At 36.1% G+C, this 144,179-nt stretch overlaps 1 protein-coding gene across 2 annotated transcripts; it reads right to left on the bottom strand.

Moving 5' to 3' along the window:
• Nucleotides 1–31,183: 31,183 nt before the first annotated feature.
• Nucleotides 31,184–112,815, bottom strand: Tmem18 (transmembrane protein 18). Of its 2 annotated transcripts, XR_014132743.1 has the most exons (6): nt 112,646–112,815; nt 98,824–98,941; nt 81,582–81,636; nt 56,009–56,102; nt 39,282–47,218; nt 31,184–39,078 (listed from the first exon to the last, which is right to left on the bottom strand). XR_014132743.1 is itself a non-coding variant. In XM_081769207.1 (5 exons), the coding sequence occupies exons 1-5, from the start codon at nt 112,706–112,708 to the stop codon at nt 47,054–47,056; spliced, it is 495 nt and encodes a 164-aa protein (XP_081625333.1). In that variant the 5' UTR covers nt 112,709–112,815; the 3' UTR covers nt 31,184–47,053. The 2 variants fall into 2 exon arrangements, 1 of the variants encoding a protein (XP_081625333.1); XM_081769207.1 differs by having other exon boundaries at nt 31,184–47,218.
• Nucleotides 112,816–144,179: the final 31,364 nt, after the last annotated feature.

Below are 144,179 nucleotides of genomic sequence, written 5' to 3'. Positions count from 1 at the left end.
GTGAATTTTAGTTAGGGCCTAGTATATTTTAATGAAAACTTTTTCCAACCAAATTCTTAATTGACTTCAACACAGCAGCGAATATATATATATATATATATATATATATATATATATATATATATATATATATATATATATATATATATATATATATATATATATATGTGTGTGTGTGTGTGTGTGTGTGTGTGTGTGAACATTCTAAACTAACTAATTCTATAGCCTATGGAACCCAGAGGTTCAAGGCCGCGTTCACAAAAGCTTTCCATTAACTATTGTCCTTAGTCAATTGGACACAGTTTCTACTTTGTATTCCTATTACTGCTAGATCCATCTTAATATCGTTCTCCCATCTGTGCCTCGGTCTTCCTAATGATCATTTTCCGATTGGATTTCCAGTTAAAACTTTGAAAGCGCTCCTACTCTCTTCCATTCTGGCTACATGACCTGCCCATCTGAACCTCCTAGACTTGATGATCCTAATAATATTTGGTAAACGGTATAAATTATGTAGTTCCTCGTTATGAAGTTTCCATCATTTCCATTCCCGTTCCTCTTCGGTCCGAATATTGGTCTCAATATTTTATTTTCAAATATGATCATTTAGGAAAATCTCGACACTTTTAAGGTCTGGCAAAGCTAGTGATCGTACACGCATGCGAGAAGAAACATTCAGTACGTGGAACTCAGTGGTTCTCAATGACAAATTGGATATGCAGAGAAGTTAATTTTTCCTGTTACAAAGGAAGCAGAAACTTCTAAAATAAGTACATAAAGCTTTATTTAAGAAAAAATATTCATATTATAAGTTTCAGTAAGTCAAAAATAAGGTATAGGGGTAATATATGTTGATGAAAGGAGGCAAAGGATTGGTATTATGATAGAGTATACCCTCTGTATGCATGTGTGTCAGGATGACATACATTGCTTGTTACAGTGACAACTCGTGCCAGCTTTTGTTCATCAGTGCATTTAGGGGATAAATCGACAGTGATTGTAGGGAGATTTCGACATGTAGTTCGTTTGTTATAAGGAAAGTCATCAGACAAAAGGATTACCGTCTGGTTCATCTGAGTGTATACAGTACAGGTTTAGGTTACATAACAAACACGCTTTCTCAGCTTCTGGGTCATTTAGTCCGGCATAAGAATAACGGTAAAGTACCTTTGGTATCAGATTAGCACAGTACATGTTTCAAAGATCCTGATATATTAAAGAAAGCCTCTACTGCTCCCACTACACAGTACTCAAAATTGCCAATCCTTAATATGTCTTTCTTCCGCAGTTTGAAAAGCAATTTTAACATATCTTATGGCAATTTTGTTTGTAGGAACCCTGGCAAAATGTTGTGAAAGAAGACTATGAGAAAGTCAATTTCAGTTGGAAGAAATCAGCCTCTATTGGATTCTTCGCATATGGATTCCGAAAATTATTGTGTTAAATTGTGATTTTCAATTATTATTGATTATTGTTAGTAGTGAAATATTGAAATCAACATGTTCCAATGCTATTGTATTTCAACTTAGTTGCAATGAATTGCAGCAAAGTTTGCAAATAAGTTATATGTGGATAGTAGAAACCTTACATCTAATATTTCATTACGTTTTATGCTTATTGTGAAGGACACTGTTTTCGAAGATGTAAAGGATGTTTTTTCAAAGTTGTTTACATAGTGTCGGCATCTCCCATAGTAAGTGTCGAATTCTCCTACAAGATTTCCAAAATCTACTGATCCGCACCATACCGTTTATGTGTTCTTGCATTTGCAAGTACTGCATTCATGGGCAAGATTTTGTGTTTTATAGCTAGGGCAAAGATTATTGTTAAGTATTATCGCTTTTGCAGAATAAAATTACCGTAACTTTCAGGGTAGTGTCGAGTTGTTTCTTAACGTGTCGAAATGTTCCTAAATAATCCTACTTTCAGTCACCGTCCTAACCTCAGAGTAAGCGAACATGTTTCACAACCATACAATATAACAGACATGATTATCGTTCTATATATTTTAAAAGTTTCAAATTCCTCGACTGAATTCGCGATGACAAAAGATTTTTGAACTGAATAGTAACAGGAATTTCCTTATTTTAGTCTATATTTAACATTCATACTAATAACAATGGTCCTAGTTTGAAAAAAGTTTGAGAAACGCTGGTAAAGATAATAAATAGAGGTTTAACTTGTCAATCTGCCAACCAAAAAGAAAACACGCGTTGTTCATATTCATACACAGTAATTACACAAACTATTGTAGTATTCAATTTGTAACACACACACACAAAAGGAAAAAGAAAAAGGAAAAAGACAAAGAAATTATCACTTTAATGTTGAAAGAAAGGAAATGCAATTAAACACAACGCAGAAAGTGGCAATAGAAATGAAAATTCAAGGTTCGAGTACATCTTCAGTATTTCAACAATACTTTTTATGTAATATTGTGAAACTTCTAGTTGCAAAATATTTCAAGGAAAAAGAACTGCCACAAAAGCAAGAAAAGACAGTGTAAAGGGAAGAAACAATAAGATAAATCCCTCTAAACTTTACTTTGCAATACACATTATCTAAACGTACATTATGACGTAAGCTGCGAAATACAAGGGAAAGAATATGAATCATGGAAGTTGTGCAAGGAGTTAAATCGGAAACAAACGATCATTTTGCAGCACAAATTTTCAAGGTTCATTTACCATTGTAAGTCTTTCATATTTTTAGACATGGGATGGTTAATTGGAGGACATTTGTTATTCTTTGATAGCGTGATTCATTTAGTTTTATTGATTATATCATACTTTTATATCTGCAATTACATAGAAATCCTTTCTCGTACGTTTGCTGCTGGATTTAAATTCAAAAAGTCGTTAGTTACAAGTGTTTCGTAATTTAACTCGCAATCTCTTCAGATAAGAGCATAAGATTGTTCACTATACTCTACTCCAGGAATATACACACATTTTTGGAATTCTCAGAAATGACATATTAAGAATTTGGAATTAGGAGAAATGTTCAATATTTACAAAAGAATATTAAATAAGGTCCTAAGTGTTTTCTCACAGTCCATAGACCTGAGAACATAAATTATGATTTCATAATTGTCCGTCCCTGGAGTTTCTACAATGTATGGAAGGTCATGAAAACAACAATTATCATCAAAGCGAGTGGTCTTTGGTTTGATTCTCGGTAGAGGAACTTGCCTCGAATCTAACACAAATACGAATAGTGGCTCGAATCTCACTTTAAACAGTAGGTTTTGTCTCGCAAAGTCTCGGTGCTATAAAGGGAGCCTAGCTCCAATGAAATAATCTGCTTTACCTCAGGAGAAAAATGTTTTAGAACCAAAGTCAATCTCGGGCGTCATCTACTATAAAGCTGTGACAAGAAATAAGGAAATAATGAGTAGGTCGCGAAACTTCAAATTCAAACCATCTAACAAGACTTTTCTCTCTAGCTTCTCCATATTCTATTCGAATTCCCTACCCCTAAAACATTAACACTTGAACATTTAGAGTTTACGTCAAATGCCTTTTACACACTGTATGTAATACAAATATTTTAACTCTTTTAAAGTTTGGGATTTTTGAGGCATTTTGTAGACTTTCACTCAATCAATCATTGCGTCAAGACTATTTGTCGTAGGATCATAGTTTATATCTCTTTTTGTTCGGAATGAAGCAATGTTTCAGTCAAATTTCCCTATTATGTACCTAAGGCAGGAAATTCCCGTCCAAAGAGGGAAACAATTTTTTTAAAGGTGCCGTTTATCGCGAATTTCTCCCCTCAGGTATAGGGATGCGCTCGAGTCGAGACATGTCTCGAATCTCGACTCGACTCGACTCGAATTCGAGTCGAGATTCGAGTCGAGACACACTTTGTAAAATTCGAGACGAGTCGAGACAAACGTATTTCTCGACTCGAATTTTCGAGTCGAGACACGAGTCGAGTCGAGACGGCTCTTAAAAATCTCGACTCGACTCGAATGTCTCGAAAATTTTTCTATAATTTTTAATATTATTTTGAAGAAAGTATTCACTCAGAAACAGCCTTGAAACCAATTCCAGCTTTTATTCCTTCAGAAAGGTACAGAACGCATAAAATTAATAGTTAATCTTTAAAGATCAAGATTTAATTTTCAGCTCAATTCAGTTAATTAGAACTAATAGTTAATGTTGTTGTATTTGGTTGTACTGCAAATATAATGATAATAATAATAATTGATTATCTAGTTTGTATAAAACTATTATCCGTAGTTTAAATCTAGTTTGTATAAAACTATTGCGATAAAGTGAACTTCATAAATTCTCTGAATGAGCAGTTGATAGTCTATAGTAATTTAGCATAGTTATAATTATTGTTTTTGTTCCCATGAACGCAATAGGGTTACGTAACTTCTGGATTATTCGCTTGCCCAACTATTCTGAGGCTTTAATATGTTGCAGCATATCACGAGCCACGGATAATATATAATGTAACATTTGTTGTACATCACATATTATGATACGAGACTATTTTACATAGTATATCTTATCTAATATAAATAAAATAAAGAGTTTGTTTGTGTGTTTGTCTGTCTGTCTGTGCGACCTGGGGACCAGACGAGTGGACCGAGAGTTCCCAAAATTTGGTCACGGGTACCTTAGTCCAGGCCCCAGATCAAGACGAAGCTTTTTTTTTCGAACCAGGGGGGTCTCGGGGGGGACGTTTACTGGGACCGACCTGGGGACCAGACAAGTTGACCGAGAGTTACCAAATTTTGGTCACGGATACCTTGGTCCAAGTCCCAGTCTAAGGCGAAGCGTTTTTGTCAAAATTGGAACCAGGGGGTCTCAGGGGGGCGTTTAGCGAGACATGTAGTAAAAGTAATCCAAATTGATCGACATTAGTGTCAAATCCATAGTTTTCACGGTCGCTGAGATCAATGGTGACACTTCCATCAGCGATGACTTGCAAATTCAGCTACCACTGTACGCGGGCCGGGTGTCAGCGGGTGAGGAATACCGAGACATGTATAAATAGCCCATATTGATTGATACTAGTGTCAAATCCATAGTTTTCGCGGTCGCTGAAATGAATGGTGATACTTCCACAGGTGTTGACTTCCAAATACAACCCCCATGCGAAGAATGGGTATATTAAGCTAGTATTACAATAAATGGACTGCTTGGATGCCAAGAACTAGTACAGATAAGTACCTTTCACTTCTGTGAATAGGTATTTTTTTTTAAGGATTTTTGTAAACACTAAATTATAAAACAATGAACTACATACAGTAGTTATGGTTTTGGTTCCCAACATAAAAGAAATATGAATTGTTCATGAGATATTGAACTTTAACTTTCACTCCTGGAAAATTTCAATTTTGGAGTTAGGCCACTTGGCATCGAAGCAGTTCACTGTAAGATAAATACATTCCGCACATTAGTAACATAGTTGTTCAGGGGCCTTAGATTTCCATCCTCTCAAATGAAAGCTGAACGATTGCTTGATACATGCTGACTATATAGGAGAAATAGTGTATTAAGTTTTCGAGCTTTGGTGCGTATCCGTATTTACACTCTGATATAACTTTAAGTTCACACTCAAATCGAGCTAATTGTTTAATACATTTCGAAAGCTTTTGTTTATATGCAGCTCATTAAGGAAGATCTATTTCATAATCGTAACATTTATGTACTAAGAAACTATGAACGAAAAGTGGACTCGACCTAGCCTCGTGGCTGCTGTGACTCAGTGGCACAGTTTTCACCCTTGGTGTGTGAGGACTCTGATTCTGTGTGTGTGTGTGTGAACTCCGTGGCTAGTGTACGCGTCTTTGTCGTGGAAGACTCGGGTTCAATTCCCGGCGCGAGCTCATGTAGTTCGGATTCCACGTTAATCAGTAGGTCTACACTTCATATATCCTCGCTGCTGAAAGAGACGGTAAAGTCAAAATCAACTCAACAATATATATGTGTGTGTGCTTATGTGAATTTCCTCGTGGCTGTATGGTTAACACATACACCTTGATCGCGGGAGACTCTGGTTCGATTTACGGTGGAAGCTCATGAAGTTGTTACCGGTATTCCACTTTAAACTGTAGATCCATGCCTCATATAACCATACATATAATATATATGCCTTTGATACACTTATTTTCCGACTTGGAAGCCATCGAAAATTTCCGGACACAGAGTCCCGTAGACCGAAAATGAGAAACATGGCTACAGAGTAAAACTGCCATAAAAATTTAAGCTTTTTAGGCTAACTTAATCCTTACATATAATGCAACTAGCTTGGCCAAGCTATAATGAAGGAAATGCTATCATTTGCAACACTCTGAGAATAGAAAATGTTCGCCAGGTATTACTATCCTCCCCTCTCCTGCAGAATGAAAACCCTGACTAAAACTCAATATTATATATATATATATATATATACAGTGGCGGATCTAAGGGGGGCCTATAGGGGCTATAGCCCCCCCCCCTTGACGCTCGGGTATACCCTGGATAAAATGGACTTCAATCCTGCTTTACACTGGATAAAACGGAAAAATATGGTTTAGCCCCTCCCTTGATCATATCCTGGATCCGCCCCTGTATATATATATATATAACTATTTTGTGTAATGTAACAAACAGTGGCGGATAGTATTCATGTTTCCTTGCAGAGGTCCTTACGAGGGTTCGCTTCCATCTTCCTCTCCCCAAGAACTAAAATAAATTTAAAAATTGCTATGACTTGTTAATCTTATACAAAGGACGCAATTAAAGTCCCAGTGTAACACCCCTTCACATTTAGATTTTTCCCCTGGAAGAAAACCAGTTATTATTGTTTCTTGATTTCTCAGTCTCACCTACATAAACATACGAATAGAATTACAGGACAGGACATGTTTAGAGTGCTTCCACGTGACATCTAATTATATTTCTCATCAAATGTGTCACAGATGAAAATTTCCGTTTGTACTGCCTCTATTTTCTAGTACACATGTTTCATTTATGTTATGTTGCTAAAATTCGTTAGGAAACAAGTACAGACTGCGCCTGTGTGCCTGACAAAACGTAAATGTACTGGATAATTATTTCTTCACTTTCTTAAAAAAAAAAAGTAACACATCTCATGTCGGCTAACAAAAGGAGGTAGCGGACCAAAGATAGCCGTTGTTTACCTAAGGTCGTTACACAGCAGGGTTTTTCACTCAGTCAGAGAAAAAAAAATTAAAGTTTCTACATTTGTTTTGAACTGCAATATACTTCTTCCTTTTATTTTAAGAACCATTTCCTTGTCATTTGTCTGCATCAGAAAAAAATGCAAAAAAATCACTAGAATGTGCCTATTTACCCAAAGTACGTACTAGATCACTAGTTCAATAGTAAAATCACTAAATCTAGTATTATACGAAATCATAAATGTGGCATCCCTAAGTTGGAGCGAAAGTAATGGTTGAAGTAAAAACTAGTCCGTATTTCTACTGCGTTCTGTTGTTGAATTCACAGAAATGTTCAAAATTAAATTCAAGAAGAAAAACACGATCCTACAAAAGACTGTTTACTTGCTCACTGGTTTTAGTATTGTGAACTGAAACTCAAGTCGCAGTCATGTTGAATACTTCTGTCCCTTTCTAGTAGTTTCTACTTTACAACTTGAGGTAGGATGAGGGTCGAGTCGGAAGCGGTATGTATTGTTTATACTACTTACAATGTTACCCCCCCCATAAAATATAAATTCACCCTTTCTCCCTTCCCTTTTTCGAATACAATGAACCGACTCTTTTGCTGAAGAAAGATGCTAAGAGAAAATTGAAACATCTGTGTCTAAACTTTCTTTGAAGCGCATTCTTTTGTATTTGTAGGGTTTTGCGAGTGTTTTCACGTCAATATGAAGAGATAGTTAGCCAAATCTTTTACCATGGACTCCTGCTGCGAACTGACCGTGAGTAAACATAAACACCCGATCTCGCTGTGCTCAATTTCTCTCGCACACGTGAAATGGGTGTTGTTGTTTCCAAAACAAATAGGAAGTTATCTTGTGCTTTTGCATTTCTGCACGCACACAGGTACCATTGCTATATTTTAATGATCAGAAGAAATATCAAAACCATCCAATATATATGATACGAAACAGCTAACAGAGGGAGGCAAAGATTATAGTATACCAAGTTTTCCGCGTGGTACCATTATGGAGAATAAATATTTGATAAAGTCACGTAGATGCGCTTAAACCTATTCCATCTGTCCTTATAATTTTTCTGGTCTCATCAATTTCTCAGGAAAATACGTACAACATATGTCCAAATTCCATATATACTATTTCTAAACTAATGAGTAAACTCATTAAGAACACCAACTGATATCAATAAACAGGAAAGAAAACAATACTTTATACTTCTATCATTTGGTACACATCTCTATGAAGCACAGCTTGTTTCTTTTCGAAATAGCTCCTTCGTGTCACAGCTGTGGTTAGTTTTGTTTTGTGTTAGGATGAAAGAGAGAAATGCAACATTTGCTTCGCGGTGAAGTTATATATATTATTAAGATGAGCGGTGATAAGCGAGGTTTAACAAAGAGTGCCTTTCGGATGCACAATTTAACGGGTAGTTGCAGTCCGTGTTGAGAATTGAACCAAAGCTATGTAAGACATGTCAATATTGAGCTCTTTTGTGGTAAAAGTGAACTTCAGAAACACACAAAAGACTTGAAACATCAAACTAATGTAAAGCAATTGAAAAATAGCCCACCTATCGCTGCATCTTTTCTGTGGCTAGGAACATGCAGTGTGTAGCAACAAGAATCGTGTTAAGGACTTTTTTTTTTCGAACATAACATTCCCTTCCACACCATAAAAGACAATATAATGTTTGTTAAAAGAAAGTGCACATAATATTTTTAAATTTTGTTTGTGATCCTATCATGCATAATTATAAATAATGCCTTTCATACTACGAGAATGAGTTCAACTATACGTCATGGCCCCTCTAAAGAGGGGCCGCGGTGGCTCAGTGGTAGATCGTTCACCTCTGGTGCTTGGAGACCCTGGTTCGATCCCAGCTCGCACCAAGTGAACTTTGTGGTGGACAAACACCGTGTGCATGGGTTTCCTCGGGGTTCTTCCGTTCCTCCCACTTTCTTCATTCCACGATTTCACTAATTTCTCATCATCACCCCTCTCCTTTAGCCTAACCGGCATAACCGTGGGACGTAAAACTCAAAGATTTCACTTCATTTTTTCCCTCGAAAGCGATATCTTTCAAAATTATTTATTGTTAGATATTGTAAATTTACGGTATCTATTTTAGTGGACGGGAAATTTTGCATCTAATCGGATAATTTCATGGCTTCTAACAGGAATTCGCAGTTACGAAATTTGCATCACTGTCTTTTGAAAGGATGCCTAGAAAAAATACTACTAGAAAATAACTGAAAACACAAAATGGATTTGATAGCCAAATTCACGTCATCTTGGTTCGTCATCATTTTTCTTTAAATATTTGTATTTAGTATTAGATTAGAGTTTAGTGTCCCTTTCAGCATCAAGGCTATATGAGACGTGAACTTACAAATTAACGTGGGTTCAGAACCATAGGAGTTCCCATCGGAAATCGAACCTAGGTCTCCCGCACCAAAGACGCGTACGCTAATCATATGGACAAGGATGTTCGATATTTAGTAATGTGTACATAAAGTTGTGAAATTGCGCTTGTATAATGGAATGCAATTCCTTCTACTGACATAAACCTTCACAATACTTAGCTGGACAAAGTATCTTTAAAAGGAAAATGTCACTCTTTATGTTTCAGTTCCTGGTTCGACTGAAGGATGGAACAAATTGCAAAGAGCGTTTTTGGATCCTACGTTGTGTAGTTGATTCATCATAAACTTGGTATTTGATACGGATATGAACTATTACACTTATTTGGTGTTTATTTCTAAATAAGTCCTAATACAATTTCATAAAGTTGTAATTCTTCTTTAGTTTGTATCACTTTACACAATGACAAATCCAAAAGGTGTGTTGTATCGGTGCAGTACCAGATTTTCACGTTTTTCAAAATGTTCCAAAACCCAAGAGAAATATCTTTAATTTCTGATATTTTAGTCGTCACAAATTACAATTTTATAATGTAGTCAATGTAACGTCCCGTTCAGCAGCGAGGCTATGTGAGACGTGGACCTACTGATTAACGTGGAATCCGAACCACATGAACTCCCACCGGGAATCAAGCCCAGGTTTCCCACGCCAAAGGCAAGTATACTAACCGTTAGCCACGAAGGAGCTCCACCATAATTTTAGTGGGCGATAAGAAATATTTCGCCAGTGCTTTTACAATAAATAAAATTTTATAAGTATTAAAGAATAGTGGTAAGAGATTTTATAATAGCTCTTTTATTTATGAGATATGAGTATTTAAAAAAAAAACAACTAAAGAATAGGTTGGCGGAACCACAAAAGACTCGTAAAATAAACTTTCTTATAAATACATACGCACCTTACTCACCTTTTATAATTGCTATGCTTACGTTCTCCATAAAAACAGAAATTCTCTTTTAATGATACTTTACACAAGATCATGAAGTGGGTTCAAATTTAATTAAAGGCAAAATACAATACAATAATCCACAAATATTGCCTCAAGTGAGTTTAAAGATTTTTAAACACTAGTGCGAAACCGGGCTCTGCCGTTGCGATCGATTTAGAGGTCTTGAGACGAAAGTAAGAAGGGACTTACGCACACAGTAAGTAAAAACAATTAATATGCCTGTAACTTTCCCCCAAATGGGTGTATCTTAAAACTAACCTCACCATTATTTTTCTAATTAAATTCTAGCCCGAAATTATGTATCATATTACTTTATTCCCATTTTGAAAACTTGACCTTAATTCAAAATGGCGGATTTCAAGATGGCTGCCATCAAGGTCATATCTACCATACGACTTCCCCCCAGGACTTATATGTATCCACATGGTTTTTCTTCACTTTTCTTCATTAACGCTCCGTTTACAAAGGGTAGTAAGGGACTTCTGTAGTAATCTCTAATAACCACATCACAACTCTTAAAAGTTATTAAAAAAAATAGAAAACATGCACCATGGCAAAAATTTGTCATCACAAGTAATGATGCATACATGCCTTCTATCACCAAAAAAAGTTTCATTGAAATTGGAGCCGTACATTTGAGTGATGTCCCTTGTGGGATGTGATTGAACGTGACGTCAGAACACATCGCCCCCCTTCCCGGAATTTACGGGAATTAGGTGACCTGAGTGAGCACATGTGGTGCCAGCTCTCTCCAGCGACCTATCAAGGATCATTGCGTGTATGCCAAGACGTGTCGCCGTTTTTATCCATGCCAAAAGTCGACATACTGACAATTAGGTAGGTAGTCATGATGGTCTGGCTGATGTGTGCGTATATTTTAACTCGTACATTTTGTCTCGACTCGAATTTCGAGACGTCTCGACTCGAATTCGAGTCGAGTCGAGACAGAGACTGTCGAGTCGAGACAGAAACATATTTTCGAGTCGAGACAACATTTTCTCGAGACGAGTCGAGACAGGCTTAAATCTCGACTCGACTCGACTCGAATGCATCCCTACTCAGGTACACAACACGAACATGTAAATAATACCAAAACAACTTTGCTTCATTGTGAAGAGAATGAGGTACGAAGAATGGTCAAAGGAAAAATAATCTTGATGATCTAGCCGATTTATCAATTTTCCCTCGATAATACATTCTCAGTCAATTTTAATTCAATCGGCTTCAGCATAAACACTATTCATTGTCGGAACATGAATCGCACCTCGTTTTCTTCGGAATGAATCAGCCTTCCGAACGGTACCACTCGCATATCGGTACCATGTACCCCAGCGAGAAAATTTCTTAAAAAGGGGACTTTTTGAGAAAAATTACTTTTTCCAAATTTTGGGCCTCTCTGGGCGCCCCTGTGTTAACGCCCAGATCCCAAAATCATCTGAAACATACTACTTACTGTATGTAATATATGTACAAAATGTTAATGTTATATCTTGAAAACTGAGAGCAGGAAAAATATTTCCCTATTTGTAAGGAATATCCCACGTCCTTTTTATCATGACAGAGAAAAACATATCATATAAAAAATTCCTGAGACATCTCTAATTATCATAGGACGATGAAACGTACCTAGTTCTGTTTAGAATGAATCAGCCTTTCGAACGGTACCACTCACATGTCGGTACCATTCACCTAAGTAGAAAAATCTAAAAAGGGGAAATTTTTATGAAAAATCCCTTTTTCAAAGTTCGAGCCCCTTTGGGCGCCCCTTGTGTTAACGCTCGTGTCTCAAAATCCCCTAAAACATACTACATAGTGTATGTAATATCTGTGCAAAATATCAATACGATAAATATTGATGTATTAGAAAATGTTTGTGTGTTTCTGTCATGATATAGGGAAACGTGGGATATTCTTTACACGTAGGGAAATATTTTTCCCGCCATCAGTTTTTAAGATAACAGATTGATATTCTGCACACATATTATATACACTATGTTGTATGTTTTAGGTAATTTTGAGATACGAGCGTTAACTCAGGTGTCCAGAAGGTCCCAAATTATGAAAAAGATTTTTTTTCTAAAAAAAATCCTCATTTTATGGAATTTTCTCTTTTCAGGTACATGATACCTACATGGGAGTGATACCGCTTGAAACACTGATTCATTCTGAAGAGAACGAGCCATGATTCATAGCTTTAGGATGAATAGTGATAATATTATAGATATTTTACTAAACTAATTGACTAAAAATGTGTAAACAGGGGAAAATTTCAAAAATTCGGAATTTTTTGACACATCCTTATTTACCCTAAGATCATGATTAGTACATTGTTTTGTTAGAAATGGGGCTAGGTTTCAAACGGTACTACTCGCATGTCTCTATCGTGTAAATGAGGAGAGAAAGTCTCGAAAAAGGGAAATTTTCTCCTGAAAAATCCTTTTTTGAATTTGGACGGGATTTTCCCGCTTCTTGTACATAATAGGGAAATTTGAGTAGTATAGTTGGAAACATTGCTTTTTGGAACACAACGAGGTACGAACTATAATCCTAGGATAAATAAGGATGTGTCAGGATTTTTTTTTAAAAAAAAAAAGCTCTAAAATTTAACTCCCCCCCCCTTCTTCCATGTTTGTGACGTCACTGTCCGCAGGAATCGCACGCGTAACTGCAAAATGCCCATGAAACATGTTTTTTTTATGTTTCCCCGCTTGAATAAATGGAAACAAAACCAGTTGTGAAAAACTTTACTAGAAATTTATAAAGGTAATTCCGAAGGTCGACACCATGTTCGATATACACTGCTCCACAAAACTTAAGCAACTCGAAGAAAGTGGCAGAAAATAAAACGACACGATCACTGCACCAAGTATAATGAACAAACAGACGGTCCAGATGCACAATGCAACACAAGTGAAGACGAACAATACAGTTAGGATGTACAGGGTGACCAAAAAGTTCAGCACTACGATACCTCAACAGGTGAAGCTGGGTTGTGCGAGGGCATAGGCAGTCAATATGGCATGTAACCACCACGAACAGCTATACAGGCACGACATCTGGCCTCCATGCTGCAAATCAGAGTGTTGATCAAGTCTTGCGGCAGATGGCGCCACTCCTCGAGGAGAGCTGTTTGCAGGTCAGGGAGAGTGTGAGCTGGTGAACTGCGCTGCGCTATTCGCCGCCCAAGAGCATCCCACACATGCTCGATGAGATTCAAGTCCGGCGAATATGCAGGCCATGCAATACGCGTAATGCCTTCGCTCTCCAGATACTCGGTCACACGATGTGCACGGTGTGGGTGGGCATTGTCATCCATGAACAGGAAGTCTGGGCCAAATGCTCCGCGGAAATTGCACACATGTGTATTGAGAATTTCATCCAGGTACCGTTGTGCTGTCAAAGTGCCATGTTGCACAATATGGAGGTCCGTTTTCCCGTCCAGCACAATTCCACTCCACACCATAATGGAACCACCGCCATAGGAGGGCCGTTTAGCAATGAAGTTTGGATGATAGCGTGCTCCTGGCTCTCTCCACACTAAAGTCCGATCAGAATCTGACAACAGGCTGAATCTCGACTCATTGGAGAACATGACACGCGCCAACTGGTGTTCCCCCCATACAACATGTTCCTGACACAATGTGCAACGCGCACGTTTGTGCTCCAGTTTCATGGCACACACAGCGCAGGCCTTTTTGCATACAGTCCTGCTCTATTGAGTCGCCGACGAACAGTTTCACGACTCACGCGTTGTCCTGTAGCCTGAAACAACTCATTGGCCAGGTGAGAGCATGAAGCTTGACGGTTACGTTTGACAGAAATTGTGAGAAATCGGTCCTCGACGGCCGACGTCTTCTTCGGACGGCCTCCTCCATGACGTCTACTGACTTCACCTCCATTTTGAAAGCGATTGCACAGCCTCGACACAACACTTTTGTTCACGTTGAATTCCTGCGCCACTTCCACTTGCGATCGGCCGAATTCCACCGCCCAATTGTTTGCCCGCGGTCAAAGTCACTCAAATGTCGTCTACCAGCCATTGCAAGGTGTGTATCTCACACAAGAACCACTAACTCAATGCTTGGAGCCTCGGACACTACTGGGCTGTGGTGTACGGCTCATGGCATAAGTTGTTCACCGCGCTTGCAACGATGCTGCTTATGCGATAGAGTGGGTGCTCGCCTTGCCTGTGTGTCTCTGTGTACGTGCATGCCACTAACCAGTGTTGAATGGGCCCCAAACGTCACTTATACCACGTTCTCTCGGGTTGCTTAAGTTTTGTGGAGCAGTGTATAAGCCATAAAGTGTAAAAGAGTTACATGTCACAATCAACGCAACTTTCATAGCAATACTAAACAGCATAATATATTTTTATATGTATTTCTCTACATTTTTATTTACCTCGTACGGCGTGGAACTATCTCCGAGCTATCGCATCTTTCTGTTTCGCAGGTTTTATTTTTTCAGTGTTTACAACTCTTCTGTGTTTGTCGTTGAAATTGTTTAGATAAGCAAATGTGGCAACACGACAGGCAAAACGTTTTAAACTGGTACGAACATCAGAAGAATTATGCTTCTTCTTTGTAGTCATTAATGCTTCAAGCAAGTTAGGACTTTGGGAGATAATAATAATAATAATAATAATAATAATAATAATAATAATAATAATAATGATAATAATAATAATAATAATAATAATAATAATAATAATAATAATAATAATAATAATAATAATAATAGAAATAAATATTGGTAAAAATGCTTAGAAAACCTTCTCGAGCAACATATTAAAAGTCCTCTGAAATTCAACGCAGGAAACTTTTTGTAAAGTCATCAATATGATCGCAACGAGCTACCCAGACAAAACAACAATATCTTCGCTATGGTTCAAAGTAGGGAAGTAATGTCGGTGTAATTTTAAATAAAATAGACAAAACAACATTTTATGTAGACACAACTTTTCATAAAGCAAATATATTTAGAGATATTTAGCTCTAAAGTCTAGAATTTTTAATAGTTTAATAGTTTTCTTCAATTTTCAACTTTAAATTTCTTATAAACGGCGAAGAACATAAAAATTTGATCAGAAATAAACTTAAAAGACCATTATGTATGCTTTCTAAGGATGACTTTATATAAATACTTAGGCCTACTGTATCTAATAAACGAAGTGAGTAATTCGAGTTTGTAACCAATGATTTGTAGTAGGACGTGCCAAATGAAGCAGACTAATTTAGGACGAATTCCACTGATAAAAAAGCGTTATCTCCGTTCCGACTGAATAAAAATAACTTCGGTGTCTTTTTAAACATCAAAGAAATAATATTTTATGTAGAAAAATAATTTTTCTAATAGAATATATAGAGTACCGCTGCTTTTTATAGCCAAAATATGCTAATTTGCTTGAATTACAGAATTCCATGGAATTATACTATTGAATAGATAAATTGCACTTTACATTTTTCTTACAATGAATTTGATATTTCATTCATCTCCACGTTTGTTAGGTAATCTGTGTTCAGATCGACAGTCATCATCAGGGCCTAGAGAATATTCCTGTTTCTCTCTTTCAAATTTAGAATAGGCAGTTTTTCAACAATATTCACTCATTATTGAGCATCTAATACCTGCTCATCTTATTCAAGTGAGGTATGCATTCAGTCTTACAAGTGATCAATTGTAGAAAGTGATTTGAAGCACCTGATTTGTATGTTTTATTGAGTATTAGAATTTTTCATCAACCTTCCAACTCCAGTTTCCTGCTGGCTTCGATTTGATTGCAGGAGCGTCATTTTAGATTTTGTTTGGGGGGGGGGCAAGACCCCTTGATTTAAGTAAAATTTCTCGTTTTTCACTGATTTACCATTATTCTTTTGATAACATCTATATAAATCTCAAACTCAGGGCGGGCAATTGCCCCTCCCTGCCCCCCCCCAAATGACGCCCCTGCTTGATTGGTACACACGTAAATTATGCTGGCATGCTGCTTCAGATGTAGGTGGAAGTGCAGCTAACTGCATTTCAGTATGTACTGAAGGACGAACAACTTTATTGTAAGAGAATAGTAGAGATATTAATTTAGGGATATGACATTGTGTGATCCCCCGCAACGAGCCAAGGGGGGCGACGCCCCCCAGAAGAGGAAACTTTCTTATTTTATATGTATAAATAAAACGCATCCCAAAGTTTGGAGCCCTTAAAAGTAGCAGTATGACAACCCACCGCCCCCCAGAAGTCGGTCCTGGATCCGACCCTGCAACGAGCTAGTAGAAGAAACTATTCTTCTGCTTTAGAAACGATGTCATGTGAAACTCAATGGTTATTGAATACGGACTTCACTGTCTGCAAGTCCGTTTGCTGAGATAGCATAATCTAGACCGTTTTCTTACTCGGTCGAAACAAGGTAAGTACAGTGTTGCACCCTATAACAGCGTTAGGAAAAGTACTGACTGCTTCACTTCAATGATCTTCTCTTGACGATGCTGAGAATTGTGTATCTGAAATAGTGTTTTACCTCTAATTACTTTAAAGAAGAGGATGTTTTTTGATGGATAGGCAAATGTAACAAGAAGATAATCCACACCTTCATTCATAACACACATATTGTGCTTACCACGTGACATTAACTCCACACCAGTGCCAAAAATGGGGGTATCTGCATCACCATCTGCCTGTTTCGCTGTTACACCGGCATCTGCGAGTTTCTGAAGCAACTATGCTATCAGTCACACTTTGTTATGAATATTAGTGAGAACTTCTCTTTATGTATTGATATAATCTGCTCCTCGAACGTTATGACTGCACACAAACCTCGTCTTGATTGACGCAAATGATCAGTTTATTTTGTGTGTGGCGTGTAGACATAACAATCGAAGATAACAGTAGCATTACTGATGTAAAGGGTTAGTTCATATGATGCATACAGCTAATACACTTCATTATAATTAACACGTAGAGGCTACATTTTGTAAAAGATGATCTCCATACAAGACAAAGTGGTTTGCAGTCATTTCTCCGTTACTGGTAGATCCTGCTTTCAATGTACCATACAGCTTGAGATTTTTCGTTCCGTATGGACATATTGTAAAACAATAACAGAGAGTAAGGGGAAGTTCATACTGCAGTTAAATTTTCTTGCTTCTTCGAAATACTACAGATTCGTAGCAACTATAGGTTTTAGAAAAGACCTGTTTTGTTCATTACAATTTTCATTTTTTAAAAAATATTTGACATCTTTCACACCCATCATCCGGATTTTTCTTAGTTCAGTTTATCGCCAAACGGTCAGCTAAAGATGGCAATCCCCAGGAGATTTTACAGCGTATGGAAGGTGGACAAACACCAAATCTGCCACTCAGGTCCATCGAAACTTCCAGACACGTTAAAGACGCACACCCACATCATGTCCGATCATCTGGCAGTGGTACACGAGGTTCAAGGAAACCGAAATATCACGAAGAAGACGAGTTCTGGGCATCTAAGCACGAGCAAACTAGATGTGGACCGGGTGCAATAGGCACTTCTCCGGAGCCCAATCAAATCAATCCGTAAAGCGTCTCGACACTTGCGACCACACGGTGCACAGGATTCTATACAAGCGACTGAAGCTGCATGTCTACCTAGTTGCAGCTGCTGCTTGTCCTTCAACCTGATGACAGGTCAAAGCGAGAAGCATTTGCAGTTGAGATTTTGAATCATTGATAAGGACCAGACTTTCTGACAAAAGTGATGCTCTAGGACGAAGCATGTTTTTGTGTGTCAGGAGTGGTAAACCGACACAATGTGCGTATATTGCGCACGGAGAACCCTCCACTTTAGCCGGGAAATTGTGTGCGACAGTTCAAAGGTAAACATGTGATGTGCTTCATGATCGTGTGGTTTTTCTTTGCAGAGGCGTCAATCACCGCGGCTATTTATCTGAATATGTGGATCAGTTTCCATTTCCACAGGTCGAACGCCTCAACCTGACATTCTGCTGCAGTAGAACGGCGTCCCTCCTCACTGGGAAGCGATCTTTAGGAGGGCTTTGGACGACACATTTTCAGGTAAGCTGGATTGGTCAAGGATGATCCATTGCCTGGCCCCAAGGTCTCCGGACATAGCGCCACTAGATTTTTTTCTTTGGGGTTTTGTGAAGGATGTGGTGTGAGACCAACAGGAATTGCAAGCTCGCATCGGCGCAGCACTTGAACACGTAACGGAGTACATACTAGGTCGGACTTGGGCGGGATTGGAAAACTTGTGTGCTATAGATGACGCACACATTGAACTCAGTTAAACGGCTACTTCAGGTGTGTGGACATTATGCCACAAACAGCATCTTTCTATCTACTCCCATTTCTGACTGATACGCGATCAAAGTTGGAAAGATCATTTGGGAACTTTTACGACTGTTCGCTGTAGTTTTCGGAATTATGAAGAGACAGGTATGTTTATATATCTAACACGAATTCAATATATTATTAAAAAATATATGTATTTTTTTAAAAAAAAAGTTTTCTATTAGACTTCTAACTGCCAATTGAACCACTTATTTCGATTTTATCAAGTGGAAAATAGAAAAGATAGGCAAAGATTGGAGAGCTTTTGTAATTAAAAAAATGGCCTTTAATAATTTATTGCTCAGGCTGGAACTTGATGGCATGTAGAAGCAGGCGGCCAGGGCTTTTGCTATGTTGCCATACAGACATACGCCTGGTAAAACTGAGAAAACGTGGCAAATCTCAGTTAGGATGGTCGCCTTTGAGTTTCTCCGCAGTCTGCACTGCAAATCCAAAGTTCCGTACTCGAGCCATTCGAACATGGGAATAGGAACGTTGGCGTGCTCGGTAATGTCAAAGCAAAAAAAAAAAAAAAAAAAAAAAAAAAAAAAAAAAAAAAAAAAAAAAAACTTGGTCATATTGAAGTATTCAAACCACAGTTTGTTATTAAATCATTAGCTTAATATTAGAGACGTTTGGCGTTTATGTCTTGGACATGGGACTGTTCTCTTTATCCAAGTTTTCCTTGGTTTACGAAGCAAATGCCGAATTGGTTTAAAATGAAACACAGGGTTACATACTTTCCCCTGTAGCAGTAGTGTAGCCAGACCAACTTAATTGGGGGGAAGGCCCTTTTAGAAATACAAATGTAACACTAAAAGAACTCTTTCCCTTCCCTTGTGCTTATTAGGAGAAAGAACGATGTCTGATTTTCAACTAACCTGCTACTTTCCCTTCGTACATTAGGTAGTGTAGGAGCTTAGTGCAAATCTATTTTCCTTTCCTAATATAAGCTAGTGATGATCATCTACGCACATTTACATGCACACAATAGGTTGACCATTTTAGGCGTACACATGTAGACAACATCGTAAACTATAATAGCTGTCTAAACTCTAACTTGTGAAGCTTTGAAAATTGTAATTCATAATTAAACATGGCACGAAAAAGTAAACGAAAGGTTTGGAGACCTTAATCTTAAGCTAATAAAAGAGCTCGGAAAATATTATGTATTTTGTAATTAGGTCTACTGCAAAAAGAATTAACCAACACAGTTGCTTCTAGACTTAAGACACATAGGTACCGTAATAACCGTTGTTATATTTAGTCGATATATCACAATTTTATTTTGTGATAAGTGAAAAATGACATCTTACGAGGGCCCACCATAACTGTAACATTACGAACCCTAGTATTTCGTAAGTATAAGGACCAAAGTACTGCGAAATGACATTACGCACATATAATTTTAATTTACCGTTTCTAATGCAAATTAACTTAATCTCAGCTGAATAAAGCCGTATTATAGAAGTTGTCTAAGTGACCGCGAGGACTCTTGAAGCGTGGGTTCTACACAAATCATAGAAGTGCTTTCTCTTACGTGTGATTCATCGGAAGAATTCGTAGAGCTGCCTTCCGAACGCACACTTGAGAGAAAGTGAAATAGCAGAAGTGCACTAACAATGTTGCCAAACTTAGAAGGCATAGCAAACGTTCGAAGAAAAAACAGTGCTAAAAATACTGTAACATGAACACTAACAATTTTTTGAAATTGAATGGTAACAATAATAATAGCAAAATATAGAATAACAACCATAACAATAACAAAACGAAACTTTAGGGATGCGCACGAGACGAGCCGAGACAGGATTTTCCTGACAAAATTCGAGTCGAGACACGGCTCTTCCAATAGAAAAATATACATTTTTCGAGTCGAGACATCACTTTTACAGCACATTTTCGAGACGAGATAGCCACAAATCTTGTCTCGTGCGCATCACTACGAAACTTAGCGACAACGCGGAAACACTGTACCCTCAGGAGATATTCTCCATATAGAGCGACATAGATCAGCATGATTAGGGGGTAGATGGGTTGCACACCTTATGGATAACATTGAAAGAATTCTTATTAGGCTTATTAATGAACAAGAAGTGGTTTATTTATTTATTTCATTATTTATACATTACTGCTTGCGATGTGATTGGCTGGTTCATTCTAGGCACTGCGCTGTTCTCCCAGTCGTTTCAACTTCAAATATCAGGGGAAGGATTCACACTCTATTAATTTCTATGAATTTATCATACAATACGGCAAAAAAGAAAATGCGAAATCCCAAATAATGGTATGAAGTGAGTTTCTACTTCTCTCTCTTTAAACTTTGAGCGAAAAGTCTGTGTATTAATATAAAGTTGTGGTTACACCATTCAAAATATTAGGTATCAAACAGGTATCTTGAATTGAATATTACCTTTCTCATCTACATAAAAGTTGCGTGAAACAATATTTCCTTCATAAATAAGTAGAGTTTTGCATTTGGGAGGGTCTGTCTTCCCTGTGCCTCTGGTAGCTAACGTGCATCATCGGACGTTAAAATTCAAAAGTTCACACTTAAATTTCCGAGGGTTGTTATATTGGGTGGATATTCACATGTTACTTTCTTTCTGTTGTGGGGTTCCTTTTCACATTTTTCATAGAAAGCTGAGCCGTCCAGGGACAATAAACATAAAGATCGCAATGGAACTAAATTTACAGAAGTCACTGCAGCAAAAAATGTAACGTAAGTAGGTAGAGATACATTAGTCCACTTTTTAGCATGCATGTCCTAGTTTATTTTATAGTATAATTCATAAAAATGATAGTTACGATAATTAAAATATTTTATACATGAAAAGAACGAGTTTTAAAATTTGACAAGTAAATGAATTGTTATAGTAATGATAATAAGTATGATTTTTTTGTCAGGAATGCATAGAAAAAATCAATATTGAAAAGAATTTTAATTAGTTTGTTTAAAAGTCATGAAATGGAATTTAAATAATATCTGGTTGAGATTGATGAAAACGAATTGGTGTTAGTATGAGAAAATGTTACATATTAAACAAATTTAAAAATTTGTCAGGTAAATGAATTGTTATACAAATTGACAGTGCGGATGAAATTAATTTTAATTAGCTTTTTAAATCAAATAGCAAGAAGTGGAATGTTGAATAATATCCTGATGTTGAAAAAGAATGGGTGCTGGTATAAGAAAATATTCTTAAATTGGATTCAGGTCTGTGTTATTACGGAATGCAAATATCTAAACATTAAAAACAACCTGTTTACATATTTTGAATTGATATAAAGAAACAGAAAAGGACTTCTTTATTATGTATACCGATAATTTAATTAATATAGCGATGTTTCTGGTAAAGATTTTTGACCTATTCAAACTAGAAAATTAACATCTATTTATAGTAAAGACTTCTGGAATCGGTATCGAATCCGGTTTCAAGTTATTAACTGAATACTGAATTCCATTCCTTTTAAAAATAATAATTTGTTTTCGCTAGATATCTGACAGTACCCCTGAGACGGTAGCAGATTCCGTTCAGACAGGAAAACAAACGAAGACAAGGTATATGGGTCATTGAGAGAAAATGGGGCGATAGAATACGATAGAATGCTGTAGAAAAATCCGAATCATTTTATAAATTAGTTGGTATAAGCTAAAGCATCTTCTGTTGCATTGAAAGCAATTGTTTTGTAATTGCAAGAAAAACGAAAGAGAAAACTGGTGATAAAACCACTTACATCTATGGAATCTGTGTATTAGAAAATCTATTGAATTAGTTATATTGAGCTGTCATTTTTATTATCATAGTCGCTTAGTCATAGATATTGTGAAAACGAAGATATAATGTTACAGCGTCAAGGGTTGATTTTGCTTTGGTTCTCTTTAGCAGGTAGTAAGGGTCTTATCTGTTACTGTGTATGTGTGTGACCTTCAAACATACCATGGGGCATAAGACACTTGAGTTGGATTTTCTTTTACCAAACATTTTTGTATAGGACTTGCTACACGATAGTAGGCCTGGTTCTTGAAGTTGGAACCGGAGAAGAGGACATGTAAAAAATCCTCAACGCGCTGAGCGTAGTACCTTCTGAGTGTATAGGAATCTCATATAGAAACCGCAAAGTACTCGAACACTGATGAATTTAATTGTTATCTCGTCCATCTATACATATAGGGTATGGCAGAGTTTGGCAGCTCAGCTTTCTCTGTTCCCTACTTTGTTTATCTATTTTCAACCCTTTCGCGTGATACCTTGTCACATTTCTTATTACTGAAGTTTGTGTATCTTCTAAAATGCTTGTTATGGGTATAGATTTCTGTCTTATTTTATCACATATATAATTTCGTTTACATTATGTTATCCATACATCAATATCCGAACATCCCCCAGCGAAAACAATACACATCTCCAGATTGAAAATCCTGGAAAAATCCCTGTTGTCATATCGTTTATAAAATAGTTACAGAAGTATATTACTGGTTAGCGATTGAAATTTTCAGTATCAAATTAGCTACCTAGGTAATATGGAATTCGAACATTGAAGCCAAACACATGTCACAATTGGGAATGGAACCTAGGGTCGTGTGCATAGAAAGTACGCGTTCTAACCGTTTAGGTAAGCGGAAAATCGGATATAACGATGTCATGTTTAGAAAAGAGTGGGTTTCGTTTCACAGTGTGAAATCACGTAGTCTTCCAAACTATGCGAATTCAATTCTCGAACTATAAGTAGTACACGTATAGTAGTATAGTACTCGTATCTATAACCTCTACTTCCAATAGAGGAATAAGATCGAAGATAGAATCTGTTTCCGGACGCTGAGTCCATATCAAATAGTCATTACTCGCTCTCTTGCTTTTTTGCCCTATGGAGATTTGCATTAAACCTGAAGTGGTAATTGATGTTTATCACTTTCGGTTGCAACAGAGGAATACAATCAGAGGTGAAACATGTTTTTGGTACTGAATCCGTATCAAAATCTGCTTGTCACTAAGTATTTCAGTGTTATCCATTATGCGATCAGTGTTGTAAGCGTAAAATAATAATTTTTTGCCACTTCTGGTTTCGACAAATAGATACAAGCCAAGGCAAATTTTATTCTTGGGACGCTGAATCTGTGTCAAAAACAGCTTTTTGATATCCCTTATCGTTTTTGCTCTATGGAAATAAGCATTGAAACCGGAAATACTAGTAAATTTAAACCTCTTCAGGTTTTGGTATAATGTTGCGGGTAGTGATAGTATGTTCCGTTGAAAGGTTGAGTTGATTGCTGAAAACCGCTTCTCGTTATTTATTGCCGTTTTTCTAAAACAATCAACGTTAAAAACGGAAGTGGTTAATTTCTACTTCCGATTTGAACAGAGTTAACAGAAGAGATGAAACCCATTCATGACCCTAAATAGAGTGCAAGAAACAATTTCTCGATATCTCTTACCGGTTTGCTTTACGGAAATCAACACTCAAACCGGTCCTAGTAAATTTCAACTACTTCCGGTTTTCGTAAACCGTTGCGGATAGTGATATCTCTTAAAACCCTGAACCGATTGGAAAACACTGTTTGCTCGTTACCGTTTTGGTTCTATGGCGCTAAACATTAAAACCGGAAATGGTTGATTTCTTCCACTTTCGGTTTGAATAGAAGGTTAAGAAGAAATTAGACGTATGAAAATCAATATTGAAAGCGGAAATACTATTAAACTTTAACCACTTCCAATTTGGTTTCGGTAGAGCGTTGCGGATGATGATATGTTGTCTTGAAATGCTAAATCGATTGCAAAAAGACATTTGTCGCTTTCAATTACCGACACCATCGCCACCATCCTTCGACTTAGCATCACTATGCCGCCACAGTCCTTTCGGACGTTGTCCACGGCGGCGAGCCAGAAGACAGTAGCGACAATACGCCCAAACCGGAGAAATGATGCCATTCTGGATTTTTGGATTCCTTTGTCAGTGAAAGGTGAGCAGGTTAACCCTCTCGCGGACGTCCCTGACCAGCCTTGGTCATTACAGGAGCCTCTTGCTGACCATATCGCAGAACTTGATCTTCGATCGACATACGATGGTCTTCCGAAGACCCTCGAGTCCTCTTTCTTTACATAGCTCAACGTCCTTTGAGATTACGCATCCAGGAACCCTGGTACTGCTTCCTGGACGATTGGGACTTTTGGAGGGATCTCATTAATCGTCTCAGTGGACTTCCGCCTCCTGATGATAAATCTCAGGAGGATGCATCGGAGGAAACTACTCAACAACAATCCAGGGATAAGTGTCTACTACTAGTGATCCACAAGGGGAATCCTTTACAGCTTTTTATAACCTACAAAAAGTGGTACTGTCTTCCGTGTCAGTGAAGCGAAAGACATTCCACCTATACAGGCACGTGTCTATTAAGACGTACAAAGTATGTGTATGCCAATGAGCTCGAAGAATTATTACAGAATATTCGTTAATTCTTAATTCTTTTCCTGTGTTTTGCATACCAGAATAAAATAGTGTCAGAATTATTTATGACTGTTCTAAATGGACTCGTTTCTATAAACTACATCTCATATTACTCTTCCTAAGTGTCAGATATTTCACACGTGTCTCAGTCTACATACTATTTAGTAAAAATCGACTTGTCAGAGGTTTTTACTATTACAGGTTCGTACAACTTACCCATGGGTTGGGCTCTTGGTCCTTTAATTATACAAAATTTTGTCCTTCTAGAGCTCCATCATCATTTGGGTACTCTCGTTGTTAGTGTATTATGACGACATTTCGCTCATTCGTCCTTATGATATACTAGTGCAAGAAGTTCACATTATCTCGGCTACTATATGGGCCATTAATGTTATTAAATCAGTATTAACCTGTTCGAAAGTTGTTGTAGTTAGGAGTGTGGGTAGATCTTGACAATAACTCTCTGTCGATCGACGATCGCTATTTATTAACTGTCAAGTCCCCTACACTCCTCCTTTCCTCTCTCCAAGCAAGGCAAGTTCTTGCCGGATATAATGTATGGTGTGAGTCAGTCATAAATTTATCATCTTCTCTTGCATTTTCAAAGTTGCACATCAAATATTTTAAGTTTATCTTATATGTTTAACACAATGTTCAATTTAAACCTCAGCCCAATTGGCAAGTCATTGTAACCACTCATGAATGTTACGTTGACGCCAGACCTACTTCGTTAGCGGTGGTAATGTTTCTGGTAGTGTTGTTTCAATGGACAGGCCTTCAGCCGTTGCCCACTTCTGTAGTTGAATTTTTAGCAGCTGCCTTTGCAGCGCTTTTGTATTTTCATATCAAGTAAGAACACATCCTCATAACATGGCTGTTATTTACTGCTTCCGTAAACGTATTTGTCGTGTGTTCTATTTGTTACCCATTTCTCATTTCGTGTACAATTTAAACAATGTTCATTTTGTGTATGCACCTACTAGTGAAAATAAAGCAGATGGGGCCTCACGAGCATTGGGCTCAATCCTGCTGCTACCCTCTGCCAATCAGGGCTTACCACCTGGCATCCAGTTTAACAAAACCTGGAAGGCAGGTGGGGAGAGCCCTGTTCGAGCACGGTCAGTCAGAGCGCGCATGAGGATTCCGATTGTTCTATGGCAAAAAACTGAAACCGGAAATGGATGATGTCAACCATTTCCAGTTTGAACAGAGGGTTAACAGGGAAGATGGAACCTATTTTGAGACACTGAATCGATTGCAAAAAGCCGCTTCTCGATATCTATGAAAGTATTTTTGCTATGATACCTGTCGACAGGGAGACAGACGGGCAGTCATAGACGTTCTTCCAAAATTTTCTGCATAGAATAGTTTGAAAGTCCCAAATTATTCAAAATTACAATAGTGTCTAGATTAACGTTTATGTTTATTAAACTCTTAACTTATCGTGAAATTATTTCCGAAAGGAGGGTGTCTAAAATGTTCTAGCAGTACTTTGATGCAAATGGAAAGTGTTTCGTCTATGCTGTACTTCTAAATATCATTGCTTATATTAGGATGTCATTTAAGTTTCCATGTTATAAGTCTGAGTTGTTACAAAGTCCATAAATAAGTTTCCTCTTCTGATATACTTCGGCAGTTGTTCTAGAACATCTGTATTTTGTGTAGAAGTACGTATGTGCTCTATTTCTCTACATACTACCACTGACGTTAAAGCACATGTAATATCGGTGAATTAGCTCGAAGAATGCCTGTTCATAAACCCTCGGGTGTGCATATAAAAGCATGGTGGTTCTCATCTCTTCGTTGTTTGCAAAATGGTACCCACATAACCATATTTTCATGGTAGAATAAGTGAAAGTCACTGGGTCCAAAGCCCGGACCATAAGTTGAATGATTAATGCATTCCTAACCAACCAACGTTATGCACATTTCGCACTTCTGCCTTTGTATGACATCTGGCATTGCTTTAGTTTGATTGCAGCCTTAAAACGTGTTTTGCACACTAACAGTTTCTTCTTCACGAAACTCTGCACAAGAGAATCTCACGTATTCCAGGAGACGGTGAGAAACACTTTAATCGCCGATGGCATAATTTTGAACTTCTGGTAGACTGATGAACTCGAATGTTTCCTTTCCATGGATGCTTATTTTTATCTCTGAATTGTATTTTATACAATTGCTAAGGCACTAATCACACAGAAACGTTTTGGTATTGCAGGATATTATGAATGATTGCATGTGCTCGTGCATGCCTAATGCTAAGCTCGGCAATTTCATAGACTGCCACACTCCTGTTCGCTTAAATAAGTTCACTCACCAATTCAACGTTTTCCACACTACTGGATGTCGCTGGTCACTCTGCCGATCCTCGTCAACGACACTTTTACACCCACTTCTTACAGGGTTTGAATCACTGCTTTATCGTTTGATAGCACTGGACAACAAATTTTAACTTTTTTCATGCTTCGGAAATGAAGAGTACATTTTCTTATGCAAATGAGGATCATGAATACGAAAATGACAGTAAAAATGCTGAATTGCTTCGAGTTTAAGTGTAATCGACAGAAATGTGTGTTCTGTAATGTTGGCACTTTTTAGATTCTTGAATTTTCTATTTGGCTTTTTACTCAAGTAGCTATTGCTTCAATTTCGTTCATCCGAGTATTATGGTTCATATGTCATTCGGTTCAGAATAAACCAAACTTGCAAATAGTACTTTGCGCATGTGTACGTGATGTATAGCACGAGGGAAATTTAAGGTGAAGTTTGGAATTTCCGTCCAAAAGTTCCTTTTTTAAATGTAGCACCTCCTGCTACTGCCCCGCCTAAAGGTACCCAAATATAATATACCCTTTGAAACTACTGTAGTTTATACGTAATACATGTGCCAAGTTTCATTGTAATATCTACAATAGTTGTGAGAGAAAAATATTTCTTAGTTCTGCTTGACAATACCAAATTTCATACAGCGAAAAGTGATATAAAATAAAAAAAAATCAAATAATACTATTCATTTCAGTATCATGACTTATACGTCATTCTCTTCAGAAAACAGACTTTCAAATGGTACCATGAGAATGTGTGCGGGTGTGATGTACCAGATTAGGGAGAATTGTGGTAAAATTGGGAATTTTCCGTCAAAAATCTTTCTTTTCAAATGTAGTGCCCCCTGGTGTGGTCCCAGCTACAGGTACCAAAATACAATATACCTTGAAATTACTATGGTTCATACGCTATGTGTATGCCAAGTTTCATTGCAATATCTACAATAATTATGAGAGAAAAGCATTTCTCAATCATGCTTGACAATGCCAAATTTTAAATAGGGAAAAATGGGATACAAAATAAAAATATATAAAGTGATGTTAGTACGTAAAGAGAGGAAAATGCGTTATGTTATAACGTTAAACCCTCTACATATGAGACAAAAAATCACTTGACATATAGGTTATAGGGTATTACAATTGATTGTGTGTGTGCTTAGCACAGTGTTTGTTCCAAAGAATATAAAAGTGTCAATAAGAAATTAAAACTGTATAAAATGAAAGTGATAAAACATAACTTACATGGATATTACAAATGGTACCTCTTTGCCTGTCTCTTGCATTGTGGTTCTGGAGCATCTCTAGCTATTGTCCAACAACAATCGGGAAGCGCAGACTTCCTTCAGTGGTACTGATATGGTTTTTCCATCATTGTTATAACTTGGTAGAAATGTTGCCCATGTTCATCAATGACTGCTCCGCAATTTTCTGGGAAGAAATCTATGTGGGAGTGCAACATACGAATTTTTAGGGACATATTACACTACACCCGCTTGGTAAATAATATTAGGTGTTCCACTACTTCTTTATAGTTCTGAGACTGCTCGTTTCCTAAAACATTCGTCACCACTTTCGGGAAAGAATCCCATGCAATCCTCTCCTTATCTTCTAACACTGCATCAATTCAGGATCATTGAGGAGTTAGGGAATTTGAGGGCGAGTAAGGATTCCCTACCTGATTTTAGTTTCAGCAATTTGTGGAAGTTTACGCAGAATATATTTGAAGAATAGTTTTGATGAGTCTATGAACAGCCGCCATTCATCGGGTATATCTTCTATGTTAAGTTTACTCATAAGACCAGTTACATTGTTACAACATACTATGTCACTTTCCACTAAAAATACTGTTCCAGGGGATTATGACGTGTTCAAAACACGGACACTTTTAGATCTTCAGAATAAGTTGCCCACTGCTTCAGTCTGGATGTAAGTAGTTCTGCGCCACTTTTTGACAATCCCAGGTAATTTAATTCAGGTTGAGTATCATATGGAGAATAGATAATGATATGTTAGTTTTGTGAAGTCAGGATCGGTGGAAGACGATGAATCTGCGACAGAATTTGACAGCCTGGTTTGACTTTGTCCGCCTTTTGCTCTTCATTGGATAAAACACTGGAGGTACGGGAGGTTGTGGAATCTTTAGTTCTTTAGAATGTGGCACAGTGACGAATATCTAAAGGAATATTTGGATAAGTAGTAATCCACTTTTTTCTTTCTTGGATAGACTTTTAATTGGAGGAACTATGCAAAAATAGCAGTTTGAAGTATGATCTGTTTATTCTCTCCATATCATTGGAACTCAAATGGCATGCATGGCCTTTTTCCATGTAGCCAGTCCCGCAAGTTTGTAGAACAAGTATTACAAGAAATATTTGATGCCCACTTTTTGTCCATATCAAACACTTTACAGCCAAAGTATAAGTGATAGGCTTTCTTTATGATAGGCATGAAATTCTACTTTTCGTTTCACTTCGTTAAAAACAACAATTTACTCTGCACTGTAAACAAATTTAAGCAATATGTTTCTGCTCAGTACAGTCAGAACGATAAATAATAATAATAATAATAATAATAATAATAGCACACACCCAATATCTCACCACGACCACGTCCGGGATGCCAAATTGTAACTACAAAACCTTACACACACGTTTTCTCTGGAAAACTCTTCAGTACAAAATAAACCGTGATGTGGTTGATGTTTCTTTGTCAGCGTTGAAGTGCGAGGAACAAGAATAGCCAGAGACGTATGCAGAAATTTATTTCGGGAGGGGTCCTAAGTTTTTCGGGGATCCAAATACAATTTGAGGCTAAATTATATTAAAACTTGTAAAATTGCACCTGAAATTAGACTAAATTTATAAAAAAGTTGGAATTTCAAGACCCGTAGGACCCACCCCTGCTTACGTCCCTGAAACCAGCAATGAAACTAACCGTCAAACAATGGAAGTTTATTGAAATAAGCAAACAGCTCCTGTTGCCACGAACCCTTAATCTGCCCACCTGAGTACATCCGGTGATAATGTATTTCTTTGAAACCCGAACCAATCTTCAAAAACTACTTACATATTCGTTATCAGTACCCTAAAATTAGAAAAAATTGGTTACTTTTACCTCCGAAGCATTTTCACTGTTGACCAGCGAAAAATAGTAGAACTCACCTACACAATAACATTACAAACGTCTGTCTTCTATACTTCATACTCCATTATTTTCATGACCTAAAGAACATTTTACCACGCAGGAAAGAAAGAAAGAAGAAAAAAGAAATGATGCGGCAAGGACTTCTGCTTTGACTAAATGAATTTGTACAATAAGGCAAGGGCTGATTTAATGAATACATTAATCAGCCTATGATCAAACTGTTATAATTATTTTTGTTTTCTTTGAAATGAACTAGAATTTTAATGATTGATTTCTTCTCCAAGTCTAGTTAAATGTCCTGTATAAAAATCCTCTATATACGCAGATACTAAATCACGAGAAAAAGTGGATATTAATTTATTAAACTGATGCCACCGATGAATCACCTGTAGTAAAGATATAACAGAGCATATAAATTTAACATAAAAGATCAAAACTAATATCCGAGCTATTTATTGATGTTTTATATTAATTCCTGTACAGATATGCTGAAACATATTTTATTTTGAAACTTATTTTTCAAATACACAAACAACGGCTGCATATGTTACACAAGAAAATATAACCTACACTTTAAAAACATATCATTGACAATAGACATTTCACATGTAATGAATGAAAGTACAGTTAACAGAGAGGTAACTATTGCCTATTTTTAACCTTGTTGCAAAAATTATGATTACAAAACTAACTAAACAAAATAGTCTATGAGTACTTTGTTTTGATATACAAAAATAGGTTTACTTTTTTGATTGCCAAGAGAACATTTCTTTCAGTCTTTGTTCTCTTGTTATGTAACAAAAACATTACGAAAATAAGTAAAACAAACAATAGGAAACAACTAATAATTTTATTATGCAGTTAAAAATCTGTTGTTCCTTAAGATTTTGGACCCTAAAATTACGTTTGTTACCCCTTATAATGACAACGATGCAAAATACACGACAATTTTAACACAATAAACTCCAGGCAAGAAACAAAGAGGATTCCCGTTCTCAGTAAGTCTTCACATATATATATTTATATATACATACAGCTTTTTACAGTAAAGAAAAAACTGCGATTTCAATTGCCACTCAAGGACTATAACTTATATGGAGTCTAAAAGCTTAACTCAATATAGGACTACGAAGATAAATTGATGTCTTCCTTTTCCCCTAGCATTTCTTAGTTTTCCTGAAGTTCTAGTCATTTGCATTCAAAGGATCCTATTTACTTTGGAACTACCTAGATTTCCCTATTTTATAGCTCAGGATTACGGGATTGTAATTGAAGTGAAACGAAGCTCTAGTACTAATTTCAAGGGCAGAGCGCCACAATGGCTGCTTATTAAATACGTGATATGAGTATTAAATATAATTTTCTTTCTAATTTGATTTTATTATATTTATTGTTTCCTTTTGAAAATACAACAAATCTGCTGGCTAGACACAAAATAGTAATTACCATTATTCTTACACGGAGGATACACTGAGATTATTTTGCGTTCTAATGTGCGTATAACAAAGATATAGCAGTTTCACCATTTTCATTGTATATAAAAAGCGAGCACGCGATCTGGCCGGGTTAACTCTTCACTCTCTCGAACTCCCTTTTCTTATCCAACTTTCATCACTAAACATCTAAAATGAAGAGCGCTCCAGTATAACAACGCTCGCCTCAACCCTGCATATATATATATATATATTGACGTGATGTTCTTTTGCTATTGCTCTTGGTTTTCGGCAGTTACCTTCTTCCTGATTCTTTACTTCTCTGTTTAATGAAGTGTCAGCGAAAGAGCTTACAAGATGTTTTCCTTCTGTTTGTGTTCCGTCATAGTATTTCTAATTTCTGGTAAGATATAATCAACTGTTGTCTATCTAATGTTGGTTGAAGGTCTCTCTAGCCCTTCTATCTTATACAACTCTTTTTTATATTACTTTTCACTGCACCTTGACTTCGCTACACCATCGTGTATAAGGTCCTTCTTATCTACGAGTACCCAATCAAGGATCATTTTGTCCATTGATCCACTGGAAACAAACTTTTTTTGTGTGTGTTATTTACTAATCAGAAAGTATCAGAATTTACATCCCACGTCACATTCTCGACATAAAAGGTGTACACCAAATATGCAGCATATATACAATAATAACTGCAAAAACTTCTTCAGTAGTCTTAGTTCACTCATGAGTATTTTTTTATTCGTATATATACAAAAACTTTTCCACATTTGTCTAGAGCCTTCGCATATGAACGGATTAAACCAAATTAGAGGTGAGATGGAGGAAGTATTTCCTTTTCAGGTAGAAGAGTAGATGCGACAAATTCATTATGCCTGGCAAATATTGATCACGTGTTGGCTAGTCCTTGAAAAGGTTGTATCATCACGCCCATACTATATCAGAGAAAGCAGCAGTGCTTCCTGTACCACTTGCTTCACGCAATACAGCCATAACTTTGAGATTGCTACAGACATTCCATTCATGGTTATTGTAAATGATACCTGCGAGGAGCTTGAGTATCTTAAGTTCTTTGACTTCTACAGCACACGCCATTTATTTCCATCGTGCAGAAGCATTGCTTTGGAACTGAACTTATGCATGCGGTATATAAATAAACGCATGCATTCTTATACAATTTCATAAATCTGCTCTCTTAGAGACTTACTTCTACTTTTATTTGAAGTTATTATTTTCTCGATTTTAGCAATTAGTGAAATCTTCGCCACAAACTCGTTATTTCTTACAAATGAACACTTTATGTCTCACATGGCCTACACTGTACAAAATGAAATTAATAGAACACAATCATGTTAAAATAAACAAGCTTAAAACAGAAGAAAAACACAAAGTATTTCGGGAGATCGGCAGACATACGACTAAAGAATATACCATTTTAAAATAAAAGTATTCAATGCTCATTATCACAATTTGATAGTCAGACTTTTTTTTTAAAGTTTAAATATTTCTATATTCTATAAATTAATATTTATTCAGAAACGCATAGTTAAGAAAAACTAACTGCATGACTTTCGCAAACAAAGAGCCCAATTATTACTATTTTTTAAAAGCAAAGAATTACAGGCTTAATTCGCAAGCTTTAACCGATACTTTCATCTTACAGTATATTATGTTGCATCCTTCATGCAATGATGATTTATTATGCTTTTATTATTTTGTGACTTAGTTTGCAGCTTACACAATTTTGAGAGCGGTGACCACTAGCCGATTTCCTAGAGCCTAAATTTCCATATTGAAATAACCTGTTTTGGAACAAGTGATTGTGTTATGTAGTTACTTATATTTTTGAAACTTATTTACTGTATTTATCTTCTTTATGAAATACTTTATGCTAACATCTAAGTACCTTATGAAATACTTTAAAAGATATACCAACACCTAAGTACTGAAAAATTGAACTTAGGAGTTACTCTAGCTGAGAAATCGAAGCGCAAACAAGCTCAATTTCTGTTAATAAGGAATTCTAAACGCGTAACGAAAACGAAATTTCTGAAGATGTTAGTTCTGCTTATATTACGCTGCCAAGGTGAAGGAAGGGACTGGAAGGCTTACTCCTCTCCTATTACAGATTTTCACGTGTGTGGCTGAAAGTAGTTTTCCATCTTTACAAGATCTTTAGTTTTTTAAAAAAAGTTTCAAAATTCTATTTGCAAGCAACTGAAAATAGCTGCCAATCCAAGAGTTGCCACATACAAATTCAAGTTAACATCAGAATATTAACGAACACTATTCTTAATAATTCCGGCTCCCTATTAGAATAGTCATTGTGTGGCATGTAAAATCGCGGATACTATAGCACCCACTCAAATTATGAATTACGTACGTCTCAAATGTTCTATAATTACGTACTAGTTTAAAACATAATTTTCAATAACCAAATTGCAGCTCCACCATTATAAACATGAATATTAAGTATCCTTAAATAAAATAGAACTGCATTGATGACTTGTTGCCAAAGTACTTACTGATTTAAGTATTCGGAAGAAGAAAGAGTATCATAAATATAAGGGTAAGTCTTAAGTCTCGCAGCGTTCACACAAGCCAAACAGCAGCCGCATGTATACACCGCGATCTACCGTAAAGTGTAAGATCAAATTGACGCAAGAGGTAGTGGAAAGTGGACTATTTAACACGGAGGCCGCTACTCCGTCAGTGTCTTCAATTAATTTATAGTGGCAGGGACGATGAGTGCTGAATAATGTATGATACGTGATTGTTATTGTATAAGCTCACACTCCAGCATAACGCTGTGCCAGCAACTTAAAACATTTATCATGTAAAAGGGTAAGTTGCAATGAACTGCAGCACAGCAACTCATTGGTTTCTGAAATTTCGTGCGGGTTGTAAAAATGTCGAAGATTAACTAAGGTCCCAGGGTAACAGATTCTGAAGTCATACGACACACCATGGAGGAAATTTCATTCCCAGCACTCGATGATTGTCAAATCAACTCGGCATGTCCCAGTTCACTGTAGTGCGAACTCGGGAAAAACATTAGGAACTACCGTGTTGTACCACATGCGTTGAACTAAGCTCAGGCCTAAATAGTGGATGTGTGCAGATAACTGCTCCAAAATCTGGATGATAGGCGTTTCCCGAAATGGGCTGTTACATGCGACAAACAGTGGGTATTTTTCCGAAATTCGAATATCCACAAACAGTGATTGAGCATGGGTCAACTTTCAGAAGTGGTCGTCAAACAGGATCGTTTCTAGAATAAAGTCACGATCTGTGTATCGTGGAACTACAAGAGGGATAATTCACTTTGTACCTAATCATCAATCCCTACTTTATTTCGAACAGTTGAAGCAGGTGTATGCTCCTGTGTCAAAAATATCTTGTACTGGTGAACCGAAAGCGTGCCATGCTGCTAAAGGACACACGGCTCGAAAAACGCAACAAAAAATGCAGGGACTTCATGGCATCAAACTGGTGCCACATTGGCATATAGTCCAGACTCTGCTCTTTTGGATTACTACCTGCTTCAGTTCATGGTGCACTTCCTAAAGTCATGATGCTTCCCCACCCAGTACGGAGATGGAAACAGTAGTGACTGACTTCTTTGTCTCTAAGGACAAGATATATTACCGACGTGGAATCGAGAAACTTGCAGAAAAGTGACTGCAGACAGTCCAATACGAAGGACTATCCTTTGAACGTTAAGCTGCTTTCATTGTATCGTAATAAATAGAAGTATGTCGTATTGCAAGACTCATCCTTATATTAATAATACTTATTTATAGTTGTATCTTGTTATTCGTATTCTGTTTCTTTGCATGTATTTGATATTAGAAGTAGTGACCAAGGGTAAGTTTAGGAAAAAGAGATACTGGTAAATTGAACAATAAATTCGTAAAATTTACCAACTTACAATCTACAAAATAAGAATGTTTGGTAATTTTGAGAAATTTTGCAATTATTCGATATAATTGTATCTGTACAAAAAGTTCAGGGCCATAAGTCACCTCCGTTATGAGTAAAGATACGAAAAAATGGGGAGAAAAAAATTGTTAGAAATAGTTGGTTTTCAATGCAAAATCGTGGAAACTTTCCAATCGAATCCGCCGTTTGGGCTCAACACTGATGTGGCGTCCTGCTGTTAAATGAAATAATAATGTTTCGAGCTTAGCAGGCTGTTCGAACGATACGTAAGGACATGCAAAAATGAAATGGTAAACGTGCACATTGTTGCGCGAAGGAACCTAGAATACCTTAAATCTATTTCTCAACAATGCTGTATTGTTGGTATTGACAGGGCCCAAACGAACAGCCTCTTCAACTGGTATTTTTTTTTTTTTTTCATTTTTATTTATTTAACATAGACCGTCTTACCAGCTTGGGGCCCAAACGGCTGGTGCAATTGGAAAAATTCAACCATTTTGGATCGAAAACTAGCTATTTCCAACAACTTTTCTCTCTTCTCATTTTTTTCGTATCTTCAATCATAACGAAGTTGATTTATGGTCCTGGATTTTTGATACAGCTGGCGTATACATGTAACGTAAATAATTAAAATGTAAATTCGTAAAAATGACCATAATAATTACTGTACTTGCATTTTTGTTATGCTTCAATATGATTTCTAGAAGACTTACGCTATAACAATAAATAGTTCATTACAGAGCTAAACAAATATATACATATAGTGTTTTTCCTCGATCACAACTTCTTATTGCCATGAACTTTATTACTTTTATAATGTACTAAAACTCTAGTTTTGAGAACTGCCCCCCAAAAACAATTTCTTGCTTATCACTAATTAGGTACAATTATTTGCGTAAAGTAGCTCGCCTCTATCCAGTTCCACAATAAATACTACTACATTCTTTTTCAGGAAAATGGAATTATTATTTATGTACTATTATTATTACTCCGTAAAAATTTAAATAAGTAACAGTTCATAATGATATTCAAATGCACTTACGCTTTAAAAATTCGTTTTTCTTTGACGAAAATTGTTCTTAGCAATCTATTATAGCCCATGAACAATTCAAGGGTACGGGAGAGGAGAAAAATTCCAAAATTGGAAAGAGAAAGAAATCTTGAACTTCTACGCATCCTAAAGAATGATTTTTCTTACATCTTCAATAGTTTTCACTCAGTTGGTTGTCCTTTACGACTGTTGAAATTTATGATATACTGACATAATATTATTTTATTAATTTATTTATTACCTCTGATGGACTGTGACTGAAATATTGTTTTCTTTTTTAAACATTGCATTATTGCGCGCTTGAAAGAAAAAGAAGAAAAACTTACGTATTAAGGGTTCGAACTAAACTTTTGGATCAATCTACAAATCAGAACGAACACTTTAATCACTTAAGTACTTTGGCAATTGCCCGTTTCGATCAAATTCAAAGGGTCAACCCCTATGTAAGATGATATTGAAAACATGCTTTATTGTTTACCCTAAATCATATTACCACTATGAGCAACAAACTTACACATAAACTTACAATCAGAAACTTCAATGCATAGAGGAACCTAAGCTTCCAAGACTATGATCAGATTTGAAACAATACAGTTAACCCTGCAACATATTTAGTACTATTGTAAACAAAATATTTATGTACACAGCGAATTTATCATTTCAACTTACACTGTAATACGAAAATATATTTGTTAGAATACAGTTAAAAATAAGTCTGATACATACACTAGCCGCATAATAATGAGGTTTAACTTTTAGACAGTAATTACTGGTACATATTATTGACAGTCTATATCGTAGGAAGACTTGATGCGAAACTTTTGTTACTTTTCGACATATGGGATAACAGAATTTCTTTTATTTCGCATGCCATTGTTTGTCTATATTACATATCGCTGTACTAAGTTCTATTCTATATACAGATACATATGATACATATTCACAACATGAATTTACGGTGCTCTGTTATAAAACTGCGATGTAAATTCTATTAACTAAATCATAATACGTATATTTAGGGAACTGATTGGTCATGTTTAAGCAAACATTGTGTGTTTTGGCCTACTTAATTAACTGAGTTTTGACATACATACACAGTATTTGATTAATAAGAGTGCTCAATAGTTTATTTACTAAATACATTAGCAAAATTAACAAACTTAATGGGAATATGTAATCATATGACTAAGTTTCATTTTAGGGAACCTGTTTAGTAAATTTCATATTTATGTAACTTAATATTTTGTAGACTAGACTGTGGTCTGGTCTTCATATTTTGTGATGTAAATTCTCATATTAACATACGATCTTATACTATGACTTAACTTTCATCCTATAGCACTTATGGCAACTAAATATAACGTTGCTTTATTTAATATAAATGTATTAATAATTAAGTAACGATTTGTATTTAAATAACATTTAAAAAAATCACGAATGCAAATAAAGGACGTTCTTGTACCTTTAACATAAGTACTCACATGAAATTTAAATACCTGGAAAGATATAATATGCCGTTTTCAGGCAATTCTCATGTATTACATTTACAGTACAGCACAATGAATACGTTGGGAGTTATGTCATCCATTTCGAACTATTTTATCTCCACTGCGAAGTTTCCCTAATATACTAGTTACATTGAAAATTATCCCTTCTTTGTGCAAGCAAATAAGGTAAATACGGTAATATCAGTGATAATACACACACACTGTAATATTACTTCAACATTTGATTACAATTAAGAATATTCAAAGTATAACTTTTAAATTGCAATTTTCTGTCACAGAACAGTAACACAAGAGAATTCATAGATGAGGAGAAATTTGTATATATTTCTTGAAATGAGTACTGAAAACAGTCTCAGGGTACAGATATACTGAGAAAGAAATATAAACTAATTATTTGCTGAGCAAAACTATATATTTTTTCATTAAAATTCAACACGTGTTACAGTTTCGCCAACTAACTCTTTGACTTCATCAGAGAGTGTCTGATGAAGCCAAAGAGTTAGTTGGCGAAACTGTAACACGTGTTGAATTTTAATGAAAAAATATATAGTTTTGCTCAGCAAATAATTAGTTTATATTTAATTATAACAAAGCAAAGCTTCTATTTATGAGAAAGAAAGTATCATATCTGATTCAAATTAGTCAGAGACAAGTGAGGAATTCACCTCATTTTTAAAACTTGAAGTATATTGTCCCTAAAAACTTTTCCATGAAGCATAGCATGTGCTTTGTTCAAAGCTTTCCCGTGGAGCCACTTACTTGGGGGTGACATCAGTTACGGACAAGTGGGTGAATTTGTCTATTGGTTTGGATTGAAATTGCTCTAAGAGTGAGGGGCGAATCCTTCTCGTTTCACAAGAAACATATTTCACGATAAATTTATGTGCATTCAAGTTATGTACAACGTAATCTGTTCCTTATTTAGATTTTCTTATATTTAACAACTCCATAGATAACTGTGATGTGCATACAATTTTGAAAATGTACAAGAAATGCAACAATTAAACTTACGATTGAATACAAATATATCTGCACCTAACTCTAATATAATATACATTTCCATGTAAACAACTATGAGGAATATAAATAAAAGAATGTTAACTTATAAAACAGTTTGACCTCGATGATTTATACGCTTCTTATGCTTTGATCACTGTCTGTGATCCTGCTCATGGATCCTTAGTTGAGGTTTAAACTGTCACTGACAAGAACATATTTTTGATCCGAATATATTTTTGTTTTCATGATTCTATTCTGAATATAATTTTTATTTTTCTCTGAAATAAGTTTTGAATCTGAATCAGATTCGTACGCCAGATCACATGTAGGGTCTGAAATGTTGGAAATGTACAAATATTACAAAGTAAGTAGGTATTATAAAGGGCAGCTAGGTAAGACAGTAAGGTGATTTTGTATAGTCAGTGGGTTCTAAAACAGATACAACGCATCTAAATTTCTTGCAAATACACAGATAACACTCGAATAACTTCAGAGTATCATACCATATCGAAATTAAATTTTACATCAGATGAAAGCTGGATCTTATTTCACACTTCCCTTATTTATTTATTTTATCACTAAATCTAAGAAAAACACAATTTTCATGCGACAACTTCGGCGAAGATAAATTAAGTCTTAGATTAAGGAATATTCATAGATATAACAAGACCTTGGACCAGACTCTATTTTAAATTTCTAGTATTTGACACATAAGTGAGACAGTGCTTATTTGAACTACATTCGGCCTTACTTTGGAAGTAATGCTTCAGTTAAGGTCTTGATTTACTTTATTTTCCAAATGGATTCAAGGAAGGACATAAATGGGTAGGTCTCATCACATCATAAATCGTTGATTAAAATAAAATATATTATGGTATCTTGCATTCAAATTATTTGCCATATTGAAAGAAACATAAGAAATATAGCTTGATTGAGAAGCATTTAAACCTGTTTACCGAGATTTTTCCAAACTTGTTTCATACTTACATCGAAATAATTTACAATTTGTAGGCACTCCTCATTTAAAAACAGAAAAAAAAAAATCAAAATAAGAAAGGTTAAACGAATCCCAGAAGCTGACGAGTTAATTATGAGGGGTAATAACGAGGGTGATGGATTTCCCAATCAGTCCAGAAACAGGTTTTGGTAAGTTCTTTTAACACTGTATCATAAATATTGGATCTTCTTTTTCTTCTTCTTCTTCTTCTTCTTCTATTATTATTATTATTATTATTATTATTATTATTATTATTATTATTATTATTATTAATTTAGTTTACTGTATTCTTGTTAGTATTTTATCAAAAGTATACTATAGGCAATTAGAGCCAGTTTTGTATAACAAAAGAGTGACCGAAGTATAAATATACAAATAAACTGACTACATCATCTATTACCTGCCATATATTACTTTTACTTAAGCCAATATAAGTACATAATTTGGCAATTTTCTGAGAAGGAAAAAAATGAGAGTAGTTTGATGAATAGGCAAAATTACTTCGTGAAAGAAATAATTTTGTATCACACGAACCAGTGACTATTAAAGTACAGCACAGTAATTTAGTTCCTATTCTATCCTTAGTTCATTCCTTTCTCATTGGCATTCTACATCAATTCAAGTATAGTCTGTTGATAAATTATACCTACAGATTTTTGAAATACGCAATAATATTCGATGAACTTATGTTATACGCAATAACATTCGATGAACACGATGAAAACTATGCTAGCGATAGTAAGCGCTAACATACTTTTCACAAAAAAGTCTAGAAATCATTTACGCTATGTTGACATCAATTAATTCTATGAATATGAACTCTTTCGTTAACATATGAACTATATCACGGTTAGTACACTATTTATTTTGAAGTTGCAGCGATTTAGAAAATGACACCAATCTCATTTTAACATGTTTCACTTGCTTCTCAAGGGAGAGAGTTTTCTTATTTATATATATTTCTAATTCAGTGTAAGCTTCTCTACTTCATTGGTAATACGAAGTTCTCTGATCTTGCTAATTTTGCACCAATTAGCAATACTCATGGTGATTACTCTAATTCAAAGATAGTTGTGGATTTACATAAAAAAATGGCACATAGATCGAAACTTAGTGTTTATCAGTACCCATGTCACTATTAAAAAAAAAAAAAAAAAAAAAAAAAAAAAAACTTTCTTCAGGAAGCGAAGAACATTACAAACAGAAATGCCAATGATCTGAAAACAGTCTTCACAACGAGAGAATATTATTTAAACATGTTTAATGAACATTAACGGTTGCACGACAGTTACACTGATCTTGAGACCATTTTTGATATCGAAATTAGTCATGGCTGAAAGCACAAATAAATTTTACGATTTGAAGTCGATTCACAGTACCCTTAGAAATATTGAGTAACTAAATCGACTTAAAAAAATAAAATAAAATACTTCGCTGCTTTATCCAGTGTATACTACTCTGTGACAAATCCAGCTCAATTATGATTAATATAATCTCCTCTTCCCACGATTCAGCTTATCTATTCCATTCTCTTCATGTTCTACTACCAAAGCTCGTTATCCCTTGATGAATTTTCCACACAAGCGACGCATTTCACCCATTTTATACACCATATATGGGAAAAATAATAGTAATAAATTAGTCAAGCCAATTATAAATAAAAATAGAAAAAGGGAGATTATCTCTTCTAAAATGAAATACTGAGCCTTTACATTTTGATTGAAAGTTTAGAGAAAACAATGACACAATTAACAGGCAATATTACGATCAATTTCATACGAAGTTCAGAAATTATAAACAGCGCCATGTGTTATCCACTTATTAGTGTGGATAATACAATGACTAAAGATACATAATTTTGTGAGTCTGGAATAAAAATATTTGAATCTAAAAATCAATTTACCTACAACACACAGTTGCGTACTATCACTCATGTTCCATGAAATATTCCATATTTTACAGATTTCTCTTTATGTAAAGAAACTCTTCAAATTCCATACCACACAAAATAATAAAAGCGCAGTCTACAAGAAATGGCTGTATTTCGAGTATACTTGACTAGTATTTGACTAGGTAAAGTATTTTTATTCATATAAAACGTATATTATTTGCCTATACGTTAAAAGAATTTTATGTACATTTAGTATTCAGAAAGAATTCACATAATGATAGATTCACTGTAATATGACTTTTGTACTTTCAATGCTTCAGTGAACCCTGGAATCAAACTATTCCCATGTTGTGATTTGAATTTGCAAATCAATGCTTACTAGATTGGTTTATTAATTTTACTATTTAATTCATCAAACTGAAAATTTATTTATATGATCTCTAAGTTAGTATCTACATTTTTTTGGATTAAAATGCAATATTTCTCTAGTAAAGAACAGGGAATATTGTCTTAAATTACTTATAAAGCAAGAAAGAAAAAAAAAAATAAGTACTTGAAATGAACAAATTAGCATTGTCAAAATTCATAAAATACAATAAGATAGTAAATTCATTAACTTAATCACTTTCATTAATACGGTTAATATTTGCTTGTTTTCTTTGTCAGCTATGAGACATACTAATAATTCTCTTTTCTTCATTATTTACATGCGAATAAGGTGAATTTTCAGTTTTCATCAGTGATAGATTAAAAAATCCAATATTAGAACAATTAAAATGAAATGAAATCTCTCAGTTTAACATCCCACGATTATGTCCTTTAGGCTAAGGGAGACGGATAAGAACAATTAAGAAAAACAACATATACAACATTACTAGACTGTCTTGTTTAGTAGTTATGTACATCCTAATAAACATATATTTCATTATAATATTGCAACAGAAATTAATAACTATAAAACTAACATTAAACATATAATGATCATATGCGGAAATTTTATTATAATAGAAGTCGAAAGCCCAATAAATTTACGATAGCTGAAGAAAGAAAGAAAAAAAAAAACACTGGCAACATTGTCGACACAATAGATGCAAAGTCTTTTGTTGTTCCTAGTACGTATAGTGAAAAGACGAGAGCTATTCACTCCACTCAGTGCGTGCATATAGAAGACTTAGCTCGTGGCAAAAATGCAAGGGAAAGTCATGCGAACATGTTACTGTTGCAAGTGACCATTTGGCACATTACAACGTACAACACGTATTTCTGCACAGAATCATCGTAATGGACGAAATCTTGGCGCAATCATACAAGCCACAATTCAATAACAGTCCAATGAATGGTACTACCCATCGTCCCCCAAGTCCCAAGAAGTCCGAAAGTCCCGTGAACCTGAAAGTGGTACTGGTAATGGCACATGATGCAGAGGGAGTCATACTATATCATGTGGTTCCTCTAAAGTTGGACAGTGAATACCGTGCACCACCACAGATCCTCAGAACATTACCCTCAGCTTACTTCGTGAAGGAAACGGCGGCAGTTCCAACCACGTCCGCCTATCGTATCGTACTGATTGACAACATACCTTGTTGCAATACTGCTCCCGTGAGAGGCTAACTCCAACCATGGGAATGGGAGGTTCTTAAACATCTCTCATATTCCATAGATATGGGTCCGTACAACTTAGTTTTCTCCCAACTGAAATAACCATTTAGATGACAGTGCTTTCCACCAGGGATGCTACTGTGTCCATCGTCTTCCATTAGTATGGCATCGGGTCATAAATGTGACTAGGAATTACACGGAAGGCATGTAAACATTTGTACGTTCAACAATACAGAGTTTATACTTTATGGATGTGTTGCCATAGATACTTTTTTCCAACCTTCGTAGTTGATTATATCTGGAAGAGAGTTACTTCCGTTAATAGCTTGAGCCTAGCAATTCATTATTAGAATAACACACCCACCCCTTATTTTGTTAGAAAGGTTTTATTAATGTGGAGGGCACGTGTATGTGTAAACATATTACTGAAGGCTATGTCGATATTTCCAAACCCTTTTTAAAAATCAAAACCAACTGCTACACCTCATTTTGTAACAACTAGTCAGACACACTTGTTTCCCATTCATACACAATGTTCTGCCACTAAGTTTATTTTATGTTGGAAAGATATCCAACTAGCCTATAGTGGAAACACGTTCCTGTTTTACCACACACTCACAGAATCTCACAACTAACTATTACTATTATCACACTGACCTGGAAGTATTCATGTGAAGATCAAATAATTTTTGAAAAGATCGTCTATATTTCAAGCAAATTTATCGACTTCTATTCTCCAGGAAGGCTTAAGATTAAACCGTGTTACCCAGCTGTCTAATCACATACTGATATGTGGTATACTTCACTGGTAATAAATCAATTGTAAGAGTATCGATCCCAGTAATTAAACAATAAATAAATAAATAAATAAACCTCTTTATAGAGAATGTTTTATATACACTTATTTCAAGCTCCAGTCATTTTATGAATGCCTACATAGTACACTATTTTAAGTCAATAATTAATTACTATGTTCTATTTACAGATACCAAATTTATGAACAATTTGTTTAAAATTCTGTCTTCTTTAAACATGTGTATTTAAAACACACTGTAGAGATTTTTTTTTTGTTTAATCACTGGAATCCATAAACTCATATAATTGATTCATTAACACTCAAGTATACCAAACATCAGTATGTGATTAGCCAGCTACGTAACACGAATTAATCTTAAACCATCCCAAAGAGCAATCGATAAATTTATTTGAAATACAGATGAACTTTGGAATAACTTTTGATTTGATTTTTTGAGTTTAGCTTCCCTTTCAGCAGCGAAGCTGTATGACACGTGGACCTACAGCTTAACGTGGGATCCGAACCATATGAGCTCCTCCGGGAATCAAACTCGGGTCTCCCACGCCAAAAGTACGTACGCTAACCGCTTAGCCACGAGAAACTCATTTTTTTTTTTAAAAAAAATCTTCACAGGAATGCCTCCGCGTCAGTATTGTGACAATAATTAATATGTATTTCTTACGTTCGATTGGTAATTATTACTAGTTCATTTATATAAAATCCCCGTTTATGCTCCGTTGTTTACGCTTGACGTTAACTACTATCTTAATATATATCGGAATAACCACCCTTTTTCCTCCAAATTTTATGTCAAAAAATAAGTTTATTACAGTTAGCCACTTCTGTAAATTTGATCACAGATCAGTGTAACTATCGATAATTTCCCTGGAATTCCATTCCACGGACTTCAGATGACAATATTCTTAGACATTGATTATACCCAATTGTAAACGATCATAAATTTCTTATGAACTTACGATAAAACCTAACAATAATTTAATTTTGAACTAAAAAACACTATTGAACACTCTTACTTGGGAATTTCATCGCGATTTGTAGCTTGCATTTATACTACATTTTGTCACAAAGTAAATTCTTTAACAAGTACAATATCATCTACAAAGCACTACTTCTACATTCCACTTTACGCCTTCCTTTTATAAAGGGAAGGAAAAATACAGTTCAAACTGGGACGTACATTTATTTATACAAAAGACACAATTACGAAACTACTGTGGTGCCCATATGTGTCACGGAGTAAGGCACAGTCTAAAGTGACTTCCATGCACTAGGATCACATACTCCTTATCATGAGGTCTGTTTAAGTACGCTGTTCGGGAGTTGTAATAAAACTCCAATCAAGACATAATATTCTCACAATAGTTACAACAAATTCAATACAATCTTGCATCGAACACACTTATTTTGTAAATGCCGGCGTTGAAGATAGGTTCGAGCAGTTAACTCTAGTGACACAATTTCAAACATATTTGATTAAAACGAATTAACAATATACACATATTCTTTTAAATGCGTTACACTGAAAATAAAAATTTATTTTTATGAGTTTTGCACGTTAGTAAGTTAATTAAATTTGTACGAAACAAAAAATTTTTGTATGTATCATTGGTGTATACTAAATGCATCATACTGAAAATGTTTGAATTATTTGCAGATTGTGATCGTTGATGAAAACTACCTTTTATCTGACCAAGACAAAATCTCAATATGTATTTATGCACTGCTTGCTGAATGAATGCATATGTGTAAAGAAACCGCAATTTTAATGCAGTAATCACTGATATGTCATCGCATTGGTATACCATTTTACTAATCTATAATATACCTGAAATTATGCATGCTGTATCTATATATCCTCAAAAATACAGGATAAACCTATGTATTCTTCCATATAATTACAATTACCAAATACTGCAACGCATGCATAACTATTATCATTTGTAATTTTTAAAAACTCATTCTTCTATGCAGTGAAGGCAAACTGGATTATCTGATTATACAGACCAGTTGAAAGGCAAAACGAGTACATTTTAAATTCCCGTTGGTTACAGTATTTCATTCTCTCTTTTCATGATTTAGGTTAATTCCATTTCTGATTCGATGGTTGTTTGTTGGTGACGATGGTGGTGATGATGTCTGACGTAACAACTGAGCTTGATGCCTCAACTGAGCTCTTTTTAATTTCGTCATCAACTGACTGGACTGCCAAAGCCAATTTGCCTGAAAAACAGATTTACCATTTACAAAGTATTAATGATAAAAATAAAAAATTCGTTTATAAGAGTTTCCATTGTAACTGAAGAGTGCAAAATCTCACAGAATATTTAGCATATAACTAGGAATATCTGTAATTTTTCTAATTCGCTTTTGACTTTCCAGCTTCACAAAAAATGAACTGTCAGAAATCAAAGAAACACTTAATGCTGAGAGTATTTCTGATGAAGCACTAATTACAAAAAATAAACAATTGAGAGAAACAATGGACATACTTAGAATAGGCTACAGAAGTAGAAGTCAAGCTACAAGTGATTTGCTCTAGAAAAATATTCTCAGCGAAAACATATTGTTGTTTATGAGGTCAACGAAGAACATGATAACCGAAACGAAAGTGAAGGGAAATTGCATTATGTGGTACGCGAAAAGTCACGTAAAATACTAATCGATAAGAATATATAACGTGCGCAACGCGTAAGCAGAAGGCAAGGACAAACTAGACATCGGACAAGGCAAGAACATATATAAATTTCTTGCTGATCGACAAAAACAAAATATGCTTTCAACTAGCATACATATCAAGCAAGCTTAATCTGTAATGAGCGTCACAAGCTTAAACACTTTAAGTTTGAAACTCGAGAAAATGGAAAACATGCTTATTTACAAAATGGATATTTAATATGCACAATGATAGCACCCAGAACTTACAGCTGAATGGCACTCATCAGGTTATAGCCTATGCTGACGATGTAAATCAGATATGGGACGATACGAGGACAATAGAAAGAAATGCAGAGGTGTTATTAAACGCCTCTAGGAACATGAGTTTAGAAGTAAATGCAGAGAAAACTAAATACATGGAAGTCTGCCGTTACTGTAATACTGCAAATCAGGGACACTTAAAATATCAAATAATACTTTCGACGAAGTGGATACTTTCAAAATCTAGGAATAACATTAACAGACGAAAACATATCCATGAAGAAATTAGATACAGACTGAAAACAGGGAATTCGTGTTATTATTCAGCCCAAAATCTTTCGTCTTCGCAAATTCTGTCGAAGAATTTGAAACTTAAAATATATAAAATGATAATTATGTTTGTTGTATGTATGGCTGCAAAACATGGCCTTTTACTTTGAGGGGAGAACGCAGACTGAAAGTATCTGAAAATAAAATTCTAAAGCGAATACTCGGATCGAATGGAAATGAGAAATGCTGGAAACTTCAAAACGAGGAACTGTATAATTTATACCGTTTACCAAACATTGTTACAGTCATCAAGTCTAGGAGGTTCAGATTGGCAGGTCATGTACCAGAATGGAAGAAAGTAGAAATGTTTTCCAATTTTTAACTGGAAACCCAACCAGAAAAAGACCACAAGGAAGTCCTAGGAAGGACAGTATTAAGATGGATCTCACAGAAATAGGAATACAAAGTAAAAAGTGGATCCAATTGGCTAAGGACAGAAGACAATGGAGAGGTTTCATGAATGCCGCATTGAACCCCGGGTTCTATAGGCCATAGTTAATTAGTTAATATGAACAAAATAAATTAGCAAAGATATACATTATCCACGAACTTGGTGCAAGAAACTAGTCACATTAAAAGGGAAGACAAAAAAATGAGGAAGTGCTTCTTCAGTGTAGTGTTAGCCCGAAAGCATCTGTCAATCAGGATTTAGAAGTAAAAACTACAGATGCCTCCCCTCTCATTTACTCTCATACAGTCAAGCGTTTTATCTACTGGTGATGCTGCGCATTGTTTAAGCAAGCGATCCTTCCTTTTTTCCTCTCATTAATTTCAACATCAAATTATACGATTATGTTGCTAACGTCAAGCAAAACACACATTATGTTTTACAGAAATCAGAGTATTGTTACGAAATTCTCACGGAAATATTTTATTTACGGGGAGAGGGGGACGGATTCACTTTCTAATTATTTATCCATTTCAACTCTATCAGTAAAATTGACTGGGAACCATGAAAAATATTTACGCCATATTCCACCAAAATCGAACGGGAAACCAAATGTAACCTACATACTTATGATCACAACATGAGAGGTATACGAACGAAACTACCAAGGTGTCCACAAAATTTGTTAAGTTAAATTTCCTGAGCAGATTTTTTAAAAAGATCGTAACTCACACACTATCCAATTTCGTATTTTTGCAAAATATTCTGTTTTCTTTTACACGCACCTTCCACCATCCCCATAGCTCTCCAACTCTCATCTGAGTAAACAAATTTTATCATAAGCGATTTTTTTCATTACTTCATTACATTCAAAATACAATAAAATTACATGATCAAAGTTTGTACTATAATATTTTGCAAAAGTACTGGTTAAAATGATTCAAACTTACATTTTCCTCATGGACAATGTCTTGTCTTACGATAGGGCAAGCCAAAGTAAATGCGAACAACTACTATACACTTATATGAATAAGTTCTATGAATATATGCAATGAATATTAGACTATTACAATAACTAAACAATATCATAGAATTTAAACAGAAGTTTCAACAACGTTCACAGACGTTAATTTTACAATTTCTGCGAAAAATCATTTCAGAGAAAGTTCTTACTCCATTTCAGATTTTTGTCTCAACTTCTTTTAGAAATGAAATGAAATCTAAATTCTACGTCACACGGTAATGCCGGCTAGGCCAAAGGAGACAGCGATGAAAAGAAATGCGGAGAACCTCGAGGAAACCCACGCGCACGGTGTTTGTCCACCACAACGCTCATTTGGCGCGAGCTGGGATCCAACGAAGGACCCCATGCACGAGAGTTGCTTATCTTCCGGTAACTTTATTTTATTCGTGATTTTTTCTTTTTGGTAGAATTATTCTCTTCTGTTTTTTTAGGGTTACGCTTGTTTCTAAACAATCTTCATATCGCCTCCCAGCAGATCTGGCATCCGTGAGCTTTTATATCTGATAACAATACTATGAATTCCTTTCCAATTGGTAACAGCATAATGTATTTTCGTCAGTGTTACAATCGTATGTTCACATTGGTTTGCAATTAGGGTAGACTTGTTGACTGAGAAACCACGCTCATCTGTAGCATTTCCGCGGGAAAATATCAAACCCAACTTTCATCGCTTTCCACAGTGATGAGTGTTTCAGACTGATTTAAAGAAGGGAAGTACAGAAATAATCGAATCTCGCAATTTCTTGCTTATCTTGTAAATATGTTTAAAAGCTTTGTGAATAGGATGTTCTGGCATTTTTCCACAGTAGCGAGTGCTCTCTTTTTGCATTATCTGAGGTGTCCTATTGTACTCTGTTTGCTTCGAACAGGCAATGAAACAGGCATTTGAACCTAGTGCAATCAATCTGTGATTGGTTTAAAATTAAAGGAGTTAGGAAAGATAGTTCTCTGAGTAACTGATATCTCAAGAGGCTTCTTTCTTTTAACTAATCCACTTTAGTACTCAAAAATATCTGGCGTTCCTTTCACAATTGCAACAATACAAGTTCAGTATCGTTGCACTTCCTTTAGGAACTTTTACGTCTGGAAGCCAACATCAACTTTATTTGCAGGAAGCAAGTTTACTTACAGTGAGAGCTGATTTGAACTTATTTGGCTATACAAGCCAACTCATAAATGATCTCATCAGATTATGGAATTTATGGCCGTATGCACCAACGAAGTTCAACTGTTGAACGAGGGTTATAACCAAGCTCGGTGAAAATATCTATTGCACCAACAACGCTCAACGTTAAGTCACGGTCAAATGGTAGATAAACTTGGTTTTAGCTTGAGCGGCTGAATTTGGGGGTTTAAGCTTCGTTGATCCAAGTCAGTCTGTTTACACTCAATAATATCATTGTATTTTTCCACTAATGAAACTACAATACATTTCTCGTGTATAGAAATATTTTTTTGGTTGTGGTTTCATTATTTTTTCCACCACAATTACGATCACTAAAATTAGACTACTCACAACTCTATGCACACAATCTCGAAAGTCGAAAAGACCTACACGATTTTTTAATTTGTTACTTTGTTAAACGAAGACTAGAGACAAAAGACGACAACCAATCAGAGTCGATTTTACAAATTGACCGAAGTTTACTTAAACGAGACGTACTGAACTTCGACTTTTAATGGTGCAAAACAAAAGTCCTGGAACCACGTTTAAACTTGGAAGTTTAATGTTAAACGCGTTTGAGTGAACGCTCGTTTAAACTTTGTTGGTGCACACGGCTGTTAGAGAATAAATACAGAGCATAAATACAGGAACTTGCAATGAAAGTGTCAACAAAGGCTGACATTCAGAATATATAGTCTTGCAAAAAAATTACATTTGATAAATTTATCACTAACTTGCTCCGCAACAACTTTCTTAGGTTTTGACTTTACCATTTTTGACTTTTTCATAAATTCTTTCATTTTATAAGTATTTCATGAGTCCTTTCAGCACGAACATTTTTCAACCACCTTTCACTACAGTTATTGAAATGGAAATTTGTCACAACCATTAATTGCAGTAGAACCTGCACGTCGTGCAGGTGAATCTTGGAACAGGAAGAAAATGTCACGCAGGAAGGTATGCAGTTCCTACCAGCAGACTGAATTGTCACTCTTCACAACATCATTGACTACATGCACAGGCTAATGGAAGCAATGTCAGACAAGTCAGGTATCCCCGTGATCGTTAATCCACATACTCACAAGATGCAAGCTTCTGAGAGAAAATTTTCCTGACCCAACAGTATATTTTGTACTTCTCCATTAATTTTAACCTCATATTTAACTAAATTTCCTGCCTTTTCCTTATTTTTTCCTGTCTGTGGGCACCCTTAGCTGCGCACAATTCATGAAAATATTTTAGCAAATAATCACAATATAATTTTGATGAATTAAATATAGTTAACAGGGAATTACAAGGGATCAGAAATTTTTGATGAAAGACTCATAATAATAAGGTGCAATATAATTTTAGGTACGTCAAAAAAATTGATATTCCTATACAAGAACATACAAGAAATACATTGGTATTCTTATACAAGAAATTTATCAATTTGAGATCATGAGTGGAGCAACTGGAATATTACACTATTCCACTTCCAGTGCATCACTCAGTTCCGTGAGAGAAAATGGAGCTGGAAATCTGCGCCGGATTCGTGTCCTCAAAATGGACGAAAATGTTCAATTATGTTCAGTTTCGGCCAGTGGATGTATTCAACTTCATCCCGATGTTCTTCAAACCACGCCGCAACAGTTTTAGCTGTGTAGATGGGCGAATTATCATTCTGTAATACGGTGTCATTGCCCGGAAACAACATCTGGACCATAAGAGGCACATGGGCCCCTAAAATGGCAACGTAACACGGTCAGTGACGCGACTGGTAAGCGTCATCACAGGACCCAGTGAAAATAAGGATATTAAGGCCCACAGTATCACATAGCTTCTGTCACGTATAATGTAGATCGAGATGCGGTACACGGATTTTTCCCTCATTTTTTTTTTTTTTTTTTTATTTATCATAAAGTCTCTATACAAGTTTATGTACACTGAATTGCAAATAAGTAATGTTTCTAAATAATCCTTTCTCTATGACTTTGACCTCCTGCCAGGGCAGGGCGAAGTCTTGTAGTTTGTTGCTTAGGAATCTCCTGCTCAGTGTAGCGCGGAGATTGGAAAGAAACTTCTTGTTCATAGCAGCGCAGAAGTAGATTGGTATCTCCTCCCAGGTGCAGCGCGGAGATTGGTAAGGTAAGGTAAGGTTGTAACTCACGGCGAACTGTAATTATTGATACACGTTGTGGAAGGTGCTGCTTCAGTTGTTTGATAAAAGGCTACACGCAGAAATTGCACCAACAATGCCTTAAGGAAGGAAAATAACTGGTTTAAAAAAATCAACTTTTTCTTGAATCTGTTTTTGCATGACAAGAATTTCACTAGCAAGAGTCGACTTAAAAATACCAATATTTCAGAAGATTCCATGTACCTTAGGAGTAGGAAGCATTCCTTTTACTTCCAAAGACATTTCACTTAGTCAATCCTCTAAACTGAACATGAGTTATCCCTACGTGATAGACTAAAATTGGTGTTATCTTTTTTGTCAATTTAACAGAGTTTCTACATTACAAATATAAGAGAATTTGTTCACAAAATTACTTGAGTGATACGTCATAGTTATACAAATATAACGGTACAACAGTTAATTGGATATTGTGGTTAAAGAATAAATCCCACTTGTTCATTTAATTGTGTACAAAATAAACTACTGTGATCCAATTCCTCTCACTGCCTCCGGCGCGGAAGACTAGTTCGATTTTCGGTAGAAATAAGCGTGTTTGTTGTTGTTTGATGCGTGTATGCTAAACTTTTTCAACGCCGAGGCTAAATGAAACGTAGGCTTACATTTTAAGGTGGAATCAGAACCATCGTAATGTGTCCAAGGCTCTGAACTGGGGATCACATGCACAAAAGGCGCGCGCTAGCCATTAGACCAGCGGGAAGGCCTGAAGCTTATTTCGTTTGGATTCCACGTTAAGTTATAGGTTCATGTTTTATATACCCTTGGTGCTGAAACGAAACGAATATTAAACCTCAAATCAATCAAAAGAAGAGGGTGCGTAACCAAATATTATTCATATGTTTTACTACTCACAACACTCATCTAGAAGTTGTGAGTATCTGTACACCACAAGCTTTCTCATTTAACATTAGAAGATTTTTTTGCTTGTGAGGGAAGAATCAATACTTTTAGTGATTGTACTACAATTAAAGATGATCTTACTGTTACAAACACAGATTCTCTTAATGTTACAACCACGTATTCCCTTAGTGAAGACAGTACATAATGGCATATTAATTAACTCATGCCACTTTTCTGTAGTTTGTGGAAGGCAAAATGAACTCAGCAGAGTATTAAAGAATACAATACGTAGTGTTTAATTTCAAAGAAAAGTAAACTGTACTGGGTAAATTCACGTCCTAGTACTCTATCACTATCTGATCTTAATTAACTGTTTAGCATCACTCCAGGATATTTCCTTATTCGAACGCCAATGTTGACAATACGTGAACCTGGTATAACTGGCTGTCAAGACGGCAATTAGCCACGTTGCAATAGCATTCAAATTAGTGAAAAAATTACAAGAAAATACAGGGTCTGTATAAAAAGAAATGAAACAATCTTTTTCTGACGCAACTGTACGTAGAAGCGCGGTCGCTCCAGGCAGGCTCGATGGATGGGAAGTGACCTTCAAAACGCACCTGGCGTCAGTGGCCTACGAGCTTCCGTGTGGATCCTATCGTAGTTTAACTGGACCGCTGCCTATCGGCTCGGTCGAAGCTTAAAAATACAACGTTCTATCGAACGGTGCTACGCCATTAAATACTGTGTAGACTCGCAAAATCGGCTATGGAGAAGTTGGCTATGATCCAGCAAAAGTTCGGAGTGAAAGACCATCAAAACCAACTGTTTTGAAATGGCACAAGTGCTTCAAACACAATGCGAGAGAGTGTGGAAAACGAACAAGCACAGGACGTCCGTCCACGAGCAGAATGGAGGGTAATGTGCGACGTATGCGTGATGTGTTGAACTCAGACTGGCAGGTAAATGCTCGAATGATCATAGACCGCGTAGGAATTGATAAAAATGATTGTGCAACCATCATTATTAAGGATTTGCAGATTAGAAAAATTTGTGCCAAGCTAGTGCCGAAAATTTTGACAGACGATCAGGGACAAAACCTTTGTACTTGTCTGCGAAGATCTTTCGCAGAGCGTTCAAACAGACCCTGCGTTTTTGAACGTGGTAACCGGCAACGAAACGTGGGTGTTTCAGTACGACCCAGAGACAAAACGCCAAAGTGCAAAATGGTACACAATAGCATCCCCTCGCCATAAAAAGGCTCGAATGAAAGACTGAAGGTCAAGGCTAAGCTCATTATCTTCTTTGACGCCAAGGGTGTGGTCCATCAGGAATTTGTATAGAGCATCACGGGTGCTTTCTACTGGAAATGTGAAAAGATTGAAAGAAGGGGTCAACTGAGTGACATTGCCGTCAATGGGAAATTGCATCATGAGAACGCAAAAAGGCACACCTACTTCGTGGTCAACGACTACCTGATCCAGAACGGCATAGCAACGCTTCCCCACCTCCCTCCTGTACAGTCTCGATATCGCCGCTGCGGATTTTTTTCCTGCTCCTCGAGTAAAGAGCCTTCAAAGAACATCACCATGGGATGTAACAGAAGTCACAGCGGCTTCGACGTGCTGAATGAAAAACACTCCAGAAAAGAACTTTCAGGGCTCTCTCTAAGCGTGGAAAACTCGTTGGCAGAAGTATGTTGACGCCCAAGAGTCATATTTCGGTGTATTTTATTGATTTGTAGCAATATGTTCAATACATTTTTTCCTTCAAATTTGGTCTCATTTTTCATACAAAGCGGTATTAATTGTAGAATTAGTTCTACTTGCCAATGATTTATTTCTTTCAAATGAAATCTTGGACACATTTTTTTATACGTAACAATAACATTCTCTCTGTCAGATGTAGAAGAAACAGAATACAATCTCGCATAATTTTACCTTATATTGCATGTTCCGTGCGTGTATATGCGTGCTGGCTGCATTGTATCGTGGTGTAGTTTAAATTCTGTATATTTTTCTTTAACTTATAAGGTCTCTGAAGAAAACTTAGGTGAGACTACAAAATAAAGAATACAAACTAACGTTTTAATCCATCATCACACATTCTCATTATTAACAAGCAGGTTCATGATCATGTTCACGGTTAATAAGCAAAAAAAAGATACTTACTACCATTATCATGCAATTGAGCAGTATTGGAACCGAGAAGACTAGTGAGATGAACATTCCCTTGCTGTCGAAGTACTGTTGTCTTGAAAACAACCTAAGGAGAAAAAATATGAACCTTACTCAACGTAATGAAGTAATATTACTAATAAAACTATCCCAAACGAAACAAAAACAGAACACAAACTGATCATAACATACAGTAACAGTACCATGAGAGATACAAAATATATCATCAGAAGGTATATGCATTTAATTTTGTAGAACTCTAATAATTTAGTGACACAAAAGAAATTTGCAGATCGTTGTTGAAATAATACTGCAACATATCATTAAATTTAGGAAACGTAAAATAATACTGCAAATGTGATAAATTTAGGAAACGTAAAGTGATACCATAAATTTATTTCCTGAATTTAAAATCATTATTCATACGTTACTCTCGACTTGCTTTGACTGAAAGATTATTTTCAGCATTGCTGAACTCCCACATAATTCATACTCACAAGGTATTACACAATACGAATAGGTGTTCAGAAAACATTTTAATGTAAAATAAACGTAGATTATTAAAATTTCTATATCATGTGTTTTGTCCTACCATTCTCTTTCAAAGTAGTAAGATGTTAGAAAGCAACTTAATTCCCTACAAATTTTACTTGGGACTTAGTATTTATTTTTATTAGTAGACTGGCTGACATATTTGCTGATTAGTATACACGAAAATTGTAGCTAGATTTCGCTTAAATAACCACGAATATTCTTTGGAATACTACGTAACGACGACACGTATTGAAGATTGGACCCAGATAAATTATAGCCAAATACTTACGATCAATGGTGCTATTCAGCCGGTTCGCACCGGTTCGCTAGAACCGGTTGTTAAAATATTTCGAGTTTGCAGAACCGTCTGTTATCCCCAGACATAAACACTCACATGTATATTTAACACATGGCTCAACTAAGAATGAAAGAAAGAAGCCAAAAAAAGGTCGTCTCCACCCAATGCATTGCTGACTCCTTACTTCCTTGACCGGTGAGTACCAGGGTCGATATTGGTATGTAGAGAACCAGTAGGCTCTATAGGTCTCGAATACGTTGGTTTCAGTGTCGCAAAGTGAGGTGTGTTCGAACAGGAGTCGAAAAACCGATCGACGGTCCCAACAGTATAGTAGTCACTTCTCGGCCATCGTGCGCCACTGGAGAGCCTTCCGGTGGAGATCTTTGGGTTTATCCTCATCTCCTAAAGCTGCTGCATAATCTTATGTCGCACACTATGAAACCACAGAGATGCAGCAGCATCCTCATAAGAAGTAACGAGAACCGGACCACAAGCACGGATTGTTTCTATGTGGAGGAGTGTATCTCCGGTGACCGACGAGCCCTTCGGGCAATGTGGGTATAAGAGAGAACGGACAGATATGCTCGTTTCCGAATATGGAAACCCCGATGTCGAATTTGAATTTGCTCCAGTGACAGAGCTCAAAACGGCCAGACACTGCTAATCGCTCTCGGTTATTTCAAGCCACGTGTCAGCTGAGCTTGGTTTGGTTTCACCTGAAACTAACTGTTGGGCCTGGTTGTGATAACCTGCAGGCCTGTAGCTAGGAGTGTGTTATGGGAGATTTACAGTTCAATTTGTTCCCTGACACACACACACACAAACCAAGTTCACCTGACGCATGGGTCGAAATAGCCCGGAGCAATCATCAGTGTCTGGTTGTTTTGGCTGTGGCACAGGAACAACTTCAAATGAGACATCGGGGTTTGCATATTTGGAAACTAGCGTGTCTGCATGTTCTCCCCATACCCACATTGTCCGAGAGACACGTTGGTGACCGGAAATACGAACTCACATATTTAAACAATTCGTGCTTTTGGGCCGGTTCTCGTCACTTCTTATGACGACCCAGCTGGATCTCTGTAGTTTCATGGGTAATGTGCGACATAGAATTACGCAGCAGAGTCAGGAGATGAGGATGGACTCATATATCTCTACCGGCCGAAAGCCTCTTCAGTGGCGAACGGTGTCCCGTGAAGTGACTACAACACTGTCGGGACCGTCGATCGATTTTTCGACTTCTGTTCGAACACATCTCACTTTGCGATATCGAGACCAACGTATTTGTGACCTGCAGAGCCTACCGGTTCTCTACATACCCGGATCGACCCTGTTCCTCACCGGTCAAGAAACTAGGCAATTGCTGGAGATGCCCTTTGTGAAAACACCTCTGTACTTCTTCTGCTCGCTTGCATTGTTGTGAATTATTTCAATCAATGGGCCTACAGAAATTTGAATGGACGATATTTATCTTAAGCTATTAATAAAGAATTTTTCAGTCACGTCAATAAAAGGTTTCCAGGTCTTAATTGTTAATTCTTTTGAGTGCTCCATATTTGTATTGGTGAGAATAAATGTTTGAAATTTTCAGACAGCAAAAAAATTACTTTCGGTAAAGCCTAACTAACTCTCACTAACAAAATACACTATTATACATTCTGCCATATGTTTTCCCCTCCTAAAGTCGGTTTTGTTTGAACGTAACGGTACAAAATACAATAGAAACAGTTCTTAGTTCGAACCCAAGGTGGTAAAATTTGCGTTGCGTTTTAGAACGTAAGAACTATTTTGCATGGTTTGTTTCCTAAGACAATTATATCTATTTACCTATCAATTTACTATCTCTCCAAGATTATATGTATATCAGGTATTCCAAAAATGGCTTTCTTTTTGTAAAATATGGCCCTGTAGGCGCCATTTTTAGAACACCCAATATTATATATATATATATACCTAGGTGTATAATAGCGAACCGGTTGTTAAAAAATTAGAATAGCACCACTGCTTACGATCCATCATTATAGTGCAAGTTCACACTTTAAAACCAATCAACTATACAAAGGATAGATAACTATCTACTAGCAACTAAAAGCGATCTAAATATAATATTAACCTTGTTTCCCAATGCTTATCATAACTCTGTTCCCCATTGTGTACTGGGTTCTAGTGTAATGAATTATATTCACAAGTCTTAGCCAGCTGTACACTATAGTTAAAATTGTGTTTAATTGAAAGCTCTTGTTTATTTATATTTAATAAATTTATTTATATGAATTTGTCCACAAACTACCTCAAACTCTATATCATATTTTCTGTACAATTATTCAAACATATATTCTTCTAGATATTCCTGGATTCTTTTACACAACTTCTTGCATGTAACGACATCTATTAGTAATGCAATGAAATATTTGCATTTATTATACGTAATTCTCGTTGTACTTCTTGTCTTTCTACAACGAACATCATACGAGTATATAATTTAAGTAGGATCCTGTATAATATTCCGGGATTGCATTACTCACAGACTGACATGATTTTGTATTATACACAGGATTTACTCAATACAACAGTACGCTTAGAAAATTTCTCCGCAGTGAATTATAGCACAGTAACTGGCTACAATATAACACACACTGTGTTTATCGTGCAGTATATATCTCTTTTGAGCTGAAGTTAAAGTTTTGCCTCATGTGTGTTAGACATTACCAGAACATAATATCCACATATACAAGGATAAAAGTGATTGTTTCAGTATTTTTCTCACAATAACAAGACTACATCAACTGTGGAGAGACTTTTAAACGCATCGTGTTTATTTACTTCATACAACTGAAAGGCAATACACATTTTTCTCGTTTATATAAATATATAAATGCTACTGAAAAATATGAACAGTGAATCCAATTTTCCATAAAACAATGTTATATATACGTCTAGATATTCTTGGATCACTGTAAAATCGCTATGAGTTGGTGATCCCTTGTACTACAGTAAAAAATGCTTGTAGTGGATATTACTTTTTAAAATTATTTCTTCAAGCCCTCCTAGAAAAAAAATAACGGTACGTTTTAGCAATGAATCCTATTATCTTCAGGAAAACGCAAATCTTACAACGTTTTTACGATTATCTTCCTTTGGATAGAAAAGGAAAGGGATGATGGAATACGAGGGTAGGTTGATAAGTTCTCAGCCTACCCAGATTCAAAAAAAGCTAGGTATAAAAGTTATATACGTTTGTGAGATTTATAATTTGTGAAGGTACTGTGCAAAATTTGGTTTGACTAAACCAATTTTAATTTTTTTTTTCAGGTCCAAAGAGAGGATGTCAGCCCACGTCCCATGAATTAGTAAATTTGAACACCGTGCATTCATCAAGTACCTCTTCCTAAATTACTCGTCAAAGGAGATCCACAACGATCTTGTCACGGCATTGGGGGACAAGGCACTATCGTATGCCACTGTGAAGAAATGGGCAGCGAACTTCAAACGTGAGCAGTTTCGTCTGAACGATGATCCAAGGTGTGGCAGACCAATTTCAGTGACCTCTTCCGAAATGATTGACACCATTCACCGGATAATTCTCGACAATCGCCGAATCCCGCTCAAACAGACAGAGGATACATTGAGCATTAGTCATGAACGGGTGTGGAAAGCAACACTAAAGGAGAAGAGACGTGGAGAGCTGTCAAAATGGATAATATTCCTCCAGGACAATGCACCCTCACACAAGGCACGTCTGACATTGCGAAAATTGGAGGACCTACGGTTTCGAATACAGGAACATCCATCTTATTCGCCTGATTTGGCTCCATCAGACTTTTATCTTTTTCCTAAACTGAAAATGTTTTTAAAGGGAACGCATTTCAATGGCGCCGATGACGTCATTCCTCAAACAGAGGCTTGGTTTGCAGAGCATTCATCCGATTTCTATTTGTCTGGCCTGCAAGCACTGCAGTAGTGATGTGAAAAGTGCATTGCAATACAAGGGGAATATGTTGAATAAAAACACATTGTTTTTCTTTAGTAGTAGATTTCATTCATTTGCATTAAGAAGTGACCACTAAACAACAACAACAACAACAACAAAAAAAAAAAAAAAACTTGTTCAACAATTCTGAAACATAAGCGAGTCATTTTTGCATCGTCTCCTGACAAAACTGAAAAATGAATTTAGCAGGTTTTGCTTCTATACCCCTGATGTACCATCCCTATTGATTACCTCTCTAGTAAGAAAGAAAAAGGACTTACACGGAAGGGTTCCACAAGTTGTCACTAAAATCTGACTGCCGCATAGCACATCTGATAGAGCATCATGAGAAATGAAAATGAGCAAAATTTAAGGTGCTATGGGACCAGAAGGATAGGAGCTACCCGGGGCTTCAAAATTTGAATATATCCAAAAAATTATATCATGAAATTAGTACGTTTAAAGTAAATATTTTGAAAACCGTTAAAGCAATCAAAACAAAAGTTGCGCAATATAATGAAAACAAAATGCCCTATCGGAAACCACAAACAGTGTTGCCATAGGTGAAGCAGTGTTGCCAACTCAACATAAAATTATTTTATTTGAAATAGCACCATATACAAGTGTGCAAAGATTTAAAATGCACTATTATCACTAAACATAACAGTGAAGTGTAGTGGTACAGTGTTGCACACTATTGGGGCTACATGTACTGAAAATGTACAATGGAGAAGTCTGATATGTGGCAACAAAGGGTAATAAAGGAATGCATTAGAAACAAGTGAGGATTTTGCATTATACTTCTGTAACCCCGATGAATAAGTAGACAACTCGCGAAAACGAAATTATACACGCGAGGAAAGAAATACGTGTTTTCTAATTCTGTAAACTGGTTCTCGATTATCTTATCAATATTTGGAAGAATAACTTCTTGGTTTCTGTCTTTCGTGTTGAGTGACATATTATTTTATTTCCTCTCCTACATGCCATATTATTATGTTTGCATTGTAATATTACCATATTCACACTGGAAATATTTTATTACTACCTCATTTGGCTTTTAGTCGGCCAAGATAGCCATGTGGTCTAGAAGGTTAGACAACCGACATATTAGGCATTGCGGGTTCCAACCCCCCTCCCCGCCGGACATGTTTTTGTTGTACTTTTCACCTTACATTTCATTGTAATCTTTCTCTTTCATAGTGATTCGGATCCCACTTTACACTCCTATATAGCTTCGGAGCTGACACAAGAAGTAAAAATGGCATCAATCAATTTTGTTTTTCAAATACATCAATATTTTGTGACACTGCTGACATTTTGCTACGTTATACTATCTGTGTTCTTTTATTACCATCTGTTGCCACATATTAGACTTCTCCATTGTACATTTTCAGCACATGTAGCTCCAATAGTGTACAACACTGTACCACTACACTTCACTGTTATGTTTAGTGATAATAGTGCATTTTAAATCTGTGCACACTTGTATATGGTGCTATTTCAAATAATTTTATGCTGAGTTGGCAACACTGCTTCACCTATGGCAACACTGTTTGTGGTTTTCGATAGGGCATTTTGTTCTCATTATATTGTGCAACTTTTGTGATTGCTTTAACGGTTTTCAAGATATTTACTTTAAACGTACATAATTCCATGATATAATTCTTTGGATATTCAAATTTTGAAGGCCCGTAGCTCCTATCCTTCTGGTCCATAGCAGCTTAAATTTTGCTCATTTTCATTTCTCATGATGCTCTATCAGATGTGCTATGTGGCAATCAGATTTTAGCGACAACTTGTGGGATCTTCCCGTGTTAGAAACTAAACATTATAATTAGCTCTATAGTGCCAGACACATGTAGCCAATGGGAACGTTGGTCGACATCTACTATCCATTTCATAAACATAGGCCCCTGACTTGGCGATGCTGCCGTGACGCTCACTCAAAACTTATATTGCATTGTCGTACCTCATTGGAATTGCTGGAAGTTGTCTTTTCAATACTTAAGACATACAAATTTTCTTTGTACTGTGTAGTGATTAAAAAAAAAAAAAAGCATTAATGAAAAAGTGCGTATTTTATAGTGCTTTTTTTGGGTAAACCAATGTTTATAAGACTATATCTCGGAAAGGAGATCACGTGAAATAATTTCCTGTGTACAATACGTAGATGAATTCATTAACTGTAGGTTGTGAAAAATTCAATTTTTATCACTTGATACTTTTTGTGTAATTAAAATAAATGTATGACGCTCTGATCTCCTTTATCGTGGTACGTAGAGAAACGTACAAAACACAGTTCGAAAATTTGGAACTTTAGTGTTCTAAATATTTGAAACTATTAACGAAAGAGAATTTAGTTGGTAGAGTACTTATTTAAAAAAAAAAAATGTTCAAATACATTCTCCACGTTACGCGGAGAGCCATGTTGCAGCCCACCCTTTAAATTCCCCGCGCTTATATGAAGAAACAGCATACAGTACTTGGAAGTGCGGCAACGCTGTCGTGCTGTGTTATCGCGTTCAGGAAGTTTGTAGCGCGGAGCCTACTTCATAAGAATGAAATAGGAAAAAGTATTTAAGATCTCACAACCTTTCACAAGATCTTAAAAATAATAACAATGCATGTACGTATCTCAATGTAATCGAAATAAAACGTTCAAGTAACACATCCAAAAATATATTAATCTAATGACCTCCTTCACTTTCGTTACTTGTTGACTCATCGCTGCTCCTATCTTCCTGGACGCTTATTAACAATGGCTCCATTTCTACCTCTAGATCTATCAGTATACACACTTTGCAGCTTACGAACATATTAAAGGGAAAAAGAAATGTAGCCTTGGCAATTACGTGTTCATCCAAATTGTTCCCTTGCCGAATGTAACAGAAACATGGGCCCTCTGTTTTCTTTCAACGAAAGAAAACTATGCAATGTGTAGGTGACAAGGGGTGTTTTTGCGTCTAATCACGTCGCACTGATTACGTTTTGAACATTTCTCTTCAGTTAGTTGGAGTCAAAAACTTACACACGCACTAACATCATATAGGTTCATTGCAGAAACGTGCATTTATATTTTCCTGAGTATTTCTCAAGCATTTTTATTGAATATATATATATATATATATATATATATATAGATAGATAGATAGATAGATAGATATATAGATAGATAGATAGATATAGCTATTCCTTCTGCTAGGGTGGTATTACAGAAAGAAGCAGCAACATTTTGAGCGATAATGAAATTGCAGAACTGACGAATGACTCCGATTCAGACGGTTATGAGTTAGATAGTAATGACATTAATTATTCGGTGCTCAGTGGCGTATCCGGGAGTGAACAAGATAGTAATTGTTTCAAGTGAACCTGAGGTTGCGCCGAGAAAAAACCGTCGTTCCTATTCGAAGGCAGATTCTGAAGGTAGCTTGGAACGATAAAATTCAAGTAAATGCAAAACCCCTGTTCAGTGCTGTCTCGGGAATTGATCAAAATGCTGGGCTATCTACAGAGTATTCCCCATATAAAGTGTTTCAGCTGTTTTTACCGATGAAGTTTTATAGTAAAAAAAGTTGAGTTGATTTTAACGTCCCTCTTAGCAGCGAGGCTATATGAGATGTGGCCCCACCCATTAACGTGGAATCCAAACCACGTGAGCTCCCACCGGGAACAATATGAAAAAGAAATGAATCAATACGCAAAACATCAGACTGAAAAAAAATTACTAAAACAATTTTTTTCCTAAGTGAAAGCGTGGTACTTCAATTGAAAACAAGAACATTTTTACAGTAATTATTCACATGTGCCTTGTACGGAAGCCAGCTTTACGCGATTTTTACAAATCAACTAAGCAAGAGCTATTGGTATGTCTGTCAAATGGTGGAAGAAGCTGCTTTTTCTGCTATTTGACTCATTCGTCAATGCTCACATACTGTACAGGAAGAAAGCAGGACAGCATATCGCACTTCTTTGGACTTTTTATGCGAACGTAGCAGAAAAACTGCTGCACTCAGCAGGCACTGAAGAACAGGGATCATTCCAGTCTTCACCTGGTGGAAGGCTGGTAGCACGGGGCCATTACCCATACAGAGTTCCACCAATATCCGCAAGTCCTAATAAAGTAGGACAAAGGAGATGCAAAATGCGTAGCATCCGCATGGTGAAAGGGAGTTTTTAATAAAATATTAGCGTTTATTGTCTGATAAATGAAATTGGACTTTGCGTGGGAAAGTGCTTCGAAATGTACAACACTAAAGATAAGTACTGGGATTCCTAGATCTGAAAACTTATTTTCTGTGAAAGATAAACTCAATATTACATATATTATATCAACTAAGATTGTATCATATAATAAGCTTTGTGAGTGTACTTGTTTCTGTACAAGTGCATTTTGTACTGCATGCAGCAAGTGAAGCAACTGACAAAAAGCAACACCTTTTCGAGGACCATCACATGCAAATGCAAACAAGATAAACAGTTAGTTTTTCTAAATTTAAACAATTGGTACGTTTACCATATATCTTGTTAATTTCTAAGAAATTGGTTAAAAATCTGTGGAAACATGAAATTTTAAAAATACCTCTAAAACGTGTCGGACTGTGTGCGTGACAAGTTTAAATACTCGTAGGGCTGAGATTGTATACGCGCCAGGGAAATGTGGCAACGCAGCTCTCTCTATAAACTGCGATAGCGAAGGGGGCAGAGCAGAGAAAATCATAATGTTATATTTGTCGTTGTTTATCTTTTAAAACGAATCGAAGCCGTTTGGTTGAAAAAGTTACTTTAAGATTTTTCTACAAGTTTTTTTTAAGGTTGATAATACACCGCAACAATTCAGAGATAATGATGCCTCAATTTTTATTGAATAACATGAAAATACTACTACGTGTTGAGTAATGAAATTTTCAGAACTTACAGGTAATAGATGCACCTAGATATCGTGCATAGGAAATTATTTCACGTGGTTTCGTTTCCGATATATAGTCCTATAAACATTGGTCTACCAAAAAAGTACGATAAAATAAAGACTTTTTTTTATTAATTTCATTTTTTTTCTCAATACACACTAGAAAGAAAATTTTTATGTCTTAAGTATTAATAAGACAACATTCCAACAATTCTAACGAGGTACGACAATCCAGTATAAGTTTTGAGTGAACGTCATGGCAGCACCGTGGAGTCAGGGGCCTATCTTTATGAAATGGATAGTAGTAGTATCTTCTGTTAATAGTCTAATAGTGACAAAGGAACGGTATTGCAATGTTTATTTACTTTGCGATATAGGAAATATGAATCACAATAAAACACGACAGGAGCAAAAGGGGGCCACCGTGCTTATGCGTGTCGACAAACGTAACGTGAATGAAGTTACTCGATCTGCTCTGTATCAAAGCATGCGGTATAAAGGGTATACAAAGAATTGTGTACCTCGCCATGAACTAGGATGAGTGTGAAACTGCGGTCAGGAAAATCCTTTCACCACATAGATATTTTACACTTATAGCCACAAATCAATTTCACCCTGAGCAAAAGTAACAAAATATTGAAAACACTCTTGATATAACGTCGCCTGTATTGCTAAATAGAGTGTGTCTTGAAGTCAGAATGCAATATCCATCCAAGAGAAAACAGAAAGAAGAAAAAGACAATCGAGACCTCGTTGAGTTCTCATTTCCAAAACGTGGTACAAAATAACCACAATAATGTTTATTGGGAATAATTTTTTAGTTGAAAGATTAATATGATCAGTGTTAACATATTGAAGGTCACATTTTTTTTTTTTCCCTCCGGATTATCATTTCAACTACAATATAATTCTTTGTTCATGAATAAACTTATATTTTCAGGGAAGAATACACAGTAAAGTACAGAAAGTTGTTTCATTATGTTTAACCAAATGCAGTTTCTTGCTCCTGTGTACAGAACGAACTCGAGGCGCATCTGTCTGTGTAATGAGTGAGCTTTGAGAGTGCTTTCTCGCTTGGCCGGAAATTCCTCCCAAACTGAGCCCCTTTTAAGAGGAGTCCGTTGTAAAACTTCTCTGTTTTTGTTTACTTGCTGGACCGAAAACGCAGTTAAAACTGAGTCACTTTTGGAAGGGTTACGTTGTAGCTCTTTACGACCTAAAACTTGGTGCTTCAATGATTAGAAAGTAGTGAAAGTAGTGTAAGTAGCTATGACATTAGCTTGACTTTAAGCAACAATATGATCGGCAAGTGTAAGGATTCCATGAACCCAGTGTTTGGTTCTCCAAGAAAGAGATGGAGAACACGGTCATGCATACAAGACACAACCACCATGTACAGGCGAAACTTTGAAGCATAACCATGAAAGAGAATTCCCCGACCCAAAAACAAATGTCAAATCGTTTTAATGTGTCTTTGGGAACTATCAACCGCACCTTGCGTTAACAAATGAATCTTGAAAAGGTGTTCCCGACTAGCTTTCATCACCTTACCGATGCCAACCGATGGGAAGTATAACGCTCGGAAGTTATACGAGCGGCATCTGGAAAACCAAAGGTGGTGGTGCGTTGCTACATTGGATGAGGTGTGCGTGTATCCCTCACAATGCGACACACCAAGAGTCAACATGTACAGAGACAAAGACACGAAGAATATCACAAAGTGGGTCTGGGCATGGCAAGAGCCTTTTCCGAAAGAGTTCATGGGGTGGCTGTTGGCTACTGTTACGGAAGCAAACTGACGATACGCAGGATGAACTACACAACCAACTAGCAGAAACTGCCAGTGGAAGATCCTGAAGCCGACCTACGAGCAGGAGATACCAGAAATGTACAGAGATGAGAGTAACATTGTCTGTATTCATCAAGATAAAGTTGCATCAAACACTTCAAGATCGTCCCTCACATTCTACTAGAATATAAAGGAGGCTACTGGAATACAAATCATAATTTTTAACGAGGCATCTTTCAAGTCTCCCGATCTAAGTTCAATGGACTTTTGTGGATTTGCACTGCTTAAAAGGGCTTCTGGGAAGAGGTGTATGACAACTGTGAGTGGACTCTAGAAAGTTGTAAAAAAAAAGGAACGGGGAACGGAACTAGATACTCCTCGTAGTTCTTCAGCGGAGCCTTCTGCAATGGAAACTACATTGTCAAGCCATCATTCCAAGCCACAGGAGAGATATCGAGCAGTGCCACATATGCCGTCATGGATTTTCATGTGTTCCATTCATAACTATTTACGCAATTATGGATTTTCGATTTCAAATGATTGATTGATTAATTAGAGTTGAACGTTCTTCTTGACACTGAGGCTACAGGAAAAGAGTCTTTCTACTTAAAAGCAGGATCGGAACCACTATCCGGGCCTCCACTCGAAGCTTTGTACTTCAATCGGGACTTAGTTCTGAAAGCACAAGAGTTAAGAATTTGGCTAAGAAGATATAAATTTCTATTTCAAATATGCCTTTTCATTTTATAACAGTACGAAAAGAAGTTCTATGGATAAAATAACTTTCTAACGACCGTTCTAGACTTACAACATGCTCAGAAAGGCAATTTGTGAGCTGTTAAATTTTACAAAGCAAGCTCACATTAGGTTCTTCCCACCGAATACTTTGAGAGTTCATGTTTGCACAGAGAATGACATAACAGTACTTTTATGTGGTACTTAGAAGAGGAAAGAGTACAACTTTCGTACTTTCACGTCTACTTCCTTGATTGAAGTATTATGATATTTCTTGCTTCTAAATTTGAAATAATATAACACAAAAACTAAATGACATGATCTACAGGGTGGTCCAAAGTAGGTATACACCTCTGCATTGATCAAGTATAACGTTCTAGTTTATGGGTTTACTTGTGTCGGCTCTTCCAAGTAAGTAAAAACACATTATGAATAAATAATAAAGAAACATGGATAACAATAAGAAATGATATACAATGCAATAAGCTGATCAGTACGGTACTATATACCTACTTTTGGGCCACCCTGTATAACTTTTCGGCACTGATAAACCCAAATAGTATTAATCAATTTGGGTTGCAGATGAACAAAGAAATGCTACTCTGAAACTTGATCAGGCCAGTAGAACCTACGACTCTCAGTTTATTCTATAAGTTTTCATTAACTAAGATATTTAGTACAGGGAATCAGTGCTTGTAATTAGAAAAGAAGTACAAAAGAAAAAAGATCACTTTCCATCTTTTCTCTACAAGCCGGATTATATATATATATAAATCTTCTCACCTAAAATAGGTTTTTCTATTACAGCTAGTTCGTGGTACATTTCTCTTGTGCAGCGAGAACAGTAACCTATTGTTCTGAAAATAATTTTTGTGGAGTAGCCATTCAACGTCCAGTATCTCTTAAAACGGAACTGTATTCCGTATTAAATGTTTTCAGAAGAAAGAAAAAAAAATAAATATGCTCATTCTGTTAATAGGATGCGATCTTCAACAAATACTTGAATACGTACTACAGTAGACGAGCGATTATTATGCGATTGGAAAGGATAACAAATGAACGTAGGTGCATCTTAAACGCTGATTCTATATTATGTATCACATTACTGCAAAACGCTACAAACCTATGACTAATCCTGATATAAATACAAGCCTAGTAAGTTCATAAATAGAAAATATGTTTTTATCCTTCGTGAGGTTCAGTAACATGAGGTTTACCCTCAGCTCACATGGAAAGCAACAAGAAATTTATAACTTTAAAGAAATTATTTCACACAGAACAAACGGAAATTTCCGATTTCTAAGTGTGGAATTTACACATCAAAAAACAAGTAGCACAGAAGTATAGATTTTGTTTTACCGATATCTTGCTTTAGACTACGACGCAACAATAGCAGTTACAATGGAATTGCAAATACGGATGGATACTGAAGATCATTTGCATGATGTGTTTTAAGGTAAAGAGAAAAAGAAATTTACAAGCTTTAACTCCGGCGTACTATAGGCTTATATGCTGGATCTAAGGCTTCAGAAGTACACCTTACTGCAGAAGAGTATCATTTTGTACTAAACACCCGGACACGAATATTCTGTTTCAAACAGTCATCCAGTGGTACTTCCTTCTTGCCAACACTAGTAAAGTTTGAAGCTGAAACTAGACCATTTTCATGTAGTGTTTTCCAATGACGTTCATGAAAGTGTGTCTGCAGTTGAATGGTGAAGTCACAAGAAGAGCTTACTGACAATAGTGTGCTGTAAACTATACTAATTGCCTCTGTTTCATCACCAAAAATAGACAGAAGAAATCGATTAAGCAGGGAAAAGGCATGTAAGTTATTATCAGACTTCCAAACTATGCTATACGTAACTATTGGAAATCTTATAGAACGGTTTGTCCGTCCGTCGACAGGTTTCAGACCAAAAATGGTAAGAGATATCGAGATTCGGTTCTTTGCAATCGATTCAGCGTTCGAAGAATAGGTTTTATCTCCGTTGAAGCTCTATTCAAACCGGAATTGGTTAAAATTATCCATTTGTGGTTTCAACGTTTATCACCACATAACAAACATTGGTAACAGATAGCGAGAAGAGTTTTCTTGCAAATAATTTAATGTCTCACGACAAGATATCATGATTACCCACAACTAGGGTTGCCAGATTTAGTAAACGAAAAACCGGGACACCAATCTCAGGCTATACGTATATAACGTCAGGGTTCCTACTCATTTGGTCAAAATTAATTAATTATATGTCTTTTCCAGACTACGACTCACAATTTTCCAGATCATTCTATATACAATTAACATAAATGAAGCCCCACAAAGGATGTAGAAAGAATGTGAAAAGGTAACAAGATGATCTGTCTGCCGTCACTTATTCCGAATTTCGATTTATTGAGTTTAACAGGTCCTAAATATTGCACCAATTACGACACACCCTCCTGTTTATGATTGAAGGGACACATTTTTTTCTTTGTTGCGTCCTCACCTGAGTCAGAAACACTAAAAAGAAATACAAATTTAGCATTTAGCAAGAAATACATTTACGCTAAATTCAGGACGACAAACAAAAAATATTTAGATTTACGCACGCTCTCCAAAAGTTTGAAAAAAAAAAGTATCAAAATTAAACAAAACACGTGTTTAACTGCCACTTCTTGTGTTAGAGTAAGTTGTTACAGATTTTAACCTCAATATTACTGAAAATTTTATCAGATAAAGGAAAAAATATAAATCCGAAATTATTGAATGCGTGAACCGTATCTTTAGAAATATTTATTGACTCATGGGAAAGTACATTAAAGACAACTCAGTTCTGTAATCGTTGAAGTGGGATTTCAAATGAAACTTAGATGTAAGACTATAGATCTAAATGTGACAGACACTCGGGTAACTTTCTATAATATTCTTACAATACTAGCAGTGAATTATTCGAAAAATGAAGCAAATTCTTCAAATCAAATATATAAAACACCTAAAACATCTTTCGAACCCTTAGATTAATTTGCGAAAGTAATATTGCCAGCAAAAGTTTTAAACGTCTCTTCCTAGACCACAGGTTTTGCTATTACACAACATTTTTCCACTGTTGTAAATTTCTGCTGGCAAAAATTATGGTTTTACTATTAAGATGTTCTAAATGCTCTTCCCTTGCTAAGGTAATATTCACGAAGTTCTTGAACTCTTTTCCGCTAGGTCGTAATGTTACATAAGGGCGCAGTTGGTATGGTTTCTAAAACAAAGGTACTGAAACTAACAATGGATTTTGTTACAAGTGGAAAGTTAAAACCACGAGTCGGCACCTCTTTCAAGCACGTCTTATAAGAAATGCTTGATGTAGTAGAATGGAAGTTTGAAACAATACGTTCAGACTAGCTAAAATCATCCACTCTTAGGCCAATACTTTGACTTTTCCAGCTTCACGCACTCTCTCATTATATATATATATGGTAATACTGTCACTATCTTGTAACAAACGCACGTATATGAATTTTATTTTCAATCTGAAGAACGGAAACCGGGACAAACAGGCGTCCCGAGAGCCTTTTTCGGGACAGTTAATTATTTCATTTTAAAACCGGGACGTCTGGCAACCCTACCCACAATACACTTTCAATACCGAAAGTGGTTCAAATTTACTAATATTTCCGGTTTCAGTACTGTTTTCTGTAGAGCAAAAACGGTAAAAGATATCAAGAAACAGCTTTTTACAATCGATTCAGTGTCCCAATAGGTTCTACCTCCTTCCTTAGCCCTCTATTTAAAAGGAACGGACTGAAATAAACATTTTTTTTGTTCGATCGTTATCGCCATAGAACAAAAATAGTAATAGATAGCGAGTAATGGCTTTCTGATATGTATTCAGTATTCGAGGAACTTGTTCTATCTTTGATCTTATTACTCTATTGCTACAATTTACACATGCACTACTTCAAGTCTAAATATTGAATTCCCATAGTTTGGAACCTAGTTTCACACTGTGAAACGATACTCACTTGTTATTATGTATTTATTTATTTCCTTTTGTTTAAAGACAATGCCACACAATTCTAACATATATACATATTTAATTTTTTAAATCAAAGTATTACAAACAAACGGAAGGAAGTTAAATTATAAAAGGAAGTTGTATTTTATAGGCTTACATGATTCTGCTTAATGTAATTGTATGCAGTAAGGAAGTCACAATTGTACAAATTAATCCTTGTGGGCGCGCGGTCATCATAACACATGTCGCTACTATATGACATGTTATTTTTCGAGCACACTAGAAACTCACCTATTTTTGAGTGAAATTGTCTGCTACGTGAATTGATAAGTTTCATTTCCGTACATTATTTACTCGAGCAGTTACAAGTGGTTGAAAAGATATCCGTTGTCAGTGGAAAATTTTTACCCTGCACGCACCTACTTTTGTTTCTCATACATTTCTTGAACTGCTTGTATATCTGTACAAGCATACAGACGCGGAAGCTGAAGTGATTTCAGAAGATTCAGGAAATGAGATTGTGGGGGGAAGGCATGTTTTCTATCATATGATGATCCCGTAGAAAATGGTAATGATTCTACATCAATACTGATCGCAGAAAGTGATCTGTATAACAATATGTCGGAAGATGACACTCCTGCTTGAGTCTTGAAGACGACATTCCCCTCGACCTCATGCCTATAAAGAGGAATATGGCATGATACAGAACAAAGAACCACCCAATGCAAGGTGTAGAATTGAACATTGTAACGGAGCAATCTAGCCTAGAACAAGTAATGTAAAATCCAGAAAACCTTTATAGATGTGTAGCTGGTTATTTACAGGCGATGTGATAGAAGAGACAGTAAAAGAACAAAAATATTAAGATAAGCTTCATAAAACCACATGCTTGAACCAAGGAGTGTGACTCCCAGCATTAGACGCAGAAGAGATCAAAACACTTTTTAGAATACTGTATATCTGTAAATGCCATGAAATGTTCCCCATGAAACATCACTAGTGGATGGTACAGGTATAGAAGCTATAATTTGTACAATGTCACAGAATGCATCTATTTTCTTATAAATTGCCCAAAATTAATATTTAGAAGTGAGAGAAAAAAATCGAGATATTTGAAATTTTTCGTAAGAACAGACTATACATACAATATCTGAGTATGTAATCATACACAGTAATTTACAATAATTCGATAAATGCTCGATATTTTTTAATCCAACATTCACAAAACCATATTTACAGGAAACAATATTCTATGTTACAATATCTTGATATAATATATTCAAACAATCGCATTCCTGAAAGACCAATTCTAAATCAATATAGAAGGAATTGTTTTTATTCAGTAGCAAATAGAGCATCCGCCTTATTTTCAAACGAACACGCCAGAAAGTTGATTTCAAGCTCTACATTCAGAATAATGAATATAGCCTTTTAATAATAATAATAATAATAATAATAATAATATATTTTTTATTGCATACTGGAAATTACAGACAGAACTGCACGCTTACAATTTCCATGCAAATAACAAAAATAAACATAATACATTATAAAATACAAATGATACATGCACAGAAAAGGAAAAAATCATGCATAAAATAAACATGCTGTTATATATAAGAAAATAATACTCTCAGCTGATAATGAAATGATTATATAACTGTCTTTGTATATTACTAAAATTATGATCAAAAATGTCAATAACACTGGCAAAATCATTGGCTACTGATAAAATTTTATACAAAGGAACATCATTGAGAAACTGAATGGGTTTAAATATTTTCTGATTTCTTATATGATAACTGTTGTATACATAGTTATTATTAATAACAGATTCAAATTACCGTGAAGAATTGAATGTAGCATTTTAAGATCCAAAATAATCCTTCTTTCAGACAACCTTAACATACCTAAGGACATTCTAATTTCAGTCAACGACATACGTTCATAACACTTAAACTTCCAGCGTAACCAAGCAAGAAAAAGATTTTGAACTGTTTCCAGAGTAGTAGATATTTAATCTATATTTCTATTCCATATGATTGAACAATATTCAAGATGACTTCTAACATTGGAATAATAAGGCATGTTTCAACAGACTTAAAATCACTGGACATCCATTTAAGAATTCCAAGATTCCTTCTCGCTTTCGAATTTATATTCTCAAGATGTTGTTTGAAAAGCAATTTGCTATCAAAAACAATACCTAAATCTTTAATACAATTCTATTTGGAGTATCATTTATGTTATATAAGTGAAAAAAAATTGGATTTGTTTCATTCGTAATATTCATTGAAAAGGTTTTGTTACAATTTAAATGTAGTACATTTGTTTTGAGACCAAAGTAGTATTTTATTAATGTTATTTTGGAGCACCAAACAATCATCCAAATTTACAACAGTTTTGTAGATTTTGAGGTCATCTGCATACATCAAACATTTACAATCCAAATTTTCAGTTATATCATTAATAAACATAAGGAATAGAAGTGGTCCGAGATTTGATCCTTGCGGAACACCGGATTATGTTATATACGTCTGAAAGATTACCCTTATACCTAACCACAAACTTTCTTTGGGACAAGTATGATTCTAACCAGGTAATAAATACAATAGAGAGATCATAACGTTTCAATTTGTAAATTAAGATGTCACGTGGTAACTCATCAAAGGCTTTAGAGAAGTCGAAATAAACTACATCGATTTGACCATTACTTTCAAAGATAGGAAGAGTATCAGCCATAAAACATGTTAAGTTAGTTGTAGTTGACCTATTTTTTATAAAGTCATGTTGATAGATCGTAATATTGGGATAAACATGATTATACACTTATTAACTTATCAAAAACCTTGGGTATGATACTCAACAGAGAATAATAATAATAATAATAATAATAATAATAAAGAACGTTTACACTCTGTATTAAATACTTGTATAATTGAGTCCAGAAAATTCTTTCATTATAAATCTTCCTTATTTTCATTTCAAAGAATTAACTTCAAAGTTCGATTAAAATCAACGATTTCTATTTAAAACATCAAGCTATTTAAATTAAATCATCCAACTAATTAGCCCTGTCAGACTAGGTATTCCGTAGGCCTGTAAGACTAGGTAATCAGCACTCAAAACCTTAGGATGCTTCAAACCAAATTACGAGGCTTCCTGTCTTTGCCCCTTCTTGTCCATATAAAATCTTGAGTTTAGGTTTATGTGAAAAATTAGTACGTAATGGTGCAAATATACGTTTCTTGTAATTAATGTAGCTTTTTCTCTCTCCCTCTCTCTCTTTTAAGGCTCGATAAGTGATGGTGGAGGCTCAGGGAAGTTTCACAGCTCTGAAGCGTCGGACCGTCGTCAGGTTCCTGTCTTTCCAAGGAAAGTTTGGAAACGACTTTCACACTGAGATGTCAAAAACATTGGGGAGTCCTTCTTAACAGTACCATCAAAACATGGATACTCGTTTCAAGACTTGGCCATTTTGCCACTGAAGATGAGCCGCAGCGGGCGCCCTCCAACTTCAGCCGACTCGACATCAAATGATGCTGTCCATGAACGGATCCTTGAGGACAAGCAAATAAGAGCCAAAAATAGCCCAGATATGGAACATCTCAAGGGAGCGCATTGGATTCATTATCACCAGTATAGTGGACATGCGCTAAGTGGGGTCCCGAAAATTGCTGAACAGTGGTCAGAAGAAGGAACGAGCTGATGCACCCAAGGCAGGTTTTGACCATCTTGAGGCTAGTGCTCTGATTTTTTTTTTTTCCCAATTAGTAACAGAGGATGAACCCTGGCTCCATATATATGATCTTGAGACCAGGGAGTAGAGTCATCGAGATCATAGAAGTCTCCCATTCAGAAATTAATAAAGAAGGTAATGGATTCAATTTTCTAGGATAAAAATGGTATTTTGTTTGTAGACCAACTACCTAGAAACTCCAGTATCACCAGCGAGTATTATGGTACCCTATTGGACTAATTGAACGAGGCATTAAGGCGAAATGCAACGGAGAGTTGTTTAATGGGCTTCTCATTCTGTACAATTGCCCAGCTCACAGGTCTCACGTTGTGGCTGCTAAATTGAACACTCTGGGATTCCAATTGGTCTGCCAACCTGACACGACTCCCCCTGATTATTATTTGTTCCCAAACTTGAAGAAACACTTCACGGGACATCATTTTGAGGACATTTCTGACGTCAAACATGTCGCGGAGACCTGGTTTCAGAACAAACTAAAGGGATTTTATTGCAAACGTTAGAAAAGCTGTAACATCGCAGCAGTATGAAGTGCATCAGTCTCACGGGGAAATATGTCGAATTACTGTGTAACTTCATCCTTCTAGCTCTACCTTCTGGACACAACCTGAAACTTTTCAGCTTCTTTCACATATTGAAATCAATTTGTACCGAAGTCGCTACTGAAATGGAATAGTGTATAGTGAAGAAGGTTACCATAAATCTTTGAGAGGTGTTCTAAGAGTTATGTACGGTTGCTGATGCCAAAAAGTAGTAATTTTTCACTTCTCTTTTGTATTAATGATGAACAAGTTCCGTTTGTGTTTCCTTTTTCTATTCTCCTTCGACTAGAAAAAAGACATTTTTCAGGAGGATAAAAAGGAAAATTCAATAATATAACTAAAAAACGCAGGTTAATAAAAAGCAAATCCTAATGGATATAGATATGGAAATATATCATTCGAAAGGGTATCGGAAAAAATTAATTGTCACCATGAACTAACAGAGACATAATGCTAAGTTTTATGTCCTTTCTTAATACTCTGTAAACAGAAACAAGTCACTTGTTGCCAGATCAGGAGAATAGAGCAGATGCAGTGACATTTCAAAGCTACATCTAGTAACTTCCACTGACCGCTGCTTGGAATGTATCAGCAACTGCATTGTCCGCAAGGAGACGTATCTTTTTCGTGACCATACTACGATGTTTTTGCTTAACAGCGTTTCGTAATTTCCTCAGAAGTAAGCAGTAGTATGTGCCTGTGATAGTACCACCCTTCTCAAGGTATTCTGTACGAATGACCTACGACAGTCCCAGAAAACCAAGAGCATAATCTTACCGGCAAACTTTTGCACCTTTGATGTTTTGCGGGTAGGTTAGGAAGAGTGCTTCCACTCCCTGCTTATTTCTTTTGTGTGAGAATCAAACATTCATCCACAGTTATTAGAGAGGGGGGAAAAAATCCTCCTCATCTTGCTCTAAAAGATTTGACATGTCACGCCGTGTTTGTCTCCTGAATGATGTTGTGACTGGTTATTCGTCGGTCTTCCAGGACCAGCTCCAGGATTTTCGTCACTAAGGCGCATCATCCATGATTAGTGGTTCATCTCTAAGGGACATATGACCTGTTTGGAAATTCCTCTTTCACCTTACGACAGTGTCACACGATGGGTAACTACAATCACTTCATTTCATCATGAATATAACGGGCGCTGTAAACCTTCAAACCCATAAACTTAATCACGCTACGAGTTTTTATCTTCTCCATCTTACACCTTATTGACAACTAGAGCCACACCTTACTAAAGTAAGGAAAGTAAATGACATATATGAATAACTTTCAATAATTATACATGTAAGGTCTAACGTCTACAAGGCGAAGTTACATCAAAATCACTTAATAACTTCTGAGAGATAATAGAATTTTTCGATACCCTCTCATACTTACGCTATAGAAACTCCAATATTTTTATCTGGACGTATTTCCTGTGCTCTATACTTAGAATTTTAATTCATGACACTTTTTCCCCCTTTGGATCGGAATTTTCGAAAATGCTGAAACACATGTTCCACTATTTTTAAATAGAAGTTTATACGAATTTCACGACTCTAAGTTAAGCGAATTTCCCCACATTCGGCACTTTTATAAATAAATAATTAAATGATAATTTCAGTATTATAGAAACTGCTCCCCTTTCCTCCCTTAGAAGCGGAATTCTAAAAACGAAACACGTATTCTCTTATTTTCAATATACCAAATTCACACCTTCAACTTAAGCAAATCCTAAGATTGAGCACTTTCTCAATAAAGAAAGGGAAATTCGGATATTACAGAAATACCCATTAGGAGCGGAACTTTTGAAACCACTGAAACACGTTTTTCGTTATTTTTAACGACGAGGGGTTATCAAAAAGTTCGTGCAACCACCTAGAAGTTGACAAACTACGAACCTTTTCGGACATGTATTTTACAACTAGGTCCTTGTATGTAAACATGCAAATTCTAGACTCGTTAGAGCAACTCTTTTTTACTTTTTTTTTCCAGGCTTCTTTTAAGGTGCGATGATTGACAAGCTCATTAAACACACGGAGTGTCACTAAGTTCCTCCATTTTCAGAGGAAATCAGAAAAAAAACACGAAGAGATGAAAGAAGTCTATGGGGATAAAAGCCCATTCTATGAGATGATATCCAACCGGAAACAGTGATTTCAAAGTGGACACATGACCACGGTGGACGCCTTTAGATCTGGAAGACCACTTTTTACTGATGATGGCGTCTTGCGGAGAAAGCTGAGATCATAATGGAAGACAAGAGGATAACCATTGAAAGGGTTATGTGTGCAATACGTATGAGTTATGGGTCTGCTTAGAATATCATTCACAACTGGCTGCATCTTCAGAAAGTATCAGCACGGTGGGAGCCACGACTGGTCACACCTTTCCAGAAGAGATATCGCGAGGACATTGCAAGATAAATGTTGCATCGCTGTGAGGTGGATGAAGAAAACTTTCTCGGCAGAATAGTGACAATGGATGGAAGTTTGGTTTATCTTTATAATCCAGAAACAACGGAAATTAGCAAACGCTGGAAACACCGCTAAAAATGCATGAGTGCAGAAGTCTGCCGCCAAGGTGATGCTTTCCGTTTTCTGGGACTGTAAGGGAATCATCATGACAGATTACCTACAACAGAAGCAAAATATTACTAGTATGTACTTATTCCCATCTCCTAAGTTACGAGAGGAACTGAAAAAGAAACGTCGTGGATTGGTCACAAAAGAGTGCTGCGTTGGCAGATGATATACCAGATCATTCCGCTCATAATCACATGATGAAGTCAGTGAAATTAGAATATGAAATATTGTCCCTTTCCCACTCACTGGGTCTAGCACCAAGTGACTTCCTTCTCTTCTCAGAAATGAAGCATCCGCTCAGAGGAGGCCATTTGGACATTAGGGATGATTTCATTTCTGAGGTTGAACTTTGGATTTGAAGCCAAATTGCAGAGTTTTACAAAACAGACTTAGCAAAGTGAAGAACTGCTCGCAAAAATGTGTCGCTAGGCACGGTAACTACGTAGAGAAGGCCTAATACCATCATAGTGTCAGGGTTCTCCAGAGTGGATTTCTTTTAGGTGACTGCACGGAACTTCCAGAACTGCGATTTAGATATCCAGAGTGGAAATTTCTGATACATTTAATAAAACATCTCTAAAACGAATCAATAAACTTACAGCAGTTACAAGACTTCCTAGTATATGCCTAGTTTCATTCAACTTTAGGGATTCGTGAGATATAATATTTGTAGTCCCCCTCCCCCAAGAAAGAAAAAGTGAATCCTCTGTACCTTCTTAAAATAAGCATTTCTAAAGATCCTTTCTTATTCCTTGCTTTCGTGACAACACGAGTATTCTGTCCAAATTTTACGTTTCTAACATATAGCAGTATGACCTGAGCGATGATGAGTCAGTCACTTCTATTGTTTTGTATAATATAGAATAAATTTACAAATATGCAGAGTCATACACGAGAATGTATGAATAAAACAAACTAAAAATAAATAAATAAATAATAATAGGTATGGTTTAGTTTTAAATCATATCCAGGTACCGGATCAAACTCAGCAGGAAAGAAGACATGAAATCATTTGGCAGTGAAATATCAAGATAAGTTTAATAAACGCTAATCTATACGTAAATAAATAAATCAATAAATCTCTATATACAACAGAAGAAGTCCTGAGTGAGTAAGTGACTGACTGATCAACACTCAGGCAAACCGCTTAAGCTAGAAACTTGAAACTTAGACAAGGCATGCAATTTGTGACGTAAGATAGCACTAAGGAAGGATTTTTGGAAATTCGACGGAGAAGGGCAAAACAGGGATGGCAATGTCCATATCTCAGAATTACTAAGCTGATATTACGTATATGTACTCATCATTTAAAATAATAAAGTGGGGGTGCTCTTCTAGCGGCACTGTAGTTATACAGTAGTATAACTTTGGGAGGGGAGGAGGTTCAGGTATATATGTTTCGTTGTAATACACCCCATAACCCCGAATTTTCATCGAAAGAAAATTTGTAAATATTCTATTCAAAGTTATATTTTTCTTTATGAACGAAACATTCATTTTACTTTCATATTGTGAGCATTTAGCTTCTGCGAAGCAATAACTCTGGCGCCACTAAAACTTTTTAAAGCCCAGTGCATTTATATATAAAACAAAGGTTGCTTTATTCAGTGTTTTAGAAAAGTTTATGTACTCACGCACTTCTAACTATAGCCTGGCGAGACGACGGGAACCATTTTCAATCATTTTTTTTATCTTTCTTATTTTTATTTATTTATTTATTTTTGATAGCTGAAAGAAAACCATCAACCATGAAAAACTCCGACCAATTGTAGCAGATGACACTCAATATGATTTTATGCCAAAGTGTAAGCCGGTGAGTCATATTTTGACTGCAGAAAGGACATACTTTAAACTCCAAGTCCCACTTGTGACGTGGCCTTATTAAAAAGTACCGAAGAAGTAAAAGCATTTTATATTATCAGATCTCAAACTTGTGAGTGCAAAGTTGCATCATACTTACTAGTGTTCGTGAAAGTTCGTGGATAAAACAGCGACATCCTAATAGTGACGGCGAACTTGTGAGGCAGTCAATGTAATCGAGAAGAGTATCGAAAAATATTTTGGATTCATACAACTTAGAGAACTCTGAAAATCAATATGGAAGCAGATTGACACAAAGCATCGGCGCCTATGAGTGCTTCCGTAAGATGCCCATACAAGACGTTCGAATTTTGTGCAAAATTTCGAGCTCAGACAACTTCTATATAAAACATGCAGAAGAAAGAACGTAAAATATTGCCCACAGTAACACGTGGGGCTACCTGTTATAAATATATATGAAGCGTTTAGTGTTTATATACTGAACATAAATACTTCCGATTGTTGATTCTGTAATTCAAACAGAGCATAAAATACAAATATTATATACATGTGCCTTGCGCAAAATATCATTGTAAAATCTTCAATTCACCGAGTATTAAGGATTTATTTCCTATAACAAATCAAATAAAAAAAATATATGAGACAATATTTACCTCCAGTTGTTTGCCGCTATTTCATTGATGCTTTCTGAGAAGTACACCAACAACACTGCAAGGAAAAGATATCAAATGTTTTATACAGACAAATGAAATATTAATTGATAAGTCTTCTTTTAATATTCTATCATAATATTACTTTTCACGGAATAGTTAGGAACTCACTGAATTCTCCATAGTGCCAAATCTCTCGTTACTTAGTGTCAGTAACTTCATTTTTCTATTCCTACTTCTTCTCCTTCCGAATCTCTTCTTAAAGTTTAGCTGTTTAATATGCTTCATGAATAATATATACAGTAAAAAACTACAAAGTAAATCATGTAGTACTTCCAAACTGTTTTTAAGTAAATTAGTAGAATGTTCTGGATTCTTCTTACAGCCCAGAAATCTGTGGGCTCAATTTTTGACATGATAACTGGTGGGTTTTACGGCGCAGGTTGCGCCCATTAAAATACTACGAGGATATAATTTTTCATTGAAAATAGTAGTATCAAAATGGAGAATGATAAATTTGGGGAGCGGAATGGTAAATTTGAGGTGAAAGAGCTATAAATTTGCGCCAGGGCCCTTGGGGAGATGAACACCCCTGCAACAGAACGGCAATTATATATATTAATAAAAAATTGGGTAATACACTGACGAAAAATAAGGAACTCTATGCTGCTACTGGGAAAGGTCTTGAAAACAACTATTATTTTATTTAATATTATCTTATAAGCATAAGAACGCTTACTTTCCAAAATTATTATATTGAATTTATTGCGTTATATAAAAACCATCGAGAAGGGTATCTAAGAATTTTAACATGACATAAAACAAAGAATATTTAAGAAACCCGTTTAAAAGAAAATTTACATATTTCATTTGTAGTGAATGTAATGTCACATATGAAAGCACACTGTATTACGTTTCTGAGCATGAATTTATATTTCTACTTCCGTACTGACTTGTCAGATTAGTAAATACAGAACTCAAAATAAAATAGGCTCAACGTCATTAAATGAGCATCTATCTGATATCTGGAAGGTGATTAAAGAATCAAAATTGGCACACAAATTCATAACTGAAGCGAACATAGTGAGCTTCTACCATTCGACTTAACCGACTTTCCTGTCTGATCGTATCTCTGTTCCACAATAACTCCCCTAAAACGTATTCAATTTCGATGAAAATTTGTATGTCCCCCCCCCCCCCCGCCACTTCTAACCTTCCAAAATAAGTTTGCTGCTTAGGGTTGCAATTAATCAAGAAAGAATAGGAAAAACACACCCCATGTTACAAATTTACCCATTGTACATTCGAGAAATTTTCTCCCATTAACTTTGTGAAAAACTCATTCAATTTGTATAAAACAGAGCATTTAGTTAGGGCATCCACATTAGCTACGATTGAAATCGATCGAGGATAAGCGAATAACTTCTCCAAAGAACTAATGCTCATCTCACTGATAAAAAGTGCCCACGCTCCGATAAATTTGTAATTGCTCTTTTTATACCAATTTGAGGACGCCGAATCCAACGGAACTCGTTTAAACATGTCTGTCCACGACATTACGAAGAAAAAATGACCTCACTGTTAAGCTCTTTTAAAGTTTAAACAACATGATAAGAAAATATTTTCTTAACTTTCACCAAATTGAATCGTTTTTGATGTAATACGGTGAATATTTTCTTTGAGGCTTATCAACAGTCCAAATTACATGGAGTTAAAATCAGACAAGAATCTGGGGTAGAATTTAGCTCCTTCTAATACATTTTATATTTTTATTTTTATTTATTTATTTCTTTAATTCAGCGATAACTTTCGTACCTGGATTTTTAAACAATGATGTATATGTTCTTTGAATCCCTATTTTCCTGGATTTATCACCAGTTTTCATATTTTTCTTAAAGATTATACACAAAACTATAGCTTCATGTCTTATAAACATGTACATTATCTGTTAGTAAGACATATTAAATTGCAATCAACCATGTTATCTCTTTTCCTACTTCTAGAATGTGTGGAGTTATGTTCAAACAACCGCATTTTAAAAATTTACAAGTTCTGTCTGTAACTTGAGCTAAAGCTTACTATCAAAATACTACGATCAATTATGAAAATTTTCCGGTTTTGAAAACCTTTCTCCTTCTTTTCTACTTGTATGTTGTGTATTACTAAAATTGTCCAGGATTGTTTCAACTGTGTGGAGTGAAGCATCCGTATAATAACAATTTTTCTAAAAATTTCAAATCGAAAAAATCGCAATACTTTTTGAGAGGAGCAAATTTTAAATTCTTTTAGATATTCGGTCACATGGTTAATTACAAGATATCAGGGGATATTTTGACATAAGTAACGTTACATTAGAAACTGTATGGACAATTTGACTTCCTGAAAATTTGAATTTAAAAATATCACATTCTACGCATCTTGTTTCCGAAAAATGGCTATACTTAGCAAGAAAAAGTTTAACACCCTGTTTCACATATCGATTTATATAGTATTGCTTACTGACTCATAAGACATTTGACGCAAAATTTCCCAACTTTTGCTATAAAAATATTAAAGAAAAGACCTTTCTTGTCTGTAACGACATTTTCTGTAAAGCAATTCAATAAACGAAACTGCTATAATTATTTTTCCCTGCGATTTAAATATGTACGTAACAACATATACCGTTCTAGTTAAATAATAAATAAATAGTTGCTCTTTAGAATTAGATTAATTAAACAGAAACTTAACTTAGACATTTTAAAATATTAATTTTTACTCAAGAACTTTTCATTAAGAACATGATTTTTCCGATATATATATATATATATATATAGTGAATTAGTTTCTGATTTATATCATTGACAAATAATAAAAGTTACTTCATGTTGTAAAGAATTTATACCGGTAAGAGATGAATTATACTTATTTTCACATCGAACTGCTTTAAAATATGCACTGTTTAAAATACAAAATTCGTTTTAGAAAAAATATGTATCCAGTGGAAGCCGAGTAACCACATTTAAATCATTAATATTAATTGCCTATGTTAGGACTAGATCATCACGAACTAATTATATTGGACTAGATCATCACGGAACTTTCTCTCGCGAACAATGAAATCATCATTACTGAAGGTTAAAAGTGCAATTTTTATATAAAACTGACACTACATACACATATCACTGTTACTATAATTTAATAATTATACCAATATCTGCTGCTGCTGTTGAAGTTTAGGATTGTTGCTTTTCACCACCGAGACCTGAACTTACAGATGAAGACGAAATTCGAACCACAATAGGCTTCAAATTCATAAATTCTCTCCCATCAGGAAGCGAAGCCGGGACCCCGTGAACCAAGATGCACACTAGCCGTGAGATCAGCAGGGAGAACGATTTCTATCTATAGTACTGATAAAACTGTTTCGTAATTTTATGAAAATTTCATTTTATTAGTTATCAGGATTGTTTGAAAGCTTAACTATTCATAGGAATCGATTAATTTTCCATGTTCTTAAATTCATCCATTAAATTTTCATTATCTTTCACAGTTTCAAACATTTTTCATTGCACATTTTGTTGAAAACTGGCATTTTTTAAGATTAGTTTAATCAATTACTTTTTCAGAAATTTAATTTTTAATTTTACTTTGTTAAATTTTTCATTAAGTTTTCTAACTATGAAGAAATCACATAGGGAATAGTGGACATGAATCTGTATTTTAAGTCAGACAAGGCTTTGGTGTTATTTAAGTTGGTATGTAAATTCCTACAACAATAACCATTGGAGTTCTGAAGACATACATGGAGACATGAGACCTCATTACATTCCCAGAAACTTAGTGTCTGGACTGTAAAAAGTATCATAGCTTTTTTCTTTCTTTCTTTAATGAAAGTGCATATGTGAAACAATAGTTGGATCCCCTTGCTGATCAGCTGATTGAAGAAAAGTTATATGTTTACCTTCAAAAAGATGGAGCGACAGATCATTACTGCACGACATTCGATACGTAGGATTTTGCAGGACTTATCATAAGGAGCATTCCAATAACCTTCAAACCACTGACAAACTTAGGGTTACCATTACAACAGAAATTGCAAACATCACTCAGTGTAAACTTCATGATACGTTTCAAACTACGTTAAAATCAACTGACCTGCACCAACAGGTCAGAAAATTTAACTTCCAACCCTCCTGAAATGAAACTGAATTTACCTTGCCATAATGCACTATGTCACAATATAGTTACAAGTTTTTGTAAAATGTTTGATTTCCTGCATCAAAAAACGACGAACGTATGCACAGAAGTAATAAGAGAGTTCACTTTTTAAAGAAGAACATCTTCAATACTAAACTACTAAAATCGTATATTAATATACAGGTGTGTATGCAATGATTAATGTAAGTAGCAGCACTATGATCTACCATAACCTTCTACAACTTTCTAGAACGTTTTAATTTCTATAACTTCATAAAAATTTCTATATCTTTACTGGAATTTCTAGAACTTAGTAGAAATTTCTTGAACAACTATGTTTCAGGGTATACTTGCTGAAATGTTCGTTCTTCGCACGGGAAGAATTGACATATGGATAATATCTGAAAGGTATATTTGAACTCTGTTTTCCGCCTTACAGGATGTATTTAAATCAAAGTGAAATTAAGAAAACTATACTCAACTGAAGTACTAGCTATGTTAAAAACAATGTATTTCCGACTGTGCACCTGTTATTCCTTGTGAAAAATTTAGACCCTTCCCTCTGTCTTAGGATATTCATTTCAAAATGAAGTGATAAAAAGCCAGGCCGATTACTTCAAAAATTCGGTTCAGCGGTTTTCCCGTTACTAAGAGACAGATTACTTAAATGTCAATTTTATACGTTGATAAAAAATAAACGAGTAGCAATTCCTCGTGTACACCATGTGAAGTAGTTTAGTTTGCATGACATGATATTTGCTCAATTATGATTCGAATTGGAAGCGGTAGAAGATTTGTATCGCTTCCGTTTTTATTAGAGAGAAGATTCTATAATCTTAGGACGCTTCATTGATTGCAGAAAATCGCTTCTTACTATCTGTTAGTTTTCACTCTATAATGAACAACCAGAGGTGATTGATTTCTACCACTTACGGTTTGAGTACGATAATAAGAGAAGATGGAAGCTATTCTTAAGAAGGTAAATTGATTCCATAAAACTGTTTCTCAACATCCCTTTTCGTTTTTGCTCTATGTAGATCGATACTGAAACCAGAATCCATAGGGGTTTAGTACGAACTTATGGATAGAAATGAAATATATTCTTGGGACACTTAATCGATTGCAGAAAGCAGTTTCTCGCTATCTGTTATCGTTTCTACTCTACAACGATCAAAGTAAAAATCGGAAGTAGTTAATTTCTGTCATTTCCGGTTTTAACGGACACCTTAGAGTGAAGGTGGAATATATTCTTGGGACACGTAACAGATTACAGAAAACAGTTTTTCACTACTTATTACGATTTTCATTCCATGGCAGATAACGTGGAAACTGGAAATAGTTGATTTCTACCATTTCCGGTTTGAATAGAGGGTTAAGAGAGACGATGGTACCTATTCTTAGAACGCTAAATCGATTCTTAAAAAACGCTTCTCTTTATTTGTTATTGTTTCTGCTCTACGCGGAATGTGTAATATATTTCTACTACTTTCGGTTTCAATAGAGGGCTAACCACGGAATTGTAATGTATTCTTGGGATGCTTAATCAACTGAAGAAAATAGCTTCTCTCTATCTATTACCATTCTTGCTCTATAGCAATCAACGTTAATACCGAAAATGATTAATTTCTACCACTTCCGGTTTGAGTATCGGCTTCAAAAACAAACTGGATTCCTAATGTTTGACCCTCTACATCCCGACCAAATTTAGTGATGAATGATCAGGTACTTCTTAAATGTTTTGGTCTCCCGGACGGACAAACAGTGTAAATAAATAAAGGAGTTCTTGATAAACTCCTTAATTATACGGAAATTGACGTATATACTCCAGTTCAATCAATTTACTACTTCAATGTCACAGTGTATTCGTTTGTTTTTGTAGGCAAAGCACTCACCAGCACATCGTTCAATGTTTTTGTTTTATTCCGACGCTTTCGACATAATAAGTCAGTTACTAATTTGGCCCTATATAGTGCAGCCTTTATGCTGGATGTGTTTGAATTTATTTTGAGTGAGTCTCTATTGTTACTCAAGTACCTGTTCTCGAATAAAAATTTACTTAAGATGGCAGAGCTTTTGAAGTAATTAACTCCTTATCCTTGACTTTCTAGATTAGCCCATTCTTTGACCACATCGTCCTTCTCAGTAATTTTCCTCTTCATTAATGTCTCCAACATGACTCGCTTCAATTCCATTTCGAATGGATACATTTATCTGCCTCTTATCTGTTTTCGATTAGTCTGAGACAGCTGCTACCAACTTCTCTCCGAATTATAAATCTATAAAGGTAACCAAGAAAGTTCTGTCGCTTTTTCACCCACTACCTTCGAATAGACCCGTATTTAGGTAAGTGCTATTCTGTGCTTGAGCATAGAGCGGCAGAATTTAGGAGGTGGCAAAATTTTGGATTCTTTTCTTTATACGATTCACAAAAAACTAGTATTTAAAACAAGCAACCCGCAGAGTTCCGCGCAAGCGCGAGAAAATGTTGTGTTTAATCCGCTCTAATTACAGTAGTTACTAATTAACAAGTTTATCTAATCATTTTTAAAAAGTCATCCTATCCCATCCCCACCCCAAGAGGTGTGGATGAACTTGAACATCACCGATAACTCAGCATCTCCAAAACTATGAATTCAACACTAATATCTGTCATTTTCGAATACTTTTAAACTCTCGCCCCTCCCTAGGAAGTGGAGTATGATTTTGAAGTTAAATTGGATTAAAACTGTCACTATTCATCTCAGCGATCCCAAAAATTATGAATTCAACTCTAATGTTGGTCGTTTTTGATTATTTTTAAGATGCCGCCACGTTATTCTTATGGAGACTTTGCACCTGCATATCGCAGCTCAAGTGTGACGTAGGGACCTGGAATAAGTGTGACTTAGGATTTGGATAATTTCTCTGAGAGCTTTAAAACGTATTAAAATTTCATGTTTCTATCTATTATGATTCTCGAGTTGAAAAGCGCTACAGACAGAGACAGACAGACAGCTTACTGTATAATTAATATACATGCTATTAAATCATTACTGACCATACACGAAAAAAAAAAAAAAAAACTTGCAAACACTTTAGGAAGAATTTTTTTTATTCTAGTAACCTAAAACATGAGAAAAACGCATACAGGAAAAAAAGTTTCTTTTGCAAATACTTTGGGAAGTTTTATTATTATTATTATTATTATTATTATTATTATTATTATTATTCGAGAAACCTATAAACACGAGAAAATGCATGCAGGAGAAAAACAATTTCTTTGCAAATACTTTGGAAAGAGTTCGCTTTTTATTCAAGTAACGTAAAACACATGAGAAAATACATACAAGAGAAAAACAGTTTATTTATAAATACTTTGAGAAGAGTTTTTTTTTTTTAAATTTATTTATTTGGGTAATCTAACAACATAAGAAAACGCACACAGGAGAAAAAATATTTTTGGAAAGTTTTGGGACTTTTTTTTTTATTAAGTAACCTGAAACATGAGAAAAGAACATGCATACAGGACAAAAAGTTTATTTGCAAATACTTTGGAAAGAGTTTCTCTTATTCCTTCGAGTAGTTTAAAAGTTATGAAAGAATCCACACTCATTATGTAAACTAATGTTTTTACATATAAAGTTTTATAAAATGCCTTTTTACTAAACTCACTATAATCTTTAATTATGTGAAAAGTTCAAAATAAACAATGTCGAAAACACTGCCTAGTATTTTAAATTCCATATTTTACTATTACAATGATACGAGTAAATATTTAAGAAATTCAATAATAATTCAAGTGAAACTATGATACATAAAAGTGCCCTAACGGCTGACTAAAAATTAATAGAATGCATTTTCTCCGGACTGTAAATTACAACCTACATGAGTAAATTACAAGCCAGTATTGAGAGAATATACCCCCGATGGATAAGTGGTTAAGCTCGTTGCCTTGTGATCAAGGGGTCACGGGTTCGATTCCCGGTAAGGACACAAGTGGTTCGCATCCCAAGTTAAGCTGTAGGTCCCGTCCTTGTACATCATCATCATCCCATGGAAGGTAATGGCAAACTACCACGGGTTCACCTTGCCCAGGGACCTTCGGGTCCGATACCTACCTTCGGGCAGAACACTACATCATAATCATCATTGAAAGAATTAGGCCATTTAAAATTACGTTGTAACTTTTTGTAACTTGTAATACCTAAACTGCTAGTCAACAAGAGCTGGTATGTTTACAGAATTATGGCTTGTTTCCTCGTTTGACACGTAAGTTTGTGCGAGGGACGGCAAATTATTTAGTGCACAGGGGGCGCACAATATATAATTACGGGCCTGCCTTCGAACAGCGATATCTTACCTAAGACGTACCTGGAAGATCAAAAACAGTCCCCATCAGCATCGACAACATTCTGCCAACGTCCTGGAAGGCCATGGATTCCATCGCGGAAGAACTTGGTGGGCTTTTAAGTGAAGAAAGTATCAAGTGCATTTTGCACCTCTACTAGGGATTTGAATTAGCGCCCTCTAAGGTGATTGTCCAAGGAATGGAACAGGTGATAATCGGACGGTGCAATGTCTAGGGAATATGGCGGATGCAAGTTTCCCATCCAAGGCGTAGAATGGTGTCCCGGGTCATCTTAGCCACGTGGGGCTTTAGTGTTGTCCTGTAACAGGAGGATCCCTTTGGAATTTAGAAGTGCTGGCTCCAGAGGTGTTTTTTTTTTTTTTTTTTTTTTTTTAAATACACGGCTCAACTGCTGACAGTAGACAGTGCATGGATACTCTGACAGGCTGGTAGCAGTTCCTGATGCACGATACCGCGAGCAGTCCACCAAACACACAGGAGGATCTTCTTCTAGTGCAGTGCTGGTTTCGGCTATTTTGGAACCGCTTTACTGAATGCTAACCAATGACGACGGCATCGTGGAGCTTCGTACAGGACCCCTCTTCTCTTCACATGTCAACACCCTGTCCAGAAATGGCTCCTTCCTCAGACTAGTCAGCAAAGAAACTCATGTTCGCGTTGACTTCTCACCCGGAGTCAAATCATGTGGGACCCATCGATCCAACTTGTAGTGCTTCCCAAGTTGATGGAGGTGCTGCCGAATGGTTTCTTCACTCACACTGAATTGTAGTCCCAGTTCCTCATTTGTCTGGCCTCTGTTCGCCTCAATTGCTACCTGAAGATCTTTATTTTGTACATATGTTGTTCTTCCGGCACGTGGTGCGTCTTCGAGTGTTTCGTTACTATCCTTAACCTTGTTAAACCACCGCTGCACTGTTCGCGTAGTCACGACACCCTCACCAAAGGCCTGGCATATCTTCCGCCCCACTGCAGTGGCGTTTGACCCCAGTTTAAACTTGTACAGCATATACGTCCTCTGTGGAGGTCTCATATTCGTTTTGTCCTTACGCAAGTTCACGGTGTAACTGAACTGCCAAAACCAGGTAGTATGTTGGGTACCAACAACTGACCTTCGTCTTATCTCCATTCACATTCAACTCATGGTGTGAGGACCAACTGAACAAAGACCTCGACGAAAAAAGAGAGAACTTTCTTGGTTACCTTTACAATACATGGAATAGGCAAACAGCGTCCCTCGAAATGAAATCTTCAAGTTTTACGTCCCACAGTTATGTCGGCCAGGCTAAAGGAGACGGTGATTATGAGAAATGAAGGAAATGGTGGAATAAAGAAAGTGGGAGGAAACAGAAGAATCCTGAGAAAACCCACACACACGGAGTTTGACCTCCACAAAGTTCACTTGGCGGGAGCTAGGATCGAACCAAGGATCCCATACACTAGAGGTGAACGCTGTAATACTGAGCCACCACAGCATCCAAATCACCTCTTTTCTCGGGGCATAAATTATATCACTAGTATTGGAATTATGCAGATGTAAAATTTTCTTAACAAAACACCGCATACTACCATCAGTACTGTCCATTACCGTTTCCTCTATTTTTGCTACTGTCCAAATGTAATTGAATTTTGCAAGAAGGTAGGTTCACAACAATTTAATTTTTTTTCTAACTCGGTTCAATCTAGTCGAGCTCTAAACACCCTTGGGACAAGTGGGCAAACTTTTCATACTTCATCGTGAACATACAACTCAACTATTTACAATATTCATTCGCCATGTCTATCTGAACATTTGGGCTCTGTTGGTTACACACCATGATCTACGGGATGATACTATTTGAAAACTGACACATTTCACTACTGAAATTTTTATGTCTAGATTATTCATAAATTCATGCACAACATTCAACTCTCTTTGAAGATATCCGAAGGTTGTATAAACTAACAGCAAATTGTCGATATACGCTAGTACTCCGATCTGATAGTTGTGAATCTCAATTTTCTCAGGTGTATCCTCCAGTCTTGGCAGTAATTCATCAATTATTATGTTAAAAAATAAGGGGCTCAAAGGATCGCCTTGCTTAACTCCTCTCTTAAGTTCGACTCCGTGATCTTCAATTGATCTCAGAGCTTTAATTATAGCTGCATGAAGGGCTACATTATCAAAAGCTTTCCGTACATCTAGTATACAAAATGCTCTCCAAGTTGTATTATAGCTTCATGTAGCAAGAAGCAACTGGATATAGTATTTGGCCTGATAAATCCTTTCTGAGCTCTTGATTACTGTATCACTTCTGTTAGTCGGTTCCGCATTATTTATATAAAGATTTGTATTAATATCCAACCGATGAGTATTGACTGCCAATTCTCAGCTTGATTCAGACTTCTCTCCTGTTTGGATATGAAAACTGTATTTATTTCTAATTTGTGTATTGTATGATCTGCTATAAAATAAATAATTAAATACTTGTAAAACTACACAAGTACTATCTAATTTCACAAATAGAATTAAAAACCTAACTTTTATAACATATTTCCGTTTTTTTTTTCTCTTCCACGTAAGGGTAACCTTTTCCGAAAGCTTAAAACAAATTACTGACTTTTTCATTAGTTTTGAATAAAAGTTCAACGATTTATGACACAGGAAAATGTGATTATGTAAAAGTCATAAACCTAATGCAAATATACACTTAAAAAAGTGAAAAGTGTCCTATAAAATCTTTCGCTAAATGCTTCGAAAGGAAAGAAGTACGGAGGCAAGAAAAATTAAAGAATAGAGGAAAAGCTGTGAAGTGTAAAGTTGGACGCTGTTTAGAGGGAATTTGGTGGAGGAAGATAACACTAACTGGATGGATACGAATGCAGCAGACCGAAGGAACAATAAATGATGAAAGGAAATGTATATTTAAGAAAAAAGGATTGAAAGATAAAATAATAATAATAAAATATGAAAAATCATAATAAACAAATAATGGAAGATAAGGCAGAATGAAACGTGTGTGTGGAAAAATAGTAATATAAGAAATTTACTAAGATAAAAATATATGAGAAATGGAGTGAATGTGGTGAAGCAGGATATTACAGACGGTTAAGACCTGAGCGGTAGTTCGCGAACGAGATGGTAGTGTAATTCTTTTTTAATTTCTGTCGAGAGATACGGAAGAGTCGGAGGCGGGGAGAGTATTACTGAAATAGGCAGATGGAAAATTTGAGTCCTGCAGGAGTATCTACGATTGTTGATATGAATACTAAAAGGAAACAGAGTTTTACCAATATAGAAGGCTGGTCGGTGGATCCCTTTTAGGCTATTGGAAGAATCGCAACTACCAGAATGGTAGAAAGTGTGTTACTTTTCCGATGAGATGAATGTAGGAAGGTCAAACTGGTATCCATACATTACATCCGGTTTTCAGACATTTCTTCGGTGGAAATTTCAAGGAATTGGTTCTAGCAATGGGGGTGTTGAAGTTGGATGAAACCTTTAGTAAATGACTTCAGAATGTGTCTTTCTGGATTTAGGTGAGACGGTACTCGGTAAGAAAGCTGGGATTAAGATTTTTGCAATTATGGGTTGTTTTATTTCCAGTGATTTTTTTTTTTTTCTTTCTTCACAACTGAATAGTTTGCTGAGAGATTTTTCTTGGGGAGTCGTGGGTATTGACTATCAGTAAACCATTCCCTCCCACTTTTGTGTGTGAATGAAGAGATCATTCACTTTTATAAAGGAATTCGTAAATCGATAATAACTAGCCAGCCTATATAAATTATTAAGGTTATTGTATATTTGACAACAAATTTACACTCAATCAATTTTAACAACAACTGTTATAGAGGAAGCTCTTTTGATTTAAGTATTCTGCTAAGAAAGGCCAAATTAGATGTAATAAAACCATCAAGGGGCTATTCCTGAGTGAAAGTAGTGGGTTGCTTGAGTGTTTTAGCAGAGACATAAAGAAATAAGCCTACAAGACCTTTTTAAATATGATGCCAACTCTTAAATAATAATTCACTTCCATTAATTGCTTCGTATTCTGAAATCGAATCATAACTTATTTAGAGTTTAAAACAAATTATCAAGATTTTTCTTTACCGACCGGACTAATGAATGGCAACGCGACTGAATACACAATCTTCTTTAGATTTATATTTTTCCTGTTTACTCTAAATATAGCACAATTTTCCTCTGTGGTTTAACCCACAAAATTCTTTTTTATTATATATAAATTAAATATACATAACCGAAAACGAAAACTGGCCAGTGTAAAGTCCCAAACTTCCTTACTCAATATCATTACAGCCTCTATTCTCTACAGAAACTAATGTATCTGGCGTATCCCATAGTCACCACCTACCTGAAATCGGAAAGGTTTTTCTGACCTGCTTTAAAGTTGTTTACGGAAGTCTCCCACCCATTTCCAACATTACCCAGTTGTTACAGAACCTGTTTCTTGAAGTACCCCAAACCTCCACAGAAGAAATGCCCAAAACCAGGGTGTAAAGCACGTCCTATATTCGGTACCAGTTGGACATTCCTATATCCATCCCATTACAAAGAGAGTACGCACTTTCTACCATTATGGGGTATTCCATTATAAATGGTCCAACACTCCCCAGTCTGGGATTTCGATTAAATTTGACACATAGTTATCTACATCCTTCGCAAGAAAGCCTGCATTTTTTTATTTTCTGTCCCTACCAGTTCTTGAGAAATTGACTTAGAAGTGAGGCAGTCCGCATCGTGATTTGCTGAACACACTGATTATTTAAGTTTTCAATGAGCAAGGACTCAGTTACTAATTATGTTACATGACTCAAACTTTTTCTGCAATAAATATATGCATCATTGTAATGAAGTAGTATGTTGAAAGTGGCATGACCATTTTATGTACGGATATATAAAATGTCAGTCAGCACTCTTTTACATCACCGTTTATAAAGCTCATTTTTTAACGTGGGGCCGCGGTGGCTCAGTGGTAGAGCGTTCATCTCTGGTGCTTGGAGTCCCGGGTTTGATCCCAGAGCCCGCCAAGTGAATCTTGTGGTGGACAAGCACCGTGTGCGTGGGTTTTCTCGGGGTTCTCCCGTTTCCTCCCACTTTCTTCATTCCACCATTTCATTCATTAATCATCATCACCGTCTCCTTTAGCCTAACCGGCATAACTGTGGGACGTAAAACTAAAAGATTTCATTTCATTTCATTTTTTAACGTGTCACAGATTTCCTAGATAAAACAACAAATGCCTGTGTTTGTGTACAGTACCTCACAGGGTAGTGAACTATATGCACCAGTAAAGCAGAGATGTTTACACTTTATTTACAGGATTTATGGGAGGTTAAACTTGATATCATTGTTTAAAAAAAAAAAAAAAAATATTTTCTGAGTCCTATTTAACTATGTTGACAGTTGAATATGAGTGTGATATTTTGGATGAACATTGCTACTTATGTAACAAACAACTTGTGTGAATTTCAAAACCCTGATGTATTTCCTTCCATTGTAAATCATCGCTTTTGTCAACAGGTGTCGGTAGTCTTTCAGGTTTAGAACGGATATGGACAATGGAAGTAAAGACGTACATGTGCGCCAGGTGCAATCACTTACACTGATTGTGCACTTGAAAACATATATTGTAAGACTGTCAGAAGAAACAACCTGCTATAGAAAGAAATTAATTGTTGCAAAATAGTACAGTTCTGTGGTTCAAAATTACATTTTAGTATTAGTAGCAAGAAACTGGACGTTCAAATAAGTAAAGTAAAGACATGCAAACAAAGTGAAAAGGAACATAATAAACCTGTGGAACAGGTTACGTAGACAAATGATACGTGCATGTTCTGAAACATAAATGATTTGAAATTGTGGAAACTCATATGAACTAACACTTTGCAAAACAACATACCTTTCTTTACTTTTTAAGACATGCTAGTACTTTTTGGTAACTATTATAATCCAGTCTGTATGTTCGTCCACTGCTACCTTGTAATAAAGCTACTTCTAGGGTATAGATAACATCATGGAATGGTATCCAGACTTCATCTTTCCGCAGTGGCCATGACAGCACAGAGGACTCAGCTGATACCATGAAATTCACACGTACATCTTTATTTTCACATGACACTTCGTTGACCATACCAAAGTACCACTGTCATACATGCATGCAACGTACACACCACTATGAAGCTTATGTTACCATTCTTCTCTTGCTTCTACCAGATACACTGTAGTACCAAACTCGTCTGCAGAAATTATCTTCATGAGGACTGTGTTTGACTCAGTTGGTATAAATGCATGGTGAGAGTGAGTCCCAGGAATAATCTTTAAGTTTGTATATCTTTTCTATGCATTCACTTTCCCTCGAGATATCTTTAGCAGACACATAAAATAGTATATACCTTTAAAGTTGCTGTCAGCCCATTCGCACATTCCTTGTGCAATAACAATTGATCTTGCAGGTGACTGAAGACTGGCTCTGGCTGTCAATCTTTTTGTAGTTGCTCCTGTACTATGACGTGGGCTTTTGCCGTGGAATGTTGCAAAATAGTGCCATTCTGTTTTGATTCCGAAGACAGTTTCATGCTGACATAGATTGTAAATGTTCTTGTAATTTTTATACTGTGATCCAGCACCATCACTGAAGTAAATTATCTTATCAATCTGCCTATCTTGAAGGATTTGTGTCAGATGTGTCATGAAATGCCTTAGAAATATACAGACAGTAGTAGCATTATGCTGTAAATTGTCTGATATGCAACAGAAATTGATACATTGCAGGGTTCCATTATCATTACAGTACACCACGAAAGGATGCACAGTTGCCTGGGATTTCTCCCAATGGTACCCCTGAACCTCGACCTGTATAACGAACGTGTAATTTTCGGCGACGTCCAGTAAAACAATTAACTCTGTTTTCTGAAGTGACGTTTTTATGTTACTCAGGTATGCAGCTTGAGCCTTGGCTATGTAACAGTGCTCTCTAAGACTATCAATTCCCCTGAGCCAATGTGTCACAAAACTCATTCACCGAGAGCTGTAGGGTTTGTAATGTCAACCGCTCTGTGTGAACCTAGTTTTTAAATTTAACACAATCATCACCTTCAAGTAAGTGATCATCAAAACGGTTTATAAGATAATCTTGTACAGCCTCCTTCCTTCCACAATTGCCAAAGTAATGTAACATACACTGTTTCTTTAATATCTTTCAGTTTCTTCAATTCTGTGGCAATTGTCGCCATTCCTAACACTTAAACAACAAGGTTCCACTTCTCTGATGTGGTTCACAAATGCAAAATGCTACTTCTGTGATAATCATATAGTAATTCCATCTAGTGGCCACGTATAAGAAGTATGTGATAAATCAGGCTCCCGTAATACCATCTGTTGAGAATATCTCTAATTACTTCCATTCTCCATATTCGTTCTAAACCTGAAAGACTACCGACACCTGTTGACAAAGGCGATGATTTACAATGGAAGGAAATACAGGATTTTGAAATTCACACAAGTTGTTTGTTACATAAGTAGCAATGTTCATCCAAAATATCACACTCATATTCAATTGTCAACATGGTTAAATAGGGCTCTGAAAATAAACAAAAAGTTTGTTCTTTTTACGATGATATCAACTCTAATCTCCCATAAATCCTGTAAATAAAGTGTAAACATCTCTGCATTACTGGTGCATATAGTTCACTACCCTGTAGGTACTGTACACAAATACAGGCATTTGTTGTTTTATCTAGGAAATCTGTGACATGTTAAAAAATGTGCTTTAAAACGGTGATGTAAAAAAGTGCTGACTTTGACATTTTATATATCCGAACATAAAATGGTCATGCCACTTTTAACATATTACTTCATTACAACGATGCATATATTTATTGCAGAAAAAGTTTGACTCATGTATCATAATTAATAACCGCGTTCTTGCTCATTGAAAACTTAAATAATCAGTGTATTCAGCAAATCACAATGCGGACTGCCTCACTTCTAAGTCAATTTCGCAAGAACTGGTAGAGACAGAAAATAAAAATAATACAGGCTTTCTTACGAGGGATATAGGTACCTGTGTCAAATTTCATAAAAATCCCAGATGGACGACTGGGGATTTTTTTTCTGATTTCGGTGATTATATATGGACTGACCCTATAGTAGTTGCGATTCTTCTCGCGTCCTTAATTGCACCCTATATCCTATCCTCTATGTTGAGAAACTGATTCCTCTTTCTATTCACATTAAAATCGATACTTCTAGAGCACTCAAATTTCCCATTTGCCTGTATAAGTACAAGTAACATATTACAATAATCAATTTTACCACACCTTCGGCATAAGTATTTTCAACTCGACCAGACTCTTCTGTATCTTTCTGAAATTGATGGGAAAACAATTACATTATCATGTGTTAGCAAACCGATGTTCTAGTCTTAACAAGAGTGGTTTCAACATAGCCCTAATTGTCTCTATATCCCTATATAATACAGGAAGACTATACATGAATATCAACTATGTAGTAACCTGAAGGACTTATAAGTGAAGGATTTTCGATAGAAAGCTGAGTATCTATTTTCTTCTGAGTTTCATTAGCAAACAGAATTTGGCAACCCTCTGACAATTTATTTAAGCAAATGGTTCATATTCAATTCCGTAACTACATTCCTCAAGTAATTATTATATTTCAAAAATATTAGATGAAAAATTCAATACACGAATAAAATTACTTACGTAAAACAAAGAACAGAAGAACTTGGAAATTTCCATGGTTTCTTGTTAATAACGTCATCAATGTTATTCCTATGTGAAAGCCTATTAATCCAACAAGCCATGGATCCTGCCATTCGATCTGTAACGTAAAATAAAGTCAAAGTCAGGATTTGCCTACATTGTTATAAGAAAGTAAATTTTTAATAAGGGAACTTTATTATAAATGCTTAATCTGAAGTTTTCTATACTTCGTCTGAAAAATCCAACTCAAGTCAAAACTATAGTAGATGAGGAAATAACATCGGAAGCATTTAAAAGAAACATAAACACTGTCAGGGCAAGTTTAACTTCTACACCCTTTTTAATAAAAGCTATATTACTGACTAAGAGTTACTAAAATACGATCATTAACGGAACCTAAACAATTCTTAAAGGAGGCAAAAGTACCGTTATGAATCTAGATTTATTTAAGTTACTCAGGTACTGTTAGTACTAATCTTTTACTTGTTTTGCATTAGGTGATGTGTCTATAGTAAACATTTGCCCTAAAATGCATATATTCTTCATACTCTATTTTAAATGGAAATTCAAACCTGTATACAGAGGTATTTAAGGAAACGCTTGCCCGCTAGAGGCAAGTTTAGTTTGCATCTGCCTGTATTACAGGAGTGATACTACTTGTATACATATCTAATGGCCCTGAGTCCACTAATTACCTCAAAAAGAAATATCAGTGAAAAATGTCGAAGCCCGTATTTTATTCATTTAAGGGACTGGTGTTTTGAGATAACCACCACAGGTATCACGACAGGGAGTAAATTTGATCAAATTTTAAAATTTCAAATGGCAAAAGAAGTCCAGTATATACCAATTGAAGAAACATATTCCTTGTTTTTAACTAAGATGTCTCTACATTAAATTTCAGACTCATAGAAGAGTAAATTTCACAAATTGATCTGCATTAAAGTTGTGAACTTCAGATTTTCAGTCATTATATTCTGCTTTTATTCCTAAAGATTAGGAGAGTTAGTTGATTTATGTTGGACATCGATACGGGGAAAGACATGTGACATTTTTTTAATGACTCACACCTACCTTTTCTAGTGATACCTCTTGTAGAACATGATTATCTCAAAACATCAGCCTCTCAAGTTTGGCGTTCCACGATCATGCTCCGAGGTTAAGGGAGACAACAATGATGATATCGAATGAAATGGTGGAATCAAGAAAGTGCGAGGAAACGGAAGAACTTCAAGAAAACAATCCACATGGTGTTATCCAACATAAATTTCACTTAGCGCAAGCTAACACGAGAGATGAGCGTTTTACCACTGCGGCCTCCTAAGTGAAATATAAACCATCAAAGACATTTGTTGGTTCTTCTGTAAATACACTTCATTACTTGTATTAGACTACCAAGTTTTGATCTTTGATATGTGTATACTACCTACAATTAAATAAAACGAAGCAGTTAACACCATTTCAATTTAAGACTTATTTACTCAGTTTAACCAACTAACTTCTATTGTTTCTTCAGTGCTTTCTATTCGATTCCACTGGAAGAGTTGATGCAGATGTACAATTCCACATAACTCAAATATACAACACTGTAAAATCACTTCCAAAGAAAACCAAGCAGTTCAAGTATCATATTACACATAATACTTTCAACTTATAATCATGTTTTACAAAGTTAGCGTAGAAGGGTTCTTAACCTAGGGTAGATTTTTTCACCTCCAAAATCTCACAAAGAGCCTCCAATGTGGACTGCACAGTAGCAATTGAAATTATAGGAGAGTTAAGAATCGAAGTCAATACAGAAATACGTCAAAGGAGAACTACAGTGAGTATATGGGTACATTTAACTCACGTTCAGAAATCTCCCGATAGTTACGCGACTGTGAACAAACTACGATCCTGAAACCAAACTTCAAAGTATGAAATTAAAATCTTAGGGGTCTCCACCCCCTACTAAGTTCAAGGTGACGCCACTAGCAGGTGAAACCATATTACATGATTTCTGAGATACAGAAGATGTTAAGCTTATGAGAACCGTCATCCAGCCACACACAAAGACCAGAAATTGAAAGAGGATATTTTTTTGTGGATTATTTAAGAGATGTCATAATAGCAGGTTATTACTATAGTTCCTTAATTATAAACTTCGTGCTACCATCAAAGAGAAAGTCATAGAAAGTAGTCACAGTGCGTGCTCCTGTATCAAACACTTGCAACCATCGGTTTCATGCTGAAATAGGCAGGCTCTATAATGCTGGAATAGCCTGCTTATTCACTTAATCTAGTACAAAGTCAATACAGATTCTCCTCCACTGCGTGCGATGAGAAGTGATTCGGATAAAGTCAGGGATGCCGTAAATCAGTACTCATGTAAGGGTCTGAGCATTGCTAGATACATGCATTAACATTCATACGATGAATTCTTAAAATTAAGTACGAATACTGTCACCACACCAGTAAGGAAAGCTAGTACAAAAATTGGTGAAGGATACATAATAAGGATTAACTAGCTCTCTGTTATAAGCAGGGTTGGCTGGTTTAAACCAAGGTGATTTAAACCAGCTGTTAAAAAAAAAAAAAAAAAAAAAAAAAAAAAAAAACGCTGGTTTAAATTAAAAAACGAAACATTTTCGTAAAATTGTAAGTGTTCGTAAAATCTCGATGAACACACACTTGTTTGTTACCACGATTCACTTCCGTATATTATTCGTATTATATTCAGATCTAAATTCCCCATTCATTACTCAAAGAGATTATACTACAAAAGCACCTTTATATAAGTTTATTGATGTTTCTTTTGTGATTTTTTATAGTTTATTATTATTGTTATGCAATTGCAATCAAAGAAAAACTAAATATTATTTCATTTTAATAATGTTTACTATTGATAAAATACATCGAAATGCCGTACTTTTTTTTTGGGGGGGGGTCATACAAACCCCACGAGAGGCATTTATTAAAATCAGGAATATCTTTGGTATCTATTTATGTATAAATGGGTCATAGCCAAAGTGGACTCAAACAATTCTTATCTTTATTCACTTTTCTTACTGATATGCAAATTAACTCGTCGTATTTCTTTAATTTGGACTAATAATAGCCGTAGTGAACTAATTTGGATTGAAATAGTTCTTCTGTACTCTGCACTACTTTGAAATTGTCCATATAATTCTGTATAATGGTTTCACTTGTGCAACTATTCATCTTTTTATCCTTCTGAAATGACTCTTGACAGCTATATTAACAAGTATGTAAGGATCGGTGAAACGTATTTTTTATCAGTAGTCTTTCGTGAGTGAGTCGGGAGACGTATCGCATTCGTGGCCAATTAGTCCCGGTTTCGAGTGCAAATGGAGGACAATTTCTCTCAGATGTACGCCGAGAAGCGGCTTGGATTCCGCTTTTGCTTATGTGACCTCTTCCTGCATAACCAGATTGTTGCATAATAACACTAAGGCGAAACAAACTTATTTCTGTCCATATGTGATACAAATACATAAAGCAAATTATTTAAACAAAAAAAAAACAGGTTTAAACCCAAAAAAGCCTGGTTTAAACCAAACAAACCGGGTTTTTTGTTTTTTTCAATAAAAACCATGGTTTTTGCCAACCCTGGTTATAAGTAATAACGGTCTTAAAATGGTTTGATGTGTAGTGACATACAGATGGTTACGGGAGTCGACATGGTAGCCTATGTAAATCAGCCTGAAGTAGAATAACGTTAAATAGTTATGAAAATAATAGATTTGTGGAATTAGCTGTATCTTAGTGGATTGTAATGACGTTAGATTTGAGCAGACATTATAGTGAGGTGGGATAGCATGTCTATGTTTGAGAATGATGAGTAGTCTCAAGCGGAGATTTAGAGAAGCAATGAAGAGCAAGCTGAAGTGATTGTCTGTACAATTACGCTATATACTGATTTACCATATTGGCGAATGACTCTACCACTTAAGGATTTTAATCAGTAGCGTCTTCTCTGGGTGTGCGAGTCGTGTGTTAACGCCCAACGAAAAATGAAGAAAAGAGTATTTTAATTTAATTAAACGGATCGTCAAAACTTGGGATTTTTTATTTTCAAGGAGACAGAATCAACTGTTGAAGTGCAAAAGAACAGAGAAGTGCTGTGCGGTCTGCGTCATGTTTTGAGGAGGCAACTCTGCGAGTAGGTCGTTGGCAACGCTTTAGCTGAATTTTCACTGCTTTAGAAGACTCCTATTGTGCATGCGCTTCGTGTTCCTCACCTCGTGCTTGTGTGATCCAAGGCGTTGGTTAGGAAATCAACGTCTTGAGTTTTCTGCTTCTCTCAAGTGTTGCCAAGTCTGTAGATTTATTTATGGATGTGTAGATATTTTATAGCAATACGGAAAACATTTTTGGGAGGGAGAGAAGAGGTATGATCTACGCACTTTTTTTTAATGCTAAACATATCATTCAATTCAAAAGTTAAGGTGCAATCGACTTCCTCCTAAAATACGTGTAAGGAGTACGGTGAAAAGAAACATGATTTTTTTTCTCGATCCAAGTTGTGTTCGAAGTGTCAGTTGATGAAAAAAAAGAAGAAGCCTGGACGTTAAGCTACAAAACGGTTTTCCATTCGGCCTTTTTATTTCCCTAATTTTCATTTACTTTGTCGTTAGTGGGTCATCCTCAAGATTTACGGTTTCGGGCCCCTATTACTGTCTCTAAAGCAGTAATCCAGAGGTTTCTACGTAAAGAAAGACGACTTGAACTGAAATTCACGTAACTGTAAGCAAATAATTGCTTTTTTTTTTCCAATTTCATATTTTGAGGGTATATTTACTTATACTATAATTATTATAACTAAATGTATTCCTTACGTAATAACATCCTCCTTGATTGCTCTTTATAATTTTCAGACTAAATTGTTAGAAGTAAATTGCTATTTATAGGTTGGCATAAATAGGACATTATGCAGTGACGATCATGGTTCCTTACTTTCGAAAATTGCGAGAACTTCCAGGTACAGGCTATATTCAGGAAATCGATGGGTGGGCAAAGTATAGTCACTATTAAATACTCGTACGCTGAATGCGAATGCCACTAAAATAGTTATGCGTAAATTGAGGTAAATTTATCACAATATTTTTGATCAGTAAAAAAAAATGTGGGTGGGCCCCATCTTTGCTCCTGGTTCCCCCTCTAGTATTGCCTTTGATTGTGAGGGTTAATATATTTTTCCTTTCTTGCCAACGCCCTAACATCCACGTCAGGAGACGCTACTGATTTTAATTAGTCATACGTTACTTACTTTAGTACCATTAGGTACACTAACTTATTGCCCTCTTAACACGATGAAGAACACCCTCACGTATTCAATTTATACTTTCTGTCGGATGAGAATACAAAAGATAAAGATTAACAAAAAGAAATGAAATATAGGGCTATCGTAATCATTATCCAGCTACACACGAAAAACAAGAAATTCTACCAACTACTAAAAAAACAACTATTGAATATATGCTTCATATTTGTGTACGAATTTTACACTACGCCATTTGTAACTGGGAACGATAGCGAGACATAATGAATTTTGAAGCAGCAGCTTGTCCAACACTTCCAAGTACCGCTAATATAAACAAACCAATAAAAGTAATGGACTACTTCCATTCGATGCCAAAAGATGCAATAATACCCAACGAACTTCCAGAAACAAAAAGTAAATATCAAATATGAGGATGTGACAGCTTCCATAAAGTCCCTTGAGAACTTCGTAATATTTGCTGAGATTGTAATCATATTATAATAGGAAGCAAAACATAACTCATGAAGAAATGGAAAAGACAACACATCTTGAAGAATTATTGTATAACGCCTATAAATAGAACAAAATGTGAACAAGTTACTCCTGAAGTTGCGCCGTCCTCCTGAATGTCAATCGTAAGAAATTATTTGTATTCATTTCCCACGTTTAAGAAAATCTTTATGCAATCCCTGGCCTTCATACTTTACATTAAATAGCGTAAGCTCACTCCCGTTACATTATTTCCATCAAGCATGACGAAATAATTTTCAGACAGAAAAAAAAGTAGCATGAATGCCATACCTATGTACGGGTACAATGTGCTGAAAATGAGACTGATAAGGATTTTTTGATCAAATCAACAAATTCACAAATACAATCACGAAATAAATGCATTCTCTAGCAGCAAAATTTCACTGCCAGAAACGACCCAGCACCGTTCCTCTTTAACTTACTAAAATAATTTTGTAGTATTCTGCTTTTGCAGTTCAACTCAAAAATAAATATCTTCGATATAATTTGGCTCGTCTTCGGTTATATTAGTAAAATCATGAATTTAAGTATAATGTTTTCCCTGGGGCATATACAAGAATTACATAAAACTATGATGAAATCAGTTCACTCATCTAGAAATTATTGGCACTACAAATCATTTCAGCAAGACCATAATTTAACTTGCATTAAAAAAAAAAAAAAAAAAAAAAAAAAAAAAAAAACGAGAACTACCTGTTCAAGTATTTGATTCTTGTTAAATAAACATTAGAAGTTGAAATATGATTATGGTTTTCAAAACGATTTCGTTATACGGTAGTACAGTACATGTAACTTTGAGGAAAACTGGATGAGATCACGTACAGATGTATCAGAATTTAAGGAATTCAATACTCACCATTGAAAAATAAAATATATAAATTACAACCAATGAAATCCATGATAGTGAGGCATCACTACTGTTAGTCGGAAATAGGAACCGCTCGTACTTGAATGAAGAAGATTAAACTAATCATATAAAACGTGAAATTCAAGTTCATAGTTCCAGAATACAGGGCTCATAGTGGTCTGGTCTCTTGTAAATAGTTGAAAAGTGACCAAAAGCACACGCAAAAGTAACCAAAAAGTGACCAAAATCTCATCATGCCCCTTTTTTCCTTTGTCAATTTCTCCATCACCTCTCTCTTTGTTATTTTGTTACATCTTTCCTTCTTTACTTCTTTTTCAGCTTCCTCCTTTCTTAGGTTTTCTAAGTATGCTTTGTAGTTACGGTAAGCAGACTTAGCAGATGTAAGAAGGTTCTGAGTAAGTGGAACCAGTTCTGGCCTATTTCCGAATTTCTTCATCCCAGACATTATATTTAACTTAGCATTGAGAGTTCTCAAAGCCATGAAATATTCAAATTCATCACCTACTCTTAAGATGAACATACAAGAAGTGTAACACAAGACGAACATGATGAACCACACAAACACACACACATAACGTTGAGCGGAGCGTTAACTATTAAAAGAGAAAACTAAAATGCTATTATGATAGAAGAAAGAATAGACACAGAAAGGTTCTCAACCCCACCTTGAGAGCTTAAGCATCCACCAACCAACCAGAAAGAATAAAAGCTGAAGTGAGAATAAAGCTGACTGTTTCACATATGGCAGCAAGCACTGAAGTTTTCACAAAAAGTAACAAGTTTCTGCCTTTTTCCATTTATTTTTACATTTTTCTTAGAAAACTGCCGATGCAAAACATAAATCACACGAAAAAGTCACTTTACCTCCCAAAAAAGTAACTTTTAGTGACAAATTTGTAAAAAAGTGACCCGCTTTGAGCCCTGTGAATAGCAACAGACAATTAAAAATTAAACAAAGCCTATGCACAGAATATCGAAAAAGTAAATATATAGGAAGAGAGAGAATACCGAACTCATCTTTTTCCATGCTTTGGCTTGAGATAATAAGCAAGTTTTCGAAAAGAAGAATCTATAGGAATGCAAGACATAGGCTACAATACAAACAAAGATAATCTAACTTTTTGTTTTGTTTCAATGTTCCAGTCACAACAGTAAAATACTTTCATGTACCCTCCCCACTGGTCTAATGGCTAGCGCGTGCCCTTCTGGGGCACGTGGTCCCAGGCTTGACTTCTAGTGGGAGAGCAAAAAAGTTAACTTTACAATCATTTGCTTCCATTAGCTATCCGTCTTCTTTAGCCCACAGGGCATAATGGTAGGTCGTTAACTAAAATAAATCAATAAAAATTGCTTAATATCTCATAAAACAAATCGAAGGCACATACTGCGATAGCAAGGACGGGAAGTTCTATATCATTTAACTAGCCGTTTCACATAAATAATCTCCTTAAACATTATTATTCTTTTCTGAATTAAAAGCTTTTCTGCACCTTTTCTAAAATACTGGCCACATAGTCTTAATTTGGGATTAAGTTCCGTTAACCCCTGCCGCAATAACTGAAAATTTGCAAAATTTACAGGGAAGAAGTGGTAAGTGTGGCTGTCATACAGGGTGCAAAACTTCAAAGTCAGACGCACTCGCCAATCCAAAAATGATGGGAGGTACACATACAAATTAAGGGAGGTCCCCCTTCACACACACACGGCCTTTGGTTTGACAAAGAAAAAGATCACATCAGGGCATACAATTTCAAAACCAGGCAATCAGATTTAGGATAATCAATTTTGAATTGGACAACTCATATACATATTAAAAAATATCTTACTTTAAGAATTCACGTTTGTGTAACGCTCTTTCTCTCTGCACTGAAGTACCAGTTGTCGATTCCAGTTTTCGGATCAAAGTCCTTAAGTGAAGGGCCATTGATGGAAACTGCCAGCAAATCATCCAGTGTGTCAGTCTTTAGTGAACCTCTGTAGGCAATCTTAACTCTGTTAAGACTGCTGAGGCCTCTCTCACATGAAGCAGTACTCACAGGTAAAACTGCACAAAATGTGACAATTCGAAGCAAATTTGGGAATCTCGTAATGATGTTTTCACTGAAAAGTGTCTGATTCAACGTCAATGAAGAAAACAGAAGTTCATATTCTGCCCACTCTGCTACGATAAGGTCCACTTTTTTCACTGTATAAATCTGGTTGCAAGTACTTAGAAAGCACTTTCCATGTTCGTTGTGAAGACTTCACATTCCTTGTTCTCTCACTCAATGACAATTATTTTGGTGCGAAACAGAAGCTGTGCCCCCCTATGAGTTTAGGCAGAAACTATTCTTACGGAACACTGGTCGCCAGCTTTGAAATTTCTAGTCGCCAATGGCGACTGGAAATTTTGCGCTCTGTCATCATAGAGCGTGATAAGAGTAAGAAAACAGTAAAAATTAGTATTTATTTACGAATAATAGTAACAGTGAAGATGGATATAATTCGTTAGGGCGGACGTTACGGCAGAAGGTTATCCCATTGTGGAGGGAGTATATTGAGAAAAAGGCGAATATCTGTGCGGACTACGATTTAACAGTGTTTAGTTTTATACAATTAAATATCGAGAACGAAGAAAATCTACTGAAATGTGCGAAAGACACGATTGCAAGGCATTTAGTATCTCCCCCAAATCCATATGTAAGGTAAGTGTTTTATGTCATACTGTTTACTATGCTTTGCGCTATCCTCGTTTGTGTATACTTACCGTCGCTGACGCGCCTGCTCTGACTGTTAAAAAGCAATCGTGCATTTTAGTGGCCACCTAACATAAGTTGGTTAATGTCTTTTGCACACTAGTGCTTATCGCATATGTACACTTAAGTCCTCTTCACGTGAATATGCACAGAGGAATGTAAGTCCACACTTCCATCGACAGCTCCAGATCAGGTACTTCAGCCAGAGTCACTACCAAGTGATTCGGGGTAGGAACTAAATAATACCCCACGGATTAATTAATGTAAGGATGCGAAGTCGAAAGTGTGGAAAAGATAAGGAAAAATAAAGGAAGTTATGTTTTCATATGTAATGCAAGAATCAAAGGTGTGAAATATTATTGAGAAAAAGTGGAAACAAAGGGAACATTTTTTCAAGATAGCTCGATTATCAATGGAAAAGGTGCTGTATCTTACTCCATATCGAAAACATGATGAAATAAAGGAGTATGTGAAGAGAATATACAAAGTGGTCATAGAAGTGTTGCAAAACTGTGTCACATGCACACTGTTTTTATGCCATATGAGTTGTTTCCCCACTACAGGCACGTAGCGAAGGGGGAGTGTCCGGACCCCCTTCGAAACCAGAAATGAAAAATTTAAGGAAGAATGAAACAAGAAGAAAAGAGAAAAAGAAGGATCAGCGTTAAAAATCAAAAGCTACAGCAAGCTTTTGGTTGCTCTTTCTTATGAGGAGATTTCTATTACTTGCAATACATGGTGGGAATAAGCGGGATAACCTGGAAAAATCAGGGAATTTGAAATTTCTAGAAAAGTTACGGAATTCTCAGAATTTCTGCTACTAGGCATGGAAACTTCAAGTTTTCGTAAGCATAGTGCCATTCTCTAAGAGTGTGGACATTTTTAATCACAATTTTTCGTCACCTCTTCTCTGCAATATGAAACATGTTATTTCAGAAACAGTTTTCTACTGCTCCTTTAACCTGTCATTTGGAACAGATAGTAGTTGACGGAATAATGAAAACAAAAACTTACGTGGAAAGATAGTTCTGTTAACATTTGATTTAACAGAGAAAGAAACGCAGATATTGTAAAATATTTTATAAGACATTATTGAATATGAACTTTGATATTAGTGAATATGTACTTTTTATAATAGTTGAGATCACAGTGAAAGGAAAATTGTCACATTTGAATGAACAAAGGAAGGAACGTAAATATTGTAAAACCTTTTTCAATACTGTATTGTATTCTTTTACTCGAGATTACTTCATAGTTTGTTATAAAAACACCTAATAACATATCCTCATTTTATTGTCCTAACAAACCAATATATGTTGCAAGGAAAATAGTTTAGATTGATTGAGACCTTAAGTGATAATCACAGTATTTCATGTTACTTCCCAGCTCCCCCCCCCCCTCCTCCCAACCGCTATTACGAAATCCTGGCAGAAAGAACTAATATATGTTGCCAGTAAAATAGTTTAGAATGATCAAGTTCCTGGTGTGATGAAAATAGTATTTCATGTTACGGACCCACACCCCTTTACGAAATCCTGCCTACGTGCCTGGCCAGTACCATGTTTATGCATATACCCACTGTAGCTGACGCGCCTGTTTCATACGGACGCACCTCGTCGGTACGCTCGAGCTTTTCTGCTGCGCTCCTGCCCTCATTCGCTCAGATACTAAAAATTAGTCCGTGATTTTAAGTTGGTTCATGTTTTATACTCAGTCCTCCTAAAGCCAATCTGCAGCCAGTAATGCAACACCTAACTTAAGAGAAGATAACTTCACAGGTGCCCCTCTAGTTTCAAATTTACAAAATTGCACTTAAGACATTAAAAAATGTTAGGTTAGGTTACGTTACCTTTTAAGGCTAAACTGCCGGATAAGAGCTACATGAGCTTCTTTTCAGCGTTGCATTACTACTCATTTGTTCTCTGGTTTCTCCCCGAACCCTGCACATATAAGATCTCCAGTGTTACTTACTTCACAAAATATAGCTGAGCGAGAGAAGGGGGTTAGAAGCCCCGCAGGGCTCGTTGTTTTCTACTTTTATCACAATTTAGACGAAAACACGGTACACTGTTCTGGAGCAATGAAACGTGTTGCAGGAGATTCTAAATGCCATTCTTCATTTTTTCTTTTCCTCATGCTGACATTCCGTCTGAATCTGCTGATTTTTCCATCATTTTTGTATTTCGGGGCCACCATCCGCGGAAGTTAAACCCCCTTTTAAAACACTACCGCCATGCTCCTGAAGCATCGAAACTTTTCGCGACATGCCAACAGTACCAATTTCTTGTATTAAACGTAACTTTATTCCCAAGGTTACAAACCTAAAGACCACATAAGAACTCCAAATCGCCATTTGCTACTTCTTTTCTCCTGTAAATTACCCAACTTCTTAGTAAAAACGGAGACGCATCACTAACATTAACCCTAAAAAACATTTTCTAAGACAGTAAGAGTGTATTATAGTATTTCATGAATGTAAGTGTGCCCCCAAATTTAGAACAGTGCTATGATAGAAACGAAATGTAACATTACCAACCTATCAGCCAAAACTGGCAATGCTTCCGGCGGCAGATTTGTAATTTTTGATCAATTACTTCTGTTCATTAGATGGCGAGGTTTATATCTTAATCTGTAGAAGTATCTTTCTTGTGGGTCTTGCACCACAACTCATATTAATGAAAAATTCGTGCAGGTTTACTTTTGGCGCACCACTCGAAATAACTGTTGAAAAATTAGAATTCTTTCACTAATTTCCTTCTTAATGTTTCCTAAACGACTTGCGCTGGAGAACATTAAAATATCTTAAATGGTATAGTAAAAAGTCAGGGGAGACATCATAAGTAATTGTTAAAAAATTACAATTCTTTCACGATTTGCTCATAAATACAAAGTCCGGATGTATGCATAAAAACTACAGTGAAAAAACACAAAATAGCCTTTGCTAGGTGGCCACTAAAAAGCACGAATGCTATCTAACCGAGTCGGGGCAGGGTAAAGCTTTGGGGCCCGAGCGCTAGCGATGGGGTGCGGTCGAATGGATCAGGCGCATCAGTGGAAGTGGGGTATATGCATAGGTGAGGATAGTAAAGACGAGTGGGTTTTGGCAATGATTCGAGTTTCAATAGCACTTGTCATGGTTTCATACTAGTAGCGCTCCACTTTTAAACATAAAATACAACTTCTGTACACTGTACAGAAATACAACGTCGGTGGAAAATACTTTCTAATACAGTCGTCTTTCATATGCACTTACTTATTTTACCCGTAGTAAAGTACATGTAAGGATTTTACACTAGTAACCCTACACTTGTAAACATAAAATACAGGTATATTATTTATTTAATTCTACCGCTTGCAGAAATTTGGGTATTTGTTTAGAAATTAGTGAAAAACCAGATGATTTACAGGACAAATGTGTCGAGAAAATATCGTACACAATTTTTTAAAGGCAGTGGGTAAAGGTAAGTGGATGATTGTCCATCTTATGTCGAGAACAAAACCCAACCAACCCCTGCGGGGCTTGTAACCCATTCCTACTACTACTATTACTACTCATACCATGGATCCTAATTTAGCGTATGCAACCATAGAACGACCGAATCGGAATAGAATATCGCAAAAAAGGAGGTGAAAAGGCTGGACCCCAAAGGTAAACAGCCGAAATTTGTTCTTTATGTATATATCTTTTTACGCAAAGTACTGAATTTTACCTGTAAATCTTGCAAAATGTGGTGTATCAAAAGTAAACCAGCAACAAAAAATTTATACACATAGTAGTTTATGGTCATGCAGTGCTATTTCAATGCATGTATAGAACGTAAATTATCTGTTTCGTGGTTACATTTCTTACAGGATTGCAGAGCTAACAACATATTTCGAAATTATTTACTTATGAACAATTCAAACAAAAGTTATTGCAATGCGGATTCCTGTTCTCAGTAAAACTTAATACCGACAACCTTTTATAACTGTACTGACAACTGTCGCTTACACTTACATGTTATTTATTGTATTAACGAAGATAATTAAGTGTATGAAAAAGGAATTTAGATTATTTAAAGCACATTACAGATCGTTCGATAACCCAGCCTCCTCGTTCACGCCCACAACTTCTATTTCATGCACTCAAGACCACCATCATGCGTTAATACTCATTCCTTAGTTTTCTTTACCGATATTTGGTGTACAAATTACAAATACTTAAAGTATTTTACGTGAACATTGGTTAAAAATGACTTTTAAGAGATATCATGCAACATTATCATGTCAACAACTCATCATTGATGCTGTAAACAAACAGACGATGTCTTCGTAACCAATAAATAACTATTGCATAATCGTATTTATCCTCTGTAACAATAAAATGAAATAATACACGATTATTTTACTTTACACTACTAATATGTAGCAAATATTGATACAGACACTCTGTAAATACGTCCAAATTCCATCTATTTCATCTGTACGCACTAATCTCGGGTCCACCATGGTTAAAACACCGTCACTTGTCACGGCAAACCAGCACAAACCTCACACCCCCTGCCGGCGACAGACTAGAATAATAACCGGCGGAAACAACATTGCAGGAGAAGCGCAAGGACGTTCCCAAACTAGTTGCTGGAAAATTATCATTTAACAGCACAGCGTTGCCACTTTAGTTTTCTTTATTTTAATGTATAAGAACATGTATCAAAAATGTCAAAAACAAGTTAGATATTTCGTCACCTTAACTTTAATTACTAGCAGGTTTAAAAACGAAAACAAATAAACAAGCTGTACTTTCAAAGCAGCATGAAAATATTTATCGTGATTGAAAATTAAACTATAAATGGTTTGTTTGTATTTTAATCCACGAATTTTACCAGAAAAGTATTTATCCGAATATAATCTTATTTAATACACAGCACTAGTGTTATTTCAGGAGACGGCCTGCGTGGAAAATCTCCCCGGAGCTATTATTCCCCCTTTAGCGCCCTATCCATTGTCTTCCAGAAAATTTTGTGGGGGGGGGGAGATCGAAATGTTAGGGGAATAGCTACATTGAAACATAATTTAGCAGAGAGGCATGTAATCGCAATGTAATTTATCTTAGATCTGAAAACAGCAGTTGTCTAACTCCGCCGTCTTTGCTACCCCTGCAAGCCAGGAGCCAAGGGGGTGAGGACCCCTAAGGGAACCTGGACCCCTTTTATTTTAAATTCATTTTACTACAATCCTTTTAAGAAAATACGAGATAAATAAATAACCTACAGGAAAAAAGTTAAGATGCATCGGCGGCTTAGTGGTAGAGCGGTCACTTCTGGTGCGTAGGGTCTCGGGTTCAATCCGAGCAAAGTGGACACTCTGGTAATCAAATACTGTGTGCATGGGTTTTTTCGGGATTCTCCCGTTTCCTCCATTTTCGGCATTCCACAATTTCATTCATTATCATCATCAGTACCGTCTCGCTTAGCTTCGATGTATAATAGGGAGATAACACATTAAAATGAAATCTTTCTGTTTAAACTCTCACGATTATGTCCTCTAGGCCAAGGGAGACAATGATCAAAGCAATTGAATGATGATGGAAGAATTGGCGGAATGAAAAAGTGGGAGGAAACAGGAGTAGCCCGATAAAACCCACGGATACGATGTTTTCCACCACAAACTTACTTGGCTGGGATCAAACCAGGGACTCCACGCACCAGAGGTAAGCACTCTATCACTGATCCATATAACCTCCCGGAGAATGCCCATATTTTCAACAAATTGTGGTAATTCCTTAATGATATTGCAATAAAATGTATCGAGTAATTTGAAATTATTTAACATCCCACGATTATGCCCTTTATTCTAAAGGTGATACATGATTAATGAAAATGAATAATTGTGAAATTAATTTTCTGGCTCTCCCACCGCGAATTGAACCTGGGACTGTGTGCACCAAAGGCACAGATGCTACCCATTAGACCTGGAAGGACGGTAATTGTAGTAACCGGAATGGTGCGAAACACTTAGAAAAGGCCGAAGTCAGGAAGGATACAAAACAAGTGTCAGGAAGTTTCTCATTGCTATAAATATATGGTTAGTGTACGCGCCTTCCGAGCGGAGGTCAAGGTTCGATTTTCTGTGGAAGTTCATGTAGCTCGGATATCGTGTTATGTTGTAGGCACTAAAAGTGCATTACCACCTGCAATTCTCCTTTTCCTGCAACAGCAGGCAACCCAAAAAGCTCGGTGGTTGGGTTAGTTGCGATTTCGAAAGGGCATTACCAAACCTAAATTTTGTAAGAATGACAATTTTATTATCGTGACGGAGTTGGATGACATGAAAAGTTACAAAATGATCTTACTTAAGCAGTTCAAACAAGATGAATGGCAAGAAAATGATATCAGAGGAGAGCATTTCTCTCCTTCCTCCCCCCAAAAAAAGAATATCATAAAAACGAAAAACGTTATATAATAGTAAGGTTTAATATAAAAGCCCCACCCAAAATTTTAGAAGTTGACACCCGAAAGACAAAAAGAAGTGAATAAAATTGTGCACAGATATTGCAGACGTAAAATGAGGGCATACGGGTTCCGTATTTTCCTGGAAAAAACTGTTGGGTGGGGCACGGACCCCTCCAAACCTTTGATCACGAAATATTAAAAGTGCTAGTAACAGTATGTCAGATGTGTGTAAAGGACATGAAGAATTGCAACGAAACTTTGTGTATGGACAATTCGCAAAAAGTAAATGAATACGGGTTTTTATATTCTGCGGAAAATCTGTTTTAATGGGCCAAAGAATTTTGAAAGTTGACCCCCGAAAGGTAAGAAGAAGTGAAGCGAAGTGAATTAAATTTTGCAGATACTATAGACATAAAATGTGGGAATACGGGTTTCGTATTTTCCTAAAAAAAAAAAAAAAAAAAAAAAAAAAAAAAAACCGGTTGGGTGGGGCATGGACCCCTCCAAATCTTTGACCACGAAATATCAAAAGTGTTAGTAACAGTAGCTATGTTAGAAGTGTGTAAAGGACATGAAGAATTGCAACGAAATTTTGTGTATGGACAATACGCAAAAATAAATGAATACGGGTTTTTATTTTCTACGGAAAAATGGTTTTAGGGGGCAAAAGCTACCATCAAAAATTTTGAAAGTTGACGCCCGAAAGGCAAGAAGAAGTGAACCGAAGTGAATGAAATGTGCACAATATTGTAGAGGTAAGATGAGGGAATACGTTTCTTGTATTTTCCTGAAAAGAAAAAAAAACTGTTGAGTGGACCGAGGCGTTGAGTAGCGGAAGGAGTGGATCGAAGCGAATGAAATTGTATATAGATATTGGATATGTAAAATATGGCCTTTCGTGATTCACAAATGTCGTGTTTCCATCCGATTTCTTCAAATTTGGCAGATCAACTACAAGCACAAACAGTATAGCGTATTTTATAGTATTTTTGGAGGCACCTTTAACTCTTACAATGTTATTGCTCATAAACAAAAACACGCGTCGATTTATTTCCAGTTTGCTGTTGATCTGCCAAATTTGAAGCAAAACGGATAGGGACACTTGAGAAACACGAAAGGCCTTATTTTACATAGGGTCTATAAAATATCCGATTTCTTCAAATTTGGCAGATCAACTACAAGCACAAACAGTATAGCGTATTTTATAGTATTTTTGGAGGCACCTTTAACTCTTACAATGTTATTGCTCATAAACAAAAACACGTGTCGATTTATTTCCAGTTTGCTGTTGATCTGCCAAATTTGAAGCAAAACGGATAGGGACACTTGAGAAACACGAAAGGCCTTATTTTACATAGGGTCTATAAAATATCCGATTTCTTCAAATTTGGCAGATCAACTACAAGCACAAACAGTATAGCGTATTGTATAGTATTTTTGGAGGCACCTTTAACTCTTACAATGTTATTGCTCATAAACAAAAACACGTGTCGATTTATTTCCAGTTTGCTGTTGATCTGCCAAATTTGAAGCAAAACGGATAGGGACACTTGAGAAACACGAAAGGCCTTATTTTACATAGAGTCTATATAATATCTACACACAATTTCATTTGTTTCGGTCCACTCCTTCCTGCGCTATTACGGTAATATTTACTTTTTCGGATGGGGCCTAGGCCGCAACACTGTTTTTCTGCACAAATTAAAAAACGTTTCATTTAATGTTTTGCAAATTGTCCATATGCGAAGTTTCGTTGCACTTCTTCATATTCTTTACGAACTTCAGACGTATGCTTATTTGCAATTTTGATATTTCGTAATCAACGGTTTAGAAGATCCGTGCCTCACTCAACCGCATTTTTCCTGGGAAAAAGAAACCCTATTATCTCATTTTACGTCTAAAATATCTGTTCGCCATGTCATTCAATTCGGTGCACTTTTTCTAGCCTTTTGGGCCTAAAATTTCAAAATTTTGGGTGGGAGCTTTTGCCCCCTAAAACCGTTTTTCCGCAGAAAATAAAAAAGAAACCGTATTCGTTTATTTTTTGCGTATTGTCCTTACACAATGTATCGTTCCAATTCTTCGTTGTTCAAGCACTTCTGACATAATGTTATTAGCACTTTTGATATTTCACGATCAAAGTTTTGGAAAGGTGTGTCCCACCTAACGGATTTTCTTTTTTTCCGGGAAAATACGAAACACATATTCCCTCATTTTATGTCTACAATATGTGTGTACAATTTTGTTGAGTTCGGTTCACTTGTTTTTTTTTTTGTTTTGTTTTTTTTTTATTTCGGGCGTCAACTTTCAAAAATTTGGGTGGGGCTTCCGCCCCCTAAAACCGATTTTTCGCAGAAAATAAGAACCACGTATTCGTTTATTTCATGCGTATTATCTACCTGCCAAATTTTATCAAAATCGGAGTGTTACACTTCGGAAGTGTTACTTGTTAGTAACTAATATTTCTTTAAAATTTCTATGAAAAAATAGTGTTAATTAAAGATGATATAAGCGAAAAAATTGAGATCAATTGCAACTTTCGGCTTCCACCAACATTGAAAGAAATGACAGCACAGGTATTTGGATTCAAATTAGACATGAGATTTGAAACTGATATTTCACTATATTTGTGTCATCATTTTAATGCACACAGCAAAGTTCTTAACTGCTAATTAAGTCAGGATTTTACATCCAAATTAAGGTGCAATATAATAATTCTTGTTAGAAAACCCGAATGGGCAATGCGAATTTAAGCTTAGCCGATATTTTAGATACCATGAAAGAAAGTTGAAGAGTGTAATCTAAGGTATGGCCAAGTGGGTTTCGAGGCGATTTAATAAATTGCATGTCTTATACTCGGCAGAGTCCACTTCATCCGTTTCATTTTGTTTTAAAACAAAACATTTTTATCATAAGTTACATTAGCACGCATTACATGAGTGACAATTTACATTATGATAGAATATACTATAAGCTTTAATAGAAAAAGTGCAGACACTCGATAATTATTACGTAGTAAGACTTCAATAGACTCAGTGCTTCATCGTGCCGTGTGTGAAGTTATGAAATATGAATTGGTTTCAACAGACGCGGATCCAAGGAGAAGGTTATAGGGGCTATAGCCTCCCTCTTGACGCTCAAGTATGCACTGGATAAAATGGGTTTCAATCCTACTTTACTTACACTGGATAAAGTTGGAAACTATGGTTTAGTCCATCCCTTGATCATATCCTGATTCTGCGGCTGGGTTTCAATATTATGATGATCAAGGATGTTAATGTGTGTTCAGAACTTGCTGTTCTAGACGCCTCAAGTTCATACGCGATAAAATAGTATTTCTGCATTACGCACCTTTTAAAACTATTTTTAATATGTGTATGTATCTTCAGACAAACACTCCTCGAAAAGTTTGCTTTATTGGATACTGTATTTCTGATGATGCTTCCATTATTAAATAGCGCATGTAGTTTTATTTAAAATAGAATTGCATACGCCAAAACAGTTGAAAACTTTCTGATTGTTTTAACTTTTTTTGAGTTGGTTTTGAGATTAACATCCCTTTCAGCAGCGTAGCTATAAGAAACGAGGACCTACTAATTAACGTCAAATCCGAACCACGAGAACTCCACCAGGAATCGAACCTGGGTCTTCCATGCTTTAACTTTGCTTGAATTTGGACTTGAACGCTCTCAAGCGGATTTAAGCGGGTGCACTTGCTACCCCTGAGTTTTTCAATGAATGCATTTTTAGTAATTAATTTTACTTTTGAAAAGGTGTAAGCATTACGCTTTTCTTTCTTTTTTTTTTAAATCCTTGAATTATACGTAGTCAGTGTTGAACACAGGCTTCATTTTTATAGGAGGCAATAGTAACTTCCATGGACCCCTCTCTTCTACCTCTAGGCACAGAAATATTGCTTTTAATAACTGCCAAATTATTATTATCAATATTATTATTATTTATCAATAAGGAGAAGCTGTTCTATTAACTCTGGTATCGATTTCCTGCTAAGCAGGGGTAAAAGTGAATTTGAAAAGGTAGGGAGACGGTAGGTAGCGGCATCACGTCACGCCATTCCCATGCCTATCTTTGCCCATTGTGATTTCTTAGCAACTGGGGGGACGCCCTACACATTTTTGGAGGTGGGAGGACGGCGTTCCCCCGCGTTCCCACGCACTTTTACCCCTGCTGCTAAGTATTAATTGCTGTGAGGACTAGCGATAAATATTACGTGATAATAATAATAATAGTAATACCAATACTACTACTATTACTACTATTACTACTACTACTACTACTACTACTACTACTACTAGTAATAATAATAATAATAATAATAATAATAATAATAATAATAATAATAAAAGATCTGCATGATAAAGATATTTTTCAACTTTCTATTACAATTCGTGTGGGCTTCTGTGAATCTGGATATGTTTTTATAAGGAATAAAATGGCTTCAAACAACAATTTGGCAAATATGATTTATATAAAAGATAAAAAAAGCCTTATCAGTTGTTTTACAAAGAACTAAGCAACTGACTTTGTGTCTGTTTTTTTTCTTTAACACAATGTTACAAGGCACAAAAGCCACGCCTGTGGGAAGCTTGGTTTTTTGCCTGAGGGCAGCTTCAGTACTAACGTAAGATTAAGACTTTCATTCTGTCAATATATTGTGTAGCTATCAGTCAAACACACAGGTTGTTTGCAACTGGTTAATCAAACCCCGTTGTTGTAGACAGTGGTGGCGGACGATGGCAACCTTTGCCCGGGCTGAATTTTACAAGAAACGTTTTGTTCATCTCGTAGGAAAGAAGGTCCATCGTACGTTGTAATCCCTTCCCCTTTTCAATGCACTCTATGTGAAATTTAACTTGTATACTGTAGTGAATTACAGAAAAGAGAATGCTATTTAAAAAAAATGACATTTCAAATAACATTGACCACTATCATAATATATTCAAGATGAAATATATTCATTTAACAATCGTCGTACTTTGTTGTCTGCACTGAAAGTCTCATAATGTGCTCTCTTCTTTACTAATATGAACTCCAAACTTCTTCGTGGCTAAGTGGTTAGAAAAATGAAAAGAAATCTTTAAGTTTAACGTCCCACGGTTATGCCGGTTAGGCTAAAGGAGACGGTGATAATGAGAAATGAGTACAATGGTGGAATGAAGAAAGTGGGAGGAAACGGAAGAACCCCGAAAAAACCCAAAAGCACGGTGTTTGTCCACCACAAAGTGCTAAGTGGTTAGAGTACGAGCCTTTGGCGTGAGAGACCCGGGTTCTATTCCCGGCGAGAGCTCATGTGGTTTGGATTTCACGATAAATCAGTAGGTCCTGTCTCATATATCCTCGCTACTGAAAGGACGTTAAACTCAAAATCACCTCAACTAACATGAGTTTCTTGGCAATGGTACTGGGTTATTTCATAATTTCTTCGAGAATATCTTTGAAGGAGTGTAGAATCATCAAGTAGTTAATCTATGTTGGGTCATGGTACTCCGAAGATAAGATTTCATTCTTCATACAGTCGAAAATAATGTTTCTGGTGTCACTGAAGTCATAGGAACAGTAAGGTAAAGCATTGTTTGCTTATTAACTTCCAAAAATAAACAATAAGTTATCTCTTTTGGTTCAGATTTCAATAAGACAACCAGATCTTGAACACCTACAATGACATTTAAGAAATCATTTTTGCTTCGGTGAAGCAAGGAAAGCATCTTTAACTATACTTTTAAAATATCAAAATGTATGTCCTTTGAATACTTTTAGATTAAAATTGGGGATATGTGAACAGATTTTCCATTAGTATTATTAATCAGCACCTGTTAAATATCCTTCAGCACAGACAAAATATAGTCCTCAAATTTTCTGATCATGGTGTTTAAGACCAAGTCGTAGGCTTTAAAGTATCTTTCACGGTAATATTCTTTCAATGCTGAACATGATCAGTGTCGTATTTTGCTGTATGAAGCTTTTTAGAGATTCTTCTCTGTCGTAATGTAAACTCAAAGTTAAATTTTCTGCATTCTCCAAAACTTTATCTTAAACTTCAACGAAGTCGTTAAGTTTCGACTGAAAGGAATGCTTCGTTATTTCTACTCGTCAATTCATCATTTCAGCTTCAGTACTGATAATACTTTTCTGTAATTGTTTGAAAGAATGTTCTGCCAAGGTAAATGTAAAAATATATGCTATGACACACGGACTTGTTATTGTCTTCTTTCATTCTCTTTTTCTCTTGCTCGTTCGTTCGTGGGATATGCACCACAGTGGCGTTAGAAATAATGAGAAGGTATTTCACCAGCAAAGAAGATACATAATTTTTAGTGTTCTCCATTTTTTTCAAAACAGAAGATTCTCTAATCAACCTAAACAAAGTGCACGAGGGAAGAGCAGAAGCTTGTGTAGTAAGCAAGAGCTCTGTTCGACTATACTTGATTCTAGTGTGCTGAAAAATCAAGTTTATTTTTTTCTCGTTCATTTAAGTGTCTGTTCGTTGTCACTCACTCGATGGACACTGAGTACAACAAGGTTGGGTGAGAAGCAGAGAACAACAAAGCAAAAACGAAACAATACTGTCAATGCTCCTGTTATTATACTCTAACTTATTTGACAGAGCGTTGTCTCTTCAGTGCTTGCGTGGTAGTTGAAAGCGGAAGAAAAAAGGAAAAAGCCTGAGGATCATGGACGAAAAACAAAAGTAGCACACACAGTCTTTGGAAGAACGTTATTTTTATTATTACATCGTTGTCAATAATTAATTCCGCGGAAAAACTAAGAGTGGTTATTGATTACTTGATTTCTATTATCATTTATAATACGTCGTGATTGTTTTAATTAATACTTCCCTAAATATTGATCGGGCTATAGCCCAAACAGTCCAGGCAGTTCCACCGACTCTGATTGGAGAAAATGGATTAGAATCCAAAGATCTCATTTTAGCCATCGCAAATGTCGGCTTCAACGTCGCACAAGCAGTGATACGTGTTGGAGTTTCCATAAGGACTGCTCAAGTGCTCAACGATGAGTAAAGCGATATCGGGAAACTGGAGAATCTGCTAGACGTTCAGGTAGTGGGAGAAAACGTGTACCACCACAAGAGCAAGATAATCGACTCATTGCTGTTGCACAGCAGAGACCACATACAAACCTCCCGGCTACTCAGACAGGTAGCGGTAGCGAATTTCAATGCTTCACGATCTACTGCTAGAAGAGGGCTTAGGACAGCGGGTCTTCATGCTTGTAATGTTGCAAGAAAGGAAGTCCTCTCACAGGATCATATTCGACTGTATCTTGAATTTGTAGAGACGAATAGGCATCGGAATTGAAACGATGTGATCTTCTTAGATGAATGCGTGTTTTTCCCTGAAAGTGCATGACCAGTTGTCGTGTGTACGCCAAAAGGAACCAGGCATGACCTTACGTTATGTCTACCACAGACGGCATTGTGGGCGTGTTTCTGTGTTATCCTGGGGTTTCTTTATATCAAAGGGTTAGGAGTACTCCATCAGGTAGAGGGACGTCTAACAGGTGGACAGTGTGTGCACATTCTTCGGAATGTCATGCTGCCATTCACCCGTCCACATGTCCCAGGTAGTTCAGAATTGGTTGGCGCAGCAGGACGATCTGGATGTTCTGGGTTGGTTCCCACGTGGTGCCGACATGATCCCATCGAGAACGTGTGTGCGGAACTTAAAAGAATTATGATGGAACACTTGCCTAATCTGTAACCACACACGTTCGCAAGCATGTAAGCATCAAAAACTATCAGAGAAAGTGATTAAATTTTTCGCGTCACTCTTACCGTTCCCGTGACATTGGCCAAAAATGGCCAATTTCTAGATATTTAAGGAGCCATAGCTCGGGAACCGTAACTTGTAGAGAGATTATATTAATGTTCATCAATACTTAAGAGGATATGAAATATTTTGGTGCCAAATAGTAACCGGTGGCCATTGTCCAACTGACCACTGGTTTGGCTAATGGCCAGTTGGCCAGTGGCCACCAATTAATATTGGTACCAAAATGTTTACCATCCTCTTAGGTATTGATTAACACCAATATCTTCTCTCTATGACTTACCGTTCCCGTGATATTGGCGAAATGATAGTTCCGATTTCGGGAGATTTAAGGAACCATCTCAGAAACCGTAGCTCACACAGAGATCATATTAGTGTTGATCAATACCTAAGAGGATAGTAAACATTTTGGTACCAAATTGTAACCGGTGGCCACTGATTAACTATGTACTGGCCTACTTGCTACTGTTCCCCAGATATTGGCCAAAAAGTTCGAATTTCTAGATATTTAAGCAGCCATATCTCGAGAAGTGTAAGTCATAGGGAGATGTTATTTTGCTAATTTTTGCGACAAAAAGAAGATAAAAGATTTACTTTTACATCTAGGAACAATGACAGTTATCCTTCCCGCTCCATCTCTTAATTCTTTTTAAGTTCATTCTGGCAATGCTCTTGGAGCATTCTCAACTGCATTTTTTTAAATCTCAGCTATAGGGGAGATTAGAACTGCAAACACCTTGATTTGAAGCTCAGCGCCTTTCCCCTAATCCATGTTACCTCCGTCAAGATTTACTGGACAGAAGTATATTCTACTTACCAGTGTCTAGGAAAACCACATTGGAATAGCTTGAAAGTAACATTCTTGAACGAAAGGCTACAGTCATGTAAAAGCAGACATTATGAAAAACTAAACCTCCGTTTTATTTTATCACTCTATCAGTTTTCTCCTTGGTTCCAGGGTGCGAATTGGCGGGGGGGATGCCAGGGATTTCCCCCCCTGACAAAAATCTTTCCCACCCTGGAGAAGAAAAATTTTATCCCTGGCAGGGATAACTTTTTCCCCCTCTGGAGTATTTTTAAATGGACATAAAGATAAGATAGAAAAAGGGAACAATTCTTACTTTGCGTAGCTAACCTAAATATTACTTGAGTGAAAATTTATGAAAGATCTCACATCTCAACTGTTTTGTACTTGTTAGTATATATATATATATATATATATATATATATATATATATATATATGTGTGTGTGTGTGTGTGTGTGGGTGGGTGGGTGGGTGGGGGAGGACTGGGTGCGCATATGGGTGAAATTCGTCCCCCCCTGGGAAAATTTTTCAATTCGCACACTGCTTGGTTCTTTCTCAAATCAATAGTAAACATAAGAAACGATGCACCTGTTTTACTTTACTGTTATTATTCAATACAATATTTTACAATTCAGGTAGTGTTATAATGTTTTTGTCGTTTCTATTCTCTCTATCTTCAACGTTTAGATCTATTCCGGACTTTAAAGTAAGTAATACGAAGTAACAAATTATAACAGTCTCAGTCTGATATAGCGCAGTACAATCAGTAATGTATGGTATTCTAAATCCAAAGATCGTTGTTTCGAATCCTGGTATGGCGTATGGGATGCTTTTAAGAACGTATTGTACGTACATAGTTTCTTTGAATTTTGTGAGTCCGGTTAATGTTGATCGTTGATATACAGATGTGCCGAAGTATTGCCTCTAGTATACCACTGACGGCAGGGTTCGTCGGGTCTAAACAGATAACCAGAGACGGGGTGTTGAAGTTACCACCGCGTAACAGCGAGGACTTCATTTTGGTCCCCGCTCCTTTGATTCGTCGCGTATAATCGCAAAGGGATCAACACGAAGTATTATCAGTCATTTGCAGGCGGGTATTATTATATATTATTTTTTCTGACGAATTGTTCCTAAAGTGAGCACCGGGGGTCAAGAGTAACCCCTGCCTCTACATGATGAAGTAAAAAATCTTGAGATGAGTGCGTATAATTGTATGAATTTAAGTGGAAACTGTCGCCGATCATTAGAAAGTCAATGTGGGAGATATATGAAATAAAATAAACAGACACGCGTCATTTTGTAATAAAGTATCATGGCGAGTGCATTTGATCTGATCCGAAGCTGTTATCGTCGAATATACACGATTAAAGGAGCTCTGATTGGCCAAATTAAAAAGACCTCAGCCATTTATCCCACTATAGATGAATTTTTCTTCGTCGCTACCGTGATGAAGTCTTAAGAACAGGCGTTTAGTAATCATAATGTCGGTGGTTCGCGCTCACCCCAGGGTACTAGTTTTTAGTGCTTTTTAGACTCACCTTTAGTGTAAATAAATCACGCATATAGGCGATTTAACATATTTTGAGGGAATAATTTTCTGATTCATTGGCGTTTCGTTGCTTCTCTGACGCTGGTGGTATAATTTTCAAAACGTATGTGGGGCCACATGCGCAGCCGCCAATTTTTAGCGAGATGTCGCTACTTGCCCATCCGTGGTCCACTGACGCTTACGGCGTGGGGTGGTTTTCAATGATCATACATATTTCAGATGTAATTAATGGAAATAAAACAAAGTCGAAGCTTATAGTTAGAATACTACAAATTTATGGTGTACCAATTTTCACTGTTACAAAGAAGCACGTATTCTTTCGCGTAAAAATTACTATTTTTGCAAAAAGTCTCTATCCCAAACTTTCATTTGGAATTAGAAGTAATGGAAATATACAAGTTAACAATTACATTTTGCATCCAATATTACACCCTTTGCCACACTCAATGTTCAGTGAAAATATATCGTTAATCATTCTGACACATTAATATGAGAGAACTCCTTCGTGGCTAAGCGGTTAGCTAAGCGCCTTTGGCGTGGGAGACCTGCGTTCGATTCCCGGCGGGAGTTCATATGGTTTGGATTCCACTTTAATCAGTAGGTCCACGCCTCATATAGCCTCGCCGCTGAAAGGGACGTTAAAATCAACTCAACTCAACATTAATATGAGATATGTGATATCATGATGTGATATCACCATGTTGTAAGCGTCGGTTTACCACCGGTGGCCCACTAGAGACAGAGACGCGGCAAAACGCCAATCAACCAAAAAATTATTCCATTCAAAATATGTTAACTTGCCTATATGCCTGATTTGTTTACATTAAGGTGAGTTTTAAAAAGCATTATAAATCAAGGAAACAAGTATTATATCCTGTCTTCTTCATCTCTATTCTCAAATGTCTTTGCGTTTGAAATAAGGCATAATTACAGACGAAAATCTACTGGTAATATTTATAAAAATATACTAAATTATAATATTTTAGAAAATAGAAATGGGGTAGAAGTAATTCCAACCAGCGACCCTCTCACTCGTAAACCGAAACACTACGTACGTGCCACGAAGCCAACATGAAATACGAACCACAAAGAATTTACAGTGTGTGTGTAGATATAATAAGGTCTGCAATTGAAAAGAACGTAACAATTACTCGTTCTTTTCACCTCGACGATATTACACATATCTAGCTACTTTCTAAAATATTTCTCGGCATTTGTTAATCTACATCAGTACAGAGAATGGTTTGTATTACGAAAAGGTACTATGAACATTGTCGAATGGATTGAATAAGACTGGAACTGCCAACGGTACGAAGTGAACATTCAGAAAGTAAGAAGTTACTTCCTTACCAATACGCTAAGAACACGGCTGCTAGAGAGTGATTTTGAAGGTGTTGGCGTGGCGCGTAGAAAACGTATGCTTAATGCTTCTCTATGTACAGCAAGCAAGAAGTGATATAACAATAGGAAAGTTATACCTCTCTCTGCAGATCTCTAACCTGTGATACTTGTCTCCACGAACAATTAAGCTTGCCACAATTGGAGATTGCAATTCAGAACATCTGAAACCAGTAAGGATCAGAACAAGTCGAGTTAGAGGTAATTTACCCGATTTGAGTTGCAAGCCAAATCATTGTTTTGAACTTAAGTTTGCAGCAGAATTGAATTTGATATTTTACTCGTCCGCGAAGTTCGTTTACACTGGTTTTGAAATCAATGATCTCCTGATTATTTGGAAAACGAAACCTATGAGAAACGTAGGCAGTAATGTGGAACAGTTTTAATGTTGTTCACGAGAGGGGACAATTCTAGCATCTCAACTTGTTTCGATAACGAGAGGAGAATGTTTTTTATGAGAAGACAGCCTCGTAAAAACTTGTCTTGTGTGCTTGAATATCAATATTTACTTACTATCAAGGTAGAGACGGTCATGGTCAAATGTTTCAGCCCAAGCCGAAGTCCAACCCGAGCCGATAAGTTTTGGACGTGTTTGGCCGGCGCACGATAAGTTTTAACCTTTTTTGGTTAAAGAAGAAATACATGCTTCTTCGGAACTCAAACCGGGAACTTAGTGAATAACATCTTTGCCTCCTAGACTTTTCGACCATCGATGTCACCAGTCAACCAGTAAACAAATACTGTACTTTTTAGTATACGCAGAGAAAAAGCAGCCCATCAGGAGGATATATGAAACAAAATGAAATGAAATATTTGAGTTTTACGCCCCAAGGTTATACCGATTAGGCTAAAGGAAACGGTGATTATGAGAAATAAATGAAAGGGTGGAATGAAGAAAGTGGGAGGAAACGGGAGAACACTGAGAAAACCCAAGCACACGGTGTTTGTCCAACATAAACTTCATTTGGAGCGAGCTGGAATCGAACGAGGGACCACATGCTTCAGAGGTAAACGCTCTACCACTGAGCCACCGCGGCCCGATATATGAAAGATACAGAATCGAAGTTAAAAAACTGAAAGAAAGGAAAAATCGTTTCAATTTTCTTCTTGTTCTTCATATTATTATTATTATTATTATTATTATTATTATTATTATTATTATTATTATTATTATTATTATTATTATTAATAATAATAATAATAATAATAATAATAATGGTATAGAAATCATAACTACAGTGCAGTGAACATTAAAGTCCTGTGTGATCCTTCGTACTCTTGTGCCTCCCATTCTTCCAGAGTACTTAAAACACAGAATTTGCTTCATTTTGAGTGGACTCGACTTCAGTTGGAGAACATTTTTCGATTCAAGTCACGTTTCAAATAAAACTTACTCCAATTTGCCTATGCCCATCTCCAGAAAGTAGAATCAGTAACACCGCACAAGAATATGGTAACATATATTGAATAAACATATCACTCACATTCAGTTTGCTCGTGTCAACAAATAAATAAGATTTTCATTGCCTTCCTATTTTTGTGCATGTATAATGCATTCTACTTAACTGTTATGATTTTTTAACGTTTAAAACTAATTATTCATTTTTCAATAATTGTAAATGTATAAGTTCAGTAATTCGTCATGAATAGAGGCAACCAAAAGTGTTTTTGTAACAAATAAATAACAATATGAAATATAAAATCTGTTTTAACAAACTGTCGAGATTTGAGAGTCGACAAGATTTACACTTTCGGGCACTGATTACTTCGAAACTCCGGTAGCCAGAATTTTAGTCCGAGATAGGGGAGTTATATTTAAAAGAAAATGTCAATCTCAGCAAAATGGAGTTTTTAGTGTGACAGAAAAAAGGTTCTATTAATTCTAGTTCTATTAGTTCTAGTTCAATTAGTCTTGTAGCTCAGAGTGTGGGTGGAAAACGAAAGCTATGAGAAATGTAAGGAGTAATGTGGAACAGTTTTAATATTGTTGACGAGAGGGGACAATTCTAGCATCTCGTCCTATCTCTATAACGAGAGGAGAAGAAATTTTTATGACAAGACGGCCTCGTCAAAACTTGTTTTCTGGGCGTGAATATCAGTATTTACTTACGTTAGTATCAAGGCAGAGAGGCAGTCCGGGACGAACAGGTTTGAACCTGTATCGCCGGAGCACGATAATTTTTAACCATTTTTGGCACAAGCCTAAATACAGGCTTCTTCGGAACTCAAACAGGGAAGCTCGTGAATGACATCTTTGTCTCCTAGACTTCGGTGAGCATTCAACCAGTAAACAAATACTGTACTTCTTAGCATTCACAGAAAAAATTACATCTTTCATGTTTATACACCGTGTTATAATACAAAAGAAAAAAGGTAGGAGGATATATGAAAGAGGCAGTAACGAAGATAAAAAAACTGAAAGAAGGGAATTTTTAAATTTTCTTCTTATTATTATTATTGTGTCTCATGTCCTCATGTCTTTTTTTTAGAATACTTAAAACTACATCTAATATTTGCCTTGCTTTGAATAGGCTCGACTTCAGTTGGAGAAAATTTTTAGAGACGAGTAGAGTTTCAAATAAAACTCTCTCCAACTTGCCTATGCTCACCCCGAAAAAGCAGGATCCCAGCCACAATTAGCCCGGAATAGGGGACTTATATTGAAAAGAAATGACAATCTTAGCAGAGAGAAAGAAAGGAATGAAATCTCTAATTTCTAGTTCTATTAGTCTTCTAGCTCTCAGTCCGTGGCAAAAATACTGATAGAAATATGGACAATGAATAATGATTATTTTGTAGAACATTCGACTTTAATATGACAGGAAATTCATCTTTCGGTTTGCTTGATTGCGAAAAGTTATAGAGTACAAAGTTTGGAGTGGCGCTGTAGGCATCTGGAGTTTCATAGTGCTGCCATCTGTGTATAAAGCGGAAGATGTATGTAGTGTGTGTTTGACTGTTCATGACATACGTTGATATTGTACTGAGTTCTGATGGAGTGAGGCGATTACGAAAATCTTGTAGCAGTAATTGCACTACAAAAGGTCGGGAAGACAGCAGGTGAGATTTTCAACCTCCTGGAAACCCTACAAATCAGCAAGAGATTCGTGTATCGCGCCATACAGCGATACACCGAGACTGGAACGGCAGCTGACCACGCAAGGAGTGGCAGACCACGAACGGTACGAACCCCGAAGGTCCAGAAAGCAGTTGCAGCAAGAATTCGAAGAAAGCCTGTTCGAACGACAAAGTGTGATGGCTGCTGAGGTGAACATCAGCAGAAATTACACGTCTCGTGTGCTCAGGAGTGACCTACATCTACAGGCGTATGAGGCGGACTGGTCACTTTCTGACCCAAACATTAATGTCGCAGAGGGTCCTTAAATCAAAGAGACTGTTGCGGCGTTACACCAACAATCTGCACAGATATATTCTGTTCACTGACGAAAAGGTGTTCACAATTGAGCAGGCCTACAACGCCCAAAATGACTGTGTGTATGCCACGTCATCTACTGCAGCTGCTGAGGCAGCTCCAAAGGTTCAGAGCCTCATCCTGCCTCAGTGATGGTTTGGGCAAACCATTGTCTGCTACCATGTTCCCTGGAGAAAGGTGAACCTTCCAGAAGGATTCCGCTTCAGGCCACAAAGTGACAACAACTCACGACTGGCTGGCACGGAACATCTCCGACTTCATTTCTACCGCTGATTGGCCTTCTAGCAGCCCGGACCTTAACCCGTTGGACTACAAAATTTGGGAAGTCTTTCAGACAAAGGTGTGCCATAAACGGTATCCATCTGTCAACAGTCTGAAACAATCCTTGACCCGAGCAATGAACAATTTTCCCATGGACGTGGTGCGTAATGCTATTGACCAGTGGCCGGACAGACTTCGTGCCTGCATCAAGGCCAAGGGAGGACATTTCGAAAAATGATTCATGCGTCAGATGTACAACATATCAATGTAAAACATGACCAAAATTAATTGCCTTCGTGTTAATACTCTCTGTGTTGTTCACATTCAAACTTGTGGCAATATTTATGATATAACTAGGTACTATGTAAAATATGTATACTGTAGCAGGCACGAAGATAGGATTTCTTAATGGGTGGGTCCTTGACATGAGATACTGTGGTTATAAGACCAGGGGCTCTATCATTCTAAGCTATTATAGTGGCAACATATATTGGTTCGTTTAGCCAGGATTTCGCAACGGGGAGGGGGCTGAGCGTGACATGAAATACTGTAGTCATCACACCAGGTGCTCGGTTAATTTAAACTGTTTTGCTGGTAACATATTTTGGTTTGCTTGGACACTAAAATGAGGATATGATTATAAGTATTCTAATAACAAAATATGAAGAAATCTCGAGTAAAAGAATTAAAAAAAAAACTATTGAGAAAGATTTTATAATATCTACATTCCTTCCTTTGTTCATTCAAATATAACAATTTTCGTTTCATTATGACCTCAACTATTATAAAAAGTATACCACTATTATAGAAAGTACATCGCGAACTGCTATCTGTTAAAAATGATAAGTTATTTGAGCAGTAGAAAAACTGTTCCTGAAATAACATGTTTGATACTGCAGAGAAGCGATGACGAAAAATTATGATAAAAAATGTCCACACTATTAGAAAACGGCATTGTTTTCGAAAGCTTGAAACTTCTCTGATAGTAGCAGACATTCTGAAAATTCTGTTATTTTTGTAAAAATTTCAAACTCCCTGACTTTTCCAGGATATCCCGCTCATTCATCACCATGTATTGTAAGTTGCGTTCCCCATAAGGCTGGGATGGTGAGGAAACAATGAGAAGTACACATGTCGACAACGTTATGCTCAAGTTTGCGTATCATTGGCTACTGCTTATATAGCTTATCATTTGAAACACACAGTAAAAGACTCGTCAATAACTTCTTAGCGCTGATTCTTCATTTTCATGTTCCTTTTTGTTTTATCTTTCCTTAATTTTTAATTTTCGAAGGGGGCTGCGGATTCCCGGACCCCCTCCCTTGGCTACGTGCCTGTACTGTATCTGATTTATGACTACACTCAGGAAGAGAAGTAATAGGTAAATAATAGGAGAAGTAATAGTTTTCTATTAATAGTATTCTATTAACAGAGAAGTACGGTGTATAACTACTCTTATTTTAACACATTTTTGGTTTAAAATTTTTATTCGGTTTCACACCCTTCCCCCTCAAGCTTGGACACAGAAATGGAAGAACATATTTAGAGTTTGATTGTTGATTCCAGTATGTTTCACATCATTTCTCGGATCTAGGTCTGTGCGATATGTCGATATACCAATATCGATATTCTCATATATGAACTTTCGATATCGCAAATATATCGACATCGATATATCAATCCTGAATTTTCGTTATCGATATTGGGTGAGGGCGAGGTATAGAGGGCACCCTAAGACTTGCGATGGATAAAGAAATAAAACACTTTTTACAATAACGTCTTCTAATGATAATTCCTTTATTACCACAAACTGCAATTGAAATAAATTCACTTGCAAATTTGCAATATTATATAGTATAACTTCTTAGCCGCCAGAACTTTTCTGTTCCCGGAAAAAAAAAAAGCACCTGTTTAAAGCAACTGCTTCGAACTCTGATCTAGAATTTATCATAAGAAAGTTTTTCTATTCCTCTCTCTCGGAGATTTCCATCTCTTTTGGCCTTTGGGACCGCTCATTGACAAAAGATGCACACATGACTGCCATATGCAGACATGCTCTTAGGCATAGTCAGAGATTTTGAAGAGGAAACGTGTTTTTCATAATAATAATAATAATAATAATAATAATAATAATAATAATAATAATAATAATAATAATAATAATAATAATAATAATAATTATTATTATTATTATTATTATTATTATTATTATTATTATTATTATTATTATTGCGTTTACAGCTATGGTTCTCTTGCTTTATCTTGCGTGGGAGGTCCTAAAGTCTGGTACGCCACTGGTGTCTTTCATTCTGTGTATCTCTTTCCATTTCGTGTGGATGTTTGTTTTTGCTGTTAGGCGTTTATATTAAACATGTACCCTCATGCACAAAAAGAATGCTCGTATACTGTAACCTACGATTTTTCACAATTATTCCATTTTCCTTACGTTTATGGGTAAAATTCAGTTATTAGTAAGTGGAAATAATAGAAAGCAATCCATCTAAGAAGATATTTCCATAAAAGATAATAAAATAATAAAAATATAAGCAAAAAACAAAATTATGCTCGGTTTTGTGTATTTTGGCATTACTGTTTTCGAGGGATTTTGGAGTAGCAGAACACGTTTGCAGACGGAATAACACGATTGGTAGGGGAGAGCAAGAAACTGGAAAGTGGAGTAACATATTGCATTTATTGGCTTAAATCTAAGGTTTAAGTTGTCTGCCAAATATAAAGCTTCTGTAACCAAGATGTTGTACGGAAATATAGAAACATAGAGGAAAACTGTTTTCTTAAGTTTGGAAGTGACATGCTCTATAGCCATGAGCATTTATTTGTTAAGAAAAAGACAGATAACAAAACGTAGTCACTGTGGTCAAGTGGGTAGAGTGGCGGACTGTTAGTTCTTATACTGTTTTGACATCAGATCGAATCCCATCCCACCATTTTATTTTATGTTTACAAAATATTGTAGAAAGGGTATAGTTTTTATGTTAATAAGAACCCAAACAATATAATAAGGAAATAAGTTTTTGTTTCCTCTGATGATGTATTTATTCAGAATTAGTGTACTATTAGTAATAGCGATTGTTTTAAATTTATGCGATTGTATAGTTTCTTCTCTCATCATCTTTTCTTGAAAAAAGAACAATTTTGTCTCCAATAAAGTGTGAAAAATATATATAGACAGAAACAGACATCTTAGTACCAAACGTGATTTATTGTGAGAAAATGAACAAGTTTCCCGTTATTAAGAAAGAAAGGTATAGAAAATTATTAAAGTTGCTCTCTTCTTTAGATTTTCAGCATGCTATATATATATATATATTCTTTATAACACTATACTTTATAAGACAAGATGTGCAATCATACCCACAAATTTAGCTAGTGAGTGAAAGATGTTTTCTGCACAAATATATTACAGGTTTAGGTGCATGAAACACCAATACGCCATGGTCTCTCTTATTTGACCTTCGTTTATTCCACGTACCGTATTATCCGACATATCATTGCAGGTAAAAAGTAGGATCAATCGGCAAGAAGAACCGCAAGTTGTGGTCTTAGTCTGTTTCTGATGCTCTGGACTCTATCGCCTAGCACACCCGTCCATACTATGACTCATACGTCTATCATTCAGTGCAGGCACGTATCCAGGTTTTCTTTTCGGAGGTGACCCATCACGAATCATCGTAAGCACGTAATTCTAATGTTTCAAAATTATTATTATTATTATTATTATTATTATTATTATTATTATTATTATTATTATTATTATTAATAATAATAATAATAATAATAATAATAATAATAATAATAATAATAATAGAGGTAAAGGTGGTATTGTGGAACCCCATTTTGTTTCTGGCATGTAAAATTTTATAGAGCACATAAAATACACCCGGACTTTGTATACACAATCTGTATTACGTTTGCCAGTGCAACATACCATCAAATTCAGATCATATGCATATTAGATAAAAATAATTCACATTTTCATGAACACTCCAAATTTGGTCGTTTCAAAAGTAAGGTGGTAATGTGGAAACTCCAATATCAGTATACTTACAAGAATTAAAAATATTATCAAATGAAATGCAGTCTGGTATTCACAACAAATGTATCTTTTATTAAGATATCTAGGTTTGCATTCTCCGTAATACGTCTACAAAGGCAATCCACGCTATTGTTGACTATGTAGGAAAAGGTCTCTACTTTCTATTTACTGACAAAAGTCATAGATGTATATGTCCTTTTCACATCCCGGACAATCAACATGGCACCCCAATTCACAACTTACACATTGATTTCACAACTCGACTCTAGTGTCAGCAAAATATACACGCTGCATCGTCAGTGTCCTGACAAATCTCTCTAACCAGGATACTTAAAGCTGATTCCCCAGAATCAATTGATTCGTCTCAGACGCAGATGCAACTTCAATTGACAGTTTTCGTCTATATTTAGTTTTTGTTCTTTGTTCTGCACCTGTTGCATCCTTCTTTAATTTGAGACGATTCTTCAACGGCTTTGCATTGTTTCCCTTAGTTTTATGCAATGTTCCCTGAAATGCTAACTTGTAAGGTGAAGCTGTAAGAACTAATGCACTGGATGCCTTCCATTCTCTATTAGAACGCTTTCTCGTAAACTCACGTACTCAGCTGATTTCTTGAGAAGACACGAGAACACTTTTAAAGAAATTGGTTTCCTGTTCCTTTGCTCGAACATCTTTGATTGCATGAATCATATTTTCACTATTCCATTTCTTCAAAATAGTTTTCGGTTTTGGGTCTAGTTGTTTCCTGGGCATCTGGAATGACATAAGAACAGCAATTAGTGATTTGTAGAAAAGTTCAGAGGGTTCCACTTTATCTATACAGGCAGGGTTCCACATTACCACCTTCGTCATATTGGATTTTTACTTCTACTTACACCTTACTTTTGAAAGATAACTTAGGCAATTAAAGAAAGGAAAAACCTATAGCTATGACAGATTACGATAAGCAAATCATTTGGTGTCTATAATCAGTAAATGTATACACGACTCCAAAAGTGCATTACCACCTGCATTTCTCGTTTTCCTGCAATAGCAGGCAACCCAAAAAGCTCGGCAGTTGGGTTGGTTCCGAATTCGAAAGGCGTTGGACCAAACCTCAATTTTGTAACAAATATATCAGTGTTGCAAACTGCAAATAAGGAAATAAAACACATTGTTAAGAATGACAATTTTATTATCGTGGCGGAGTTATATCACATCAAAAGTTACAAAATGATCTTACTTAAGCAGCTCAAAAAAGATGAATGGCAAGAGACAGATATCAGAAAAAATCATTTCTCTCCTTCCCCCCAAAAAAAGAATTTCATAAAAAAGAAAAAGCTACATAAAGAAAAGCTTTAATATAAAAGCCCCACTCAAAATTTCGAAAGTTGACACCCAAAAGGGAATAACAACTGAACCGAAGTGGATAAAATCTTGCACAGATATTGTAGACATAAAATGAGGGAACACAGGCTTTCCTGGAAAAAACGGTAGGGTGGGGCGTACCTCTCCAAACCTTTGATCACAAGATATCAAAAGTGCTAGTAACAGTATCTCCGAACTGTGTAAAGGACATGAAGAATTGTAACGAAACTTTTTCTATGGACAACATGCAAAAAATAAAGGAATACGGGTTTTTTTATTTTCTGCGGAAATACAGTTTTAGGGGTCAAAAGTCCCCACGAAAAATTTTGACATTTGACGCCCGGAAGGTAAGAAGAAGTGGACCGAAGTGAATGAAATTCCCCATAGATATTATAGACATAAAATGAGGAAATACAGGTTTCTTATTTTCCTTTAAAAAACGGTTGTGTGGAGCACGGGCCCCTCCAAACATTTGATCACGAAATATCAAAAGTACTAGTAAAAATGTCTGATGAGTGTAAAGAACATGAAGAATTGCAACGACACTTTTTGTATGGACAATACGCAAAAAATAAAGGAATACGTTTTTTATTTTCTGCGGAAAGACAGTTTTATGGGGCAAAAGAACCCACACCAATATTTTAAATATGACGCAAGAAAGATAAGAAGAAGTGAACCAAAGTGAATGAAATATTGCACAGATGTTGTAGGCTTAAAATGATGGAATACGGGTTTCGCATTTTCCTGGAAAAAAGGGTTGGGTGGGGCACGAACCCCTCCAAACATTTGATTACGAAATATCAAAAGTTCTAGTATCAGTATGTCAGATGTGGGTAAAGGCTACGAAGAATTCCAAAGAAAATGTCTGTATGGACAATACGCAAAAAATAAAGGAATACGGCTTTATAATTTTCTGCGGAAAGACAGCATTAGGGGGCAAAAGAGCCCACACTAAACTTTTGAAAGTTGATGCCCGAAAAGCAAGAAGTGAGCCGAAGTGAACTAATTGTGCACAGATAGTGTAGAGATAAAATGATGGAATACGGATTTCGTATTTTCCTGGGGAAAATGGTTGTGTGGGGCGCCGACCTCTCCAAACTTTTGATCACGAAATATCAAAAGTGCTAGTAACAGTATGTAAGATGCCTGTAAAGGACATGAAGAATTGCAACATAACTTTGTGTATGGACAATACGCAAAAATAAAGGAATAAAGGTTTTTTATGTTCTGCGGGAAAATGGTTTCAGGGAGCAAAAGTCCCACCCAAAATTTTGAAATTTGACGCCCGAAAGACGGGAAGAAGTGAACCGAAGTGAATGGAATTCTGCACAGATATTGTAGACGTAAAATGAGAATACTGGTTTCGTATTTTAATGGAGAAAACGGTTGGGTGGGGAACGGATTTCTCTAAACCTTTGATGACGAAAAATCAAAAGTGCTAATAACAGTATGTCAGGTGTGTGTAAAGGCCATGAAGAATTGCAACGAACTTTTTGTATGGATAATACGCAAAAAATAAAGGAATACGGTTTTTTATTTTCTGCGGAAAGACGGCTTTAGGGGGCAAAAGAACCCACCCCAAAATTTTGAAAGTTTACTCCCGAAAGGTACATCTTGTCTCAAAGGTCGAAGACGTTCTTTATTGCTGTTTTGATGCAAACATTTTCTAAGTCCAACTTCGGGTATGCTCGGGAAAAAGTAAACCAGGTTCGAACATCGAAGCCAACATTTGCAATCGGGAATAACTTTGCAGATGTTTTCCTTGTTTTAAATATAATAAGACTTGTTACTAATTGTATGAAGAAAACAACATTGATTGAAATACTTAATGATACAATATTTCGAAACTTTGTATTAAGGTCAGCACATGCTTTTTTTTACTTAGCTCTCCATACGTAATTAAATTTTTAGATACGTACACGAATCTTTCCATATCTGAAAGAATTCATCTGTGTCTAGAGGTAGAAGAGAGGGGACTATGCAAGCTACTATTGCCTCCTATAAAAATGAAACCTGTGTTCAACACTGACTACGTATCATTCAAGGATTTTTTTAAAAAAGCGAAATGCCATTCCAAAAGTAAAATTAATACAATTACTAAAAAATACATTCATTGAAAAATTCAGGGTTAGCAGCACTCTTAAATCCATTTGAGAGCGTTCGAGTGAAAATTCAAGTAAAGTTAACGCATGGAAGACCCAGGTTCGACTCCCGTTGGGAGTTCATGTGATTCGGATTCGACGTTAATTAGTAGGTCCACGTATCATATAGCTTCGCTGCTGAAAGGGACGTTAAGCTCAAAATCAACTAAAGAAAAGTTAAAACAATCAGAAAATTTTCAACTGTTTTGGAGTATTCAATTCTATGTTAATTAAAACTACATACAGTATTTGATAATGGAAGCATCGTCAGAAATACAATATCCAATAAAGCAAACTTTTCGAGTAGGGTTTGTCTGAAGATATATACAAATATTGAAAATACTTTAAAAGGTGCATAATGCAGAAATACTATTTTATCGCGTATGAACTTGAGGCTTCTAGAACAGCAAGTTCTGACCAGGTATTAACATCGCAGAATCAGGATATAATCAAGGGATGGACTAAACCATAGTTTCCAACTTTACCCAGTGTAAATAAAGTAGGATTGAAACCCATTTTATCCAGTGTATACCTGAGCGTCATCGGGGGTTGTAGCCCCTATAAAATTCCCCTTGGATCCACACCTGTTGAAACCAATTCATATTTCATAACTTCACACACGGCAGATCAATCCTGAATCTATTGAAATCTTACTACCTAATAATTATCGAGTGTCTACACTTTTTCTATTAAAGCTCATAGTATATTCTATCATAATATAAATTCTCACTCATGTAGTGTGTGCTAATGTAACTAGGGATGCGCACGAGACAAGATTTGTGGCTGTCTCGTCTCGAAAATGTACTGTAAAGGTGATGTCTCGACTCGAAAAATGTATATTTCTCTATTGGAAGAGCCGTGTCTCGACTCGAATTTTGTCAGGAAAATCCTGTCTCGATTCGTCTCGTGCGCATCCTTAAGTGTAACTCATGATAAAAATGTTTTGTTTTCAAATAAAACGAAACGGTTGAGGTGGACGCTGCCGCGTAGAAGACATGCAATATATTAAATCGCCTCGCAACCCACTTGGCCACACACTTAGGTTACACTCTTCAACCTTTTTCCCATGGTATCTAAAGTATCGGCTAATCTTAAATTCGCATTGCCGATTCGGGTTTTCTAACAAGAATTATTATGTTGCAACTTAATTTGGATGTAAAATCCTGAATTAATTAGCAATTAAGAACATTGCAGTGTGCATTAAAATCATGACAGAAACATAGTTAAATCTCAGTTTCAAATTTCATGTCTACCTTGCATCCAAATACTTGTACTTTCATTTGTTTCAATGTTGGTAGGAGCCGAAAGTTCCAATTGATCGCAATTTTTCACTTTAATTCCCTCTATTTGTTTGTAAAATTTTAAAGAAATATTATTACTATCAAGTAACATTTCCGAAGCGCAACACTCCGATTTTGATAGAATTTGAAAGAAGATACTACACATGAAATAAACGAATACGGGTTTCTTATTTTCTGCGGAAAAAACGGTTTTAAGAGACAAAAGCCCCCACCCACAATTTTGAAAGTTGACGCCCGAAAGGCAAAAACAAGTAAACCGAAGTAAACGAAATTTTACACACATATTGCAGACATAAAATGAGGGAACACGTGTTTCGTATTTTCCTGGAGAAAACTGTTAGGTGGGGAACGGACCCCTCTAAAACAAAAGTTAAGGCCCGGAAGGCAAGAGGAAGTGAATCGAAGTGAATGAAGTTGTGTACAGATATTGTAGACAAAATGAGGGAATACGTTTTTCTTAATTTCCTGAGAAAAAGAAAACCGTTTAGGTGGGACACAGACACCTCCAGTACTTTGATCGCGAAATATCAAAACTGCTAATAAGAGTATGTCAGAAGTGCTTGAAAGACATGAAGAATTGTAACAACACATTGTGTAGGGACAATACGCAAAAAACGAATACGGCTTTTCTTTTATTTTCTGCGGAAAAATATTTTTAGGGGGCAAGAGCCCCCGCAAAAAATTTTGAAATTTAAAGCCCAAAATGCAAGAAGAAGTGTGACTGAATGAAATTGTGTGCATATATTGTAGACGTAAAACGAGATAATTGGGATTCGTATTTTCTGGAAAAAAAGCAGTTGAGTGAGGCACGGACCTTATAACTGTTGATTACGGAATATCAAAAGTGCAAATAAGCATACGTCAGAAGTTCCTAAAGAATATGGAGAATTGCAACGAAACTTCGTAAAGGGACTATTTTAAAAACAATATATGAAACGTGTATTAATTTTTGCGGAAGGACCGTGTTGGGGCCTAGGCCGCATCCGAAAAAAGGAAAATACTACCATAATAGCGAAGGAAGAAGTGGACCCAAGGAAATCAAACTTGTGTGTAGATATTATATAGACTATATGTAAAATAAGTCCTATCGTGTTTCTCAAGTGTCCCTATCCGGTTTGCTTCAAATTTGACAGATCAACAGCAATACGGAAATAAATCGACACGTGTTTTTTCTTATGCGAAAAAACATTGCAAGGGTTAAAGGTGCCTCCTGAAATACTATAAAATACGCTATACTGTTTGCACTTGCTGTTACTTGATCTGCCAAAATTGAAGAAATCGGATAGAGACACGACACTTGTGAAACACGGAAGGCCATATTTTACATATCCAATATCTACATATAATTTCATTCGGTTCGGTCCACTGATACCGCCACTCAACGCCTCGGTTCACTCAATAGTTTTTTCCTTTCAAGAAAATACGCAACATGTATTCCCTCATCTTACTTCTACAATATTAGTGCACATATCATTCACTTCGGCCCAATTCTTCTTGCCTTTTGGGGTCAAATTCCAAAATTTTGGACGAGGGATTGTGACCTAGAAACCATTTTTCCCTTGAAAATAAAAAAAATGTATTCGTTTACTTTTTGCCTATTGTTCATACAAAAATCTTAGTCGCAATTCTTCATGTCCTTTATACACATCTGACATAATGTTAATAGCAGTTTTGATATTTCATTACCAAAAGTTTTGAGGGGTCAGTGCCCTACCCAACCGTTTTCTCCAGGAAAATACGAAACCCATATTCCCTCATTTTATGTCTACAATATCTGCGTACAATTTCATTCGCTTCGGTTCACTTCTTTTTGCGTTTCGGAAGTCAACTTTCAAAATTTTGTTTGGGAGCTTCTGCCCGCTAAAACCGTTTTCCCGCAGAACATAAAAAAACCGTATTCATTTATTTTCTGCGTATTGTCCATACAGAAAGTTATGTTCCAATTCTTCATGTTCTTTACACACATCTGACATACTGTTACTACCACTTTTGATTTTTCGTGATCAAAGGTTTCGAAGGGTTCGTGACCCACACTACCGTTTTTCCAGGAAAGTACGAAACTCGTATCCTCATTTTACTCTGCAATATCTGTGCACAATTTCATTCACTTCGGTTCACTTCTTCTTTCCTTTCAGGTGTCAAATTTCAAAATCTCGGGTGGGGGCTTTTGCCTCAGAAATCGTTTTTCCGCAAAACAAAAAAAACATATTCCTTTACTTTTTGCGTATTGTTAATACACAAAGTTATGTTGCAATTTTTAATGGCGTTTGCACACATCTGACATACTGTTACTAGCACTTTTGATATTTGAAGATCAAAGGTTTGGAGGGGTTCGTGCCCCACCCAACCTTTTCTCCAGGAAAATATGAAACCCGTATTACCTCATTTTATGTTTACAATATCTGTCCAGAATTTCATTCAATTCGGTTCACTTCTTTTTGCCTTTCGGGCGTCAATTTTCAAGTTATTGTTTGGGAGCCTCTACTCCCTAATGCCGTTTTTCCGTAGAGCATAGAAAAACCGATGTTCCTTTAGTTTTTGCGTATTATCCCTATAAAAAAGTTTCGGTGCAATTCTTCATGTACTTTACACACATTTAACATACTGTTACCAGCACTTTTCATTTTTTGTGATCAAAGGTTTGGAGGGGTCGGTGCCCAACCCAACCGTTTTTTCCAAGAAAATACAGAACCCGTATTCCCTTATTTTATGTCTACAAAGTCTGTGCAAAATCTGTGCACCCCTTTTTTCCTGGAAAATAGGAAACCGTATTCTCTCATTTTACGTCTGCAATATCTGTGCACAATTTCATTCACTTCGGTTCACTTCTTCTTTCCTTTCGGGCGTGAACTTTCAACATTTAGGGTGGAAGCTTCTGCCCCTAAAACCGTTTCCCGCAGAATATAAAAAAAAACCGTATTCGTTTACTTTTTGGCTATTGTCCATACACAAAGTTATGTTGCACTTCTTCATGTCCTTTACACACATCTGACATACTGTTACTAGCAATTTTCATATTTCGTGATCAAAGGTTAAGGAGGTCCGTGCCCCCACTCAACCCTTTTTTCCAACAAAATACCAAACCCACATTCCCTCATTTTATGTCTACAATATCCGTGGACAATTTCATTCACTTCGCTTCACTTCTGTTTGCCTTTCCGGCGTCAAGTTTCATAATTTTGGGTGAGAGCTTTTGCCCAGTAAAACCGTTTTTCTGCAGAAAATAAACCTTATTCATTTATTTTCTGCGTATTGCCCGTACATAAAGTTTCGTTCCGATTCGTCATTTCCTTTACACAAATCTGACATACTGTTACTAGCACTTCTGATTTTTCGTGATCAAAGGTTCTGAGGGGTCCGTGCCCCACCCAACTTTTTTTCCAGGAAAATACGAAACCCGTATTCCCTCATTTTATGTCTACAATATCTGTGCAGAATTTCATTCAATTCCGTTTACTTTTTTTGCCTTTCGGACGTCAATTTTGAAATTATTTGTTGAGAGTCTTTGCCTCCTAATGCCGTTTTTCCGTAGAACATAGAAAAACCGCTGTTCCTTTATTTTTTGCGTATTATCGATAGAAGAAGTTTGATTTCAATACTTCATGTCCTTTACACACATGTCATACTCTTACTAGCACTTTTCGTTTTCGTGATCAAAGGTTTGGAGGGGCCGGTGCCCCACCCAACCCTTTTTTTCAGCAAAATACCAAACCCATATTCCCTAATTGTATGTCTACAATAGTTGTGTACAATTTCATTCACTTTGGTTCACTTCCTCTTGCCTTTCGCGCGTCAAATTTCAAAATTTTGGGTTTGAGCTTATGGCCTCTAAAACCGTTTTTCCGCAGAAAGTAAAAAGGACGTTTTCCTTTATTTTTTGTGTATTGTCCATACAAAAATTTCTTTGCAATTCTTCATGTCCTTTACATACATCTGACATACTGTTACTCGCACATTTGATTTTTCGTTATCAAAGTTTGGGACGGGTCCGTGCCCCACCCAACCGTTTTCTACATTAAAATGTGAAACCCGTATTCTCATTTTACGTCTACAATATCTGTGCACAATTTCATTCTCTTCAGTTCATTTCTTCTTACCTTTCGGACGTCAAGTTTCAAAATTGTGTGGAAGCTTTTGCCCCTACATCTGTTTTTCCGCAGAAAATTAAAAAAGCCCATATTCCTATATTCTTTGCGTACTGTCCATACAAAAGTTTCGTTGCAATTCTTCATGTCTTTTGCACAGTTCTGACATACCGTTAGTAGCAATTTTGATATTTCGTGATCAAAGGTTTGGAGGGGTCCGTGCTCCACCCAACCGTTTTTCCATGAAAATACCAAACTCGTATTCCCTCGTTTTACGTCTGCAATATCTGTGCACAATTTCATTGACTTCGGTTCAGTTGTTCTTGCCTGTTGGGTGTCATCTTTCACCATTTAGAGTGGGGTTTTTATATTAAAACTTTACATTATGTACCTTTTTCTTTTTTATGAGATTCTTTTTTTGGATGGGGAGGATGAAATGCTTTCCTCTGGTATTAATTTCTTGCCATTCATTTTGTTTGAACTGCTTAAGCAAGATCATTTTGTAACTTTTGATCTCATCCAACTCCGTCACGATAATAAAATTGTTGTTTTTAACAATTTGTTTTATTCTCTTATTTGCAATTTGCAACACTAATATATTTTTTTTTTTACAAAATTGAGGTTTGGTCCAACGCCTTTCGAATTCGGAACCAAACCAACCGCCGAGCTTTTTGGGTTGCCTGTTATTGCAGGAAAACGAGAAATGCAGGTGGTAATGCACTTTTGGAGTCGTGTATACAACAAGTGACATTAGGAATCTTACCTTGCATAAAGTTCACAAAAGAAGAAAATCAAAACAACTTCCTCCGCATGCATGTCTCATTAAACTTGAACTCAAGCACAACAGTGGGCTGCTGGACAACTAAATGCATAATTTCTCGCTCTTTCCAGTAGGCTGCTGTGCTTGGAAGCTGCAATGTGCAGGGGTTCCACTTTATTAGCAGGATTCCACAATACCACCGTTACCTAATGGAACAGTTCTGTATTTCTCTTAAACATTTTCTTACTTTTAATTTATGAACCGGTTTACTTTAAATAAACTGCATTGTAGAACAAACGAAATGAAAAAAAAATATTTTTGAGACATGTAAGGTAAACTGTCTGCTACGTATATCACATAACAAAAATAGCAAATGGCGATGACTCAATCGTTCTAATACATTAACGTTATAAACAGAACGGAATCAAAATTGCAATCCCATTTAAAAGTGTTCTTTAGTTCCACCTGGTATCAATGGCATTTCGGTATGTTCTTAGAATTATAATAACAACGTATTGCCCACAGTTTGGACACTGCCTCAAAGTAATCTGATATAAAAGAACCTCAAAATGGAAAAAGGT

This window comes from Thermobia domestica, chromosome 8 (assembly GCF_964235325.1).
Source record: "Thermobia domestica chromosome 8, izTheDome1.hap1.1, whole genome shotgun sequence".
Lineage (NCBI taxonomy): Eukaryota > Metazoa > Arthropoda > Insecta > Zygentoma > Lepismatidae > Thermobia > Thermobia domestica.
The sequence above is the reverse complement of the archived record's forward strand: the minus strand, read 5'-3'. Positions and strand labels throughout refer to the sequence as shown.

Coding starts and splice junctions, on each gene's coding strand:
- Tmem18 (XM_081769207.1), bottom strand. CDS start 112,708: ATGGTGGACCCGAGATTAGTGCGTACAGATGAAATAGATGGAATTTGG. Junction 81,637..98,823: donor TCTTCTGTTCTTTGTTTTAC/GTAAGTAATTTT, acceptor TTTTCCTTGCAG/TGTTGTTGGTGTACTTCTCA. Junction 56,103..81,581: donor ATAGCGGCAAACAACTGGAG/GTAAATATTGTC, acceptor TTTTCTCCTTAG/GTTGTTTTCAAGACAACAGT.